The sequence below is a fragment of the Solea senegalensis genome, linkage group LG6 (genome assembly GCF_019176455.1).
Source record: "Solea senegalensis isolate Sse05_10M linkage group LG6, IFAPA_SoseM_1, whole genome shotgun sequence".
Taxonomy (NCBI): Eukaryota; Metazoa; Chordata; class Actinopteri; order Pleuronectiformes; family Soleidae; genus Solea; species Solea senegalensis.
In genome coordinates this window covers 17899358-18043536 of record NC_058026.1, presented here as the reverse complement: position 1 = coordinate 18043536, position 144179 = coordinate 17899358, and the positions used below count along the sequence as shown (strand labels likewise).

The 144179-nt window shown below is 40.5% G+C and overlaps 7 protein-coding genes across 8 annotated transcripts; 2 read left to right on the top strand and 5 right to left on the bottom strand.

Annotated features, from left to right (window-relative positions):
* Positions 1-37814: 37814 nt before the first annotated feature.
* On the bottom strand, positions 37815-47142 carry cpz (carboxypeptidase Z). Its single transcript, XM_044029149.1, has 13 exons — positions 46770-47142; positions 46130-46171; positions 44965-45016; positions 44537-44859; positions 44215-44430; positions 42852-43087; positions 41285-41446; positions 41011-41169; positions 40515-40650; positions 40286-40425; positions 40011-40110; positions 39738-39883; positions 37815-38607 (listed from the first exon to the last, which is right to left on the bottom strand). The coding sequence occupies exons 1-13, from the start codon at positions 46864-46866 to the stop codon at positions 38404-38406; spliced, it is 2013 nt and encodes a 670-aa protein (XP_043885084.1). The 5' UTR covers positions 46867-47142; the 3' UTR covers positions 37815-38403.
* Positions 47143-48722: 1580 nt separating this feature from the next.
* On the bottom strand, positions 48723-52373 carry LOC122771528 (G-protein coupled receptor 26-like). The gene is made up of 3 exons (XM_044029150.1): positions 51135-52373; positions 50194-50307; positions 48723-49482 (listed from the first exon to the last, which is right to left on the bottom strand). Exons 1-3 carry the CDS (start codon positions 51806-51808, stop codon positions 49239-49241), a joined length of 1032 nt encoding a protein of 343 aa, XP_043885085.1. The 5' UTR covers positions 51809-52373; the 3' UTR covers positions 48723-49238.
* Positions 52374-61729: 9356 nt separating this feature from the next.
* On the bottom strand, positions 61730-67626 carry LOC122771344 (serine protease HTRA3-like). The gene is made up of 10 exons (XM_044028864.1): positions 66987-67626; positions 65977-66085; positions 65555-65777; positions 64861-65055; positions 63650-63682; positions 63275-63389; positions 63091-63141; positions 62957-63005; positions 62709-62804; positions 61730-62181 (listed from the first exon to the last, which is right to left on the bottom strand). The coding sequence occupies exons 1-10, from the start codon at positions 67411-67413 to the stop codon at positions 62013-62015; spliced, it is 1467 nt and encodes a 488-aa protein (XP_043884799.1). The 5' UTR covers positions 67414-67626; the 3' UTR covers positions 61730-62012.
* A 2300-nt stretch (positions 67627-69926) lies between these two features.
* On the bottom strand, positions 69927-82746 carry pi4k2b (phosphatidylinositol 4-kinase type 2 beta). The gene is made up of 11 exons (XM_044028863.1): positions 82233-82746; positions 76066-76217; positions 75415-75495; positions 75167-75286; positions 74632-74763; positions 73545-73698; positions 73168-73235; positions 72682-72784; positions 72110-72243; positions 71948-72007; positions 69927-71301 (listed from the first exon to the last, which is right to left on the bottom strand). The coding sequence occupies exons 1-11, from the start codon at positions 82579-82581 to the stop codon at positions 71128-71130; spliced, it is 1527 nt and encodes a 508-aa protein (XP_043884798.1). The 5' UTR covers positions 82582-82746; the 3' UTR covers positions 69927-71127.
* A 2765-nt stretch (positions 82747-85511) lies between these two features.
* Positions 85512-87271, bottom strand: zgc:195282 (uncharacterized protein LOC100192223 homolog). Its single transcript, XM_044029003.1, has 4 exons — positions 87095-87271; positions 86022-86116; positions 85842-85896; positions 85512-85744 (listed from the first exon to the last, which is right to left on the bottom strand). The coding sequence occupies exons 1-4, from the start codon at positions 87135-87137 to the stop codon at positions 85734-85736; spliced, it is 204 nt and encodes a 67-aa protein (XP_043884938.1). The 5' UTR covers positions 87138-87271; the 3' UTR covers positions 85512-85733.
* Positions 87272-96921: 9650 nt separating this feature from the next.
* Positions 96922-121602, top strand: rnf38 (ring finger protein 38). Its single transcript, XM_044028967.1, has 13 exons — positions 96922-97015; positions 97979-98643; positions 109779-109840; positions 114421-114623; positions 115218-115593; positions 115696-115857; positions 116133-116303; positions 117693-117875; positions 117958-118061; positions 118176-118260; positions 118397-118518; positions 118628-118727; positions 119131-121602. The coding sequence occupies exons 2-13, from the start codon at positions 98058-98060 to the stop codon at positions 119191-119193; spliced, it is 2217 nt and encodes a 738-aa protein (XP_043884902.1). The 5' UTR covers positions 96922-97015; positions 97979-98057; the 3' UTR covers positions 119194-121602.
* Positions 121603-127036: 5434 nt separating this feature from the next.
* On the top strand, positions 127037-137256 carry LOC122770589 (neuronal acetylcholine receptor subunit beta-2-like). Of its 2 annotated transcripts, none has more exons than XM_044027529.1 (8): positions 127037-127673; positions 131613-131758; positions 132236-132280; positions 132611-132720; positions 133025-133551; positions 134218-134705; positions 135418-135563; positions 136314-137256. In XM_044027529.1, exons 1-8 carry the CDS (start codon positions 127628-127630, stop codon positions 136327-136329), a joined length of 1524 nt encoding a protein of 507 aa, XP_043883464.1. In that variant the 5' UTR covers positions 127037-127627; the 3' UTR covers positions 136330-137256. The 2 variants fall into 2 exon arrangements, with proteins under 2 accessions (XP_043883464.1, XP_043883465.1); XM_044027530.1 differs by lacking the exon at positions 127037-127673 and adding an exon at positions 131310-131353.
* Positions 137257-144179: the final 6923 nt, after the last annotated feature.

Here is a 144179-nt window from a genome sequence, read left to right as displayed (position 1 = left end):
GATATACAGCAGTGACTGCTCAGTAGATAAATGAAAAATTGCCCCGAAAATATATTTAGATCACAAAACCTGCATCATTATCTATGTGAAACAAATGTATTTTACAGTTCACACAATGCTGATTAAGCCCATCAGCTCCTCATGACTCTGTGTGTTTCTCTGTATTAGCAGTATTTGGATCTCATGTCACCCAGTGACATTCCTGCACTGCACACAGGAAGCGATTTGATTTACAGTGTGCCAAGACGGATGGAGGCAACAGCAACATTGCACTAGTAAAGCAAACTGTGTGTGCAAACACACTGGCACTAGATTCAGAAATGAATTCTTCTGCTCATGAAAACCTGGTCCTGTAGCAGTTTGACGGGATAAAATATTCTGGCCCTCACCTGCTGCTGAGCTGCCTCTGTATACACATAAACACTCCCTCAGTCAGGCATATAGACAATGTTATATCAATGTTACAGTGTTTTTGTTCATGACGACCAAACAGAGGCATAATAACAAAAAAAACACACACATTACACACTGCAGCTTCCACACATGTTCAGCAGTTCAGTAGTTTTTGAACAACCCTGCTAACAGTCAGACAAACGTCACCAAAAACACAACAAAATGTAAAACGTTAGACTTTGCAGCTGCTCTTTCTCTCTCGAGCGTCATTTGGCTCTAAAAGGCCGGTGTATGGATTTTCCCTCGGGGTCGTCCCGAGGCACTGGAGGGCAACCTGAGACCAAAACTACATGACACAGCACATTGTAAAGTAAACAACAAGGCTATTAGTTAGAGGTGGAAACCCGAGACACGAGGTCTGTGTATGTGTCACACTTAAAGACTGTTTGATGGTCTATTGATCTGCTAATTTCGTCAAGCTTCCCCCTTCTCTCTCTCCCCCTCCCTTTCTCCGTGATGCAAATTGCTTGAGGAAATTGAAAGATGGCAGAAGGTATGAAATCAAATAAAAGCAAGTGCGGTAGACACAGATATGAGAGGTGAGAGAGTGCAGAGATGAAAGAGGATAAGACTGGACCGAGGCCAAAAACTAAGCCAAGTGAGAGAGTAAAAATAATCACTTCAAAATAAGAGACCGTAAAAATGATTTATTCTTAATAAATGAATGCATATACCATTTATAAACAAGACAGTTTTTATACATGTTAAGTGTGATTAGGTTCCTGGTTTTGTGCAGTAGACATTTTAAATTTAGAAACAGCACCACTAGAGTAATTAGGCAAAGTTGCTAATTTACTCATTACATTATTATGACACTGTAAAACACCATATTTGAAAAAGCAGATAGTATTAGGAAGTAGACTGTGACAAGCACACATTGATTTCTATTCAAAATAGAGCTGGCGAGAACTGTGTTGGACAAATGTGAAATGTTAATACTGTAGACAAGGATGGAGGATCATGGTTTTTCCTTCAAGCGCTAACCTACCAATGTCCTCAAAACGCAACAGCAATCCACAACAAATCAACAAGGTATTGTACTGGTCTCAACTGTACATCTCACTTTGTAACACACTACCACCATCCTCTTCACACATCGGACAAACGTTTTATTCTGTACAAAATGTAAAAATGTTAAATTTTCCATGGTTTGATTAAAAGTAAAATGGCACCGTGCCGTCGTCCTCAAAAAAACCCAAAACAAACCCCCCCGAAATCACACACACATCTATGAATCAATTAAAGAGCATCGTCTCACACGCCCTCCCTCACGTCCTGTCCCCTCAGACACCCTTCTTAGGATAATGTGCCATTAATCTACCACTGAAAACACATTATTGCCAATCAATAGGCAAGATGAAGGGATAGAGGCAGAGGAAAGAGGAGAAGGAAGGAAAGGAAGGACAGGAGGCAGAGGAAGTCCAAGGGGAGGTGTTTGGGGTGACTACACTTATCCATAACACCAGAGAGTGAGCTCTGCTATGTGCAGACATGGAATACGCAATGTGGTTTCATGCTGAACGTCAATATAAGTCCATTAACAACAGATACAGTTGTCAGAGTGTCCTAACTTTCCATGTTCTACATCCTTAAATCATTTAAAATGCCAAAATCTTTCCAACATAACAGTCTGCTACCATTTCATTTGCTACATTCACTTAATCATTACACTTATTCATTTAAAAATGGAGAGTGTTTGAAAATTCAGATCATTGTGAGATCAGTATCAAATCGGTACATATACTGTACATGATAATTATCAGCATTATTGTGTTGTACTGACTTACTTTTAAAATGCATGGAAACACATTAGTGCTCATTCAAAGTTCTTAAAGTCAGACTAACACACCCAGATAATGCTACCCGGAGTCAAATTCATATAGCCCATATACTTTCTGACCAGAGTTGGACTCAAGTTAGCCTGGACACTAGGCAGTGGTGCCAGATGGAAAATACAGAAATATCGTACTGTGACTTCAAAATGATCGTATTTTGACGAAAACTACCGTACATTCAACAAACTTGCAAAAGTGCCAGGATACTACATTTAAGAGCAAACCTATGTGCACCACACCATACATTAAGAAGAAGGCGGTTTTATAATTACAACAGAAGGCAACTGTTCATTGCTTCACTAAAACTCAGACCTTTCCCTTCAATACACCTGACCGTGCCAACTGATGTTCCAAATTGATGATGCCCTGTGGGTGTGTACAAGTTGTTGTTGTTGTTTCTTACCTTACCCATGTGTTGCTGATGTGATTGGCTGACGTGAGCTGCTGGCATCAATGTGCTGCTGAGATTGGTTAGTTGCTCTCAAATAATAGCAGAAGCCGAAACACATGAATGCACCATATGCGGAGTCTGAGTAATTCATTTATCAAGAAGAATGCGCATATACAGCCAAAGCTTTCTTGGTCAATTACTTATGACACATTGAAAAGAAAAAAAAGCTGTAATCAGAAACCTTCCATGCACAATCAATGAATTTCAGTGGCTGAAGGAGACTTCAACAATAACACAAGCTCAGTAAAAATGTTACAGTCACTACTCTTGAATGCGTTACTTCAGACTCTCATACAAACTTAATGGTGAGTGAACACATTTTAAGGTGCTAATAAAATGGAAAAAAAAAAATCAAAGATTAAATAAAAATAAAAACCTGCATTCTAAAGTCCAAAAGTTGCAAAAAAGTAAACTATGCTATAAACAGTAAATGCTAACAGCCAGAAGATGAATGTGCATCTCTGTATTGCTCTGGAAATGACACTAGAATTGTATTTGCGCCTAAAAATGAAGCAGACAAAGATGGAACTGCTCTTGTGTTGCCAAAACCTTTACTCAGTCCTTTAGGGAGTGAATGTCAATTAAACACATCCCCACTGATCTAAAACATGTTCAAAAAGGGTTGGTTTTTTTTGAGAGGGAATGAGGTACTATTGATTTAAACCAAATTTAAAATCCACCTTTATTTCACCACCAGTTGTGAAATTGAATTTGAAAAACATTAATGTCCCCAATATTGTTGAAATAAATATTGCTCTTTGGAGCACACTCTCCCACTTTTGAACGGATTGTTTCTGTGCCAGTGAACACGCATATGCTCACACACATTGACTCACAAAGACAGTCGCGTGCACTTTGAACTACAATGGCCCACACACACCTCGACAGTCTTACAGTTGCAGCTAATGATGCAGTCAAGCAGATATAAGTGGAGCAGGACATGTACAGTATGTGTAGTATTAGGTGACCTGCATGCCACTGTAGTGACATGACACACAGTAACACCCAGGAGACCAGGCAGTTACTGGCCTGCTGCCATTTACAGCTTCACTAAATGCTGCTGAGTAAATATAGCTGCAGTGAAACCAAGCCCCCAAACACCTCAGGAGCTGCAGGATTGTGTTTTAGTCCTGTTATATATTTATATATTGTTACACTTATGTGTATGATCCGATTAAGGCCTGCACAGTTTAATGTCCAAGAGGTCCAACGGAGATTTAACTTAATAAATTGGAGGGACACGAGTTCTGGATTGGAAAACACAGTAACATAAATAATAAGTATCAATGCAAGTGACAAATATGATGATCAGTTTTAATATTAAAGTGGTGTAGAGGACGTGAGCTGAGGAGGGGGTCATGAGGACATATTGCACAAGTTCCCAAACTACCTCCAAATGTGTTTTTTGTGATTTGAAAATGCATTCAGGTTGCATTAGGTGCACAGCTATGTGGACAGCTACTTGTGCAGTTGTGAATGCAGCTAAAGCGACCTGAATGTATCAGTGTTGCTCAATAATCGCACTTATTGCACAATTGTTGAAGACCACTGCTGATATTTCACATAATGACGCCAAAAACTGAAGAAGAAAAAATATACCAAGGACAAATATTATTTTGTCCTTGAGATCTAGTTATAAGTTATTATTATGCGATTTATTTAAAACTATATTGACTTGAAAGAATATGGGTTGGACACTGTGGCATCCTCATGGAGCCAACATGAAACATTTGAGAAAAAAAAGAATCTACGGGAAACATTTTTAAATCTAGCTCTAAAAGAAAACACATTTGCCGCTTTTCCACTACATGGTCCTTGCATGACTCGACTCGCTTAAGCAGGCACTTTTTTGCTTTTCCATTAGTGATAGTACCTGGTACTTTTTTAGTACCTGCTATGGAGAGGTTCCAAGCGAGCGAAAATCTCAATATTTCACAGATGTGTCATTGGGACAGCCCTGCTAAAAGCCTGCGATCACGAGTGGCGAGCCGCATCACAAGCCCTGTCACTGTATTTCAGTTCAGTTTGGAGTGTGATTATAACTGATTATAATGATTCAGTACACCGAAAACAACTGCTTTACAAGTCACTATTCACTAGTTTGTGTGAGTTGCATAATAAGCGAAGTCACGGCAGTTTCATGCAGCTGTGCATTGATGACTCCGCCCACATTGAGAAGGTACTATATTGTAATGGAAAACCAACCGTGCTGTGCCGTGTTAAAGTGTTAAAGTTAGCAATGCAAGCTCATACAGTTCAATACTTAATTCCCTTGTAGGTCACTTTGGATAAAAGTGTCTGCTAAATGCATACAATGTAAATCTACTACACACCACTGAACAGCAACAGTTAATATAGTCATCTATGTAATGAAATGTTAAATGATTAAGTGAGGCAGTTGGTTTTTGATGAGAAGCCTGATCCAGTTACTGTACTGCACAGCTAGAGTTTTATGGGTTTCTCAGTAAGCAGGACTGAACTTCCAGTAGAATGAGCTGAGACATTCAGCCAGCGGCATTGTTGTAGCACAGTGGGATTCCCAACTCTGAAGCCTGGAGGATCAGTCTCTGATGTTCTGGCTTCTTGTTAGAGCTCAGACAAAGATCTAAAAAAAATCAAGCAAGGCCAATGACAGGCAGAAGAGAATGGCTGGTGGTGTAACACTGCAAGATACCAGCGGTGGGCAGTCAGCAGGGCAAACATGGGAATCTTCATTGTGTTCACCAGTCACTGACTCTTTTCAACTATAAAACAAGTATCCCTTGTGTTTGAGCCTGTTGGTGAAGCTACAATGCTCATGCTACAATATCACTTCTACATTTTTAAATGTAGAGTAAATGCGACGGCTGCTCCTGGACCTGCACAATGAACCAAAATGTTGCTCTTCAGTTATTTTCCTTTGCTTGATAGTACAAGGTTTGAAGCACGTCTCATAAAACACATTGACATACAGTGTTAACGGCTTTAACATTTTAGTTTCAAATACAATACTTGGTTATGTTGGAAGATAGTTAACCATTTAAAATTGTTGTTGCTGGATTACACTGTTTTTTGTTATTGTGTCTTTTAGTAATAGCATTGTGTTATTGTTGTCATGTTAATTAGCTTTTTTTAGTAAATATTACGTAAAGCTGCACATACAGAATGATTGCGATTGTGATGTGGTGATTGTAGTTGATTTAAAATGTCCTGTGCTACACAGCTTACTTTTGTTGGTGCTTGAGTCTACAAATGAATTTAGTGTAACAGAACTAGGAATTATCATGTCTGATTATCGATTATCTCTTTCAAGAAACCACCTGTATCTCTTTACTCTATCTGTTCAGTCCCTGGCAAAAACTAAACCAAACCAAACCCCAACTCAGGCTGCAGAATGTCTACAACAGAGCGTGATACTGATCATTACCCACAATTACAATGAAGACATGAGTATAAGAGTGAAATTGTTATTACACTAAAAGTGTATTTATTCTGATTGACAAAGTGGATAAAGTGAAGGAACAATTCTTGAATTGAGTTGTGTTCAGACAAACATGAGCTGTGTGTAGCAGAGCAGTAATTTGAGTGAAACGCTGCATTGACAGCTCAGCGGGGGTCCCAACACTGGGTCCAACATTTCATTCAAAGAGTCAAACCCAGCTCAACTTTTGCCTCTGCAAATATGTGTGGGCATACATTCTTGGTCAGGGACGTCAAACTCAATCACTAAAGGGGCTGTGTTTAAAAAAAAAAATCACAGCTAATTCTGTGTTCAAACAACGTTTATATTTATTGAATGTTTCTAACCCAAGGTGGTCCTTCTTTTCATTCAAATATGTCCAATACAAAAATAGTTCAAACAACGATATGTACTTTATATAAATTCCACCAACCAGAAATGTCTTAACGAAACAAGGATTCTTCTTCTGCTTCTTCATTTTTCTGGCGTTATTTACTCTGCAAGCAGGTCCTCAATCCTTTTAAATGACAAACAGCTTGTTCGATCGACACTGAATCAGGAATAACCAGATAAATTACTCCCGATTTCTCCATTCTTAGTCAAACATGCACATGACAATTGAACTGGAACTAGAAGTTAAACCAGTAATTGGTCAAAAAATGCCATGTGTTTAGAGAATATCCAAAAATGGAAGTAGGTCAGTATTACTGAAAACTCAATAACCGTGCTCTTGGTAGTATATTTTGTAACACACAATGTAGTATCATCACTGATCCCACAATCATCTGGATTGTATTGTATAGAAGGCTTTAACACTTTAAGAGAAAACCACTGTGCAGTTTATGACTATTTAACTTTTTAACAAGCCTCCAGATAAGTATGTTTCAGCATGAACAATTTATCTATGTTCGGTGTTTTTGAAAACTAAAGTTGTTGCAAATGATCATTCAACACTTGCATCATGCATGCGAGTATATAGTACAGCCCAGTGTATGTCCAAGTGTGTAAAATTGGATGAATGCCTTGTGCTACTGTGGCAAAACATGTAAAACTCCCTGAACAAGGAGAATACTGTGTTTTAACAAATAGAGGTTATACATTAAGTTACTGGATATCACATGGTAAATTGTGTAAGAAACAACACATTGACACAATACTTAGTATTTTACTGGAATTCAGTAAGTCATTCACCCTTTGCATGTACAAAATGTCTTTCTCAGGCCCTACACCCACCCTTTCCTGTCACCCGATTCCCCCACATCCCCTGTTCACCTGTCCCTTGTACCTCAGCGCTGCCAGATTGTCTCTTGTGCCGTTGAAGTTTCCTGGCCTTTCTGCACCATCTCTGTCTGCTCAGCAGGTTTTGTCCGTCCTCATTACACTCAAATAAAAAGTGACCTGATGGAACTTTTCAACCGCCGTTTTCGAACGCCGTGATTTCAAAGCCTCGTCTTTCGTTCAATATTTTTCTGTTTGCCATCACTCTTTTGATATCTCTCTCTTACTTTGCCATAAAAAAAACACACACAACAAACACACCTCTTAGCCCTAAAGCGACTGGATCTCTTGAGGATTGCTCTCCCCCCACCCCCACCCCCGGCCAGTACAGTGGATGCTCTAAGTGCTCAGTAATAGCCAGCAATCAGCACAGATGGAGAGAAACCAACGTCTCGCCCTCAGGAAAGAAATATAAATAAATAAGATGAATAAATAAAAGCCCTGTGTCCTCACAACCACATATTGCATTGGGCATGTGTTTTATAATGAATATAGATTGAGAGGTTGAAATATTTATGGTGCATGGTGGGTGGTGTGAGGAGGGATGGGGCTGCTGGTGGTCGGGGTACTAATGGTGTGAAATCGCATCCCAAGTGAACGGAAATGAAAAAGGAAAATTCCTCTTGGTCCGGAAGCTTCAAAGCAATGTCCATTTGTGAAACCTCAACTGGGATTCTGTCAGGATGCTTTCAGCAAAATATCCTTCAAGATTAAGTTTAACTTTGCTTTTTCCTGGTGTTACAAAGATAATCTTATAGAGTATCATTACAGAACCAATGAGCTATTTTGGTGGTTAGGAAAAGCATGTGCACTCATGATGACTTCTTAATGATGCCTGTATGATGTCACAAAACACAAAACACCCCAGTGAGCATTTACTAGATGCCTAAACACTTGGTTTCCCCTGAAGTGCCCTTTACACCCCGATTACCTAATTTGCTCATATGAAGCCTGCACCTAACAGCCATAAATAGTTAAATCCTTCCATTGGTCAGTGGAAAGGCGTCTGGGGACACAGGCTGACGAAGAACAGCCCAGGGGCCGCATGAAGAATAACTGTGTAGACTGCTGCAAAGAGAGAACATATTGTCCCCGACAAGAACAAACAGACTGATAAACAAGTGGCTCGGGGTGAGCAGGCGTTTTAGGGAAGCATGAGAGAGCAACAGAGAGAGAGGGAGTAAAAACTGCACACGGTCAGAGAGAGGCAGTCAGAAGAGCTGAGCAGAGATGAGCACAGACTCCAAAAATAGTCTCACTGATGCCACGGGAAAGCTTTGAGAGTCACCCCCCTCTCTTCATATCGTTACCTGGGATCAGTCTCAAGATGCTTTGTGACGGTGTTTATCAGAGCTGAGGGATGTATCAGTATCAGTCAGTCTGAAATATTATTTGTGATGCTACAGTACGTATATTCAGCAAGTAAATAACATATCTTTTTTTCTTTGTTAATTTTCTTTAATTACTTTGCCTAAGTACCTCGCACATGTCATCTGTGGAGGTCCGTGCCAAAGTGCCTTGTGCGAGTACAAACAAGGTTTGATAGCTAGTCTGGGTGAAACCAGCAGAATAAGCCAGTGATTTGGTTCTGCTCTGCAGATCTGTTTGGCAAGGATGCGGTTTTGGTCAACTACGCAATCTCCCAAAAAAGGCAACAATCATAAACAGTTCCCTTGGAGCACTAGAGGTGGGCTTCACATAATGACAGAAGTGACTTCTAGCGGCTTTTCTACAGTATATCCAACGTGGCGGCCACTGAAGAGCAGCAGTCTGTTCTCAATTTGGCTGTTGCTTCCATTTTAAGTGACTTGCTCCAAATATAAAAGTAAAAATAACAACAAATTGGAGCTAAATGATTCCGTCAATACTATTACTTACATAGGTCCCTCCTTCAAAATCAAAAGCGAGTCAACAACATTAATATAGTAATATACTAAAATAAAAGGAAGTAAAATTTCCTGTCCCAAGCTGTGAAAAGTAAAGATAGATAAATAAAACCAAGGATTGAATGCTGATTAAAAGCCTTCCCACTGTTTAAAGCTGTGATTAAATAAACCTGGTTAACCTCTGGAAATGCATCACTCTGTTACACAACATGACAGCCGAGGTGACATTAACTACTTCTACCCCACGGCATTGAGATTGTCTATCAATAATAATGTGCATGTCTCATAAAAGTGTCTCCCAGCTCTTGTGGCGATGACAAAGGAGCACGTCATCTGAGATCTCTCTTTTCAAAGCTGCACTTCTCCCGGCACTTTCACTACTTAAGAAGCATAAAGCTCGCTCGTTGTCAGACAGAAAAGTATTCCTGTCTTAAAGTAAATATTTTGTCCTGCATTTGAGGGGTGGTTTCAAACTTAAGTGTTTTAAAGTGTCATTTGGGGTTAGGGGGCTTGGATAAGTGCTGGAGAATATTTGAAAGAGGGAATTTCTGGAGACAGGCAGGATAAAAAGTTGATAGTCTATTGGGAGGGTTTAATAATGAAAAAAGAACATGTGGTCTTGCTAGAGTTAAGTACACTTAGAAGTGCACTCTGAAGTGTTGTAGAAGAGATACCAGACGAGAACTTGGGACGAGGAGGTGCCGCGAAGACGCTTAGCTCACTGCAGATCAGAATCTGGGTGGATTCTCTGTCGATCAAAGGAAACAAATGTCCTTTTATGTAACTGAAATTAAGCAACCACATCTTCCCAGACGTGATTAGCAGCCTGCGTCATGAAGCACAGAGCATTAATATTTCTACAGTCAAACATAAAAGCAGTTAATGTGAATGTATTCCACTCATAAGCAAGAATCACTGAGTGCTAGTGTTTGGATGGAGCAGAGTGAACAATTAACTGTGAGTGCATTCCACGCATGCATAAACATAACAATCAGTACACAAGTGTGTGTCTGTAATAGGCTGTGAGGACAAGTTTAATTACAAACCTATCTTTGCGAGGACATTTTTGCCTGGTTCTCACAAATTCAAAGTGCTATTTGAAGGTTAAGATTAGAATTGGGTTTAGGGATAACGGTTGGTTTAGGTTGTTTAGGAAGTCAATGCAGAGCCCTAAGAAGAATAGCTGTGCAAAACTGTGTGTGTGTGTGTGTGTGTGTCTGTGTGTAGCCTCTCTCTGCCATCAGGAGGTTTTAATAGAGTAGTATATTCCTTTGCATTTTACATGACTCTAGGGCACACTGCACTCGCCTGTCTGCTCTGCTCAGATCAGACGCTCAAACTGGAGCACAGAATGCCAACTCACTCCGTGTGCGCTTTTACAGTATGTGTTCAGAGGCAAGTGTATGTCTGCACACTTCACGTGACCTTTTCCAAATGAATTTAGGATTAGAAGTGCCTGGACGCCACTCTTTTGTGTCCAAAACGATACCAATATCACAATCATTGGCTTATCATTGGCTCAGTTGGCCCACCAGGTCATTTGAAATGGAACCATCTCAGGAGGAAATGCCATAACATTTAACACAAACTTCCCCACAATGACTGATTTATTGACTTTTATTTTATACTTTTGGTTCTTTACAAAAACTGAACACATTCTAGCACCATCACCAGTTCAACTTAATCTTTATAATTGAGCATGTTAACATGTAGACTATAAATGTATTTAGCTAATCTAAAAATCAAACATTTCCACAAATGTAGTGTATTGTAGAGGAAATTTCAGGCGGCAGAAGTGAGCACAAATGTTTTTCTTTCAGTAAATCTGCAAAACCAAACCAGTATGGCATTTTTCAGCTGCTATAACAGATTAGGGAGACCAACTTTTGGCAGCAGCAGTACGAGTAAAAAAACAATGCATGAAGCAAAGTTTGTGTTAATTTTTATTCCCTCTCTCTCTGGCAGTGACATCCACTTTTATGCATTTCTTTGTTTCCACAACACAGGTACAAGTCTCAGGGGCCCTTTCTTACACTTCCCCTCTATTATGCTCCCATTAAATTCCCTTTTGTTAACGGTCTCAAATCCTGTAATGGTTCTTAATTCCCCTTTGAAAAAGAAAAGTCCTATTTTAACAAATAGTACTAATTAGTACTATTTTCCAGTTATCTATTCTTTGAATAAATATCAAAAAGGATAATTAAAGGCTGTTCCCAGAGATGTACACTAACAAGCAGAGCACACCAAGCTTCACATGGGCCATAGCAAATCAGAATCGCCTTTATTGTCACTGGATGTTTATAAAAGTGCTACTTTATGGTGTAAACACAGGATATTAAATATGAAAAAAGATCAGCTTCATAATTTAAAAGAACACATGTCAGTCTTTTATCCTTATAAAATATGATCTAATCTATGTTTAACCTTCATAAACAATGTAATTAATTGTATGTGTGGTGCTGTATGCTAACAAACTTCCCAAAGAGGCCAATAAAGTATCTAATGCTGCTTAAACACTAAAACTCTTCACTGATGTACTACAGCATGAAGGTTCTGCAGGTTTGCTGAGCAGTGAAAGCCACAGGAGTGACTGCCACACACGTTCCTGCACAATAGAGCAGAGAACTGGACTGTATGACCAGAAATAGAAAGCGACCGAAAGACGGTTTAGACCGCAGACGTTGCTGCAGAAGAAGGGGAACCACAAGACAGGAAAAATTGATTTTGTGTTATTAAGAGACACAATAAAGTTTAATCCACTCATCAGTGTGTAACTTGGAGATTCTCTACGCTCTCACAAGGCACATTAGGAAGAAGACGGTTACATTAGAGCCGACTGGATTTTATAGAAATGCCAATAGACTTTTATGTTGCACCGTGTTTGTGAGCATAGTTCAATGTAGACACAAACACTCTGTGTATCCAGGGCCCCGTATGTGTGCTGCCGCGTGTTCGTCAGTGTGTGTGAGCATGTATGTGTGTGTTTCTTTGAACTTAATGCAGATTTAATGAGACCTGTCGTGCGTCCCTGAAGAGAAGTGCCACCAAATCCTCTCTGCCTCACTGACAGGGTGAGGACAGACTGTACAACTATGAAACAGAGTCATCACCAGACATTGTCTGACAAAAGGTGCAACTTAAGACGTAGGAAATAAGATCATAAAGTAGCAGAGAAAACACATGAGGAGGGCAGTTATAGGGAATATACTTTTAAGAAAAATAAACTGCATGGTGGGTTCATTTTACTTAATGATGATGTGGTTTGAGTTAAAGAACGAGGGTGGAAATATTCAAAATGTTTACTTTTGTTGAAAATCCCATAAAAAGACCAAAAGGACTAAATCGAAACAAAAATCATATGTGAAGCCAACAACAATGGCTTGCACTGTTACACTCTGGGACAAGTTTCTTATTATAAAGTGACTTTGGGCAGAAGAAACGCACAAAAAAAATTCATAAAGACATGCAGTGAATAAGCATGTTTCAACAAATTGTTGATCTTCCATACGCTGAAGATGATTTACAGCCGAATTGCAGCTAAGGAATTACAGCATACAAGGTTTATTAATGTCAGTCAACATGACTGAGATTTATACACCGGGGCTGCAGTGATTATTAGATTATTTATCAATTACTAAATTATTCAACTATTTTGATAATTGATAAATCAGTCTGGTTTTTTTTAAAACAAGATCTCTGATTTTTCAGTTTCTTAAATGTGAGTATTTTCTGGTTTCTCTCCATATAACAAAGAAATCATTAAAGCTGGGAAAAATGCATTAACATTTTCTGACATTTTACGGACCAAACAACTAATTGATTAATCAAAATAATAATTGATAGACTCATCAATAATGGTAATTATTAGTTGCAGGAAAAGCATGTACAGCATACTGTAATTCAAAGAAAATGTCAGACATGAAACACAAAAGGCTGAGTGTTTAAGTCCCAAGCGACTGTGACTTTTTTTGATAAAATAAATATTAATGAGTAATTTTTCTCCATATAATTTGGAGAAGCCTTTATGTTTCTGATTGAGTGCCGCTGACAGGGTGGGGAGGGAAACTGTTGCTATTATAGACTAAAAACATTTAGTTTTTGGTATAAATGAACACTTCCTCCCAGTTTGACTTTTTTAATAACAGTGTTGCTTGATAGGGTAAAATCTCTGGTTGTTCTTCTCTACTGCAGTAAACAAGTTTGGCCACCTAAAAATAGCTACACACAGCACTCTGCCATCTGTCCATCTTCACACTAAATTGAGTGGCTGAACACAACGCAAGTCTAGGTCGAGTTATATTGATAAATATTAGATGGGATACTTTTATTGCGCAGAGCTTGTTGTGTTTGTTGTTGCAGAATTGCGCTGCTTGTACTTACACAGCAAACCAGGGGGTGAAATAAAGAAATTCAAGCGAAAAACGCAGGCAGATAAGTAAACCAACAGAAATAGTACACACGCCACAAGAAGGAGGGGAATGCTGCTCTAACTTAAATACAGTCTGGATTTCACCTAAAGTGAGTCGTTTGCTGCTCCTTAGATCTCTAAAAAGCTTTTCAAAATGCAGCAGCATTTTTCTTGATTTAAATCAATATTGCAAGGATGTTGTGGGGATACATAAATAAGTGAATACAACACATTTTGAGGCTAAAATGCTCTTATTGTGGCAGTTTTCGTGTATGCCCTCAGGTCAAGCAGCAAATAAACACGTGTCCCACAACAGAGTGGAAATGTGTGGGATAGACAAATTCGACATTTTGTATACAGAGCAAAAATGGAGGCATCGGAGAAAACATGAGGCAGGAACTGAAATTTGTTGAATTGTAATTTTTGTAGCATCTTCCTTTTTATCAATTTCTTTCTTGTTGTGTATTTTAACTTTGTTTGTCTCCAATCATCAGGTTACAGACAGAGTGAGTGACTTCATCTGCTCTTCACTAGATTTATTATGATTTCATAAGCTTTGTGTGTGCATATGTGTGTGTTTGTAATTGTATTTGTTACCTCGTTAGGAGCTTTTTCTGGCATAAACGCTTGTCAGGACCAGTAGTCCTCACGGAGAACAAAACCTGGTCCTAATGAGGGAAAACTTAATTTCTAACGAACTAGTAAAATTTAGGGCCAAGATATGAATTGTTATTAGGTTAAGTTTAAGCATTAACTGGTAATGGTTTAGCATTCGAGATAACATTTTGTTTAGAGTGCCCAAATTAAGGGAAGTCAATGCAGTGTCCTAAGAAGAACAGCCGCACAAACCTGTGTGTATGTAATAGAGTGAGAGAACAAGGGAACAGTGAGAGAAAGTGTCTTTGCTCTTGATTTATGATGCTATATTGGTAATCAATATTGTTCTTTTAAGTCATTTAGATGCAGTGATTGATACTTGAAGTGGTCAACATATGGACTGGGAACTCGAGCTTGTCTGACCGTTCCCATATGGGTAACACTATCTGCGCTGCAACCAGTGCATTTATTGTTTGTGCTCAAGTGAATTAGCTGCAAATAAAAAAGGAAAAATTAAAACCCACTTGTCAAAAAACATCTGAAGCATTTTAAGCAGGAGAACGAAGAGGCCTCAAAATGGAAAATGTGGTCATCTTATCATCTTGTTTGGCATTTTTCAGTTCCTACAGCGACTATGAAGTGCCGCACAGTTTAGTTTTAGGGAGCGTTTCTTGTCCCTCTTTCATGTGCAGGTTCATTTGACAGGAGGGTTAGATGGAGATAAGAACATACAGAGTCTCTTTGGTCATCTGTCAGCAGACACAGACAAGGCTCCCTCCGAGAGACATACTTTTCCTCCGGTCAGGCACGGGAAGAAAGGTAGCTATTTTGATTGAGCTTTGATTAAATGTTGTTAACAATGTAGAGAACTGGTTTGGCCTTTCCCTAACATGGGCTGCGGGGCCATGAACAAAGACTACAAAAAAAGTGCCGCTTGTGCTAATGGGAACAGAGAAACTCAGAAGAAAATGAAAATGTTTTATCTCTAACATTTTTGTTAGGTTTATTTTCTTTACTGTTATTAAATGTGCAGATGGTCTTGTTCCACTGACAAAAACTGCAACTACTGCAACTTTTTTTTTTCATTTTAAAGAGGCAGACGCACAGGTAACATAGGTCCGAGTGTCTTCGCGTAACCTCCTGTGAGGCTGATCCAAACTATCAGAAAGGAATGTTTCATCCAGGGCGATGAAAGACAACAACTACACTCATCTTATCAGCCCCTGGTGATCAGGATGGATACTCAAAACCCTGCATGGGGGATCAGAGACCCACAGACAAATAAAGCCATACATACCTGGAAAAAGGCATATTCACTTGCACACACACACAAACTACTCTAATTCAAATAATGAGCAAACAACTACTTATGCAGGTTGATGACAGTTGAAATAGCCCTGCTGAGAAATAATCCACGCAACAATGACTCTGTTATGTCAACTTTAAAACCCTTCAGATGGTTTGTGATTGACACTCAAAATGTCTGTGGCTTTTTCCTGGTTATTTTTAACTTTGAAATTTAAGAGAAGAAAAAGAAAATTGAGAAGTTAAACAATTTAGTTAAAAAAATAAGAATATTTCTAAAGGAATTTTGTGCCTTTTTGTTTTTTTTTCATATATAAATGTAGTATTTGAAATGTAACATGAGGACGGCAGTTATAGAAGACTACACTTTTTAGTAACTGTGCACTAATATAAACAAATATGCAGATCCAAGCTAATGCATATATACCGATATCTGAGAATTTATGAGGAACATTTGTGTTATGTTTGAGTTGAAATAGTTTATTAGTTATATGATAATGTGTAGGATGTAGATGTTTGTGGTAATGCTGAAATTTACTGGGTACTATTAAAAGGTTTAAATAATATTTAGTCTATCCCATGTATACAGTATCATGAAGGTTAGGACTTATTTTGGGATTATTATTACTTACTTAACCGAAAAGTGAATGGAATGTACACAGACAGAGTTTTTTTTCATTTCGAGGAGAAGTGTGTTTGTTTTCATCTTGGCTTCACAATTTAAACTGTCTCAATGTGATTACGAGATTTGGGGAAAAACCAAAAACAGTGGGAAAAAATAAGCTTTTAAAATAAAAATACACAATTGTACTTGCTGTTGTGTGATTTGCATGTTAGTTATTAGTGTAAATCAAACAGCATCTTCAATAAACAACACAAAGAGCTGTTCAACAATCACTCTACCACGTGTCCCATTGATTATTTTCGACTGAAACTGTAACAAAAAGCCATTTGAACACAAACAGGCATGCAGACCCGTGTATCGGATCTCACCGGCCTGTATTTCATGTCCAGTATTGCACTGATTGCAATAGATTTCAGATGAGGATCAACACTTTGAAACTGAGTCTTTGACCTGAGGGCTGAGGAGGGAGGAGGAAAAGAGAAGGAGAGAAAGATAAAGAGGAGGAGAATAAAAGAAAACTGCCAAAGAACGGGAGAGGATGAAAAACAGATCAAAGAAAGATACAACAATAGAGTAATGTAGGTACTCCTTAACAAAAAAAAATCAGTCAGGTTAAATCTGGATTCCACGTTATGTCTGTGATGTAATAGGAGTAATAATAAATAGCCTTGGCACATTCACGCGTACTTGTGTTTCCCTGTGTGCAATCTAAGAAAGATGTATTCATAACTCGCTCCTTCATAATCAAATCTGTGACTGATTTAGCCGTCTGCTGCCCAGGAGCCAGGCCGGCGCTATGGGATACTGCATCCAACACTCTGCTTTCCCACATCGGGATGGCGGGACACTGGGATACCCCCGCGGGGCCGGAGCTGGGACGGAGCAAGCCAATCACCTTAGTCTAAACTGACGTGTCTGTTTAACACACACACGCACACACACTCCAGGTAGTGTGCGTGTCAAGAGTTTGGAGGCGATACTGCATCAGTAAGGATATGTTCTTTGGCCTGTGGTGTAGAATGTCGTCCCCGGAGGGGCTCGGGAGGTGTGTGTCTGTTTGATCTGATGTAAGTTTCTGTGACTATGAGAGATTGAGCGTTGCATGTTTTGGCATGTTCGCCAGCATGTAAGAGAAACGAAAAAGGCTCTCAGAGATATATTTTACTGCACAGTAACGGTATATGTGAGCAGCCTGTAACACATTCACAGTCACACAAAGCACAATGAGGAAATACTCACTGGCATTAATCCCCGGGCAATGAATTGAAATGGCTTTCCCCTCAATGTCTGGACAATAATCATCACCATGATTTTCACCACCGTCTTCAAATGTCCCTGGCCATTGCCTCTGGCATTCTTTTTTTCTAAAATACAAAACCTCCCTCTGTTATTGGTTTCATACTGAATAGAAGTAGACCAATTAAACAGTATGAAATAGCCATAAGTCTTTTTAATTTCACCTAACACATAATTTGACAAAGTTTAGTTTGTAGTTACCGGTTTCATAAATTTAATATTTTATCATTGTTTGTATTTTAAATATATACATGCACTCCTGTAAAGACATAAAATGCAAATGGGAAAGACTGATAATTTGTGTTCAATTCAGTTCATCTAAGTTTAAACAATTTCAAGTATAATTTGTTTTATACTGTGTATATACCCTATATACACAGCTGATGATATACATACATACACACACACACACACACACACACACACACATTGGCCGAGATCATAACCTAAGAACACAAAACAGTGATGAATATTTTCAACAATGGCTCCACCAGAGACATATTTAACTTGCCTAAAACAAATCCTAAAACTGCAGAGTGATCAGTGAATTCAAAGCCGCAGGAGTTAAAGACCAAAAACCAACAGAAAAACATCCTGGGTCTGGGGGTCATGGTAACCAGGGGATACTGTTGTTCCCTGGATCTCTTGCCTCTCGCCCTCCGTAATGAATATGAGAGGCCTAATAGACCCTCAGTCTGACCTCAAATAAGTGCTCCACGCTTGGAAACACGAATTGCCATCTTCAAAGTGCTGCCACTTCCTGAATGTTGCCCTTTCACTGAATGTGTGAAGAGTCTGTGAGTGTGTGTGTGTGTGTGTGCACTTGAAACCAGTGAATGCAGCAGAGGTGACTGCCCCCTCGAGCAGTGAGGAGAACCAGGGGATTCCAGGCTCACAGAAATTCACAATTATTCATAATTACGGAGTAACATATTTGTGTGTGTGTGTGAGTGAGTTTGAAGGAGAAAGTTGAGAGTACCGCAAAATGACAAATTCAATAAAAAGGGGTAAAAGCGTTTGGCAAACCAACAAGAAAAAAAAAACAGAAAAAGGAAAAACGGTGAAACACTTACATTTCTGAGCAAGTTCTGGCACCAACTGAGGCAAAGCAACGGCACGACTCCCCATTAACGAACAAAGTGAAGATGTAGCAGCTGTGCTCCCTGAAAAACAACACCAAGTAAAGACCCAATACAATATACTGTCAACAATAACTGTCCTAAATAAAATACTTAATCTGTGTCACAGAAATCAAACCGTTTATAGTTCATATGTATATCAAAAAAGGAAGGAAAACTCCCATCTTACACCTTTGTAATAATTTCAGTTAATGTGTACTTTCACACGCTTCCTCACACAGGACACAATCAACTGCAATTAATCTGATCAATGGAATGTTAAATGCTGTACAGGATACGCTCCGGTAAGACTAAGTGCCCTCGAGCCCCATCGAGGATATTCAACGTGATGGAGAAAAACCATGTCCCCATCTCCTCAGGGGGCTAAATCTCTCCCATGTTAGATAAATTAGTCTGGGTTAGTACCTGGACTTCCTATAGTCAACTTGCAACCTTTTGATCTCTAACTACGGCAAAATGGATCCAAGCTGATGAATTTGTACGGCCTGGTTATGATTGATTATGTGGGCGCTCAGGACGGAAAGGCCTGCCAAAGTTTATTTTGAGGTTTTTTAGCCGCTGGAAGGAGAGTTGGTTTCTTTCAAAATGGATGGATTTTGAGAAAAAACAACATGAGAGAGAAAAGGCAGATGATCAAATAAATAAATAAATACATACAGACATAGGTGACTGCTGTGTGTATGTGTGTGTACTTGTATATGTTACCTTTTTAGGACCTGTACTGGCATAAACACTGACATTGTCAGGACCAGTAGTCCACATGGAGACCAAAACCTGATCCTAATGAGGCAGAACCTCATTTCTGAGGAACTGGTCAAGATTAGGGCTAAGATTTGAATTGTGGTTAGGTTAAGTTTGGGGTTAAGCATGAATTGGTTATGGTTAAGGTTAGGGATTAACACATTGTGTAGAATGGAAGACAATGCAGTGTCCTAAGAATAGCGGTACAAGCCTGTGTAGAAGTGAGGGTGTGTATGTGCACAACTGGAAAATCTAAAGTTAAACGATGACTCCATTGACTGATGCAGTAAGGGTCTCGTCTACTCCGTAGACATACAAAACCAGAAAAGACGAAGAGTCAAGCTGGAGGGCATAACACACAGACGATAAAACAGAAACACATGGTGATCATGTTCACATGTGTTTGTGTGCGTTGCTGTGTGTGGGTCACACAAAGGAGCATAAAATTACTTCACACCCACCTCTCATTCATCTTTTACTTCATTCTTTCAGGTCATTACTCAGAGAAGCAGAGCACTCCACCTCTGTTTATTTCCTAAAGTGACTTCATAAATAAGAAATTTATGGAACATTACTGTAGATCACATTACATGGTAGATCAAAAAAAACAACAACTATAACTTACTGCCAACCTATTTTAGTAATTTAGGCAAAAATGTACAGCTCCAACATACTATACAGACATTTAAACCAATTTACTTGATTGACAATTAAACCAATTGTGAGATAATAACACCTATTGGCACAGTAGGCAATGAAACATGGATTTGATTGCTCATTTCACTTAAGATGTGATGCTACACAGCATGAATTGGTGACCTTGTATATCAGAGGCTCTGCCTGCTCAAGCATAAATGTAGCCACATATATGATGTGATGAGTGCAAACTGTCACCGACATAAATACTGCATTTAAATCACTTTTCCATGTGGCACAGATTGTGCCCATGACTGGTTTCCATATGAAATGATGTAATTGCAAAGTTCTACTTTGTAATTTTGAACAAGTTGTTCATGTTTGTTAAATGTTAAACTCATGCATGATTTTCCACATCAGCTCATCAGTCTCTGCTTGTCAAAAATAATTTGTAAAAAACAAAACAAAAAACACAGATTTCAATTCAGTGTCAGTCAGTCATCATCTAACCGCTTTATCCTCCACCAGAGGGTCGCGGGGGGTGCTGTGCCAATCTCAGCTACATCGGGCGATAGGCAGGGTACACCCTGGACAGTTCGCCAGTCCATCGCAGGGCCACACACAACCATTCACTCTCACACTCACTCCTATGGTCAATTTAGAGTGTCCAATTCACCTAATCCCCACATTGCATGTTTTTGGACTGTGGGAGGAAGCCGGAGTACCCGGAGAGAACCCACGCACACACGGGGAGAACATGCAAACTCCATGCAGAAAGGCCCTAATTCACATGTTCCAGTAGTAAAGGCATGTGCATATACATTATATATATATATATATATATATATATATATATATATATATATACATATATACATATATATATATATATATATTTACACTGTATATAAAGATAATTTAAAGCCAGTTTTAACTTTCTGGTAATGAGTACAAGTTCCCCCAAACAAGGCAAATACAAAATAGCCATTGTGAATGGGGTCAATCAACAAATTACACGATCTAAAAAGAAATACATGTGTGATGCCTTACACTGGATTACACTGATCCGTAACACTTTATCACATTATTTGTTGGACTTCATGTCCAGACAGCTATCAAAGCAGACTATACAGCAGTGAATGCACTTGATAGATTGTGATAGACTGTGTGTCCTCTTGTTGAAACTCCACCCCCACAACTGGGACAGTCTAAAAAGTGGACATGAAGAGAAATTAAATCAAGTTGTTGTTTGTGTTTAAGAAACCAATTTCTGACAATACCTTTAATAGATCATTCAAAATAGATTGCATAAAGAAAGAGTCTAGGAACATGCAGGCAAAGCGGCATAGGCAGGTGTGTGTTCCCGTGACACCCGTGTGTCCTGATCCTCACCTCTTTGCATTAACAGAGCGCTGGTGTGACTTACACCCTAAATAAACTCAATAAATAAAAAATAAATACAATGTAATCTACTTTCAAGGACTACACCTTTTCATCTCCCATCTTTGAGCCCGTACCTTCCCCCCACCAGTGTTACCATGGAGATGACCATGCATATCATATGCATGCATGAGTTTGTGTGGCTTAGGCGCTCAGGGCTGGGCGGCAGGCAGAGAGGGGGACAGGGAGGGTAGCAGGGCGCGACACAGAAATGTGTTCTACTTAAAATGCTAATTTTACATATTTAATGCCATGGAGCAATTTCTGTTGGGAAAAGAGTGACGAGGCAGTGAGGCGAAAGAGAGGGGTGAATGTACATTCAACTGTCCGACAGCAGGCACAGGGGGTGGGGGGTGTAGGGCAGTGACAGCACAAATTCCCTTCTCTCCACTTAACTCATTTATTCATCTGCTTGTACCCTCTCCACTCTCACACTGTCCTTCTTTTTGTCTGTCAGTGTCCCGGCATTCTTGAATAACCGCTTTGTCCGAGTTGAGTCATAGATTCACCAGCAGTGGTCAAACCTGCCATTTCAAACAGACGAAGTCAACCAGAGAGACTCCTTGATCTGTTGCCAAACGCACTTGTAATTTGTAATGTAACACAGTACACTGTAGGGAATATCATAGAAGGGCTGCAGTATCAAATCATGAATTCACGTCACAATTTCAGTAATTATAGGTTTATGAAAAGTCAAATGTTTCAGTAAGGAAGAGAATCAAGCAAACAGACATGCAGCCTTAATTTATGGCAGATTAGGATAACATATCAGCTATGTTTTATGTACAAACATGATGGAAAATACTATATATCAATGCCAAAACTATGCAATATCTGGCTATTAATTCCAAATCTCACATTTTATCCCCAAAGTAGCTTTGTGCTCCCTGACCACAGCGAGCATGCTGCCATCAGAGGTTTCATGCTTGATTACTGCGGTTCCTCGATTACTCCCATGTTGTTTTTGGGGCTAAAGGTAAAACCAGATTAACTCGACTTTGGATATGTGAACTCAGCTGGAAGGCCAGAGGGTTGGTTCTCATGGAGAGAGGATGGACACACACATCCAGGGGACAAGAGCGCGCACACGCACAAACAAATGAACGAAGATGGCAAAGCCTGAAGGTGTCACTGACCAGCAGCACTGAAATTTAACATACAGTTATTTGTTACATAAACCATAAGCTGCTCTAGCTGTTAAGGTCAGGCTGTTTGTTTTTACTGCAACCAGTGTTTGTGAATCTGTCAAAACCACTTTGTGGATTTATGAGGCAATAATAAATCAAAACTATGTGGCTATATAATGAATTGTCAAGGTATCTACAGTGCATTATGCATTAATACAGTTCATGATGGTAATCAACACCCACCATGCCAACCATTCACTCACAGAAGAAGTTAAATGTATTTCTCTTTCCAAATAAATTGTAATTCATTAATTTATCTGACAGTAACATAGTTAAGCCTGGCTTAATCACATCTTTAAAATTCATGCACTGTGTTGTTGAAGCAAATGGCCAAAATCAAGTAAAGATGAAGTAGACAGAAAACCAAATAAGTGGCTATCTCTATCATATTTTGACCTCAGCTTCACTGCATACCACTAGAGTAATTATCAGGTCTGAGTAGAGTAAGTTTTATAAAGAGTCTTAACTCCTAAAGCCCGAGACCTCCTGCATCACGCTGACAGGTTGTCTCTGCAGTGGAGCTCAGTGGAGCCAGTGAGTCCTGGGTCTATCTGGCTGATGATGCACATGGGTGGATGGAGCGTTGATAGTTACCTACACTAAAAAACAACCCAACTTGTCATCAGTGCCAGTTTACAGTTTGCAATACTAGATTCAAGAATTTTTTATTGTCATTATGAGGACATAATGAAATTTTGCAGTGACTCCCGGCTTAAGGCACACAATAAAATAGCAAAAATAACGAAAGACTTAACACTTAAATAAGACACAACAAAAGACTTAACACTTAGATAAGACACGAAAAAAAATTTAAAACCCAACAAAATATAAAACTACAAGTATGTGCAAGTAAAATATAAAACTACAAATTGCAGCTTAGTGATGCATCCAGGTCCAGTGTCACCTCCATTGCCAGTTCCAGGTCTGCTCACCCACCTGCCCACCTGCCTGCATGTGTGTGCATTTAACCCGAATCAGTTGACTTCTAATTTCTAAAGCGGTCTGTGAGAGGATGTGGAATTATTTTAAACCCAAAGCCCCAGTCTGCTTTAGATCTAAACAGGCATATCTACCAAGACAACAATCTACCAACAGACTGCTTGGATTCACCCATAATTATGTGTTAAGAGGAAAGGCCAGCAATGTTCTGATACTGTTGTTTTTCCTTCAGAGAGACAGTCTAATTCCAAATAAAATATACTGCATGTAGAAATGACTTATAAGCATACAAGATGGCCTTTTGATCATAATAGACTCTACTGAGCGTGTTATCTTGCTAGTCAGAGACGTCCTTTTTCAGTACTTTAGTCAAAGACAAATAACAAGATAAAACTGACAGGTTAACCTTTTCAATTATCTCATAGCCATGAGGAAAAACAAGGCGCACGGTTAATGCAAAGTGACAGTGAGACAAATGAAATATAATTGGTCTCATAACCTGGGGCCTACACACACCACAGCTCTATGAGACACTGCACAAAAATGCCCAAACAAAACAGCTGGAATTCTAATCTGATGCCTGTTTGTAAAGTTCAACTCAACTGCGTCAGTAGAGTCTCTCCGTGTCGTATGGCTCAATAAAACGATCAGATGCACACACACAAATCTCAGCAAGTGGGCTGCGAGACACACACGCTTTCCCCAGTCCTCCCACAGGCACCAGTCCAGCCCATGAGGTCATCGCCTGCCGAGACCCAGGATTATAACTCTAAAGGGATCCTTAGAAGCATGTGGTTATACGTTCTGACAGCCTAGCAGCCTGATAAAGCCTCCTGTTTGCTAACGCTAATGCTAAACTAATATTAGCTTTGTTGTTGGCCTAAAGGTGCTTTATTCAATAGCCCTGCCAAGCTAAGCTATGGCAGGCTAAGCTAAAGCTCTGCTAATTTCCCCCATGCACCTCTGTATGTCCTTTCCAAATGACTTAACTCAGTTTGAGAGATCATCATGTAATAAGCTCAATGCACTGAGCTAACAGAGGATCACACCGGTCCAACACAAGATTAAAGAGGGTCATATGCAGAGGATTTTCTTTTTAGCAGTTGGGGGAATGAAGGGAACAACACTGAAAAAGGTGAAGTTGAGCAACAATCTTACTGCTGCTACTTCTAAACCTCTAATCCAGTGGACTGAGCTGAGGTGTAGAGCAGACATTTCAGAGCTTAAAATTTAAGCACTGAAACAGATTAACCAATCATGAAGATTGCATTGCATTTCAAATCAAAAATCAGCATAACCTTTGGGCCAGTCAGAAAATAAACAACCCTAGATTAAAACTTGTCTTACAAACTGAACTGATCCAGTCCCATGTCTTTCAGCAAAAAGGTTTTAAAACCTTTTGGAATATTCAAAACCTGGAGCCTTTGCACCAATCACTTTTTAAGACAAATAATGTTTATCATGATTTGCAATTAAATAAACATCAGTATTTGGACATCTGTCTGTAGTGAAAGCTTGAGGAATCACCTTTGGCTAAACAATTTATAGCCACTAATACTTGCCATTTGTGTAATTAATGTGGTTTTGCCATAAAACTACCACAAGTAGTGCAACCAAAATGTCCAAATACCATAAAAAAAGATATTCACAACTTCAAAAAATGTGATCCCGAGCATGACATTTTCACATCACAAGAAATATATTATGCACCACATATTTGACAAGTCAGACTTTTTTATTCTGTGGTGCATGTACCATTTCTCTCCCTTTCTCGAAATGGTACCCATCAGTGCGCCGAGTACTTGGCGGTTTTAACATCAATTAAAATCCCAGCGCCACTTGCTGAGCTGCACTGTGGACCGTCACATCGTGTTCAGTGATCTTGTGGTGTGATGAACTGTGACAGAAAGCTCCATAGTGTTTCTCTACAGTCCATGCACTCACAGAAAAAAAACATCTCTGTATGTAAACATGCAAACATATGTCTCCACCATACAGCCATTATAACAAATCTGCCTGTGTACACATCCAAACAAAAGATTCACGCATGTCTGCACAAGCAAACACAATTACCAGATCATAAGATTTGGCTGAGAAATCAAAAGAATAGTGACATTAAATGCAATGAGAGAAGAGAGACAGAGAGAGATCAACCATCATCATCTCCATCCGTATGAATTGTCCGCTTCATTCTCCCTGTCCTAACACATTGCCCAGTAAACAGGCCAACGGCTCAACTCGATGCCACCACGTGTTATTCCAGAGTGTCTGCTCACGCCTCCCTGGGTCTAATCAGCTCTGACAAACCAAATATCTCTGGAGAGTTTAAGCCATTTGGTTTGACTTGTCAGTTGACTTCTAACTACGCAGCAGACTGCAATGTTTTAAGGGCAATTTGTTTTCTAACAGCCACATTACTATGGAGTTAACCATACATACAACCATTGTGCTGTTTTGGTCCTTTTAAAAAAAGAATGCTCTGACCTCAATAATGATTAATAAAGATGAGGACTTTAATTTGGGACGGTCAACTAACAATTTCATGTGGAGTTGCAAATAACACTTATGTTGATTATTGACTAATATGTTGATTATTTTCTTGATGAATCCATTAGATTAACCACAACCACAAAATTATTCAGTTTTAGCGATTTTTTTGTTATATGGAGCAAAGGAACCAGACAAAAAGTCACATTTAAGAGGCTGAAATATCAGGGAGCTTGTTTTAATTAAAATTAAACAGACACACACAGATCAATCATCAACTTAGTTAGCAATTTAGTAATCAGTTAATAATCAACTGAATCGATTACTCTTTGCAGCCCTAATTTAACATGATAAATGTTTGCAAAACTGACCTGCACTCTTTGCAGTTTGGCTGGGTAAAAGGTATAAAATTACACTGTAACATTTTTTAGTTGTATTGGTTCATGAATGTTTTATATTCAAACCCAGACATTTACAACACTCCTTAAATGGCAAAATGTTTATATAAAATAACAAGGGACAGTTTTACCATCATAAGTATCTTGGGTTAAAGCAACATCATCATCACCACTGCTGCTGTCTTTGTATGTGTGTTCACTGATGCTGACTGTGTGCGTTCACAGTGCATTCACATACTCTTGCTTGACAGCTTAAGTAGCTCCGTCTAACGGCACTGCTGTTCCATGCCATTTGCCTTGAGGGCTTTTCCTCAATCTCTCTCTTCCTCACTGACTTTTAAAGTGTTTTTTCCCCTCTCTCTCTCTCTCTCTCTTAGGAAATATTACCAAAAAGCTTGGCTTTAGAGAAAGCAAAGCCACTGATCTTAAGTGTCTGTTTAGTGAATTATGGTTCTTTCAAAGTCCTCTGCCAGTTTGCACGTCATTCAGTCAAATACAGGTTAAAATGAGGGCGGGTGAGCTTGATGTTAAAATGTTGACTTTCCCTGAACTACTTTCAAAAAATTATGTGATATAATCTAAGACACAAACTGGGAAATGTGTTAAATAAGGTGGTTAAAACAGTCCAGCAGATGATACGACACAGGTTTTGGTTTTAATTTGTCTCATCATCTCTCATCAAAAAGCATCTTGATTCTATATTTTCTGGCTTTGATTCCTGTCAAGGAGGCATGAAAATAAATTGCTTATTTTTCTACCAAGTTAATAAAATGTAAAGGTCACATTCTGTGCTTAAATCATTGCAAACAGGTCTCAGTTGTATGACTTTTTTCCTACTCTTTTATTTTTCTCCACTGGGCACACTTGAGCCTACTATTTGGTAGTCATGTGTATAATGGTAACAATATTGCATGGTCTACTTCTCGGCATTGCGTAAGGAATGGATGGGAGAGTTGAGCTGCAGCAGGATGAGCGGGGACATCAGAGGCCTCAGGGTAACAGCTACCTAATTGCATTGCATTTTACTTCACTACTTCTACAGAAACTGACGGGGCTGGAGGTGGAGGAATAAATGAGAGGGACAGAGAAGAAATAGAAAGAAACTGTTTTACCTCAGATTTGTGAAATTGTTAACATAAGTTTCAGTCAGCATCATCTGACATTTATCATGATAATTATTAATGGACTGACGTTAAATTAGTCATTACAACCTTTTTTGGCTTCCCAGCCTCGTCAAAGAAAGTAGGAAAGTAGGAAAATATTAACTTCATGTCTTGACATTTATATTAAGTGACATTTCAACTCCACCACTTGACTACAGCACCCAACATTAACATCAGTGAATCCTGACCAACTGTGCTTCAGAGGACTCTAAAATGAAATGAGTTTTCCAAAACTTGATTCTCATTTTGTTTGCACTCATTTGTCTTTCACCTTTTTGTCTGCTCTTCATTCACTTTGCTCACCTCTCCCCTGAATCACAATGATTAATACTACAAATACAGCTTTTCATAAGTTTGCATTCTCGGGTTTGATAAGCTTTGGGGCATTTTACTATTGGAACAGAGTGGGCTAAAGGAATTGAGCTAAAAGAATAACAAACATGTTTGTTTGAGGCAGTGCGGGTTGCAGGGTATTATCCCAGGGCAGTTGAAGACCAGTCTATCTACTAATGTGACTGTATTACCAGACTCTATGACTATAGTGTGTCCATTATTAGCGGTAGGCATACTCAGGTAAACTGTGTTTAAGCACTCATTAAAAGAATGACTATACTTCTCAAAGTGCCTCAGAGCATGTGACATTTAAGTATAATAATGTGGGCTAGCATCACAATGATCATTTTTGTGTCAGCAATAAAATGTCTTATTTTAGTCCGTTTTCATCCATAACCTGCAGTGTGGAACTTTTGATGATTTTTGTTGTGGTTACTCTTCAGCCTTGGTTCTGTCTTCGTAAATAAAAATGATGTAACTGTTTGTGTGTAGCATACTTCATGAAAAAACAGGCTCTGTCAAGCAATACTATCAGGACTGACAGGGAGTGTTTGAGTGTGTATTTGCCAGCAGCACAACTGCTGGAGTCTCGCTTTACTGGCAGCATGTTGCTGTTGCCTCCAGCTGCTGTCATGACATAAAATGAATCACTTCCTGTGTGCAGCACAGAAATGTCGCCAGGCATCACAACAGCTAAACACAGCTACCAAGAAAAATAAGTCATGCAGAGCTGATAGGCTTAATTAGCTTTGTTTGAATTTATATGGAAATCCTTTGAATATGACGGACATTTGTTTACACACTACAGTTTTAATGGCAGTAGCTGTATTTTTGTAGCATAAAAAAGCTCAGGGGCCATTATTGGGAAATCGATTTCTTTTTGTATCAAAACACACTGAACTGTGATCCCAAAACCAAAGCACAGATCAAACTGTGAACTCTGTGCAAGTCTTTAGAAAAACAACCCACATGAATACTCAAACAGTCAGAAACCAGCCCACAAGCCTTTCCTTATATATCACAGATTCCCACACCGTTTGTGTCCGTCTGCGAGAAGGCGTCGACAGAAGTTGCCCAAGGAAATCAAAGTATTCACACACCAACGTTATAGAGATGCAGTGTCCAATTTCTCATTTAGCTTCTCTGCCCTGACCTCTGACCCCTCAGCAACCAGACACTAGCTGTTGTGGTCCAGGGCTATAGCAACCATAGCGCAACTGAATCAAAAGCAGAAACTCTCTCAAAGCAAATCATATATAAAAAATGTTATTGAGAATCATGAATGTAAAACAAGGTTCTCAACTTAAAATAGTACACATTACCCATATTATGACAGTGAGGTGTTGAAATTGTCAGAACACTAAATGTAGTGGTTTGAAATGCTTTGACTGTAAAAGATAAATACCAATTACGTTTAGTGAACAACGGTACCACCAGAAACACTTTTTTTTTTTTTTTTAAATTATACAAGCTTTTGAAAATAAAAAAGGTAGAGCAGAACAAAGGGTAAACAGAAATGGCAAAACTGCCACCTGTGCAAAGAGATCCTGCCAAATTAGTTTAGGGGTCAGAAAATGAATCTGTTCTATTGTCCACCATGACATCACTTTGTCATACTTCTGTAGAGGAAATTAAATAAAACACTAGCAGAAGCATAAGATTGTATTAAATCCTTGTGATGCATTTGAAGGAGCCATTGAAGGAGTCATGGATGGGTAGCCATGAATGTTTCGTAAAGAAGTGGATCAGAGACATGTCCATCTGTCTGTGTCTGCTCACACCAGGTATTAGTTATCACACAACAAGATGAAAACTGGTAAATTAACTTTTACATTGAACCTACTTGCACATAACATTTCTTTTTTTTACATTTAACAGAAGGGGACTAATTATTCACAAAGTTTTTACTGAGAAGCTGTTCACTAAACACAGAATGAAATCATGACTGTTTCAACATTTGGGTTTATTCATTTCCACAGTGTTGTGGTTGCCCAGCTTAGTGAGAGTGTCCAAACTCAAGCACACATCTGTTTGCTCTTTTCAGTAAAACATGCACGCACACACCTCTATGATCACAAACACTGACACACGTGAGTGTAAGTTGTGGAGACTTGTTCCTTTCCTGGAGATAATTTATTACTTCCCTAAACATAACCTTAACCTATTCTTAAAGGTTGCCTTCACCGTAAGATTTTGTGATTCTCACACACACACACACACACACACACACACACAGAGACATAGTCTACTGTTCACTTGCTATGTGTGTGCATGTCCTGCAATGGCAGGCCAGATTCTATAATTGCTGCCTCAGTGACGTGGACAGACAGGCGGACCGGGAACTGGAGATGACACGCACCCATTATTAGTAGACCAAGTGCTGTTTTTGCAATTATCAAGGGTTTGGCTGAGCACACTGAATCCCACTCTGGAATTCTCTATTCAGGAGCCATTTTAAATCCATCTGGCTGCACAGCTTCTGCTGGACCCAGCCTAAACAGTACTGGGCTGAGACTTTCACTGAGCCAGTAAAATCTGTTCTGAAATGGTTTGATAAGAAGTAGATCAGGTAAATCTCTGTATTAAAAGCTTAACAAACCATTTAGTTTTTCTTTTGCAGATACAGCAACCAGGTGGCTGGGGCTGGATAAAGGAAATTGTGATAATAGCTGAATTCAGACACAAAATGACCATGAAGTGTAATCAGAGGTCAAGGCAAACATGTTAAATAGTGCAGCCAGTGTATTGACACAAAAAGAAATATTTAATTTGCAGGCTACAACCACGCAACAACACAGCTCATAGCACATCACACATGACTGCCAGCACAACACAAGCAGAGACCAACATTCCCATTCAGTTCAATGGGAAACCAAAAGGAAAAGAAAATGATTTTTCAAAATTTCTTAAAAACTCAAAATATTCTATCCCTGACACTTAATCCAGGCCACGCGGTTGGTGTAGCGGTTAGCACTCGTCTTTGCAGCAAGAGAGTTTGCGACCTGGTCAGGACAACAGCCTTCCTGCATGGAGTTTGCATGTTCTCCCCGTGTGCACATGGGTTTTTTCCAGGTTCTCCAGTTACCTCCCGTAGTCCAAAAACATGCAGATTTGGGGATTACGCAAATTGGACAATCTAAATTGACTCAGAGTGGATGGTTGTTTGTCTCTATGTGGTCTTGTGATGGACTGGTGACCTTTCGCCCTACGTCAGCTAGGATTAGCACCAGCGACCCTCATGTGGAGGATAAAATGGTAGAAGATGAATGAATGAATGACACTTATACCTCATTCAGACGATCTGTCGAATATGTCATATCAAATGTAACACAGAAGCTTGGCAAATTACTTGGTAGTCTATAGATTGACTTTATCTCTTTCCTTTGAGTGAAGGCCTTGCCTCCTTTACATACTGACAAAACTCACACATGCAAACATTGTCTCTAAAAATATAAACAATCACTGACATATTTTCAAGCTGTGCATTCTCAGCAGAGGGGTATCCCACGAAGTCTAGATATACATATTATTTCTGCCAAGCAGTTCAGTAAGACAAAGGGGCTCATTCCAATCTAGCCAGCTGCTGAGGCATGTGGAGGTTTTGAACTTTGCAAAGTCTATACGGCCCAGTGCTGAAGCCGAGGTTGTGGTTGTTGTGCCGGCAGCCAGCGGCTGCTGCATACCTGCAATCTTCGTGATGGTAATGCAACATGGCAGCCCCGAGGGCAGAGCCCATACAAGTTTCTCAGCCCTCTCAGGGTAATTGGTGACCCCTGAACCTGCCCTTCATTTAAAGGGAAAGAGGGAAGTGGAGACAAGAGGAGGAGGGGAGAAAGGACAAGGGATAGTCAACAGAGACACTGGAAAAGGGGAGACAGGGTCATAAAGAGGAAAGGAAGACAGAACACAAGAGTAAAATCAAGGAGACATGAAGTGGGAGGAAAAGGTTAATCTGTTTTAGTGTGGATAGTTTGAAAGTTCAGCAAAGATAGAAAAAGTCTGCAGCCCCTCTGTGTCCATCACACACATACAAATGAGGAGACCAGTAAGTCCTTTGACTACACATTCTATTAGATCAATCTGAAAATACTGTATACATTTATCATTTCATGATGTTTGATCAGTATGAAAAAAATGTATTACTTAGAATAGTTGAATAGAATTAGAATAGTTGATATACCACTTCTGTCTACCAGACAAATATTGGAGAAAACAAAATGCTGCATAGATTTTGATCACATTCAGTTCAGCAAATGTTACAACTCTGTGTCCACACTTGGGTTTTGCATGCTCAAATTGGTGAATAAAGATCAAATATAAACATAATTGAGCATGAAGTCAGAGACAGCTGCTAACAGGTTGAACTAAAGAAGTACCCACAAAAAACTCAGAAGTGAATTCTACTGTACAGGAGAAATTCTTTGCACTGCTCCTTATTCCATCTCTTGAGTAGTTTCACTGTATTTCTATCCAGTGTGTAACACCACTATAACAACCTCAGTGGATACCTGTTGTAAATTATGTGGCTTGAATGGGACATGAAACAAAACAATTGGGCCTTTTTGTACCAGTACTCCCAAACATATTTCTCAGTTTTTTTGAGAAAAGCAAGTGTGGAGGTTGTCATGGTAAAACCTGCAACATTGAGGCACCTGCACTTGCTCTGCAAGACCAAGAACAACCTTGAATCCCTGAGTCTCATGGAGAAAAGCGAGAACATGACCATGCAGCTTCATGTGACATGTCTTAATCTACAAATCAGGCACACTTGATTGGTTTACCTTTCAAGTGGTTAGACCATTACCAGATCAAATGGCAATATTTTGTATGATTGACTAAGCTCTGAAGAGACAGGCCAAACCTTTTTTTAAAACAGCATCTTACTCATTTTAAAGGATAACTACAATGTTACATGCCTCTTCCATATTGTATTATAGATCCAACATAAGCAGTATTTGATTGAAACTTAATGTTGAACTACAATAATACAAGGAATAGTTTGGTTGAACAAGAACTCTGTATGCGTATATCTACTAGGGCATTAATAGAAAAGCCAACGTGTCGACGCGCCAACATCAGTGGCACTTGGCAATCTCTCTATTTTAATTGAGAGTTGGGTACCCTGTCGGTGTGAGGACGGCAGTGAGGGTAGAGACTTGTCAAGTCATTAATGCCCTAATAGCTACACACACAGTTATCCCACCAGTCACTGTTGTATAACCACAAAGCTGAGTAATTGTTGACGTAATTGTGAAAACAAACATTGAAAGTGGAGATCTGTCCTATTTGATAAAGCGATAACCCTCAAACATGACAAACAACACAGTAAAAATAACTATGTAACCTAACCGTTTTCTGGAAATGCATTGATTCATTGTTCAGTAATGTTTTAGGATCTAACCTTAACCCAATTTGTGTATTGGATTATAAAGTTATGAACCCATATTTAATGAATGCAGTGCATTGTACATGCATGGTATTTTTAACCCTCACACAATCAAATGCACAAATAACTACTGTAAGTGGTCCAAAGATTGAGTGATACAGATTGGAAACCACCCACTTTCTACCATATGACATGAGCAGAAGAATAAATATAACCATAAAAACAATCACACTTTAGTCGCCACAAGTAAATGAGAGTATTGTCAGTAAACATAAACACATAAATTACTTGTTGTGACTTATGTGATATGGCCAAACAAATTCCAGACTTGGGTAAAATTCATGGTTTTTAAGCTAAATGCGTCTGAATGAAAAATCTTTTTCACTCTCTCGTCTGTCTCGGTTTCAGATTTCTTTTTTTTTTTTTAATCAAGCTATCTTTTCTGTGCTCGATGTTCTCCTCAATCTTTTGAGGGCTGTACTTGTTAGTGTTTTCCAATGCATTCACTGCTCCGACCCTGTCTGTGTGGGTTTCTCTATGCAGTATGAATTCATTTGTCTCCACTGACGGAAAAATAATTGCAAAGCAAACAAATCATCTCTGCCACATTGAGCAGGCCTCTGTTCCTGGGGCATAGCAGCTAGATAACTACAGGCATGAAAGACTGACTGATAAAGAAAGGGAGAGACTACGAGAATGATAGAGGAAGTTAAGAGCAAAGTGGTTTGGCATTTGCATTATATATGCAGAGTGTTAAAACGTGTTATGCTGGAGAAACTGATGCAGTCAAAGTGAAAGTGACTACATGGTGCAGTGGGGCAGAGAAAGAATGCTAGAAATAAAGAAAGAAATGGAGAAAGATGGGAGCAGAGTCCGGCCAGATGGAATCTCACTCTAGGAACATAAGGAGGAGACGTCTGGGAACACACTGCCTTGGAAGGAGGATAATTATAGCATGATTTAAAAGTTGACTTTTCTAAATGAAAATACACCAAAATGATTGTTGTTGTTCATATTATAATATTATCTGCATAAACAAAGCTTAAGAATGTATAGTTCTACAAGAAAGGTCTCTTGATGTTACATTTTATTTATTTTGTGCATAGAGATACTCGAGAAGATACCACCACTTTTAGTTAACAAGTTAAACTTTGGCTGCAAAATTGCGAGTCAATAACACATTTCCTTTAAATAAACAAATATCTAAAAACTATCAATATCAAAAAAGAGGGACACTGACAATTCATGGGATAGGACATGTACTAATCTGCTGTATACAGATACCATGGTCACAGAGAATTCTTGATTCTGATTGGCTAGAGGATGTAGTTTAACTTTTAAATAGGCGAGCCACACTGATATGGCATCATATGTGTGATATTTGTGTGAATCAGGCTGGAAGAGGAAAGAGGGAAGAGGGAAGTTTGAAATAACATTAGCTGTGATGAAGCTGGTGGTCACTGTTTCTGACAGACAGCTACAGGACAGAGGAGAGAAGACTGGAGTGGAAATGCAACCATACTCCCACAAAAATAACATTTTTGTCTTACTTTGCATCCAGGCTGATAGTGGCAGCCATGTGGAAATTCAGTGCTTGTGTTTAAGGCATCAAAAAGATAATACCAATTGGAAATGTAAGTGGGAAAGTAAGGATAGTTGTTTACTTTCAGCCAATGGGACGATACAACTTTTTTGTGGCCCATACCGATATCACAAACTCAAGTATCTACCAATATTAGCCCGATACTGTCATTTTAGACCATTAAATAACTATGAAGCTGTTAATAACACATTTGTGCCGAGTCATTTCAAAGATATAATTCTCCAACTGTGTAACAAACAATGCTTTTACAGTCTGTGCATAGTGAATGTTCAAGCTTGCACTGCCACTAGTTGAAAATGAGCAACACGAGCAAACCAAAGCAACAGATCCAGAATGCAGTTCAGCAACATTTGACCCAGCTCCATTCAAAGAGAATGATCATCATTCCAGTTTATGCCTCCATGTGTGAATTGTCTACTGATAATCAGTGGCGTACGTATATCTGGAGCACACACACACATCCAGAACTGTACTTTCAACTTGTGCTTCCACACTTACACGCCAGAGTAGAGCTTTCAAAGGACTTCTCTTCACCAAGGACTTATTATGAAATGTAACACTTTGGCTCACAAGAGTTATTGCTATTGGACGATTTGCACTGAATTAAATTCACTTCACTGATGCATGAATCTATAATGACAACAATTCTCCAACAGACGTGCATTAAGGTCACAGTCATAAAACCTGCTGAGTGTACATAACCAGCCAATGAGGTCAATAACTACTTTAGTCTATTTGTGAATTGCATAAATGTCATAACCACACTGTCTACACTACACAGACCTCCATGTAGTACAGCTAATTACTGGAGAGATTATATATGTGAATAGTGCTCTGGCTTAATACACTTATATACACATCAGTTCAAGCACAGGTCAGTGCTTTGGAAACAGATAGCAAATGGACTGTGAGGTTAGAAGAGGTTGCACGCGATCCAGTCCCCAGTAGTTATTATTGATAGACTGCTGTGCATTTCTGCTCCAGCTGTGACAGTTGGGTGAGCTGTAAAAGGCAGGTGGAGCATATGGATTATGCTTAGTAGACCTAAATAAATAGACAGCGCAGACAGCACAAGCACTGATTATGCTCATGCCCATGGCCATTGCTGTACTACTGTATCTGTAATCATGCCTATTTATTTTGTACTAAACGGTGTCGTTCAGTGCATGCATTCATACATTCAAATACTAATGAGCTTCTAGCTTGTTATGGTTGGAAAACAAGAGGCTGCTTGTAAATAGGACTAAGTAATCAGCTAACTCAAATAAAAAAGGCCTATTTTCCTATGTATCTCAATTTTAAGGCTGTCATATAAACTACAGGTTTTACTTCCTCACATTTTGAATTTGAGATTCATGTTGCCATTCCAACAATCGAAGTAAAGAGTCAAAAGTAAAATAAAAAGTGCAGTGTTATTTTAGCCTTGCACGGAATGGAACTATTTCACAGGGTAAAACATTTCTTCATCATATTATTTCAGCAATAATTACAGCTCATAAAATATTACAACAGCACTACTCGACAAAGTCAAAATGCCCACAACGATGTGCACAAAAATAAAGCTGTGAAACTGTGTTTCAAATTATTAATTACAAATATCTCACCTGAACACAACCACAACTGTTTGCCAGCTTCAGTACACATAACAATCTCAAAAACGTTGCTTTTCTTTAATTACCATAGTAATAAACTCTGAAACTCACAGTGAACACAAAAGTCATTTTTGTGTAACTTTTAAAAGGGTCAGCTACCATGGTAACCCATTTGAATGCGAATTGTTGTCCTATTGCAAGGGCCACCGCTGTAACAGTTGATAAACGTTTTCCTGCACAGGTGTATGCAATGATTATTAATAAGCGGAGCGTTCAATTCAGCTACACAGCGCCACATACTGTAATTTCACTGGTACGCCACCATTATCACTTAAGTGTCCTTGTTTAAAAACTCTATAACACTATCAAAGAACGTTTTTACACAGTGAGGAGAAAGCTTACCTGGTAGTCGACTGTGGAGGGCCAGACGTGTGTAAATCCTTGTTCGTTTGGATATTCCCTCATACAAACTAAAATAAGCAGGTAGTCCAATGTCGCTCTCACTTCTCGCGTTACAAAGGCCGTCTTCATGTGCTTGCTACCTACTTTAAATTTAATTCGTTATAACTTTTAGCTGTAGCCAAACAACTTCAAACTAGCAAAACACCCCCCGGGGGGGGCGCAAGGATACAACACGCACGCGCACACAAAAGTATTCCTCCGCAAAAACAGCACGTGCCCTTTGCACAGCAGCTATTTAACAGGTCACGGTAGGAAAATCACAGGTGTAAATAATGTCATTAATTATGGCTGAGTTCCATTTTTGTTCCCTATAGTTTCTGGGTTCGCTGCCACACTTGTCCTGACTCGCATGAACAGAACAAGCTCATCATCGATGTGATCAATACCACCTGTGCTGTTCCTGCTGATATAGGTCAAAATGGCTGCATGAGTAAAAGCAAAGACAGGTTTGCACTTTGTTTGTGAATTTTGACAATTATAACCACACCCACTTCTCTAAACAGCATGTGTTTATAATTAAAACTACTTTAATTCATGAATGAATAAACAAATGAGGCTCGTTATCAACTTACTTACTAATTGTTCATTACTCACAGCTGATCTTGATCATATGCTGTTATTACATTGTGTCTGGCGCCCTCTAGAGATGAGTGCTGCAAAGGCGGAAATGGGTAAAAGAAGTAGGACCTATTTCTTTTAACAACCTTCACCTACTAAATAAGAAATGAAAGAGAATTTGCCAGACATATTTAATATTTATTGTCAATGCTTGTGGAAAACGAACAAAGAGAGACTTGATTCTGTCCACAAATGGCACAGTATTACTGACAACTCAAGCATTAATGTGCTGGGCAATATTGTGTTCCATAACATGTGGTAGGAAATTACCTGTGGTATTTAATGACAAAATACTGGATGATATTTTATTCAGCTGCCATGCATGTTAAACTGTGCTCTATAATCACAATGTTCAAATAAGTGCATCACATTATTTTGTGGTCTTCATTGAAAGGCACATCATTGAAAAAATCTTAACTTCCCAGTGGTTCAAATTTGTACTTTAAATTATTCATTTGCAGCTGCAAAATAATGTAGGCCAAACTCCACCCACAAGCCATGATTAAATGTGGTGCTTGGTGTAAATAGCCTATTCACATCCTTCCAGGAAGTGCCGAAATCTATTGTGTTATTGCGGATCTCAGTGTGACAGCTCCTGCTACATAGACGCCTCTAGGAGGACAAGTGGGACTGGATGTGGTGGCGTCCATCACCAGTCTCCATCTGCAGTGGTATATGTTAGAGTCATCATTGTCCCAGAATGTGTTTAGACATTTCGCAGCAGCCACTGTGGAGGTGAAACTCCAGATTGGGAGAAGTAGTTCCACCACCAAGGCTTCTCCTGCCGCTCTATCCCTTCTTCGGTTACATCTGGATCGCTGTTGCGCTCAAACTGGTTGTAGGGGTCAAATTGATCCCATGAGTCCACTGTGGGGAAGAGGTGGTCGTGGATATCAGGCTCCACAGGAACCTGAAGGAACGTTAAGATGGAGAACACAGGTTATGTATTAATAACAATGCATGTTCTGTGTATCAGAAAGTCATTCACTGAAAGGTGTAACGACTGGACCAACAAATAAAACATATTTACGTTTCCTTTATCCCTAAATCTCTAGTATGTAACCTGTACACTGGAAAATAAGTATTGAACAGGTCAACATTTTTCACAGTAAATATATTTCTAATGGGGCTATTAAGACTTTCACCACATGTCGGTAACAACCCAAGTAATCCACATACAAAGACATCAAAACATGCATGTACTCACAAATTGCGTTATGTGGGATAAAGTGAAACGGCACAGAGAATAAGCATTGAACACATAAAGTAAAAGAGGTGCAAAAAGGAAATGGAAAGCCAATAAAGCAGCTCCAAATTTGAAATTTAGAAAGCAATCCTGCTCCCAAATTAATATCAGCTGGTTTATTCCTAATTGATGGCCTATAAAAAGGTTTCTTACCACCAAGATGTCACTAGAAGCATCTCATGATGGGTTGAAGCAAAGCTCTCTCAAGGCCTTATATACGTATTTCTAAAATTCTCAATGTTCCATTGAGTACTGTTGGGGCCATAATCTGGAACATAATTTCACCATAAACTGGCCATGACACAGGAGTCAAAAGAATAATATGAAGAGTTGTCCAAGACACAAGACCTTCAAAGAAAACTCTAATTAATGCACTCAACTGCCATGGCCTCTATGCACACGCACTGTGCAAAACTCCTTTGCTGGAGAAATCGCATTCCACACCAGAAGCACCATAACAACAGTGAAGTTTGAAGGTGGGAACGTCATGGTGTGGGGATGTTTTTCAGCATATGGTACTGGAAGACATCATATACAGTAACTGAAGGAAGAATGAATGGAGAAATGCACCAAGACGTTCATGAAGAAGATAAAGCTGCTAGAATGGCTCAGTGCATCACCCGACTAGAATCAAATTGAAAATCTTTGGAAAGAACTGAAGATCAGACTTCATAGAAGAGACCCACGAAACGTCCAAGATTATACCAAAGCCACCATAGTTTGTTACAGTCTCCAGTCACACCATTGCTCATTTTTACACACCGAACAGTTAATATGAAGACAAAGATCCAAACCTTTTTCAAGACAAAGTCAACACGTCCGGCCTTGTTCATGCTATGAGGCAGATAGACCCTCTTGGAGACCCTGGAATAACCCTTGGCTGTGGCTGTCAGGATGTGAGTACCAGGGTTCAGCAGCCGCCAGTAGTCTCCATCTTCAGCTGGAGAGGGAAGCAAGGGAACAGAACATGAGCAAGGTAAAGAAAACACACTATGAAGTTAAAACAAAGAACACACAAAGACAGGGGCAGTAAAAATATTACCCATATACAGTACAGAGATATTCACCTGTAGTGACATCTTTTCTAATTCCCTTGACACTGACTGTCGCGCCTTTTATTCCATTTCCATTTTCGTCCGTAACAATGCCTTTTATCCCTCGATGGACCTGGTCAGGGACAGAGAGCTCAGTTGATACTTATAGTTTAGTTATATATGTTGTATCCTGGGCTGAGTTACTGCACACAGTTCATTGTTTACCAATAACACTCTATTCATTTCTCTATTAAAACATATAATGCAATGAAGCTGTAGACAGGGAAACTCAGTTTACAGACACTTACAGACTCAAGAAAACTGAGCAGAGCTTCCTTATTCCTCTTCCACTCTGGGTAAAGCTCACCCTCTGAAGGGAATTTGTCACAGCCAAGCTCCACGGTGATCTCCAAACAATTGGTGTGCAAGTAGTTGAAGTCTGACATGCCTACATGACATAATGTGAGACCTTTTTAATGAGGAGTGGGAAGTAAAATGTTTTTACTGTCTCTCTTTGTAGTGTGAAAAGTGTCTCACCACCAGCAAAACTGTACCACAGTGCCCCGTTGATAATGCCTCCGTTTCGGTAAAAAGAGGCTCCGCACCTCTCCGTGTCGTTATCTGACATGGTGGCATGGGCGTCGGCATAAGTGCGAGCCAGCTGCTTGAAGACCTGTGCAAAAAAAACATCATTAGGCTGGGTGTATATATCTACTGAGCCAGTTGGGTGAGGCAATAATACAGGAAAAATGTCTTCAATGTCAACATATAATACAAAATCTAATATAAAACAATCATATTGTATATATATTGGTTTCTTCAACTTTCATTTAAGAGCAAAATCTTTCCTTCATAAATGTCACCTTTAATTATTGGATATTTATTCACAATCATTTTCGCTATGGACTGATGTTAAATGTTTTTAATCACAGTAATGTTTTTGGCCATTTCATCCAGCCCTCGAGACAGTGAATATTTTAATACGCGTGCACTGTTTAAGTCAACTTTTTGTCCATCTGACCTCCCTCCATACCTGCTCATCTGGAGTTGGTGAGAACATCCTCTCCTCTTGGGGGTGTCTAGAGAAGTCGAAGGGATACGAGACCACCAGCTCTCCTCCGTGGAGGCTGGCAGACTGAACGAAGGGCAGCGATCTGATCCACTTCATCACTGCGTAGGTCTCTGGTGCCACCTATAGCCCAAAGGTAGAAATTGATCATTTCAGGATCCAAGCTGGCACACTGTATCTAATGCAGATATCTTTCCATAAGTTGTCATTAATAAAAAATGACAAAACACCCGTTTACCTTTCCAAACCAATAGGCGTCAGGAATCGGAATGTGGTCAATGCGGTAAAACCTACTGCGGCGATTCCGGTAGAAACCAGAGGTCAGGTCTGGAAAATTGCGGTTCAGGTCAAGGTTCTGAGCGTTGGCTCGTCCATTGGTCCAACTGTTCAGCAAGTGACCCTGAGACAGTTAGGTTTAGACATCCAGGAGTGTTAGAGAGTGACGGTAATCACGGTGATGAACGATGTGCCGTCATTAGTAGATTATGTGAAGAAAATGTTGAAAAATATGAACATTAGTCTGTAACACGAGCAGGAACGTCTATGTTAATATTGTTAACATGTAGACAAGACCGTGTATCCACCATGAGAAAAAGAAGGAATCAATTACTCATTAGAATTATAGGTGAGCAGCAGCAGAACATTTTTTTTTTTATCCAATCCAATCAGAAAGATAAACAGCTAGTGTTATGTACATTATACGTACATGTTGCCGTATACAGTTACTATACTATAACACATGCACACATTAATAAAAGGTACAGCATGCTGCACACATTTATTAATGTTTCAGTCATGTACTGTAATCATGCAGGTGCCATTCTTTTCAGCCAGTCTTTTTTTTTTAATGTTGCTGCATGTGCCAGTATTTTGAACAGTTTAAATTTGGGATTTTCCATAGCTTTAACAGTCCTTTTTTTTTTTTGTTCAAATGTCATGCAAACCCATCATCAGTACGCAGCATGCAGAGTCTTATCGATGAGGCCTGACGTGTTGGTTTGTTTGCTCTTGGTGTTTTACATGCATTTGGCATCTGTAATATTGCATTACTACCTTATTCTTCTTCGTCCCTCGCCTTTGTCACTTATTCGTCTGAATCCCTGCCTGAGGTGTTTGTGAGTTCATACACAACATTTCTGACCAAAAGGTGTGTTATTAATATACTGCTGTATATGTACAGGATAATATATAGTATAATCAATATAACATACAGCAGCATAGACAGTGTTGAGTCTACTACAAGAACAAGGAAGTGAAGCGTGCAGTTTTCCCACTTTCAGCTAAAGTATAAAAACGAATCACAGAATTTTAACTGGGGTTGACTCAAATTAGAAATGGTTTTTGGATATGTTATTTCTGCTTATGTTGATGTCACCAACTAGTGACTTTATCTGGAAGTGGGAGAACTTGGACATGGACAGAGAGATAGTGAGGAGGTGGAGGGCTGGAGCGCACTAACTGTAAATGTCTCACATCCACTATGAAGCCTGCAGCAGGACTTAAACATAGTAGTAACTGGTGATTGAGCAGCTTTTTCACAACCATTAATTTATTACTGACAACTTACACCACAATAAAGGTTAAGATGATTAATCATCTGCCATTAAGGGCATGGACTACAGCCTGAGCCTGTGTATTATATTTTATATTGATATTTCAAAATCAGCAGCCTCTATGTTCACAGTATCACCTTACACTTCCACCTCAGTCCTCCACCTCCTTTATGTCAAGCTCATGGAACCAAAGAGAGACAGAAATGGACACGGATAATGGCGGTTTGTCTTTTGATAGTTAACAACATTTACTTCCTGGTTGCTGAGCTCCGGGTCATTGCTATCCTCTACCTCTGCGGCGGCCAGCTCATAGCCATCAGGGTTCATGGAGGCCAGAAGGTGGATGCGGGTTGTGTTGATGAGGGTCTGGATTCGCTGGTTACCCAGAGTATACTCTGAACACAGATACTGAGCCAGGTAGATGAGCAGCTGGCGGCCCAGCACCTCGTTGCCATGCATGTTGCCCACTATCTTGATCTCTGGCTCCACTGCAGTTCAGAAGCAAACATCACATTAATCTCAGTCAAATAAACAATACATAATACACAACTTTAAACACAGTTGACTTGAGAAAACAAAGGGGATTCACAAAAAAGTATAATACAACTGTATAAGGTCTTTCAGCATATTGTTTTGGTTTCTCTCACTGTTTGTATCTTTATAGTTTTCAGTTTGTGAACAAGCACCTGTTAAAGGTCCAATGTGTGAACTTTAGCAGGGTTTATTGGCAGAAATTTAATAGTAGGTGCCATATGAATAATTTATGTATTTCATAGTAGTTTCAGTTTTGGATAAATATTAGTTTTGATGATTTAACCACGTTTAAAAGTGTTACGTTAAATCCTAATTATTATTTAATTAGTATTTGAACTATATTTGTTGCAAGCATTGGTAATTCATTTAAAATGTTACAATTTGTTACTTCATGGAGTGGGAGTGAATATTGTTTTTAGAGGCTCTGTGCGTGTGTCTGTCTGTCACCTGTAGCTTTAAGGGAATCTTTAAGTAAGTTCACTAAAGGTGTGGGATGGCTTGAGAGTGAGAGGAGTTTGCGGTTTTCTGACCGTGTTCAGACGTGTTAAGAGTCGATCTGTGGATGTATGTACACTTTTCCTTTTGTGATTTTTATCGAATACATCTAAAAATATGAGCTATCGTGAAGGACACTTTTCCGGGAACGCACGTCAGCCATAAACTCCGGATTCCGGATGGGTTTTATTGGAAAACCTACAGTATGTTTGCATAAGTGCATAATCACTTAAATATACCTTGAAGTAGGTATTTTATATGTACTTTGCAGGGGCTGTTACATTACCATGTTTTTACAGAAGCCTGAATGAACAAACCAACCAGAGCATGCGTTTTGCTTTTTGAAGTTGAAGCTTATTAAGCAAACAAAGGAGAATGGCATCCTTTCTAGTATGTGAAGTTCACCATAGTTCTCTGATGTGCTTGAGAAAGAGAGGGGAGACCCAATCTACAGTCTCACCATTAGATGTCACTATGATACTGATACTAAAGAGGGATGAAGCATCAGTGTCTTGTTCGCATCAATTGCACAGCAGCATTGTAAGAATAATGTGACCACAATGTTACGCTACAGTTTTAAACTCACGTAGCTCGTGCCTTCCAGGATTGTTGGTGAACTCAATAACCAGCAAATCTCTGCCCTCGGTGCTGCGTCCGATACTGTAGACGTGAGAGATATGGGAACACTTGGCTGCTGTTCTCTTCAGTAAGCTGTACATCTGGGTGTTGGAGGTGTAGGTGAACTGGATGATGGTGCTGGGTTCTTCAGGAGAGAGGCTGGACATTGCTACCTCTTGTCTGGCTGGAGAAGGCATACCAGGGGTTTTGGAGGAGTATTATTTGTTTGTTTTACAGTGCACAAGATGTGGACTGGTGATAGCAGCACAAAAGACAAGTGTGAGTTTTACCTCTCATCCCAGCCAGTGGGTCAAAGCAGCCCTCTTGTTCACTGGCAAAGAAGCGGTCACAGTCAAGGAAATAGGGCCAGGCCATTTCAATGGCCTCAAAGGCATGAATACAGTCCTTCCTCAATGCCTCGCACGTGCTGCGGCATGGTTTGATCATCTTGTTGTTCTGGCACGGTGAGGCAAGCACCGAGCAACCTACGAGACGTATCTCAGGGGTGCACTCACCATTGAGCAGGCCGTGAATGACACTGAGGAGGAGATACTCAGCTCCTGATTCAGCCTCCACGCGACTGCGGTGGCCCAGGATGTTTGGGAATATGGTTCTGGAGCAGCAGGATTTAAAAAATATATAAGTAGATCAAAAATAGTAACTACAACGGCTTAAAATGACACTGCCATCTTTATTAGGACCAGCCACTCTGACTTACCTCGAGTATTCCATATCATTGCAGTAACCCAGGTTGAGCTCCGTACAGGTAGCTGTAGGAGGAAAGTAGATATGGGAAGCCTTTGGAAAGGTTTACATACAATAAAGGTGCAGTGTGTAAAATTTAGGTGAAATAATTTTAATTTGCACAGTCACCTGATTGTTTGAATTGGTGTTTTTCCTTAATCTAACAAGAAATAGCCTTATATATTTACAATATATCGAGCCAGATCAGCTTTACAGAGCAAATGTACAGTGAGCATTTTACTAACCGTACATTTAAGGCTGGATGATATTGCCAATTATCATAATATATGAATGAATAATATAATTATTGTTGGTTAATCACTCAAGAGTCTTATATGTGTTTTATCTCAGGGTGTTTTTACAATACATAAAATGTAATATACACTCACTGGCCACTTCATTAGGTACACCTGTCCAACTGCTTGTTAACACAAGTATCTAATTAGCCAATCACATGGTGCATTTAGACATGGAGACATGGTCAAGACAACCTGCCGAAGTTCAAACTGATCAGAAAAGGGACTTGATTGACTTTGAATGCAGCACATTGATAAAGGGCTGGTCTGAGTTTTTCAGAAACTGCCAGTCCTGGCACATGTGTACCTATATGGTGAGTATGTACTGAACTTTTGTCATATTACTATTGAACAAAACTATATTACAATAATTACTGATAGTGTTTATACTGTACACACATATTTTAGATCCTGCTGAGTCAAAAGATCTAAAGCCATGTTGTTTAAAAAGAAAACAGCTACATTTATTTAAGGGCTACAGTGCTGAGTAATGGTAGAAATGTTATTATCTACTACAAAACTGAGGGATATTTGATGCTGCATAAATTCTGCTGCCCTGCAGACTCAGCTCAGGCGCTGCAGCTGTCTTTCCCTTCACACTGAATATCTGAAGAGCAGGCCTGTTTCATCTTGCACTTGGTATTTCAGACTGTTTTTACAACCCCGAGGACCAGGTCAGGGTCTGAAAATTCACCCAAGCACAAAGCACAGCCAAGCACTCGTGTAATATTTTATACAGCTGTAATCACTTTTGTTTTTATACTTTGAAATGTGACATCTGTACTTTTTTCCCATTTATTTCTGGGTGAAATGTTAAGGGGGGGGAGGGATGATTCCACCTACGTCTTTCTCCATATCCATTCACATCGGTGTTAGTGCATCTTCCTGTGAAAGTAAAGCCGAGAAAACTCTAGTGAGACACAAATAAAACGCTAGGAGGCGACATCACCAAAAGCATGGGTTCCACACATCCCTGAACTCCTCATTTAAACTGTTAATCTCAAGACTGATGTGATGTGTGTTTAAAAAAAACATCAGGTGACAAAGTGTCTGCAACACTGACAACGTATGAGAGCATTCATACCTCTGCATACTCTCACTGTGAACGTTTCGGGGTGGAGGGGGGTGCGTTTGGGTGCGTGTTTGTGCAGTCACGGTTGCGCAAGCAAGGGCTCTGTTTGCTTTAACTTGTGTTACGCATGATCAATCAGCCAGCACATCACGTTTTGTTTTGGTGCATTGAGCATGTCTGTATGAGGCATTTGTTTGCGTTTGAATAAACACATTTTATTTCACCTACAATAAACTGACACAGGCCAGGAAAGTCATAATTGAGACACTCACTCGGCATAAATGTAACGCGACCCTAATTAATGTCAGTTTTTACACATTTAATCACATGTCAGTCATGATACGTCATAACATTTAAATCTTTACAGGAAAAGAAAATCCTACTTTTTGTTTAAAACCGAAGTGACCTTACCCAAACGCTCGTCTGCAGGATCACAGCTCTGCTGCTGCGGGGCGCACCAGCAACTCTTCGCCAAGGAGAGAAACAGCACCAAAACTCCTGAATGCATGTTGCGGCGCAGAAAGCTTCTTGAAAACGGCGGCTTGTGATGTGGCACTGTCTGTGCGCGCGCGTGTGTGTGGGGGGGGGATTGAAGCTTTGGAAAAAAACTGCAAGTTTTCCGTTGTCCTGCTTAAATGATAATTACCACCTACATTACAGACACTTCCTGCCTTTGTCTGTGTGGAGCATCCCTGACCCGAAAAGCAGAAGTGCGGCACGTCAGAACTGTGGCACACTGCTGCGTTATTACGAGCGAGAGACGATCATATTTCACTGCACGTAACTCCGCGTGTGTGTGCTCCACGAGTAAGAAACGTGGCCTATGGGGGTGGGAGCGACAGGAGTTCATGTCTGTATTGTTTGACGTGAAGGGGCTGCGCGCTCTGTTCAACAATTACATGTAAGAATAGTTGTGTGCTCCATTAGTGTGTCATCAAACCTCTTCTTCCACACTCTACAATCATCTATCATTAGACTTTTGCAGGTAGGTTATTATGCCTGTGGCGGTGGTTCCAAACATAGGGTGCGGGACCTCACAGGGGGTCACAAGATGAATCTGAAGAGTCAGCAGATGATTGAAGCCGTTGGACTGGTTTGGTTCGGATACCTAATTAATTGTGTCTCCATTAGGGATTGTACCAAAATAACTGACCCAATCCATTCCATTTGACTGACTGGAGCTAGACCAGCTCCATCCATGACAGTGAGCTATTAGGTGAAAGAAAAGTTCCAGTTCGAAGCGGGGCTTAATACTCTATCGGTGTGGCGGAAATTCAGTTTGCGCATATTGTCCATGCACACCCAACACGTATCCACTCAGAAAAAATTATCTTTTTTCCCTTGTTCCGTAAAACACAGCATTGTTTCAAGGAATGTCCTCATACACACGAAACCCTTCAAACGATTGTAAAGCTGTAGTATTACGCCAGGCCTGTATGTGGCGCTGTAACACTGCCACACAAATACGCCAAAAACGTATAAGAGGATGTGCAGCATGCATATACAGCGTAATCTGCAATTGTTTTTGTTGTTGTGAGGCGATACCTCATGGGGTTAAGGTTTAGAGAGAAAGAGCTGTGACATCACCATGTTCCCAAAGCTGCCGATTGGTTGAACACATGAAAACACTCTGGAATGTTGGGATCCCAAAACACCAGTTCCACGTGGATAAAAAGCTGATACAGACCCTTTGTGGTTTGTCCTGTGTATGGGCCCTTAAAGGTCAAGTGTACAAGAGTGCAGACTGAACCTTGGTAGAAAGGATGTTGGTTGTTTTCATTTGTGTAGTGAGTTTTTGCTTCAAACATTTTCTTGGATGGGAGGTGAAACATCTTCAACTTAACTCATGTAAGTCCAGAAACAGAATGGTGGCCTCTGTAAAGAAAGGCTTTCAGAGGCTATAAGAATGTGCAATATAAAGTGTCTTATATCCTTTCAGCACAACCTGTAGACAATCTGATGATTTCTTCTTTTTTTTTCATTTTCACCAACTATATAAACACACCTGAGCAAAAATACTCAAAAATTGGATTGAAATATGAAATTTTGGAAATGGTCCTCAGTTCACTTGGCTTGTTTTTATGAACAAACATAAAAGAAGAATGTTCTATTTTTTTGACTTTATTATTTTTTTTATGTGATATAAAAGTAATCATAACTTTAACTCAACAACAAATTACCTGAAGATATGACCTATAAACACACACCCCAGGATGTCCTTATAAGGAGTTGTGTATTTTTCCCGCGGCAATTTACCAAGAGTGAACGTGCGGCACAGATCTGTGCCGTGTGAGCACTAAGGGTTAATCACATACAACAGTATCACTGTATGCCCAGAAATGATGAACTCATATAACAGTGTCATAGTGTGTCTGTGGCAGTGAAGTTTATTATTTACTTTGTGTTTTCGTCTTCACATCCTCACACCATTCTATTTTTTATATACGTTTTGTGTTAAACAATGGCACAAGCATTAATATTAGATTCAAAACAGTCAGTAGATCAAAAATTTGTCCAGCTGTTCACTGAAACATGAGGACAAGTTCAAGAAAACTCAAAACATTGACACTGATGGTAATAGCAAACATATGGTGCAGTGTTCCCTTGGCCAACCTGATGAGCCCTGTGGAAACATCTGTCTGTGAAGGGCCTTTGACAACCATCACAGACTGGTGACGTCTCATCGAGCATTCACTTCTCCCAGTGGACAACAACAGTCCAATGGTCCAGCCCTCAGTTAAAGTGCCCTTGAGCAAGGCACTGCCCTCTCTCCATCCAAAGTGCAGCAGCTTTTCAAAGCTGCTGTAACCATTGAAACCTGCTGCAGAAAACCATGCAGGCATTGAATTGTTACCCAAAAAAAGCTACAACACACCAAACTCAAGTTATCCTGGTGATGTATTTGTCATCTGTGGTGTCCAACATGCTGCTTGTGCTGTAGGCAGACAGCGAGTAATGAGCCTTCCCCAGAAGACGGTTTATCACGCTGACCAGGACCTTCCTGTACTGCAGCCGCAGCAAACAGTACACAAAGGGGTCAGTGGAAGACTTGGCGTAGGACAGACATTTGGTGGCAATGCCTACGTACCGCGGGATGTGTATGGACGGCAACAACTCCAACAACCTGCACCAGGAACACAAACAGACCTTAATCATGTTCCATAAAGAAACACAGTTCAACAGGAAACCCATTACAGACGTTAACCGTTTAACATTTGTGTTGTGGCTGTGTCCCTTTTTGTGTATTTGTCCAGTGTTGTCCAAGTTATGGACATTACATTTATGTATGATTTATTTAGGTTTATTTGGATTAAACACCTTTTTATTTTAGAATGGTTGAAGTTGTTTGGTAGATTTAATTTGATCTGTTTTTTTAGTTTTTAGAATTGTGGGTCATGTGTGTTGTGCATACTGTAAAGATAATAAAAAATAAAAAAGAAATAAAAAAGAATCCAGTGTCTTCATAATCACTTATATGAGATTTTATATGGTTCAATGAACTTCTACAAACTTTATCTCAGAAAAATCTGCATAAATCTGCCAAAAAAACACAACTTCAAGAAAGAATGGTGCACATATTTTGGCAGGTCCTGCCGAAAAGTGACTGCACCCTGTAACTCTTTATTGCAAGGAGCGATATTGACCAAATTCACTGTACATGCACCTGGTATCCTCTACTGCTCATGCTGAAAAGATAGAGAATGTAAGCCCTGCCAATCTAGAGTTATAGGGTGCAGTCGATTTTTGGCAGGTCCTGCCGAAAAGTGACTGTACCCTGTTATTATGCACCCTGTTATGCAATTAATTAATCGAAAATATGGGCCATGTGTGTTACCTTGTTATGACATAGGGTGAAAAGCAGAGGATGAAGGAGCCGATGAAGATGCAAATCTTTTTAGTAGCACGCTGCCTCCGCTTCTTCTGCTGTGCCAGACATCTGTCCTTCACACTAACACACACACACAGAGAGAGATGATGATGATAGATAATTATTCATGTCTCATACACAGTCAACAAACAGCTCATTTAGATAAGTGGCAAGACAAAAATCTGCAGATATGAGCATATTCCATAAAAAACTTTATTACGTAGATATAAAAAGAAGCTGTTAGATTTGGTTTGGGACTATGCTGACTTTATTTCACAAGGATACAGTTCATCCAGTAATTTGTCTATAAGTTAAGCATTTGTATTCTTTCTCTATTGAACCAAAACATAAAATGTATTGCTATTATTGACTGATTTAACCAAACATGTTTGAATGCGTGTTCAGTGTATGAACTGTAAGGTCTCAGCCTGCATGTAAAGTGCATTGGGACAATTTTTGTTTTTTTACTACTACATTTACTGATCCTTAGAAGGGTAATTCATTTGCAGGCTATAACTCCCAAGCATATGTCAAAGTGAGAATAAAGTATATGGTTCTGAAAGTGTTAAAATGTCCTCAGTCAAACTTCCAATGCAACATAAAAGCTCTACCCCTCAGCATGGACGTGCATAGATGCAGGCTTTTGCTCTCTTAACCAGGCAAGACTAACTTTATATTCAATTTTCATGTGACCCATTGCATCAATCCTGCATTAAAAGTATATAATATTATTATTATATATTATATTATATTATTATTATAATATAATTTAACTATGCACAAGATTTGCCACTGTTTCTGCTTTTTTCCTCAATAAATAATTATGAAGGAGTGCTCTTTTTTCACTTGAGCCCCCCCCCCATACTGCAGAGCCTGTGTCATCTCCAGACCAGTATACTGTACTTTACCTGGGCTGGATGTCAACCAGCAGAAGCAGAGTCTGCACCGTGATGACATCTATCCTCTTGCAGTGGGACCTGGCCACTCTGAGAACTTTCAGGTAAGCGAAGCACAGCACGAACAGGCAGAGCGCAAAACTGCCGAGGTGGAACAGCACCGTGAAGGTCGCATAGGCGGCCACCTGTGACCTCTCCTCCCCGTCCAGGTGGACAGTGCAGGAGGCATAAGTGTGGCTGTATCCTCCCCAGTCCATCAGCAGCTGCGTGACAGAAAAAGTGAGCGAGTGCAGCCACGAGTACGCCACGATCAGAAGTGCGTCTCTGTAGCGCATCTTGCTGGAGTAACTGAGGGGGAACACCACCGCGATCCACCTGTCCATGCCCAGCGCGGCCATGCTCAGCATGGCATTAGTGGTGAGGAAAGTCTCTGCGAAACTGGCAGCCTGACAGAACAAGTGCCCGAAGGGCTTTGTGCTTTGGGCCACGCCGAGGAAAGTGGAGGGCATGTTGATGATGGCGAGGAGGATGTTGGAGAAGCAGAGGTTCAGGATGAAGAGTCCCGGCACGTGCGATCTTAAGTCTGCGCTCTGGGTGAAACATAGCAGCACTGACAAATTCGTCACCAGCGAGACTACAGCTATCACCACGATGGACACTTCCAGCAGGAACTCCGGTATGCTCATCTCTCGAGACTTCAGCAGCAGTTGTGTGGAGGATGATGATGATGATGATGTGGAGAGTCTGCCATGCGCGTCCTGCTCGTGCACCCCCACCGGCTGCTAAAAGGTGTTGATTTCCCAGTGCACGTGCTTGGGTGTAGAAGACACGCGGGGAGAGCTGTCCAGTGCTGAAACACCAAAACAAACCTTCCTGCCCGTCAGCGCCTGTCAGTGGCATGAGCTACTGTAAAACCCACTCGTCTCAATGTTGCACAAACTGTCCTTTGCTGGTCAATCCTAAAGGAAAAGCTGTGAAATGATGATTAAATGTTCTCATATACACACACTCTCTCTCTTTCGCTGTTTACTCTGGATCATGCGCACTATCCAGCGCCTCCTCCCTCGTTGGCAATGCCGTGCGCCCTGCACGTGCAGCCGACAGTTGGCTCATGTGATGCTTGAACAATATTCATGCAAGCAGGGGGTTCACATCAGAGACGGGCATGTCAGAGTCATGCTGTCTGCACACAAACTTCACTCTTCTCCTAAAAGATGAGTTAAGCTCCATGTGCTTTAAAAAAGTTTAGCATGGGTTTAGCTTGGAGATTTTTTAAATATTTAACACATATTTCCAGCAAATATGCGCAGAAGATATAGAAAAATATACACGGATACACAGAGTAAAACATGTAGTTTTACTAGAATAAAATATAGCATGCATTCAAAACTACACATTGTGAATGAAGTGGCATATGAATAGTGACAGTTTTTGATAATGTCCTGTATGCTCATTTGAAAACACATACTGCATGATAAACACACATACACACACACACACACACGTTTGTGCAGCATTCGTAGTGAGGGCTAACCCTTACCCTAACCTTAACCATCACAATGCCTAACCCGAAAGGTCTTAACCCAGAAAAAGCCCTGTTAACCAGTTAAAATGTCCTCACTTTCCCAAAATGTCTTCACTCCCTATGGTTTTTTTTGGTCTTTGCAAAGCTACACATACAACAACACACACGTGTCTCCATAGCAACACTAAATTTCCCGTGGCTTCCTTGCTCTTTGAACTTCATGTCTTTTCAGTACTAATTTATGTTTTACCTCCCTTTAAAAGCCTGAAAGAAACCATTTAGCTGGGCATGTTTCTTTCAGTATACGCTGCTTAAAACAAATCATACTCACGCTGTGTTAGTTATCGACGCAGGTCTGAAGGAGAAAAGGGTGTGGGACAGAGTAAGAGGAAGAATGGAACACCAGGCTGAAAGGAAAGTAAGTGGATTAACAGCAAGGAAGGACGGGACAGAAGGGTGACAATAAAAGACAGACACGGACATTCCAGCAGCTACAGTCGTGTGTCACGTTATTTCAGGGCACCTTCTAAACTATTATTTAGCAAACCACAACAAAAAGGTGGAAAATGATATGTGTTGCAGCCATGATATGTTTGTATAGAAGATTTAAAATGCATAGAAATCAAAGAGAATCAAACGGAAATAAGTGTATTTAGCCTTTTGCCTCCAGATCAGAAGATCCAGAAGTGTTGTTTTTCATTATGATAAGAAGCTGTGCTTCTGTGCAAAATAATGGTCACGTATGTATGAAACACTGAAGGGACAAGATGATATTATTTTCCTTCCGCGTGTCTGCCAGCCCTAATCGCAGAATATCCTTATTTTTTATTCGCTTTATGGACAAAATTTACTTTGATCGGTTTTGGGAAACATCATGTTTTTGTTTTATATATGTTGCACTTTTCTAGTCTCGATGACCACTTAAAACTGCTTTTGCTATTCACCCATTCACGTAAAGACAGCTTGAATAACAAAAATGTGGTAAAAAAACAAAACAAGTGATAATATTACAGTTATATCATCTTATTTCCACAGTAATATCCAGGTAAGAGCATTGTAATGAGAATATGAAAAGTAAAAAAATTTTTGTATATGTAGAAATGAGATTGTATTCCCGTAATATCCTAAAATGATTACCTTGCCATCACCACATTGTTAGTGTGATGTATGTCACATAGAGCTGCATATTTTCACGGTTAATCGAGTAATCGTTTGGTCCATAAAATGTCATAAAACGTTAAAAAACCTGGAAATGATGATGTTCTCCAAAAGTCTTGTATTGTCCACCAACCAAAATGATTCACTTTGAATGATTTCTTTGATACAAGGAGCAAAGAAATGAAGAATATATTTGCATTTAAGAAGCTGAAACAATCAGAAATCCTGTCTTAATAATGAAAAAAGCTTCAAACCGAGTAATCAAAATTGTTGACGATTAATTTAGTGATCGATTAATGGAGTGATTGTTTCACCTCTTCCAGTATGTCACAGCAAAGTGACTCCAGGGTTTTTTGTTTCTCCATTTCTCCCCTCCCCCCTCTGAGTGTGTGGCTGCTCCTCACCTGGCCTGATTAATCTCCACACCTGGGTCCAATCATCTCCAATCACCTGGCACTACAAAGACCTCGGCTCTTCCTGCACTCGTCGCCAGATTGTTCAGCCAGCTCAGTTGTGGTCGCGCGTTCAGCTGCTCAGTATTGTATTACTCCCCAGTGTTTTTGCTTTTTCTCCTGTGCCTATAAGTCTCCTCAGTCCATGTCACCATGGAGATCCAGCCACCTGGTCCACTTCAACTCCTGCCACAGCCACTTACCTGCCTGCCATTCGCTGTTCAACCCATTTTTTAATATTATATTATATTATATTTTATTACATTTAAAATGTACCTAATAATCAAATTTCATCCGAGTTGTGTGTTCACTTTTGGGTCCAAATGAAAGCCCACACTCAACACATGTACAGTTTTACCAGACATTTAAACCATTTTTTTCCACCTAAATATGTGGTTCTGTATTTATTTAGCCCTTTCCTGGTCTTGATGGCCACTCAAAGCTGGTTTTACTCACACTACACACCCACTCACACATGCATACACGTGCAGCACATCTTTCATACCCATTTACACGCTGCTTAGGAACAACGTAGGGTTAAGTGTCTTGCCCAAGGCATGTAGACTAGAGAGACGGGAATTGAATCCTCAACCTTCAAGTTAAAAGACAACTCACCCGTCACCCAGATTAAGGGTAGATTTTCCCTCAGTATGTAGTGTATATACTGTATGTTAATCTCTGGGCACAAAGGAGGACTGTATTGCTTTTACCCTCCAACTGGTTCTTATCGCATCACGTTGGCCATAAATGCAATAACACATAATTTATGCTGGTATTTTTTTGTTCGTTATCTTACTCTCTTTAGTGGAACTGTCATCTGAGCAGGTTCATTTGATGGCTCTATTGCTGTGGAAGAAAAAGGGGAGTAGAAAAAGAGGAAGCGAGGGAATAAGAAATCACCCTTTAGCTAGAAGGAACCCTTTTAATGGCCACGTGTTTTCTCCGGGTTCCCCAGCTGGAGAGGATATTATGCAAGCAAGAGAAAACTGATGGCAGAAGCACTTAGGGAGTCACTGCAAGCCTGTGACTTCATGTTCATGCTCCTGGCTGCATGACTCTTTATGTACTGTACGTTTTGTGTATATATATATATATATATATATGTATATGTGCCATTATGTAACACCGAAGTTCCCACAGCAGGCTACACAACATGGAGCTCTCTCATTACCTAAGGTAAGTCCATTCCTAGAAGGAAAATGTTGTTTATTTTTGACACAAAACACTTTTCACCCAATTGGTGCAGTTCTCGACTACTACTGAGTAATGGAAAGGAAATGTTGGCAGCAGTGATCCTGATCTGTCTTTTCAAAGCATTTTGTTAAGGTGATGGTAATGCTCCCTAATACCTGGGCAACAGTGATAGTGACAGTGATGAAAAGGGGAATGAGAGCTATATGGAAATAAAGGAAGACGATGTGAGGAAGAGGAAGAGTACAAAGAATTGTCATGGGTGTGTGTTTCTGGAGCGTGGGAGTCCTGGTGTATAAATAGGTCTCTGCATAGAAACGCTAACTCACACCGACACTCACATGTTGGTGCACACACATACTGTATCCTCACTTTCATCCATACTCTCTGTCACTCTCCCTTTACCAGCCTGCCTCTCTCTCTCTCTCTCTCTCTCTCAGTCACGTGCTAACACTATAGGAGCCTGACAGAGGAAAGACTGTACACAAGCACATAGTGATGAAATGATAATAATATAAACAGAATGGCTAACCTGAGTGACACTCACTGCCAAAAGTACCAATAATAATAATATGAATATTCAGTCATCTTTGCTGTTTCACTTTCCTTTTTCCAGCATCACAGGGATAATTATTAATTGTGAAAATACAGTCAAAATATAGTCAGTCATGGAAGCCTGCACAAATTTATTTGCCACGACGTTCCACATAGATTTTAACAAATGGTCCAGTGGTGGCGCCCCTGGTCTTCAAGTGCTCCATGGGTCTGCTCCTACCTACTTACATGCTCTCATAAAGACTTTTGTTACCCCTCGACTACTCCGTTCATCAAAGAATTGTCTTCTGGTGGTGCCAACATTCCGCACGAGACAATCCAGACTCTTTTCGTGTGACGTTCAACGCTGGTGGAATAACCTCCCGAGTGCTACCAGAACAGGGGCGTCCCTGTTTATCTTCAAGAAGGTCTTGAAAACCCAGCTCTTCCAAGAGCATCTTCTGTCCTAGCACTTACCTTACCCCCTCCACTTCTGCACTCTGACCCTCTATCTGGTGGATTTCTTTTTCTATTCTATTCTATTCAGCTTATTCCTCTTTTGTAAGTCACTTTGGATAAAAGCGTTTGCTAAATGTGTACATGTGAATGTACACATTCATTCCCCCCTCTTCCCAGGCATGTCAGGGAAATATGGTGGCCTTCACATACCAGACAAGATTCTTCTGCATTTACCTAAGTGACTTAAATCTGCTTTATTAAGCAGGTGAGTGTCCATATCTCAGGCATTGGTGCTTTTCCACTACATAGTACCGCCTCGGCTCGGCATGGCTCGACTCTACACGGTTTGGTTGGTTGTCCATAACAATATAGTTCCTCCTCAACGTGGGCGGGGTCATCACTGCACGGCTGCATGAAACAGCAGTTATTTTCGATGCATGACTGAACTGAAATACAGCGGCAGGCTTTCAGCAGTGCAGTCGCTAAATACACCAGACTCCTGTTAAATGATGAGATTTTAGACATTTCCTTGCTGAATGTTGAAGATTAACCCACATTTTCAGGAATATAAAGTCATTTAACTGACATCTAATCTAATCTAATCCAACTACAGTTCGGCATTGCCGTGCCGAGGCAAGTAGAGTCGTACTAGTGGAAAAGCAACATAGGTGCTTTAAGGTGCTGAATAAATAAAAATAGGAGCATAATACCAGTAACATTCTTGGCGATGTCTGTCAAACAGCTGTTAAAAGTATACTGCAAATGAAAAACCCACAAAAACAATGAGGCCAACTAAGCACAACCGAACATAAACCTAAATTATTCTCCATAACACAACAGGCATTTCTCTCAGTGTGAGACAATTACAGGCAGGAGGAGTGATAAAGACTACACACACACACACTCCAAAAACTTAACAACGCACACATACAATAATATTGTCTATGCAAGCATAATGAGCCCACACACACACCCACGCAGAGGTCATGAGACGAAGAAATGCAACTGAATTATTCAAAATCCTGAGAAATGGCTCCGTAAGTAAAGAAGTGGAGTTGAGCAAAGGATTGCTCCATGTATTCACGAGGAGGGAGAGATACTGAGGGGGAGAGAGGGAGAAGCACAAAGCATGAGTCAGCAGTCTGTGTGAGAGAGTGAGGGAGTTGAGAGACAGAGGACGGCTGGCTTACAGGATTTAGCTCACTGGAACACTGACAAAAGAACTGATGTGATCTCCTTACTGTGGGACGCTATGTGTCTGTGTGTGTGTGCATTTATTACCTCTTACCTCATAGGACAGTTTCTGGCAGAAACACTGACCTTATCAGGACCAGTAGCTCTCGTGGAGAGCAAAACCAACTGGAACTGGTTAAATTGTATTATAGTGAGGGATTAGGATTAGGCATTAACTAGTTGTGGTTGAGGTTAGGGATAAGGCTTTGGTTAGGTTGCCCAAATAAATGGGAGTATATGCAGTATGTGCAGAATAGCTGCACAAACCTGTGTGTGTGTGTGTCATTTCTTTGGCATGTTGTGTATGAGTCAGTCCAGGTCAGTAAAACTAAAGCAGAGCATCGTTCTCTGTGAAAGAGTTGAGTTTTTTTTTTTCTCTTTGCTCAGGGCAAAACAGAAAACCTGCATCTGCAAGGAATAGTTCCAACATTTTGAGGAACACACTGAGTCACCTCTTTGCCAAGACTTAGACGGAAAAATTAATACCACGCTCATGCCTACGCAATAAGTGCGGAGGTTCGGCCAGGAGGCAGATAAATAATAAATAATAAATCAAACCAACAGTAATCAGTTTGTATCAGACTTGGATTAAATGTTTAAATTAAAAAGAAAAAGACATGGAGGAAAGAAATGAAACATCGCTGATAAGGTAAACGAGCTGCAAGGAAGAAAACCTTTAAACCACAGCCTGTTCTGATGCACTAGCAAAGGACAAAGAGCAAGACAGAGACAAAAGGAGAGAGGAGACATGGACAGTTATTTAAATGACCGTGGACAGCGAAAGCCAAAGTTCTTCCCAGGGGACAAAAGAAATCTGTAATAAACATGGAATGACAGGAATTCCAGCCTCCATGCATACTAAATCTTCAACAACTATGCAACCTTTGGGAACGAGACTTATTCTAAAGTATTCATTATGAGCAGGCTCACAGACAGTACTTGCATTTTCAGCTTTGCTTCTGAAAGCACCTTTAGTGGAGGAGGAGGAGGAGGAGGAGGAGGAGGAGGAAAAGCACAGCGCACATGGATGTAATTAGTTTTTTCCACATTTAATTGTTTTGGACTCTTGCTGTGTTTATCTGTGTGCGTGTGTGTACTTGTTAACTGTTTAATACCTTTTCTGGCATAAACACTGACCTCGTCAGGACCATGGAGACCAAAACCTGGTCCTAATGAGGGAGAACCTCATTTGTGAGGAACTGGCAACGTTTATGGCTAAAATTTGAATTGTGGTTATGGATTAGGGATAATGCTTTGTTTAGACTGTCCAAATGAATCAAAGTCAGTGCAGTGGCCTCTGTGTGTGTGGAAAGACTCATCTTATTACGCCTTGTCCTCTCTTCATACAGTATGCAGGCTACAGTAGCTGTGGTCATTGAGGCGGTGATTCATACTGTGAGAGTTTGAGGCAGATGGAAGTATTTAGGTTTTTTTTTTTTTCCTCCTTTCTTTTTACTTTTTTCAAATCAGGTCCAATCTGTCTACGCTTCTGTCGCCACGCCAGATGCCCCAGTGTGCAGTGTGTGATTACAAACTTTCTCTTACTTCACTGTGAACTCAGCCAATCTGGCTCATATGAGATCGAGTTCTTCTTGGACCACTTCCCAGTTTAAGTTCCCTTGACCAAAGGAGAGAGCATGCACACACACACACACAGTGAAGAAATCCCATCCCATACAGTACATTAAAGACAATTCTTGGCATCACGTTGAAGCAAATACACTGTGCACTTCGTCAATGTCTTGTGTTTTCTTCTTTAGCTCTGTTGTGGCCAATTCATGTGTGAAAATAATCATCTCACGCTCCCTCAAACACTCTTCCACTATATATATGAGCCTCGATGATTCAGAGTATTTAGGTTGTCACCTGAACCTTGTTTTGTGCGCTGAGCTTAAACCCCAGATCATAACACTGCCCCCGCAGGCTTGTCTGGCACTACACATACATACATGCATGTGTGTGTGTGTTTGCTTTCACACATCAGTGAGATGATGCAGATTAGCATCCATTAAGCGTCTCTAATGCTACTCAGAAGCGGGTGCTGGGGTCAATGATGACTCACAGTCGGCCGTCACACGAGGCATAAAGATTGCCTCCCTGAAACATAAACAAAGTGGCGCCATTTTCACTGGTACACGTGACTGAGCTGAAGGTCCATCATAGCCTGCGGTGATCTCTGCTCCCTGTGCCCTTTCACGACCTGGTTGCCTCTCAGTCACGGAGCACTGAGGAGAAGATGAGGTCACATGCTACGTCTGGCATCGACTAGAATTAAACTTAAAATTAAAGATGTGGGCGGGGGAAAATTACAGGAGACATGGAGGGTGGAAAAAAGAACCACATAAAGGTAAAAGGAAAAAAGAGGTTGTGGAAAAACTTGTATTTTCAAGCTAAATCACATATATACTGTATATTTTTACATGTATTATTGTTGTACTGTATTATTGTTGTTATTATAGGTACACATGTACATGATTATCATGTTTTTGTGTGTGATAGGCATGTGGTTTTCTGTATCAGTGAGACTTTGTATTGAGAAGTTATATATGTTTTGTTTAATTTGTGTATTTTATTGTGCAACATAAGTTAAAAATACTCCCCCTCGCACAAAAAAATGGCAGCAAGTGTGTTTTTTCCCCCGGCACATAATACATTTCTATTAATGTAGCTGGAGAGGTCAGTCTTTCTCCAGATTATGGATGTTTGAAAGTGACACATCTCTCTGTATGGAGGACAAAGGAAAACTCACAAAAGGAAAAGAGAAAAAGGACATTTTTTCTGTGCAACTATGATTAAAAATACAGTACAAGTGGTAAAACTCCTTGTCTGCAACACGTTACAAAAAGATTGTCTTAAGCAACAGTAAATCTTTGCGTAAAGACAAACCACACACTTGTGAAGTGCAGTTCCAGATATTTGACGATGCCCTTGACTTCAACTTCAAAAGGATCCACTCAGAGACCACAGCTATTTATAGTGTGATTCACATATACCCTATGTCTTATAGCCTGAGCGGTCGCCATGTCAGAAACATTTTATTTTGCACCCAACACGCCATCTACTGGCCTGCTATGGAATCATCAATATGTTTAATTTAAAACAGACTTGACAGAATTTGGCCTCTAGATGGTGATACATTTACAGGTCAGTGGATTAAACAGGGACCATAATTCTTTGAGACCTTAAGGGAAATGTAATGTAGATACTTTGCTTCGGATTAATAAATCAATTAAATTCTCGCCACAACGTGATGGATCTTTTATGAGCATGATCAATGCAGCTTAAAAAAAGGATGTTTTACAATCAGGGTGAGCTCAAGTAAAACTCTTTTAAAGTGGGGTTACGTCCGTGTAAAGACAAACAGATGTGTCCTCTGCTCGCTTCACTGACGTAATCTGATGCGCTCCATGAGACAATATGACTTGGCAAGATGAGGGCACTCATAAAACTGGGTCAGACACACACACACATATATTAAGTGAAGACTCCTGCTGTTTAATGTGGTGGTAATTTGTTAAATCTCAGCATATTTCTCCTTTTTTTTGATACATGTCCCACTGGCATATAATCTCCCGCTTCTGTCCTGTGTGGCGGCCAATAGTAACATGACACAGTAGCTTTTCAAATAAGCAGAAAGGATCAACTGTCTGGGTCCAGTTCATGAGCTGTGCCCACACACGCACACATCGGGTGGGGTCCCCACTCCGGATGATATTCCTTTGCTAAGAAAGATGGCTTGAAACAGTATATTTTGTTTTGTTAGCAGATGCTGCCAAGCGGTGTTTTGTCTGTGGTCGCAGACAGAATCTGGATTATCTAAAACCAGCAACGATTTCCTGACCACAGCTTCAAAGATCACGCATGGGGATTTCTACGACTAAAGCAGAAGAAGATGAGAGATGAAAGTGACTTCTGCAGTAACAGGACTTCTGCTCACTCAGTGTTAGTCTTTCTGAGGCCGAGTGGACGGATGTGGGACGAGGAGACATAAACAAAGGAGCTGAATCTGCCTCCCGTGCAGATGGACAACAGCTGCTGAGAAGAACTGGACCGTCTCTCTTCACAGGCTTTTATTATGAAAAAAATGATGAGCACTGCAGATACTACACAAAGATAAACCGCAACAAAACACTCCAAACCAGTACACTTTAACAGGAAATCAAATGAAACTACTTTACGTCACTTCATATTCCTGTGTATATCTTTATCTGATTATTTCTTGCCAATGACCAAATGCATTGAAATGTATGTGATGACACTGTGTTGCTCAACATTTGTTCAAAAGTAGAACAAATGAATTAAAAGTAGAACAAAATAAAAAAAAAACTGTTGTCTGGGTCAATCCAGAATAACCTGTGGCTGGATGTGGAACAACAGGTCATCGTTGCCTCGGTGAATCTCCAGCAGGAGAGGCTGGTCACCTTGCAGCACTTCATGAATGTCTTCAGTGGTGTCCACCAGCTGTCCATTCAGCTTCACTATAACATCGCCTTCTTTGATCCCTCCACTGAAACACACAGAGGAAATGATTTGGTTCAAAGCTGCCTGCAACTAGGGGTAGGAATACGACACGCGATACATGGTCCCCGATACCAATAATATCACGATACACCGATTCTGTGATAATCAGTGTATTGCAAGACAATCATATAGCGATACATCACGATATCTGTCTAACTGAAGAAAACAAAACGTCCGTGGAAAGTTAAAAGTGCAGGATTTCTCTATTTATTCACAACATAGTGACAAAGTGCTCACACTCCCCATTCCTCTCTCACTCGTCACACTTTCCTAAGTCACGTCACTTTGTTACTTCATAGTAATGTCAAGATGACATCTTTATGTGATCATCAAGGTTCACACACCCTGGTTGACATCAAATTCAAGGACTTTCCAGGACCAATTCCCTCAAATTCCTCGACCGGATGTTCTGACAGCTTAAGACAGAAGGGCAACATGTAATCTGCGTCTGGACAAGTGATTGTCCTTGGAACATTGGTCAAAGTCAGTCTGTGTGAGCGTGTGTAGACATACTGTTCTGCTGCAGTGTTGGGTATGACCTGTTGCACCAACACTCCACTGCTGACGTCAGGAAAGTCTGGTTTGTGATGCTGTAACTGCGCTATTAGACTGAAACACAATCACATGAAAACACTAGTGTTACCAGTAATTACAAGTAAAGGTACAAATATCGTTCAACTCACTTCTTCTCGAATGAACAACAATGCACTCAGTTATTAAATTACACTGAAATTAAAAAAGCCTTTGTCGTTACAACTCACTCTTTGGTGATCGTGAGCATCCTGATGCCTAAAAAACGTCTCTTCACGTCTGGAAACAGCACAAAAACATCATTTTTTGCACCTAAAAACACACACTTGGTCACGACGTTTGTTCATGACGCACACACTCTCACCTGCATCAGACTGAGGCTCCTCTGTGAGTCGTCTCTGCTGCCTCGTCTTTTCTGTCACAACAACAAGAACAACTGCAGTGGGATTTACTCAGAAATACTCAGATCTAGTGTGACGTAGATGAAATAAATGAAAATGAAATTGTTGGAATGTGTCTGTCGTGCTGCTCCTGCTTTGAGGCCTGACCTTTGCTGTGTTTGATCTGCGACTCTGTGAGGAAGCGACTGATCCTGTCTGAGGGAATAGCGAAGGAGATTCCTGCCGTCACTTTCAGAGTGTTGATGCCTATCACCTCCCCGTCCTGTAACACACACACACACACACACACGAAGAAGAAACGTAGAAGGAGACATGTAACATCATTTCCCTTTAATGACATGAAACACTTACTTCGTAAGTTACATTTTAATGATAGTGTGCACACAATTTTAGGGGTTTACGGAATAGTTGCCTCTGTGTTGCATCTGCATATCTGCATATCATTATTCACAGTGAGGACCGTTGTCAGATTAATTGAACGATCCATCACACTGTCGTGTGAATCGCGACGGCAGCACTCACCAGGTTGATGAGAGGTCCTCCAGAGTTGCCGTACTTCACACCGACGAGAGGAATATGAGGCAGGAACCGGTCAGACGCATTGTCGATGGTTGAGACACACAATATGCACACAAAAACAACAACAACACAAGTACGTCAAAAATCTGCATGTGCAAATCCGAGCAGACCTGATGAGTGACAATTTTTAAATGAAATCTTTATTTTCATGAGTCGGATTAAAACAAATCTTAATGTCGTTATTACTGTGAACAGTGAATATTGGTGAAAATAATGCTACGGTATGTGCTTGCAATGGGAGTGTTGATAAAGTCTTGCTACACTACACTACGACAGATGCATGTACTGTGTGCTAAATTATTGTGGCGTCTTATGTGTTTACCCTCGCTGTGTTGTCAAACTTTTTATGCCAAGTTCCACCTGAGAAAATATCAAGCTCTTGAAGTTATAGCATTATCGCCAACGTTAAAATACAGCGAGCAAATTCAGCTACAGACTTTTCACAGAAAAGAATCTGCTGTCTCATCATCCACCTCTTCCTCACATATACTTCCAACAACAAGGAAATTAGATAAAGATGGAGTGAGAGATGAGGCGACTTTTTCATTTGTGATTATCATTATTTTGTCTCGCTTTCCTCTCTCTCCCTCCCGGAGAAGACGTCATCGTGGGGAGGAAAGAGAGCACGGATGAGGGAAATGGGCAGACGGCTGGAGGATTTTTTGTTTTTCTTTCCTCCCTCTGTAGATAGTTTTAGCTAACTTTGATTTTTCTCCTCAGTTGTCATTATTTCACACTACAGTTGGTTGGAGGTTACCCGCAGTCCTATTATCAGGTTTAGTTTATTTGATCTAGTTTTCTTTTTGGGGACTCCTTGGGTCAGACGTTACACACCTTTTGTTACTTTTGCTAGAATCTCCAACCGCTTTCTTTTGTTTACTTTTTGTCTGAAATGATGAGTTTGCTAAATAAAAACAAATTATTAATTGGGTCATGTTGTGGCGTCCTTTTATGTCCGGTCTCCTATTGAGCCATGTTCATATTGTCTAAGGCAGGCCGTAACACACACACACCCTGATATATACAGTAGTATTTCTGTGTTTCCTCCAACTACCACCAGAGGAAGCTTATGTACCACTGGTGCTACACGTATCTAAACAATAATGACATATTGTTGTGCTGTATTGCTGTGCACATTGTGTGTGTGAGCTCACATTAATAATAGCATCGGTCTGGATGTAGTCCATGTCTGAGTCTTTGATGCCCAGCTCTTTGCCATCTCTCTGCGCGGTGCTGACAATGCCGGTGGTGACGGTGTTCTGCAGAGCGAAGGGGCTGCCGATGGCGACCACAAACTCGCCCGGCCTCAGATCAGCGGAGCGGCCCAGGGAGAGCACGGGAAGCTTCTTCTGCTCGCACATGACCACACATACCAACACATGTGAGGAAATGTGGAGACAGTAGTAGGTCGTACGGGGAGAAAAACATAGACGTTCACACTTTAAATATTACAAGAGAGACAGACGGTACAGAGAGAAAGGATGGGAGAATTTAAAGCTTACAAAGCCGTACAAGTATTTGGGATGTGAGTGTGAGAATACACACATCAGCGCCGTGTCTGTGAGTCACTGGGCTGGTGTTTATGTGAAAGTATCCCTGCTGGCCTTATGAACGTCTCGCAGAAAACCGTCAAAAGGAGGATGTGGGCTTTTGAGTTATAGTGCAGTGCGGAGAGGTTTTTGTACATGCGAGCATTTAAGGGCGGAAGAAGAGGAAAATGTGCAGATAATGACATGTCTTTACATCACCTCAGTTTGGAAGAAAATAGGAAAAGGGTGAATCTGCAAGGCAGATAAAATAAATAAAAACTAAATAAGGGAACCTGACGTCAGTGTGTTTGTCCCTCACCTGCGGATTGACCTTGATTGTGGCAATGTCTGCCTTCCTGTCTACGTCTCTGACCGCGGCCTCGTACGCGTCACCGTCATGGAGTTGAACGCGCAGCTGGGGCCTCCCGGTCACCGTGGCAGCCGTGGTTACCACGTGAGCGTTGGTCACGATCACACCTGAGTGGGTCACAATAAAGCCAGAGCCACTGGAGAGGTGCATGTGGCGACCAAACAGGGGGTGTCTGCAGAGGAAACACAGGAACGAGACCAATTCATCAGCAGAAAAGGTTAAAATATCTGTATTATTGTGGCAGCAAGAGCTTTCAGTCTGAAAGATATACTAGTCTACTAGTATATCTCTGGATGTACAAGACTCAAATAGAGCGGAATGTCAGCAGCAGATTGAAGGATAAAGAGGTGCATTTACACACAGACACACACCTGATGAACAACTCGATGTGAACAACGGCCGGGGCGATTTTCTCCACGACGTCTGCAATGAAGTTGAACTTGTAGCGAGCGCTGCTGTTGGGATGGACCAAGGAGGAACCTGTGCTGACATGACGAGCCAACTGTTTTAATACACACACACACACAAGAGAAGAAGAAGAAGAAGAAGAAGAAGGAAAGGAGCAGCAGAAGAAGACATATGACACAATTTCCCTCGGTTTCAAACTCTTACTTTGAAGTTCAGTTTTAAAATCTTTGGGCCAGATAAAAGAGATACTTTTTTTTTCCAACACACACACGTTTGCTCATTCTTTTTCAGGATACTGTATCTGCCTGTAATTTTCTTTAAATAAACTCTAATCGATGTTGAAATATCTGCCCTATTGTAAATGTGTGTCATCTGTGGCAGTGAGAAGGAAATGAGATGAATCAGTCCACCAATGTCAAAGAATAATCATTCTTATACATCATATGTTTGTACATTTTAAAATACATGCAGGCAGTTCCACAAGTTTATCAGAACAGGTCTATTTATTCAGTCGAGACTTGAATCCGATTTTCTTTTTTGGATTTACACTGTCATTCATTACACTATGACAGAGCAATGATCTCCTAAAGCAGAACTAACAACCTGTTGATGTGCATTGGAACACTTAATTAGGTACACCTGTCCTAAAACTGCATTTGAATGCAAATATCCAATCATGTCAGCAATTGAATACATTTAGGGGTGCAGAGGTGTAAAAGACGACCTGCTAAAGTTCGCACTGAGTAAAAGAATGGAGAGTAAACGTGATTTATATGACTTTGGACGTGGCTGTTGCTGTGAGTTTGAGTTAGGTCAGAAATTGCCGATTTATCTGGGCAAAATCACCTTGTTGCTACTCTTATTAGAGGCCGTGTGTACCTAATAAAGTGGCCAGTGAATGTACTACTCTCTTCTCACACCTTTTCACTGCAAACTTTGCACATAGACATGGTGGAAACCTCTCCAGTCCTACCTGCGCTTACACCTGTGCAGGCTCCTTTGTGCGCTTGTCTTATTCCGTCTCTCCCCTTCTGCAGAGCTTTTCGGTTGGCCGCTCTCATCTTGCACACGTTACCGTACGTCCTCCCGTCGCTCCCGCACACTTGGTGATCCATCTTGCAGCGGCAGATTCCTCTGGATCCCCGCCGCTTCCCCGCAGCGAGGAGCTTGCACTCCATGCCGTCCCCGCAGGATGGGTCAGTCTTGCGGCCGCACGGATCTCCCTCTCGCGGGGAACACACCAGGCAGCAGTTGCATCGGTCCGGTATGTACCCGCCGGGGCAGCGGGGGCTCGGGCACAAGCTCGCGTCGCACTGAGCGGCGCACTTACTGTCAGAGCGCACGGCTCCGGTGAGGTCGTGCGTAAAGACGAACGCCAATGCGACAAAAAGTAACTGCATGTTTTAAATAGTGATTAAGAAGCGAATAAAAGTGACAAGTAATCTTTAAATGATCATATTAAATTGTGCAGTTGTTTCTCTTCAGTGTTGGAACCTGGAGGTAAATCCACTCTCTCTCTGCTGACATCTGCTCTGATGCTCTTTGGAAAAATGACTAGATCTACATGAAACTCGTTTTCTAAACTGAGTGGATTTAACCACGGGCACCGAGGAGTCGTCAGTGTGTGTGTGTGTGTGTGTGTGTGTGGAGCGGCCCACGATCACGGCTGCGTGCGCGCCATCTAGTGGTAAAAGATCCACATCGTACAGAGCAGCATTGTGTCAGAGTTTTCTGTGTTCTGCAAACTCTGGAATAGTCTCCGCATCACATATCAGGTCTTCTCTTACCACTTTAATTTGATATGGTAGAGCAGGTAAATAAATGAAGCACTTTCTCTTGTTAAACTCAACTCCTCTTGTTTCTAATGTGCTGTATGATCAATTTAAAGGTGCCATATGCAACATTTTACCAAACGAGACACCAGGAAGCAAGTATTAATGATGTAAAACAGGCATCAGGAAACTAGAGTGGCCTCTTTCTGTTTGCTTTCAAATGTGAAACACAGGCTGTGGCTGGTTTGTGGAAACATAGAGCAAAAAAAAGCGAAAAGCAAAGCCCTTGCCTGAGGTACATATAAAATGCTCATTTTAAGGTGACAAAATGTTTTATTTTAGTTTAAAATGATTATGTAAACATACTTATGGGTAGTATTTTCCAATTTCTGGACATTCAAGTGACAAGTCATCGTGGTTTTCCACACGAGGGCAGTGTTAGGCAAGGCAAACGTGTCTTCCTTTCTAATACACTGTTTCTAGCTCTCCCTCACTGTGTGTGTGCGTGTGTGTGTGCGTGTGTTGTCTAACCTAAACGGACAAGACACGTGTGGTATAATTTTTCTTGCCTCTTCTGCTGCCGTAACTCAGGAGGAGCAGACTGTGCTGCGGTGTAGGTGGTGGTGGAGGTGAGGCCTCTCTCGTGTATGTGTTTCACTTGTAAATGTATGTAAATTTATGTGCACGAGGGCAAGTAAATAATGCACGTTTGTCTCCTCGTGCCAACATCTGCACATCCCTGCCTCCACTGAAACAACCACTAGTTTATCCTGCAACCTGAGGAGTGTGTGGATCTGTCCAGCACATCTCGCACACCATTGAACCCCTGGGGGTTTCACTGGTGGTGACACTGCTTTCTAAAAGGTTATTGTTTACCGTGGTGTTTCAGGGATACTCAGTAATAGACTATGGTGACAAAATGTGGTCATCCATCCATCTTCTACCACTTTATCCTCCACATAAGGATTGTGTGTGTGTGTGTGTGTGTGTGTGGGTGCCAATCCAGTGCTACTCAAATGGCTCTGAAATACAGTCAATTGACACCATCAGTTAAAAATTACAACTCATAAAGAATGGGGAATAAAAGTGATAATATGATTTTCAAAGTGGCTGTTGCTATGAATTTGAGTTATATCAGAAACTGCTGATTTATCTGGGCAAAATCACCTTGTTGCTACTTTTATTAGAGGTCATGTGTACTTAATAAAGTGGCCGGTCACTGTACTACTGTCTTCTCACACCCTTTCACTATAAACTTTTCACATAGAGATGGTGAAAACCTCTCCAGTCCTACCTGCACTTAAACGTGCGCAGGGTAACTTTGTGCACTTGTCTTATCTAATAAAGTTTACTTGTTCCAGTATTCTACAGCCTACTTCCTGTTTCCTGTTAACACTGTTGACCATTGGTTTACTGGACAGGCATGTGGAACTTTTAAAGTTACGTGTTCCTTTTCCACTTTAGTGGGTGCCACTCATTCTTAAAGGTGTGTCTCCTGTCTTCCCTTTCTGTAAACAAAAGAAACAATTATGAGTGTTTTTGTTTTTTTTAAAAGACCTGGAGGCAGAAACATCTGACAGAAGACGTTTTTCCTAAGCACACTTTCTAATGATGTTGTTTTAAATTTGCAGATGACGTGATTTCATATTGCATTCTCTTTATTTCATGTACACTTTTATATCGTACTGATGCATGTTTGAGAACAGCTGGAACTATGTACACGCACTGCTGTCTGTCTTGGCCAGGACACTCCTGGTTACATAAGGGTTATGTGTTGTTTTTAGGTGACATTTGCATCTCTTGGTCAAACTAGACAAATTTTGAGTTTCGATGCTGAATGAAGGCTGCATACTTTCTCAAAACACACATGGATGCCTGAGGTGACAGACTACCTTTAAATGGAAATGGACTCCAAAAAGAATTAAAGTAAGCCTCCAAGAAGCCTCCAAGTTTAACAGCTCATAGCCAGTATTTGTAGACTCCTCCCTCACACGTCATCTCTGTTCTGAACACACCTTTGTCAATACTCTGCCAACTGTAAATATGCACAGCATGTGTAATCCCTCAGCACTTCATTATAACTCTATTAAAAGATACAATTCCATCACTCAGTCTATTATGGACTGCCAACCAAGAAAAGGTTCAAATTTCCAAAATTTTATTTTTCATCTGTTAAATATACAGCTTTTCTCATACAATCATCGAGTTGGAATAAAAATGTCAAGATGCATACATGTGAAAACACAACGGCTTCAAGCAAGTGTGAAATATCGTCCTCAGTTTAATTTTTTTTTTTTCCTTTTCATATAACTTGTAATAACGCGGGACGACGAGGTGCCGCCCCATCATGCCACGAGGTTCAAGAGAAAAGCTGCTGGCCAGCAATTAAATACATGTCAAACAACAAATACATTCATTGTTAAGAGAAAAGTCTTTTTTTTTCCTTTTTTTTAGTACAGCATTCACTCGTATTGAAATGTTTTGGAGCAAGGAACTGTGTAGAAACCGTAAACAGATTACATTCAAGCAATATGTGTATTCCTACGTCCTGCAAACACATGTTTTCAAGTTTCAAAAATATTCTCACATTGAGGCTTTTTCAAATGTTCCTTCCACAAGCAGAGTTTGGCAGTAGTGAGAGTCAAAGACACCGTGTCTGTGTTTGTTCAACTGATGTGTTTTTTAAACTAACACTGGATAAAGCACGGTCAGACCCAGTTGAGTGGAACACTTTGAGCAGTGCAGTTGCCCACTTATTCCATCACTACAGTAATCTATAAGGCAAAAACTAATCTTTTTGGACTTTGTCTCCTGGTCTCTCAGACCAGGAACAACAATATCCTATGGAAAGAGAGAGAGAAACTTTCTGCAGAGACGTGTGAAACCTTTAGATTCCCCAACACTGTGGTCCACAAACCGGTGGTTCGCAAGTGCTTGCTCTTTGGCAATGAGACCCACTGAGAGATTTTGCATGAGTCTTCAGTAGGTACTTTGGGTGGGTAAAAAAAAAAAATCCATTCTTTTTGTTTCCTTACAATAAACAAAGCCCACCTCTGTGGAAAAGCCGATTATCCAATCAGGTTACCATGGTAACCAACAAGAGCCCCAAGGTCTGGCAGACACTGGTATGCCAATCTCACCAACACTTCCTCTCTGTGCTCTCTTCACAAAATGAGGAATTTCTTCACAAAACATTTCTGCGTCACTTTCACCTTCATCAAGTCTTTCTGTGCGAGGACAAAAATATGAGCCGTTCCCAGTGTGACATTTTTCATCTCCCTCCGTTCACCCTTCCTCACCTCAGCTGTCGCAGATCACCTCACCTCTCATCCCTGTTTGCGACTACCAAGAAGAGAAAAAGGGCCGCTTGCAGTGGAAGGTTTGCGTGAAGGCGTTGCCCAGTGTGACCACGCGTCCCTGACTGCCTGAGTGGCTGCGCTCCACCACCACCCGAGGCATCTGCACCAGCTGAATGGGACTCTTTCCGTCCTTCAGTGCCTGAGTCAGGTTCAGCACCTGCGAACAAACAAACAAAGATTCACATTTGAAACTGTGTGTATACGTACGAGTGTGTGTGTATGTACCTGTGTGGTGAAAGAAGGGATACACAGATCATTTAAATGTAATGAGACAGAATTTCAAAATAAAATACAAATATTATAAGTGGAAAATACTGTATTGATAACAATAAAAAATAATAATTATTATTATTTTAAGTAATTTTCTTTAACCTGCTTTTCTTTGCTTGATGATCTTTTGGGCTTGATATTGGTCTCTATTTATATAGCGCTTTATCTTGATGACCACTGCTGACACAGCGCGACATTGTGCAGCGCTTTTTCTATCATGACGCCTTTCATACCCATTCACATGATGCCAGCGCAGACTGCCTCCTTACCCATCGACATGTGGACTAGCGCAGCCGAGAATCAAAACCCTCAATCTTCACTTGTTCTACCCTGCCCCATGGGTTAGTTTACAATTCTAATTACTATCATGAACTGGTCTTTTACTAAATAACACTTTTACCTTCCTTGGCAACATCAGAAAGCATATTTTAGCATAAACGGCATCAACAAATTCAAACATAGACAACACACAAAAAAAGGAGACTTGTTTATTCAACAGTGGTTTACAAAAAGGAGGGACAAAGTTAACTCACCTGTCCCCTCATCACGGACATCTGTTTCTCAAACATGGGTTTGTCAAAGCCTTTATCCGTCTGAAGAGAAAGAAAAGGACTCAAGTCATGTGCGGCTAAATTCATACATGCAGGCTCTTTTAATCTCTGAACTATGAACAGGAGAAGAAAAGCCGCCTGTACCTTGAACATCTCATTGAGATCCTCAGAGAGGTCCTGGACGAAGTTCATATCAGAGAGGCGGGACAGCACCAGGTCTCTGGTCTCCTGGGAGAAGGCCACCTTAGCCTGGGGGAGCCACGCCCAGTGGAACGGGTCTGATGGAAGGAGACGTCATTAGAACTATGCAAGTACAGTGATGTTCTTGCTCTATCACAGTGTCTATGAGTAAAGGAAATGTCCAAGATTCTGGGAAAACACATTTAGAAAGATGAGAAGACAGATGTTTCAGGACGGATATCATTTTACAGTTTATTTTCCGAAATGTCAAAATATTCTTTAACTTGATAATAACTTCCTTAAGTCTGAGTAGTCAAAGCTTTAAAATGTAATTAGAAAATATGATGGTTATTGATTTGTTTTTTGTTTTTGTGGTGGTTTTCACAGAATTAATGATTAAAAGAATCAATATCAATAAAATCAATAAACCATTTTCCACAATGATTAGTCAGGGCTAGGCGTTCACAAAGACAAAAGGCAACATAAACAGATGATAAATGACAGGTAGAAAGAGAGAGAGGGAGAGAGAAACGTACAGGCTCTCCATTCGTCCGGGTGTTTAAAGGGAAAGGCCAAGCCGTTGTCGATTGCTGCAATCTTGATGCAGGAGTCGGGACAGTTCTCTGGCCACTCTGAATCCTACACATCAGAGAAGACGTCACCATGAAATGACAGAGAGATTAATGTCCAGTGAGCAGGCCAGTTATTGATCCTTGTCCACTGGGCTGATTAATCGGACAAAGAGATGACAACCTCTGCTCATTTACCAGTGCATGGCAAGTAATGACTGATTATTGGTAGTCACATGGTGATTCTGTTGTTGTAATTAATAAACATCATTAAAGCAGTGGTTGGTTTCAAGTTATTGTGTGCTGTATGTCCTGTGTGTGTGTGTGTGTTAGTTAAGGTTAGGGAAAATGGGCCCTCCAAATGAATGGAAATCAATGCAGAGCCCTTAAAAGTATAGCTGTGCAAACCTGTGGTGTGTCAATGAGATTTTCAAAATCAAAATTAGACCTCACCTTCTTTCTTTCGCCCTTTCCTTCCCCTGGCTTCTCGTACTTGATCAACCAGTTGTCATTCCCTCGATCTGAAGAGAAGGACAAAGAGAAAAAGAAACACAAATGTGTACAACAGTAAGTGTTTGTATGCATATCTACTAGCCATCCTAATGATCTATCATAATGTCAGCAAAGATGAGTGCATTTTCACACAAAAACAATCTTGCAGACAAACTGACAGCCGTCTTTAAGGGACTATGACGTTAGTCCCAGTAACAACAACATGAACAGGTTTCTCGCAAGTAAACACTGAACTAACTCCAGAGCCACCCTTCGAAACTTTGTCCAGCGAGTTCAGCAGACGCTGCGTGGCACTGTCAGCACAGACACGCCCTCACCTGTGTTCCTGATGACGTAGTCCAAAATCACGAGCCGCTCAAACTGAGACTGCAGCTGCTTCCTGATGTTCTCGGGCAGCGGCTCTGCCTCAAAGCGCCGCAGCCAGTAGTCCGCTTCACGGTAACCTTCCACAAACAGCTGAAAAGAGCCCACCTGGTGACACAAGCATGACACGTGTTGAACTCCAAACCAGCAGCCTGATCTGACCAGGACCAGAAGGACAGCACACATTTCACAGATATGAAAGTCACAGCACTGGCTTCTTGTTTGGTTTAGAATCAATTTTAAACATGCAGCAAATGAATACAAAGGCCTTGACCCTTGGGGCACCAGCTTTACCAACTGAGCTACATTTGCAAAATGTTTTAATCTTCGGTGTTGACAGGGATGGGTGATGAGAGATAGGTGGGCTAATGGGTGGGGGAGTGGTTTGTTCTTTTTGTTTTTAATCCTTTGAAGCACTCTGAGTCACATTGCTTTGTATGAATGGTGCAACATAAAATACAAGTCTGACTGATTTGTTTACATGGTAACAATGTGTTGTGTAACGTAAAATGCTATAGTGTGCTGTAAATAAACCCATCCATCAGCAGTTATAGACAGTAGAAATATGAAGCCAACTTCCTTATAGCTATTTCTTCACAACATCACATCTACAAAGACATGCTGCACACAGAGCACTCGGCCTCTGATGATAACAGGTTTTTGATTATATGCTAAAATTGGCACTAAAGAGTGTGTGTGTGTGTGTGTGTGTGTGTGTGTGTGAGAGAGTGAGAGAACAGTACATTACATGAGATAAGAACTGAAAAATAAACACTATTTAAAGCAGCGCTAACATTTTATGCTTCAATCTGACTTATAAACGTTTTTGTTTTTTTTAGTTTTTTTTTTTAAAGGAACACAATAACAGACAGCTTGTCTTCTGCCAGGCCAACATCAGCAGCTATTCTGGGCTCACTGAACACCTCCTACACTTCATAATTTTGACTTACAGGATCAAAAAGCAGCAATGACTTTCCAGCCTATGCTTACACTGGACAACTAAAGGTTTGACGCATTGGACCATGGAACGGTCACACTTACCTTGGGTGGCAGTCCCACTCTGTGGAAACGTCGTCCCACTTTGGGGACCTTCTCTAAGGCGTACTTCTTCCCCCGGGACTTTGCTCTGTCGATGGCGCTGTAATGGAATGTCTCACTCGCCAGATACACCACCTGAATAAAGGATGAAAGATGCTCCGTTAACATTGGTTTACTTGGTGACCACTGCTGGATAATCTTCATCAAATCTTCCAGAGCTAGTTCCAATCACATCACAAATGTGTCTCATTACAGGAAAAGCCTGAGTCCATTTCAAGGTGGAGCAAAATGCCCTTGAAAATCAAATGATGTGTGTGTTGTCAGATTACATAAACATGACAGATTATACAACTGAACTACTACGGTAGTTCAGTTGCGATTAAATTATATTCAAAGTGGTATTTAAAAAGGTCTTTGAAAGACAAAAAAGATATATATTTTACAAGGCAGAGAAGTTTATTTTCTATCCTGTTTCACACTATGCCTTTGAAAACATTTAAAACACATCAGAGTATCGTGCATGATCTCTGAGCCCCACCTTGGTTTTTGGCACCACGCCCAGGCCGAGCTTGGTATCAACCAGTGAGGCAGCAGCCTCTGAGAGGTAACCCTGGTTAGGCAACAAGCAGCCTCGGCCAAAACAACAGGGACAGCACAGCTAATGAGAGAGGAAAGAGAGAAAACAAACACAAAACCTTAACAGAGCCGGTAAGAAAAAAAAAACAAAACAAGAAACTTACTGTTTTTTGTGTTTAAAAAACACACATGACAAAATTATACCCATACCTTATGAAAATATTTGGTCCATTTGGGGTTCAGGTGACCGTAAGGTTCCTCTGACTTTGGTTTGAAAACACCTATGATTTTCTGTAGCAGAAAAAAATGGAATCATTAAAAAAAAAAACATTTCAAGAGACAATTTGTCAAACATTAGAGCGCAGAAAAGCAAAGCACAGCCATGTTCACTCTACAGAAAGTGCATTTTACAGTTCATGGCGGCGAGAGCCAAGCTCTATAAACCTCATGTAAAACTGTACAGATGTTACTAACAAGGAAAAATAAAGTCTATGTCCTTTCCCTGTCGTGTATATAAAACGTGTTAAAGTGATGCTAATTGTGCAGCCTGCTCTTCGTTATCAAAGTGAGCATCAGTGGTCATGTTATGCGAGGCTGCGTCGGTAGATTCCTCTTCCTGTGCATTTCTCAAATTTGCACTTCCTCTTCACCTCTTTCAGCACTTCGACTCTGCTTGAAGTGCGGAACCACTGGTCAATAAACTTGGAGTCATAAAGGCTAATGGGCAGCTTGGTAACAGAAATCGATAAATAAGAATTGAAGTGCAGTAAATTTTGAGGAAAAGAATGTTGGCCAACTTTTTTTTTGCTAGTCCATGATTCTTCTCCTTGTTATTAAACCATTACTTCATCCTTTACTCACCCCTTTTGGGTCTTTGACAAAGTAGCTCCCACTGGATCCCTGGGAAATCCTTTCCGGAAAGACGCCATTCTCCATGGCCTGCTCTGCCCTTTGGATGATATCTGCAAACTCTGGGTCATCTGGGAAATGGTTGAAATCCCCATTGTTGGGACCTAGAATGGGAAGAGGTTGGGATTAAGTGCCATTAAATGCCATGGTGCAGAAAACCAATCAAAACTCCAATCAAATGCCATCATTCCTGTCTCAACTGAGCATTTGTATGTTACAAAAGCATTCATAGCTGATGTGAGTTATGTTTTTTTCTTTTACTCCATTTAAAAGTGAGGATTGCGGGGGGTGCTGTGCCAATCTCAGCTGACATAGGGAACCCTGGACGGTTCCCCAGTCCATTGCTGGGACACATACATAGACAAACAATCAACCGCTCTCACACTCAAGGTCAATTTAGAGTGTCCAATTTACCTAATGCCCATATTGCATGTTTTTGGACTGTGGGAGGAAACCGGAGAACCCGGAGAAAACATGCAAACTCCATGAGGAAAGGCACTTGTTCCAACCGGGTAGCGAACCCGGGTCTTCTTGCTGCAAAGGCGAGAGTGCCAACTATTACACTAACTGTGTGGCCCAAGTAAAAACATGATCTTAAAAATAATAATTTTAAAGTCCTGGTCTCATTGGATGTTTTTAGGAGAATGATGGACGACAGACACATCTGTTACGTATGGATTTTTTATGATTCTGTTTCTTTCCTGGTTAAATAAAGGTTAAATATAAAATTCAATATGCAATATTCCTTTCTGCACAAGTAAACCTATCAACACCTTTCTACCTCTTCTGACCTAATCTATTACATCATGGGTTCAGTGTATATGTAGGAGGCAACTAGAGACATCTGCCCATCTATTCTCTAAATTTCTTAACCTGTTCATGATTATAGGAGGCTGGAGCACATGCTGGGAGAGGGCTGGGGGACAGGTGGCCCTTCTATCACAGGACTAACAAACACATTTACAGGCAATTTAGAAATGCACAAATTCACCAACCCTCCATGTGTCTAGATTTCCGTATAAAGCCCACACAGGAACAAACATGCTATAATGCCACAGAGAGAAGCCTCAGCTGGTCGGTGGATTTTCACCAAAGAATTTCTAAATGAGTGACACACCAGGAAACAGCATTTCCTCCTGCCCTGCAGATCTAATATAGTTCTGTGAACATGAAAGGCAGCTCTCGGATGAATATGAGGTGCTAATTATTCCTTTGATGAAGGCTCAGTCATGTGACATGACACATTCTTCTACCTTCTCCTTCTCGCACAGGCCAGAGCTGTCTGCTGACAGAGAGGCTCCATATGCTCTGCATCATTCACACTGAAATCACAGTGGGACGCAGGGAGAGATGAAGGGACAGACAGTGGAGGGGGGTGGACAAAGGGACGGGAGGACAGTTAATGCGCCGTTTGTCACAGAGAGATAAGAAGAAACAAAGACCGCTTTGATGCTAATTCACTTGAAACGGCAGGCAAGAGGAGCAAATTAAAAAACGGAGGGTGGAGAGAAATAGGAGTTTGAAAATATGCAAATGTTATGTCAGGGATTTGGATTGTTTGTTTTTAATACAAGATACTTATCGGTGTTAAAGAGAAAACTTCCAAAGTCAGACTTGTAGCAAAGCCAAATTCGTACTGAACCTTTAAATTCACTGGGGGTCGGTGTCTGATGTTATTCCAGCGGCTGTTTTTGTTCCAGAGAGATTTGCATTTCCAAAAACCAGAGTCAGGCTGGGCAATAATGCAATAACAATATAATTTCCTTCAATAGCTACATGACAAAAGGTTCAATATTGACAGAATGCTTATGTTTCGCCCAAGCACACATTGAGATACAACATCAAATACAACGCCAATGTTTTACTTCAGAAAGCTGTTAAAGTGTTGGTTGTTGCTCAAAAAGAACATTAAAACCACAATAAACAGGTTTCTTGTCTGACATTTATCGCTGTAATTTGCGATATCAGCCAATTAGAAAATCCCTGCGGTAAACTAAAATATCCACACAAACATATCCCTCCAACAGCTCACCATCTTATCAGAGTATGCTATTTATGGAAACACTTTTAATGATAAAGCTTACATTCACAGAGACTACATGAACAGATGCATTTGGAGCACATGTGACGAGTGTGCGTCATCATGTTTTTATGCTTTGGCATTAAGTTAGCCAGCAGCACTTGCTCAGTAACGTTGCGCTTTTTAGTGACAATGACAGTAACTCAAAAACGGCACCATCACGACTTTAATCTGGAAATAATATGTGTCAACATGCATCAGGAGACGGATTGTAATAAAAGTCATTCAGACTGCTTCTGTGTCTGATTTACAGCACAGTTTTCTGTGTGTGTGTGTGTAACAGAGATGACACCGTATTTTGTCTCCATCATTGAATTTCCAACAATAAATTCCAGTGTGTTTATTCAGCCGTCTTGTCTAATGAATGATGTATGGTTGCACTGAATTGTACAGTTGATGAAAGTATGATAATGTCACTGTGCAGTGTGACTGCAGGAGACAAATGACTCTTTTCTCTCGTCTCTCACAGTCCCACCCTGCAGCGATGCCAGAGTCGGGCCTGTTTCCTCTCTTGTATTCCGCCTCACTGTACTGAACTTCAGATTGTTTGTGTGTCCGTTTGCACAGTGACCTCATACATATTTAATGTCCATCTCTCAGGATCCTTGGTCAGTTAATTGGCTCAGGTTCAGCTCCCTCAGAGCTTTAGAGACCTGCTGACCTGCAGCGCACATGGTGTGTGAGATGTCACAACACAGGCTCATCTCCAGAGTGCTTTACACATTGTATAGTGGAAAAGGTAACACACACACACACATGTTGTTTTTCAAGCGCTGATCACTGAAAATAGCAAAACAGTCTCACACACTCTTGCTCCATACACATATACGTTTTTTAATTATTTGATGACATTTTGGCCTTCAGCCTTCTTCAAGATCAGATCTTGAGCAAGAGTGTGCAAGACTGCTTTACTCATTGAACATTACTACTAATCTATCTATCTACTTACCTGTCTATCTATCTATGTAAAATAACGTAAATAAATGTGTATTTAAAGCATTTAATGCATCAAAATATCTGAAAACATTGAGAATATTTCGTAAATTTTGTGAGTAGTGCACTTACATAAGCTAAAATAAAAATCTGTATTTCTATTTGAGTTGCATTTTACATCATAATGAGCTTTACCTGTCTCTGCTACAACCTATGAAAAATCAGTATGAAGAAGGAAATGTTCAGCACTACTACCTAACCAATGTGTTGTCTTTTTTTTTTCATATTATTGAGTGGGTCACACAACTAGTTATTGCAATATGCTGCGTGTTCTGCCACAGATGCTCTTCCTATTAAGGGCAAATGCAATGGAAACCAAATAAGACAACAATTACCATGATCCCATGCTGCTTCCTGATGTCATTAAACTAGGTCATTTGTTGTTGTTTTGATTAAGAGACCCTTAGTGGCAGAAATTACATTCTATGTGATTAAATGATAAATATGCAAATCAAGATTAAAATGATTGTTGTGCAACCTTAAATCAGATAAACAATGAGTTATTGCTGCTTCCAGCACATGTACAGACTCTAATGACAGAAGGCAGCAAGAATGGGGAAAGTGTTGAATGCAAATTAGATTTTGCACACAAAAACATAACTTCATCTTTTGGTCATCTCTGTGAGACAAGCTTGGTAGAATTGTACTACCACAATTTGCAATGGAGATTGCAAAGCCATCTTGTGTGATAAGGCACAAAAGCTCTCAGGACTGTGTGAGACCTACTTTGTAATGCAAACTGTGTTGTAATTCTAGATCTGAGAACACTGTTATTCTAAAAGGGCACCACAGGAAATGGGACACTATCACCTGCGATTTCAGACTCAGTGTGTCTACCTGTGGCCTAGATATTTGGCCCTGATAGAACAATCACACTCAACACAGAGAGATAGAGAGAGACAGACACAGGCTGACAGAAGTGACAATAGGAAAAAAAATGCAAAAAATGTTGCAGAGGAACAAACAAGGGGGGCGCAATGAGGGGGAGTGGTGTTAAATTTAATTAGCGGTTAAGTGCTGCTTCCATGGTGACTAGATCACCTTTTCTTTTGTTTTCCCATATACCAACCAACTTCTTCTCTTTTATAAGCCAGAACAAATCCATTACTGTGAATGGATAAAACACAGGAGTGACAACAGACAAATAAACCCAAAAATAGAAAAGACAATAGCTTCATTTTAATGGCAATGTATTCTTCTCTGCTACGCAGAGATAATATCATTCATTATATCACATAAACCTTTAATCTGCTGCATAAATCTGCAGTGTTAATGGGATGATCAAGCTTTTTGAAGTATGGTTAGGAGCTATTTAATACATAGTCAGCACCAACTTTACTAAGCACACAGGTGTTCCCATGAACCAGGCGGGGATCCAGATACTCACTCGCACTGATAACATAACACAACTGTCACTGGGAAAGAAGGGAAAATACATTTAACCAAATAAAATCTACACCTGCTTAAGTGTATGACGTCTTAAGAATAGTTTGCCACTTTTTCCACCTCAATAGTCAGCCTTTCCCGGCTGAAAAATGAAGCTTGTGTGCTGCTCAAACTGTGCACCAAAGTCCATTGAGATAATCAGCTATTTTAACTACAGTACATAGGCATTGTCAATCCACTGTTGCATTCAATCAGCATGTTCAAATGTGTTATCTTGAGACTTCAGAGTTGTGTGTGAGTGTGGGTCACACGAACTACCAAACAAGGCAGCAGGTAGACTAGCAGCTCCCCTGTCATCGCAAGGTACAAACTAAGAGCTGATTATCAGTAGTAGTGTGTATCAGTATTGCCATTTTATGTGAACAATTACCAATATTATTAAGTAGTGTGCTTCTGTGACTCAGCTGCCGTCTCTGGGTCATTTGCTCTCAAGGATGCTGGTTCAAGTGACAATTGACAGCGACGTGGAGTCTCTTACAGCTAATTAGAATTCATTACCAAATGACCATGTAAATTAAAATGAATTACATAATGTACATGAAAAAAATATATATAAAAGACTGTGCCATTATTTCTTGCACTTAGCTTATTAGAGCGCAGTTCCAGAACTGGAGGACAACTTATGCATCATTTTATTCATTTATTTTATTTACTTTAACTTTCACGTTATTGAGACCACATAAACAAAGTTTTGTGTTGGAGTTTGTAGAACTCTAAATTTTCATTTTCATTTTTACTATCAATGACATGATAGAAACCAATATTAACCTAAAAAAAACAGCATTGGTTGGTGCAGGAGAGTGGGCAGTATACAAATTTTAGTTCCCGGGTGTGAAGCCATTTCAAACAGCAAAATAAATGGCATATATTAAACAGAAATTGTAGACTTATACGCCAGCATTTATCAATTTTCTGTCCCTGCTGCTAGCCATGTTATCACTGACAGCATGTGTCCAGGTCCCAAGCTGGTTCATTGAAATGGCTTGGCAAAGTCAGAGTTGATATTGAGTCAATACTTTATACAATCACACTTAAAAACCAAAAGTCATCCGTCCCTGAAATTTAAAATGGTCATAGACATGGTATATGACCAATGCGCCTTTACACTGAGGACACTCAGTAAATGAAATGCTGTACTGTTGAAGGGTCCAAGGTCAAGTGCCAACTCATATCATTGACATGGATGATAACACACGATGACATCATCTGACTGGTAAACACAGAGGAATAACAGATTTCATCTCAATGCAAACACAAGCCAAACAATGTCAATGTATGTGACACCATAAGTATGGGCAGTTTAAATAACAATTAATAAATGTAAGTGTTTCCCACTATTCTACAATTATGTATTTTAAACAATTTAGGACCAAAAATGTAAGGGTCTCAGTTTGAAGCATCAAGCAGGAAATTGTGGCCACGTCGCAATCTGTTGTCCCCACACCTCACAGTCATAGTTATGCAGTTTTAAAGCGACAAAAGCCATGTGTTCTTTAGGACACATCCTCACTGAGCACAGGGACACGAACCTTACTGCCTATTCGCCTAACACTGCCTGCGATAATAAGATTTCAAAAAGGCCTTGATCCAAAATAATTACCTGGGGAGGCCAAGGTGTCTTTATCCGAGGAGGAGCTATGTCTGTTCCGCCTGCTCCGCTTCTCTCGTACGCCCCGCGGAGATGACGAGCCTCCTGCTAAGCACGGCAACAACAGTGTCTCTTCGCTGGAGCCGTCTGTCTCCAGCTCGGTCAAGACGCTTTCACGAGAGTCCGAAATACGTACGGCGCCTCCGGGGTTCGTGGTGAGCCCCAAGGCTAAACGGCCCCTGTCATAGACCGATACATTTGAGGAGTCCGTGGGATGAAAGTTGGACTCCGGCAGTGACACCGCTGTTGCTCCGGTGTCCTCGCCGGTCTCTGTCTGAGTCGGGTCGCATTCTGTCATCATTGTCGCGGAGTTTTTGATTATTAAGTTATACGGACTTCACGCTTAACTTGTCAGAGTATCATTTTAAAGAAGCCCCAGCTCACAAATCTTAGATAAATTAATGTAAAGCAGCGGCTTTCGTTTGCCGAAATGTCCACATAATCCTTCAGCCCTCTCCGATCTGCTTCCTACTTTATGCACTGCGCATGCGTTCAAGGCACAAATCCATTGGCTGCTATGGCTGCTTTCAAATGCTCCATTAAAAAGTGAGGAATATTTTCCCTTTCTTTTCTTTTAACTATTGTGCAAATTTACAAGTACGGCACTTATGGTAAAACAAACATGGACACAAACGAACAAGTGGAAAAGAAAATGTATTAAAACTAATAGATTTAATGTAATTACATTAAGATTAATGTTCAACTGTAGAGTTACGGTGCTGCAAGTTCTCTACATCTATCTCAGCTTCATGTGCAAAAACAAAATTACAGTATAAATAATAAAATGTTTGACTTCATTAATTCCAGGGGTCAGGGTTACTGTCACAGCAGCATTTTCCGGTTTAATTGATAGTCACGATCACACACAATGACACATTCACTGTCTCATCCACTCATGTTGTTACTTGCCTTCCTGTCATATGGTGCAGTAATTGTTTTGGCCAATAGATGTCGACAGTGATAAGCAAAAAGAAATAGCAAAATACAATATTTATATTAACAAGGTTTTCCTCAGAAAAAGAGTTGATTCTTTTTTTGTTCTTTTCATGTAAAATAGTGATGCTCTATATTGATTTATTTTATTTCCTTATTATGTGTCATCACTCCTCTCACTTCTCCAGCACAGGGGTAATTCCCTGTCTACCCACAGGCTGTTTCTTACACTAAGATAAGATAAAAAAAAATGGGCTTTTTCTCTTATGATGAGAAAATGATCAGTTTAACTTGGCCCATTTTTTTTCCAGTTTTCACACAAGGTGAGTTAATGCAGGTTGAATAACCTCTGCATTAACTTTGCCAGGCTTAATGCAGTAATTTTCTATCCCCCCACCTTACTTTCCTCTCTCTCCTCTATCTGCCCATGTAAATTAATGGTCTCTCGCTTTTCTTTCTATTCTCTCAGTGGCCCTCAATCACCCAGTAGTCTGCAAAGCGACACGCTCCCCCTTAACCCTCAGCCTCTCTCCACCTATTTAACTCAGCCCCCTCACCACCATCCTGGCTCTCTAATAAGGGAGAAGCTGAAACACATGCAAATGAGCAGCCAGCCAGCTGGTATCACAGCAGTCATGTGATCTATCAAGGTAGGGGGTTAGGGGGTGAAGGAGACAGGAGGGAGGAGGGAAAGAAGAGGTGCACAGGGATATGGGAGTAGGGAGGATGAAGGAGGGATCTTGAGGCTTGAGTGGGAGATGGACAGGTTCAAAGGCACACGGCAGAGAGACACACATAATTCCCTCTGCTGTGGGATGTTAATGTAATCCAATAGGCTCTCTCTCCCCCATTGTCCATCAGTGTCCTCCTCATTGTTTCTGCCTCAGCCTTCTTTTACCTGTTATTTCTGCATCCTTCCGTTCTTCAAGGACAAACACCTGAAATGTCACAGTCGTGTGACACATGACACTTTACAGGAAAGCACATCAGCATGTCTGACACATGCGTGTGCGTGTGAAACCTATGCACTTCACCCGCCACTGGATGACAAGCCTCTGCAGCAGTCAAAGCACAGTGCACACATACTCACTGTGAGCGTGCATGTGTGTGTGTGTGTCTGTGGGTATACTTGTATTTGTTACCTCTTTGGGACCTATTCTTGCATAAACACTGACCTTGTCAGGACCAGTAGTTCTCATGGAGACCAAAATGGTTTAAATTGTGATTAGGTTAAGGTTATTAACTGGTTATGGATATGGTTAGGGATAATTCTCTGCTTCGGCTGTCCAAATGAATGGAAGTCAACGAGAGTCCTGAAAAGGATAGCTGTGTGGGTGTATGTGTGTGTGTGTGTGTGTGTGTGTGTGTGTATGAGAAAGGGAGTTACAGAGAGAGAGAAAGCAGATTCTGCTGGCATAAGATGAGGTTTACCCTGCCAACAGCAACCACCCTGATCCATTCCTGCTTCCCTCTCGCTCCCCTGTATACCTGATGAGGGGAGAACCCTACACTCACCGGCCTCTTCTTTATTTATTTTGTGTTCCTAATAAAGTGTCCAGTGTGGTCTTCTGCTGCTGTTGCCTAACTGCTTCAAGGTCCAGCGTGTTGTGTGTTCAGAGACGGACCCGCCTCGTTACTATTTCATTTCTATCATCTCAAAAAGTCTGGTCATTCTCCTCTGACCTCTGACATCACCAAGGCTTTCTTTGCCCAGAGAACTGCTGGACATTTTGTCCTTTTGGGATTATTCTTGTTAAACCCTAGAGATGGCTGTGTGTGAAAACCCACTAAGGAAAATAGTCTTTATTTGTATAGAGCTTTTCTATTTTCGATGCCCACTCAAAGTGCATTACAGAACATGTTATTCATTCATCCATAGTCACTCGCACAATCTTATAGTCCATTTGTGTCTGTGCTTTTCCCATTGCAAATATGTCATACCTATCCACACGACATATTTAGAGCAACTTGGGGTTAATTGTCTTGCCCAAAGACACATTGGTATGTGGACTAGCAGAGGTGGCGATCAAACTCCAACCTTCTGGTTGGAAGACAGCTCACTCTACCACTGATCCACTAATCGGAGGTTTCAGAAGAAAACAACCCTGCCAAGTTCAAAGTAAAAATCATGTCTCATCCCCATTCTGTTTGAACTTTATAAATGTTGTCTTGAACCATATATAAAAGCTTAACTACATTAAGTTGTTGCCAACTGGCTAATTACATGTGCCTAATAAACTCATTTTTGGGGGAAGTGAGGGTTATTTGTGATAGAAGAAATCAATAACTCCACAAGACTTTGGTGTTGAAATGTTCATTATATGCATGACAGTAATCCACACATTTCTACATGCAGTTATAAAAGTGAAAAAAAAACATGTACATGTGGAATGAAGTGGTCATCATACATTTATAAACATTTATGTTGTAGAGATGTCAATGACAGTCAGCTGAAGTGAATATACAGATGTGTGTCAGCAGAGTTTGGTTTCTGTGGAGGAGATGAACGGCCAACACCTGTCACCTGTTACCTGGTCAAAGGTGATTCACACAGGAAAAAAAGGGATTCAGAAATGGCACATGCGTACCAGTATGTGTGTTTGTGTGTTCACAGTGAGAAAGCGGTACCTTTTGGACAAAACTTCCTGAGGTAGCAGTGTGTACAGTATGGCTTATCATCACACTGAAACACAATCAGCAGGACATATTTACTGCATCACATATGCATTTGCTTGACCTACTTATTTACAGTCATTAATCTGTTTTTTTTCATAATGATTTCCTTTATGTACATTTTTTTTCACATACCTCAGCATGCTGTCCAGCTGTGAGCTGTCTCTTGCAATTTTGGCACTTCAGACACAGGGGGTGGTAGTCCCTTCCCAGGGACCTCTTCTTCTCAGCTGGACCCAAGAAAGAGGAGTGCTACGTTAAAGATTGGACTGGTGTTTTTCTGGTCATCCAACCAAAGTCAAATTTTGGAATTTCCACACCCATCCTTTTCTGTGTGTGTATGTTACAATCAATTGTATAGCGGCATTTTTCATCCAACTTGTCAGAAAATAATGTGTGATTCAGAATATAAAGACTGTTACTCACTTTAGCACAAATAGGCCAGAGAGTGTGTTGTTGGAGGAAAAGAGGTAAGTAGGCCAGGTCACATCGGAGAATTTGAACTTAGCTGGCACATGAATTGGAAAGTAAAACTAGCAGTAAAAGAACAGCTATTCAACTGGACTTGAATAGTGGTTGGGTTCTGGTGCTGTTTGTGAGTATAACAGTGAACTCGGAGTGTGGGAGAGGGCCTCACAGAAAGAGACAGACGGTGAGGAGGAAACCCAGAGAGCAGCATGCAAGCAAGTTTGGCTAGACACACATCCTGTTGCTATCATGGATATGTGCAATTGCGTTTGTGTGCTTGAAAGAGAAGCAGGAGGCCAGGGAGAGAAAGAGAGTGTCTTTTTGTCCTCCAATTAAACCTCCCCCTTTTTATAGCACACATCAGAATTGATAGCGTTGCCCCCCTTTTTCTTTTTTACAGTAAAACTGATATTTCAACGTAGCAGACAAAACATGGGGATAAATATGCATATTAGAAATGACCTACTTCTTTTAAGATTTATTTAGACACAGTATCATTACATCGATATGTTACATAGTAATGGAATATTTTTAATGTTAATGTTAGTTGCACAAGTGGTTGGTTTACGCCGAAATGACGACATTTCAACTGGCTCAAATTTGCTCTTATGCTGCAAACATTTTAACTGAAATAATCTATATTATTAAAATCCCCCTTCATGCTGTATTATTCAAATAAGACACGAAAACAAATAAGAACAAGGAAGACAAACTCTACAAAGTAAAGAGGTCACACTCACCAAAGTAGACAGGCTTCCCACAAATTGGACAGTAGCCTACCATGATTATATATTTGTCTATTTATCACACGGTGTGTATCTGAGTGAAATTAAGACAGAGGAATGAGAAAATATCCCTCACGTATGTATATACCGTATGTGTGTGTGTGTGTGTGAACTGAAAATTGACAGAAAAAAAGTTTAACTGCTGTGGTGTGCTTCAAAGTCAGAACCAGGATGTGGTGAGTGAGACGTCACAGGAAGAGAAATAAATGTGATTTCAACAGTAAATACTATCATCAGTGCCAGGCAGCATCTCTCATTAGGTCTATATGGTAACATATATAAAAGGGTCGGTTGTATATTTGCTTACATCAGATGGTCTAAGGGGCTTGGACTTCACACTGTAAAAAGTGAGAGAGATAATAAAAGAAAGCAAGTGGGATGAGGAGAGAAGGGACCAAAACCAGCTGTCAGCAGCTCAAATTCCCTGCTATCTCCTCTCCTGTCCTGCTCTTTTCACCCTGTTTTCTAGATTAAAAACAAGGAGTGTCCCTGAATTGAAAAGGGAAACCTGACACTTGTGCCTTTCTTTCTTCCTGCTGTCTGTCGATGCTCTCTCTCTCTCTCTCTCTCTCTCCCTCTCTCACCGTCACATACTCACACACATGCACGCCCTCGCACACTGACTCACATGGACACACGCCCATTTACTTCTTCTCAATGACATCACATGAAGAGGCTGCACCCAGAGAGAAGAGGGAGAGGCAGGGTGAGGCCCGGGTTGGTCGGGGGACAGGCGGGGGAGGGGGGGAAGTGCTGTGTGTGTGTGTGTGTGTGTGTGTGTGTGTAGACAGTTATCCCCTCGGGATATGTGATAGAAGCAGACCTGGGGAGGGACAGGGGTGAGGAGAGATGAGCGAGACAAGGATGGAGACAGTAGCCAGCCTCAGCTCAGCGGGGACAAAGAAGATGAACTGTGATGAACTTTGCAGAGGAGAACAAGCCGCTGAAGTCACTGCGGAAGACAGGCAAACTTCTGTGTGGTTCGATCCCTATCACTGACAGTGGGACTCTTTCTGCCGTATTAACGAGTGAAACACATGACCGATTGCACAAACAGGAAAATAAAGTGGTCAAAAAAGTAGCACTAGTCATATGATACAACGTTATAATTAAAGCTGCCATCAGTGATATCGTTTGGCTAAATTTTAGTTTACCTTATGTCCATTGCTGCTGTTATTGACAAACAAACAGCTTAACTTTGCCAGCGGCTATGCAGCAGCAACATAGTCCTCGTTCCGGATTATAGCAAATGTGGGATACTGGAAATGTTTCTCCTATATTTACTTGCAGACCCTTAAGACTGAAAAAACAATCTTGTCAAATACAAAACATGCGAGATCAGCAGAATAGTGAGCTTCTTACGGTAACATGCATGCAGACAAAATGATTTCACTTTAAGTAAAAAAATAGACTGAGAGCTACATTAAGTTACTGAATACATAACCTCTAAGTTGTTATTTTTTAAACTTCTCTTTAGTTAAATGATAATGCTATGCTGCAGCTGGTTTTCCATTTGTTCAGCCAGTCTTGAGAAGAAATGGGTCCATGTTCAGACTTGGTATTAACACCTGTCCTGACAGCATTAAAATGTCCTGGCTGCATCTGCTGTGACCACATGAGGTTGGATCTAGCCTCACCCATGCAACCTGAATTACATTAATTAAAGTTGTGTGTGTCTGTAGAGAGAGAAAGACAGAGGGAGAGAGAGAGAGAGAGGGAGTGAGAGCTCAAAGCTCTACACACGCTGCTGTAACATGAGATAGGATTTTAACCATTGAAAAACGAAAAAGTGTTATGTACACTGTTAATATTGTGGAGGTGGCTGTAAATTAATATATGTCTGGATGCTAAGAAGTGAAAAAACAACTTTCAATTGACTGTGAAGTTGCAGCGGGTCAGAGGACGTCAGTTGAGAAGACAATCTCTAATCCATTTGAGTCCATGTCTTCAAAAATGTAAGTACAATTTGGTTGTTGTACCCACTTTTTGTTGCTTTAAACTCAATGGCTTTGTGTTGTGTAAGCGTTGTGTAAAGTGAATGGCACATTAGCTGGTTACACATATGGACCTTGGCGTTCGATGTTCAGCTTCTCACACAAATCACAGTTGTTGTAACGTCTGTTGTTGTTTTTTCTTGAGAGTAACTAAGAATTTTCATGCGCTGTTGTCCTAATATCTTGTGCCACATTGACAATGTTCCTTCAAGACAAACTGACACAGACAAGTGACATACTGGTGCCATCTAGGTCATCACTGCAGCTGTCATGAATGAAGTAAAACTGTAGCATATTCATATTAGCATTAGCATTCAAGCTGACGTATAGGGCCAGGGAGAGGCTGTACGCCCGCCACCTAGAAGGAGACGATAGATGGATGGATAGATAGATGGATGGATGGATAGACAGATAGACAGATAGATAGATAGATAGATAGATAGATAGATAGATAGATAGATAGCAACTGAAGTTATACTGTACAGTACACACATAAAAATGCATCACCACGCTTCTATCTGACATTTGTGGTGTATTTAATTAGATTTTCACAACCCTCCCACATCACAAACACATCTGCGTATCATATCTGTTACTGATGAACTTCATAGTGTCACAAAATATATGAAGAATTTCATCATTTGCGTACCAGCATGCCTCTCTTGTGTTTCATGCTTCGCAGAGGGATAGAATACCAAGTAGCTATTTCATCTGTCCAGCCGTCCCTACAGGATAACCTATCATGTCTCTCCATCAGCATTCATTGTGTGTGGACAGTGCTGGGAGAGTTACATCCTGAAATGGAGGCCTATATATATGCATGCCCATCTGACAATGTTTTTTGATGCAAATGATGATGTTGTAATTTTAATAGAGAGCAGAAAGTGAATATGCACACAAATGTGCGCCACATTGAGAGGGGAACGGCCAGGAGAAGAAGAAAGGTGGTTTTCAACATGTTGAATATGAGGGATTTGAAACAGCATGTGAGAAAAGGAGTAAAATGGGAGTGAAGCACGGAGAAACAGAGGCAGTGTAATTGTGAAACAGAGAGAAAGGAAACAAGAGAAGAAGAGAGGGGGCGTTAAAACCAAATTTCCCAGTGGATTTTCTGGTAAGGCTGCATTGAGGAAACTGCCAAAACTCTTTAGATACACACATTCCCACACTAGCATGCACATACGTTCACTTCTGCCGAGCAAGTTGTTGTACGAGATACAACAACATACACTGGATGGAGAGATATGGGAATACTGTGTTTGTGTATATGTGTGTGTGTGTGAGCGAGAGAGAGAGAGACAGAGAGGTAGAGAGAGGGAGAGAGAAAGAGAGAGAGAGAGAGCAGGAGTTTAGTCACATTCAGTGAGTGGTGGAAACAGGCAGACCTCGGAGGACAGAAAGGGAGAGAAACACTGGCTCCTCTGGTGGGTTGGCTCTTGACGAGGCCAAGCCCTCAGACGCCGGCTTTTAGAGAAGTGTGTGCATGGGGGTGGAGTGGGGGTGGGGGTGGACAGGAAGAGGCTCAGGAAAGAAACGCTGGAAGGATTCCTTCTTCCCACACATAAATGCACTCTTGATCACATGTGCGTACACATGAACGCACCCTCACACACAAAGAGCAAAGAGGAGCCTTTGGAAGGGTTCCTTTTTTCCCCACACACCCACTCATCATCACGTTTCACTTCTTGGCATCCTCCTTTCTCCTTCGAGCCCAGAATATGACATGGCATTTGGGGTTACATCTCAGCTGCATATACACACAATCAGCTTCACAGTACAAGACATATGGCAAACTAAATCAAGCGGCATTTTAGACATTTGACTGATGACGATAACCAAAGGACCACATGGTTTTCTTGGCTTTGAGACAGTTGTTTGAAGCACAGAGGGAAAACTTTTCTCTTCTTTTTTTTTTTTTGCTTTGCTCTGATGCTGTCTGGGGATCATTTGGACAGTGACAGTTGTAGGCAGTTTTTTTACGCCAAGGGCCATAAAGGGTCTATCTTTGACACAGAAGGACCAAGTGTATAGGTGTCTTCCAGTTGTAGTCGGAAGTTGGAGCAACCTCACCCATCATGACATGGGATTCCAGGACGGCTGTCACCATTCCATTTACTGTTAATTGTACTTCTGTTGTATTTGTTTCATAGTAAATCAGTTTTACACATAGTAAGTTCTCTTGTTATGTTGCTATGCTGTTTGTGTGTCAAGCATTTTTATCAACTGGTACTGGTAACAATGGCTAAACCCAAGATACATTTGCATGCAACTTCTCATGAATGTGGTCAACTCAGAGGTGATATCACACCCGGCTTACGTCCAGCATCCATGTCCACAATGTTGTGCGTGGAGCGTGTACATTTGACCAGTTACTCCTTGTTTTAACACTTTGTTGTGTTTAATTGTCAGAAATGTGTTTTATGGTTTGGTCTTAGGACAAAATGACCTGTGCTCTCGAACTTCTCTTCTCTGGGAGATAAAATAATGATTTACATTGTAATTTAATAAATTGTGTTCATAATGAAAGGCTTCATTATTATTCCTGTGACACATATGGCCATGAATGGAACAAAACATAAACAAAAACATCTTATATGTTTTTGTGGCTGGTGGCTTCCTCTTGCACAACAATAAATAACGGTGTTTATATACAGGCTATGTATTAATCTCTGAAATTAGTAAACTGTTGATGGTGTGTAAAATCTGTTTCATAAAGAAAACATTGTCAGGCGTCATGCTTTCTCCACAAAATTCAATTTTTTTTCTAAGGTCTACTGTGTATGGATTAGCAACATCTAATGGTGAGGCTTCAGAGGCTCTGTTCAATTTAGCATTTGTGCCAAGTCGTTTGTATGTTTGAAAATGAAAAAAGTTAATACAGAACAGCCTCTGGGTCAGTGGATAAGGAGGAGTGTGTCTCAACTTAAAGGTCAAATGTCAAGTTTGCCATGATTGAACACAAAGGCATGGGAGCGACGTACACACACTCTCCCTGACACCAACTTCAGCACTCGCACCACAGCACGATAACACAGGAAGAAGCTGTGTGGAAACAGGAAGCAGCCACATTTGAAATGCTGTTTGATAATTCAGTAAGAAATCCCCAAACCTGTGAAAAAACGAGACAGAAACTGAAGTCGAATGTTGATTTCAAAAAGTGACACACTAGTCCCATTCATGTCATCAATGTAATCACAATGACGAAAGAGAAATTGTGGCGATGGATGGATGGATAGATAAACAGATTAAAGTTCTTCATCCTCTGTTATTGTTATTGATGTGGTGGAGATTCCTATTTACGGCATTACTGGGGTGTGTTTTTCCACAAATATCCCCCTCTGTGATGGCCATTCTGGAGTCAAACGGCTATAATCTGAGGGCTATAATCCTCTGTTTAGTGGATGGAAAAGTAAAGAAAATAAGTCCATGTTTTTCATTACTAATCTGGGAAAGCCTATAAGATGCCTTATATACCTCTATATACCTATATGATTATGGCATGACAGCGATACATGATTAGTAGCTATGAGTAGCTGGGTCAGTCAGATTTTTGTTGTTTTGTGTCATATTTGTGTGTATATAGATGTGCGTGTGTGTGTGTGTGTGTGTGTGTGAGTGAGAAAGAAACTGTTGTTGTTATGTCATTGTAATGGAAAATAATCTATTTGATACTTTTATATCCTCATCAGACATCTTGAGATACATTTTTTCCACAACAGTCATCAACAACAACAAGAGAGAGTAAACAGAGAAAAGACCATCCTAGACATCCATGATGAACTGTGAATTGTACTGACTCCTGTAATAATAATAAAAGTAATAATAATAATAGCAATACAACATTAGAAATAGTCAGAATGCTTGACAATGTCAAGAGAACAATCATTTCAAATACATTTAACAAACACCTTAGAGTATCCAGATAGTATTCTCGACATATGGATTGGTACAACATTCAGTGCAGAAACTCATTTGCCCAGTCACATTACAACTTTATAGATTTCCTAAATGTCTACCTATCTCTATCAGCAAGTCATATTTCTTATCTGTACGATGCCTGCAATAACATCCTCATCTTCCCCAGTTATACAAGCTTACATGCACACACACTACACTAAAACGGAGAACATCCTCAACATTATCTCTGCTAGACATTTGCTCATACTAATGCTGCACTGACACAAATAAGCATCAATAAACTGAATAATGTATTTTGACACATCTGACAACTTAAATGACAAATATATGTATATATATAAATATATATATATATATACATATATATACATATACAGTACATATATATATATATGAATATTGATAAAGAGGGGATAAGTTTGTGAGTTTCACGGACCATTTTTTTCCTTGTGTTTTCTTCAAAAATAGTTGGCTTTGCCATTTTTCTTTTACTCTTTTATGATAAAGAATGATTTCACCACACACAGAGTAGAAAAACCTCAAAACTTAAATGAACATTATTGTAGGGTGAAATTCCATCGCAGATGTGTTGCCTTGCATTGACTACAGACACATTCAAACAAGATCCTATTCTGATGGGACTGACATTATTAAATACTTACTGCCAAACATAGTCCAAACCAACAGGACAGCATTTTAAATTAAGTAAATTCATTTTGAGGAACATGGGGGAAAAAAAATCATCTAAAATATTTGCTTTTGATCCAGTGACGCAACCATAAAAACATTCTTGAGTTCAAAATATCTCACTTGGTATGAGCATCATAGAGATTCAGTGAAGACGTGAAACAAACTCTTACATGTGTGAAACAATATGATTTCAATAGTTTGCCTTAGAGGGAAAACAAAAAGACATGCTGCATATTAAATGGAGGGTGATGCTATGCAGTTTCAAACTTCCAGAGTTGACCTTAGTCAGTCCTCAGCAGGCTTCTGGGTGTACAGCGCTCAGTTCTCAAGGCTGGTCCCACCTATTGTTTAGATCTGCTTGGGGAAAGAGTTAGGCAGGCAGAAGGAAAGAACCTAATGTGTTGCTTCTTGTCTGTGCATTCTTGGCATAGTTCTTTGCCCTTTTCATTTTTTAACAGTGATTTTTTTTTTCTTGAAGCCAAGGGTCCATAGCCAGCCAAGTCCCACCGCTTCAGTCTGGCTAAGCCACAGAAAGCTTGGCCTCATCTACTCTGAGCTTTCTCTCTCTCATTCTCCATGTATGAACACAGTCTGCATGGCTCTCACTTTCTCTTTGTATGTTCCGCTGTGTCGCTATGTCTCTCTTAGTTGTCTCTTTCCTATTCGCTTTAGTCTTGTGTGTCTGCCTCTTTTGTTTTAATTCCTCCTCTTTTTAATGTCTCATTCTCTTCTACCAAACACATACACACACACAAAACGCTCTTCCCTGCCTGTCAGTCCGACACAGCCAGCGGACTGGTTTAGCAGGCGGGGTTCAGCTGGGCTCCACAAACACATGGCTCTCAATCTGCCTTTTTGTGCATGTGTTGGAATGACATTTCTTTTTCTGTGTTGTTCATGCAATCTGTGTAATATTATTTTAATTTATGGCAGTGGTAAAAAAAAAAGTATTTGTACATTTTTACATAGACTTAACAGACCTACAGTTTATTAGCCTTTGTGTGTCTTTTTGCAGCAAACTATTTATTTGTAATCACCTTGATCATTTGAAATGTCCTAACGTGTGTCTTGACCGTCACATGTAGTTCTCAAAAATATATTGCATAAGCATTAGGCAAGGCTGAAGGCATTGAAGCAATGACAGCAGAAATTCAACTGCTCAATACAGGACGCTCAGTCTTTCTCAACATAGTGTGAGTTTGAATGTCTCCAAAAGAGGCAGTGTAGGCAATTTGCTCCTCACTGTCTCTCAAGTGAAATTGAATTATAGATCAAGAACCCCTTGTGTGCACTAAAAACAGAATTCTCCAACTCAAGCGAGGCCCGCTCCCTCTTCTGCTACGCCCATTTCTATCTGATCAGCACCATTCATTCCGCCACTTAGACAGGAATCTAATTAGACCAGAATATCAACATTAATACACATAACCCCCCTCTCTCTTTGTTTCTCTGCTCTTCCCTACAGCTGGTGAGAGTATGGTTTGCGGCTGCCCCTCCCCCCAGCGTTTGAACAAGCCAATAAGAGAGCACGTCAGCAAAATAACCTCCCCTACACACCATCCCTCTTTTTCCCTTACCACCCCATCCATTCCCAACCCCATCCCCCAGAGCCCTCTCTACACCCCATCCCCCTTTCCTACCACCCCTAACCCACTTACTCATCCTGCCTCCACCCTCCCACACACCCACGAGACTTCCCCACCCTCTCTACTTTCTCACCCGCACTCTCTCCTATACTTAACTGCTCCCCAGTCTTCTTCATCTCCTCTTCTCTCACTCAGCTTCCCACTCACCCATTTTTCCTGGACACCCTTTCCACTGACTCCCATCCCTAAACACCCACTCGCCATTTTCCTCATCCCCATCCCTGCCACTCCCCTTCCTTCCCCCACCTCTTCTCTCTCTTCTGTGGCCTTATCGTATGAATATCGGTAGCACACTGGGTGAAAAATTGATCCTCCCTGCCTGTCTGTGGACGCTGCCACAGTGCATTAGCCTCTCTCTGTTTGTGTGTGTGCATGTGTGTGTGTGTGTGTGTTTGTGCGTGCATGTGTAGAGGCGTGCTGCTTGTGGGAGAGAGGAGGAGTGAGGGAAGGAGGGTTGAGGGATATTTGCATATCATCAAAGTAGAGAAAGGGAGTGTAATGAGGAGAGAATGTGTGTGTGTGAGTGTGTGTGTGTATTGGGAGTAGTGTTGAGTGCATGTGAAATGAGAGAACAAAACCATGAAGGTTGGGAGGTGAGATGGACTGGGATGGGTTAAGCATGTTGTGGTCTGTGTGCACGTGATAGTGTGCACGAGAGAGTGGAATGACAGACAGACATTGATCACACATTTCCCCTCACATACCATCTATATCACACCCACTTGAACATAATATCTACACTGCACTATTTACTGACACTGGTTTTATCTTAGAAGTGTTTCACATACAGGCCATTTCATTGTCTAAAATATTTCCACAAAAGTGTGCTCCCTTTAGCTTCACTAAGCTGAAGGGGGAAAAAACCCACGGCAACACACTGTACTAACTCATTGCTGTAAGAACACAAGGAGCTCAGCTGGTTTGTGTCGGGATGTGGACACATGCACAAACCTGTTCTGTCAGTGAGAAATGTCTATTTGATTTCACGAACACGCTCACTTCTTTTATCCTTTCTGGTCTCAGTTTCACTGCTAGGGCTTAATAAACCTATTTTTTCTTCTGTTTAGTACAATTTTATCTCGTTTTGTGTCTGTCCTGAGTTGAAAGCCTATATAACTTTTGCAAACACAGTAAATACTTATTTTTAAAGCGAACTTTCGGCCCCAGAGAGGAAACAGCTGCATTGGGTAGGCTTGGTATTTGTAAATAAATAATTTAAAGCCCCTTTTAGCCTGCCTCTCTGCTCTCCACAGCTTCTGATTTAACAGGCCATTCTAATCGACTACCGGTCCCAACTAAAACAATATTGCAAATAAACTCGCTATTTCAGGGGAAGTAACGAAAAAAAACCCACAATCTATCACTTTGGGCTATTCTTCGAGCTCTTTTTGCCCTCTTTGGATGAGTAGGAAACGTGGATACCTGCAAAAAACTACAAACGCTTGGTGTTTTCTGGTATCGATTGGGCGGGTCTTGTGAAATCCGACTTGAGCGTTGACGGTCTGTCACATTTCACGCTGACACCGAGCGAACACTGGGCTCACACACACATTCACAGAGACTCACGCAGGTCTCACCACACCACCGACGGATCCGCGTCAGGGGCTCAGCCGAGGAGAGCATTGAAGGTAAGCGGTGTTTTAAAACTAGTTAGAGCAGGAAATTAGAGCTGCTTTCAGCGGTAGAGTCAAAAGCGGGGTTGTTGCTTTAAGATTGTGTTAATTTTAGCCGTGGTTCTTTCTTTGTGATGTTTTAGGTTAACCACTTTATCTCTCTCTCTCACTCTGCTTTGCTGTTTCCAGTCGAGAATCATTGCCGGGCCACTATCTCAATCAAATCGCATCGAATAAGTTTTAATGAAAAGCATGTCTTAGTTTTTCCACTCAGAAAACTAGAAATTTAAATGGCTCTGAGGCGTGAGTAGCTATGATTTTTTTCTCTGTGTTAGTCCATGGAGGAGGAGGGGTTGCCAGGCTAGCGAACGGCGTTACACCGACCAGCTAAACAAGTTTAAATTGTTATTAAAGTGGCTAAAGTTGCTTGAAACTCAGTTTGGGGATATATGTGGTTGTGTGTAAATAGTCGGGTGTGATAATGCAGTTGCCGTGGGGCTGGAATTTGCGTATGAACGGGTTTGTACGCATTAACGTTAGCATACCCCCACGATGTTAGCCTCCTGTGAGCTAGCGAGCCATGGCCGTACCGGTTGTTTTGGACTAAACGTCGCTGAGCCACATTAATTAATATTGCGAAAGAGGTTAAATGAAACAAATACCCAAGGTACTGGCTCGACACACGTTGTGTTAAGTTTTTTATCTACACTTTCGTAAAGATACGTCGTTACTTAGTTGTTGAACCAGTTTGGGCATAATGCTGTTAAGCAGCGTTACTTGATTAACTTCAGGGAAGTCGCTGATTCAAAGTTAGAATACACATGCTTGTCAGAACAGACCCTGGCAGTTACCATGGAGTAGTTGTGTAAACAGTTCAGCGTGATGACTGTTTTGATATGCAGTGTCAATAAAGCAGTACCCCCTTTTGCTCGGGTTTAACAGTCATTTTCTCCCTTTCCATATTTGTGTTTTAACCAGTGAATACAAGCTTCTTCTGTGTGGGGAAACGAGAGGAAAACGCAGAAAAAACGAAACAGAGGAAATCCCCCGAAAGGAAATGCCAATCGCAACCGCTGGACAGCCAACGACCCAGGAGCCTAGAGTTTGCCCCCGGCTGCCCTCCACCCCGGAGCCTGTCCCTAAAGGGGCTGATTTATTTGACGAGGCGGGGGCGGCGGAGTCGGCGGAGCGAACAGAGTACGGGGGCGCGGAGGGGGGCAGAGGACTCGGGGGCTATAGTTACAGCCAGAGCGGCGCTAGGGGCTTTGTACAGCCCGGATCCACCAACGGCTCTCCGCCGCAGTCTCCAACCCCGTCTTCCTCTTTCCTCATACACCACCTTCACTCCCACCAAATGGCAATGGAGCCCCCAAGGACTCGATCGCGTTCTCGCTCTGGATATTACCAGCAGTACGGAGGTGCGAGTGGCACAGGTTTTACCAGCAGCGCAGTCATGGGATCTAACCATCATCACCAGCAGCAACTACATCCACAGCAGCAGCAACAGCACGGTGCCGCTTGCGCACTATTGGGAGCTCACAACATCCACTCCGACAACCAGCAGCGAGTGCCAGGAAGTAACGCTTCTCCCGGCTTTCAGAGGCTTTCTTCCGTTCCCGGAGCGCACCGCATCCCGGTAGCAGGTAAATAACCCCACATATTACTGACAGTGGCTGCGTATTTGCCCGGTTATCCTTGACCAAATACAAGTGATAGAAGTGTTTATTTAAAACCATGAAGACCAATTGAGAGAGGAGGAGAGGCTATTGCGTCTAAAGTGTGCTTGTGTGAACTGAAAACAGGAGTTGTGTTCTAAGTAAACGGGGTTTTATGTGCTTGCCACGGAGAGTGAATGTGGAGCACATTTGGCACATACAGTTGGTAAATGCACGACAGGAGTGTGTGGTGTGGGCTGGGGGTAACCTCAAGCTTATTCAACTGCTGTACTTAGTTAAGTCACCCTGAATGCGCTTCGAAAGGCACTGTCGCACGTCTACTTTTAGTCAAATGCATAAATATTGATGTAGCTAGGTAACAAGTCTCATAGTACGTACATGGCAATCTTTGTCTATATTAGCCAACTGGGAGCAAATACCTGATGGATAATAGATATATGACAGGTTTGGCGTCACAGACTAATGATTGTAAAGTTACAAACAAGAAATAAAACGGACACACTTATTTTTCTGTGGTGAAACTCATTTTCATTGTAAGCATACTCATGCATATCTCGTTGGATGATGCATTTTTTTTCTATTAACACACAAATCATAGTGTTTCTCACTTGGTGTAAGGCTATTTGTTACACCCAAAAGGTTTTGTCATGACTTCTGTAGTAATGAACATATCATCTCAGTACATACTGTTTTAGACATGGGGGTTTCTGTGCTTATAAGTATGTGGGTAAGCAATGCTTTCATAATTTGTGCTTCACTGTAAAGCAAAAGTGAGCATGGGCTGATGCTGGGTGTAGAATACATGTGAGGGCACTCTCACACAGCAAATGCAGTGCAGCCTATCCATAACAGACACTGCACGGCACAGCTAGAGTTTCACATTCAGCAATGCTGTGGGAAAGCTTTTTTTTTTCTCAAGCAGTCCTAACAGGCTTTGCAGGTTAGAAAAATGTGCCTGGTGGTTAGTTGTGTCCCGTGGTGCTTTGGCAATATTGAAAAACCAAAAAAAACAACTGGAAATGTAAGCAGAGATTTCAATTTACACTTTAAAGTATATATGATAAAGCTGCAGTGTTTTTTGTTGTTGTATATGTTATTGCACTAATTGTATGCTGTTTCCTTCATGTGAAATTGGACTCTGTCAAGCAATACTATCAGACCTGAGTGAGTGTGAGCGTGTTTGTATAGCGGTGTGATGGGGAAATGGTCAGATTTTGTAAGAAGTAGAATGTACTTCTAAAAAAGTTTCTTGGTTCTTTGTGTTTTCAGTCATACCGGTTTGCAGCCATCATGGTTAATTATCACAATGTTGACGAGGGTTACCTATGTGCTACATTTTTAAATATTAAACAAATGTAATGGCTTGAATATAAAGAGGACGTTTATAGCCACTTATCCAAAACCTTCTAGTAGATAGTTAGTTGCACCAAAAGCAGACTGACTTCTCTCACTGTTTCTGCATGGTGGACTGAGTTGTCACACATGCTGGAGACTACCAACTCAGTCATCTCTCCCCTACTAGGCGGCTAAGTCGAGCTATAACCAGGAACACAGAAGCCATACAATGGTAAGCTTAGTCACCTGAGGTCCAGTGGATACCCTTTAAAGGGGGTCTCTGTTTAATAACTGTAACTGTGTTCTGAGACTGGAATTACCTGTTTGGGAGGATGAATGTAAGACAAAACTAAACAGTTTAAAATAAAAACGAACAAAGGTCCTTTCTACACTCCCAGCCTTAAGGCTGGCAAACAATGTTTGTCTTATATGTCTAGCATTGTGAAGGCCTAGTGAGTTGTTGGGAGATCAAGCTCTACATATGTTTGTGTTGGAATGACATGAAAAAGAGATCCATTTCCCAAGTCATACAGCATCACCAGAGGAAATGATGGAGCCATCATCAGAGATGGGTGGTTTGCTATGACCTGTGACCCAAACTCTTTCACAGTAGCCTGGCTATGACATGTTGGATAGGACAAATCAATGGATAGAATGACTGTATAGTATTTCCTTCCAAACTGATTTCGATCTAGAGGGGCAGGCACTGGCGTGAAATTTTATGGACACCCACTCATTATCTGGGCTAATTTTAATCCAATCGGACTCGCAGAGCACCTAAAAGAGCAGTATTTTGGAAAATTACATTCTTAAAATATAGTATTTGTATGTAAAAGTCATGGGGGGTTTGGAAATCTGACGTTTAGCAAAAATGCAAGAGCATAAACATTTTTGTTGGTAACTGTGAAACAGCAGACTGGCAAACATTAAATAATTTATTTTAATTACAAAACTACTTAATTGTATTAACATTACTAATGTAGTCAATGGAAACGTTAGAGCTAATTTATAATTAAATAATCTCTAATTCAAGTGAGGCAGCTGGTTAGCTTGCCTTTCTCAACACAGCACACCTTTTATTAGACCCTTTTTCCACTCCAAAATGGGACCTGCTTGTTGGTAGAGTGAAAGCATGAGAGATACTTGGGCCATTCTTTCTGTGCTGGTCACCTGCATTGAGCTTGAAAGCTAATGATATCTTGTACCGTTCAATCCCTCTCTGTGCCTCCTCTCCTTGTAGTCTGGTCTAACTATTGTGGCCCCTTTTCCCCCTTTCATTGCTTTTCTCTTTCATGCCTGTTCATACTGGTTGTAGCACTGACATTTCTTTTCATCATTCTTTCTCAGGCAGGATTCACATGACTTTGCCCACCATGTTAGGAAATTAATATGGGTAATCAGGTAAAAAAAAACACAGGTCCGGTCTGCAAAGTTTAGGCTGAATGTGTGAAAAGGAGGCACATATCATTCAGAAGCACTTGAGCAAAAGAGTCCACTGAAATACTTAATATGGGTGCCAGGTTGGTCCAAGTGGATAAAAACATCCTCTGTAGCAGTTGATATCCTATCCTGACTCTGACCCACCTCTGTCACAGCCTGTCTGCACATTTATTTCGCCTTCCCCTTTGGATCAGTCAACCCTTTCTGTGCCCCTGCAGTCCATTTCTATGGCCTCCTCCCTCACATTTGTCTAATGGAGGGATCGTTTTAATGCATTGCCCAAAGAAGCAGAGGAACAGACGCTCTTGCTACTCTACCTTTATCCTTCCACTCCACTTTTGTGCTCTCCATCCCTCTGTCTACAACAGGTGGAAACATGTACTCTGTTTCTTTTTTAAAACGTTCCTTTGTCTTGTCGCCCAGGCAACCCCCTCCAGTTTGACTGGAAACTCTTTCACATGGATTGACCAAGTAGCAGCCGTCAATCCGAGTAAACAACAAAGCAGTCACTTCGGTCAGCAAGACCCGGAGGAGAGGGAGAAGAGTGACCTGAAATCAGCTCTGAATCCAATGTGTTCAATAATGTCTAATGTTACTAAAAGCCTCTTGAGGTCAATATAGAGAGAATAAAGAGTACGGTCATGTATTGTAATCCAAACCCGTTCAAAAGTAATATACCGTAAGCATTGTTTAAAAAACAAAACCATGGGATAGTTTGATAGTTGTAGAAAATTTCATGTAGCAAGTACATGTGACGCATGAATTCAATCAATTTTAGGTGCAATGCAGACATAGACTAACAGTAAGGGAGCAATAATTACATTGACAGCACAGGACACATTGCAAAAGCGAGAATGTAAACATGTTTTAGGGAAGAGGGCTGACTGGACGAGACACAGGACATTGTGCATATTTTTGTAAGTGAGGCGCAAAGAGGAAGCATGCCTCGTAGATAGCAGTTAAGTCTGCTAGCCTGGAGGAGGCAGGGATCCTGTGACTGGAAAGAGAGATGAAAACAATTGGGTGGGAGGAGACAGAGGCCTGAGGAGGTGACTGTAGAGCTTACTGAAGCCAGGGTGAAGGCCACTGTGATGAAGGCATCAATGTTAAGTAGGGCTGCAGTGATAAGTCAATGGCCTATTCGTTACTAAATGAACCACACTACAGAATATTAATAAATTACGGATTTAGTGTTCATGAAGTTCTCTGAATATAAATGTGTTTTGAATGTCTTTGGTTTGTGGACAGAACAAAACATTCGAGGACATTGTCAATTTGAGGTTTGGGAAAGACAGTCAACGGTTTCTGCAAGTTTATGGATTTCATCGATTCTTGTTGATATAACTGGGAATGCCCATTGGATGTGTGTTGGATGGTCATGGGTCCAAAACCATGGTTGATCCATGTTGTCAGACAGCCTGAGGTTTGTCCTCTTCCTCATGATGTCTCTCATGGAATGAATTGGGAGCTGTATATTATACTAAAACATACTGTATGTTGTTATTAAAGTATAGTAAAGAGTATAGTTTTTCTTTGTTTTTAAAGTCTTTAAATGGCCAGGCTCCATCTTGCATCACTGACATACTCCAATGAGTATACACATGACATAAATTGTGAGATAAACAAACAAAGGTCACCTTAACATCCCAGAAATACATTCAAGTTCAATGTAAGGCGCTTTCAGCCGCTATGGCCCAACTCTCAACATCTGCTTCATAAAGTGAGATGCGCTACCACCAGGTCCAGACAGAAATGGCACAAAACGTAAACAATCTTTTTCTTGCCTCATATAGACGGCCCCGTTTCAGGAAATATCTCCGTCCACATGGAACCACCTGAAACCACTCAAACACTGTAGTACAATTTTCCAGCACTGTAAATTCTGCTGTCCATGCACACAGAGAAAACGCTGTCTCCGTGTGGACGGAACGCCTCTCTGACAAAGAAGTATGCATAGTCACCTAAACCTCTTTCCGTGTGGACGGGCCCTAAATATATCATCTCTGCCATTTATTTTTCTCACTGTTGAAATTTAACTTTTAGTTGTTTGTTTTAGCAGTTTGTTCGCATCTTCAGGTTTTGCTTGTTATTTTAATGTCACCTCTTCACCTCTCTCTGCCATTTTGGTAAGTGCAATGACATACACTTCTACAAGTCTGAGTAGGTGGGTTGAGGTCTCTTTGAGGTGTTTTTGTGAGTGGTACAAATGTGGGAAAACATCCCTGCCCCAAAGTTTTCACCATCACATGGGTTTATGTGCTGTAAGATTCTGAGTTTTACTGTCATAGACACTCTCTTAGAAATTAATCTCTATCTCTCTATCTTCTTATCTCCTTTCCATTCTAATTTTCACCCACCTCTTCTTCCGAGTCTGGTTTGGTCAAATATTTTTTCCTGTTAACAGGGAATTTTTCACTCTCCACCATTGCCAAGTTCTTGCTTGTTGTGTCCCTTGTGGGTTTCTTGATAATAACTGTAAGAGTCTTGACCTTACCATGTAAAGTGCCTTGGGATAATGTATGTTATAAATTGGCACTATACAAAATTAAATTGAACTGAATTAAAAGACATAGCAACCGTGTGCACATGTTTTCCCTCTGGTTTTATAAAGTGACAACTTAAGGACCTCTTTAATATAAGCATCACTTGAGCTGAAATAGCATAGTTTTGTGCAAAATTCTCCATGCAGGTATTGATGTTGGCGCATGGTCCACTGAAGGAATTGTGCATGAGTTCAGCTGAAAGACACAGAAAAGGGTAACTTCTTACAAACTTTCCCCTTATGGTGCCTTATGAGCTGGTGCTGTAAATGAGTTAATGGCTCAGTTTGTGGTTGTAGTGATGTTGAGATTTATGATGAGAGAATAGAGGCGAGACACATCTGTCTCTGGCATTCTGTCCTTCACTTTCTCTCCACTGACACTCTCTCATCTTGTGTCTGTATTTCATCGGGGAAAGGGAGGATGGCGAGATTGAGGGAAGAGTGCTGGGGAAGGAGTGTGAAGGTTTGGCCTTTTGCACGTATAGAGTGTGTGTGTGTGTATGTGTGTGTGTGTGCAAAGCCCCTTGGTGGGCTGGGAACAGCACTGTCAGAAACATGCACTGTGTATATGTATAGAATAATGTCATCATAGAAACTTTCTTTTGTCAGTATGCAAAGAAGTTGACAGAAGTATATTAAAGAAAGAACATAAACTTCACATGTTGTGTTCTAAAAGCAAGCAATCTGTAACGACCAGATTAAAATTACCTTATAGGAGAGCTGTTTATCTTCGCTGAAAACATTATCATATTAGCATATTTGCTCCTCAAAGTTCAAGAAACACGTTCCTGTAATTTTAAACTTGTATATATAAAAACAAACACTTCAACAACAGGAACATTTCCCTGCAATGGGGCAATACATTTTAAGATATAATTTATCTGTCACAGTACTTTTGAGTAAAACTTTGCATAAAATGTATTGATGTTGATCATTAAATTGAAAATTTGTAATAATTTTTGCTGTTTAAATGACCCAGCCCCACTTTATATAATTTAAGTAAAGTAAAAACTAATCAGCTTCTTCAGCTTTTATATTTTACTCTTTTGTTCTGAACGTCTTCATTGGCGACCAGAATGTTGGAATTAGCAACTGTCTCTCGCTGCATTATCAACATTATCAGAGTTGTAAATTAATTAGTCATCAAATGACTTAGAAAACTTTTGGATGAAAAAGCTTTAGTGACTTAGCAACAAGTATCAAGTTTCTGAGAACAAAATTATTATTAAGAATTACAAACTATTTGTAATAATTGGCTGGTTAATAAATAATTATAATAATAAAAAGTTAATATCAGCCTGATTAATTGGCGCAACAGATTAATTGGTCTACCTCTGGTACTGCTGCCTATACACATAAAGTAACTTTTTGACAAAGACTGATGTATATTCACAGATGGGGAGTTTTCAGACTTAAGAAAAAATGCAGGATTGTGTGAAGCAGTAACGGGACAGAGATAAAGAAAATGAGGAAAGGGAAAATGGTAAATAGATGGAGGACAAGGCATGGTAGGGCATGGTAGAGAGGCAGAATGATTCCCAGTTTTTATAGTATTGTTCATGCGTGCGCACACACACACACACACAAGCAGTGTTAGGCAGGTAATGGTTGGGCAGACGTTACATGCCCGCCTATTTTAAGCCTGTATGGCAGCTTGTTACTTGACTCTGCTTTGCGTTAGGGTGTGAAGTGCGCTGTGACATGTGTTCAGGAGGCGGGGTGATGTAAGAGGTGTGTGCATATATATGTGTGTGTTCCTTGCACATATGCTTGACTGAAATTGCCTTTACCTTCTGTATATATTATGTAAATTGGTACAAGTCCTACAGCAGTCAACAAGGTTTCTGTCCATTTTCCCATTTGTTACTGTGGAGCTGGTGATTTAAGTACAACTGTCACTTATCTATCAACTTATCTGTCCAGCCAGCTTTGCTGTTCACCCACTTTCTTCTGTGTGTTTCTGTTTTGACTTGAGAGGGTAGTAGGTAATTTAATGGAGGCTGTGGGAGAGGGGGTGATGGAGCTCATGGAAAGAGATGGTACGATAGGCAAAGCAAGGAAATGTGGATGCTGTGAGATAGAGCAGCAGGGATATATGGGAGAGAGACAGGCCGGCAGATAGGGAAATAGATTGGTGGCAGGGAGGGATGGTGATGAAGTGATGGAGAGTGTGAGGAGGAGGAGAATGTGTGAGGAGGGTGTCTGAGCACACTGCAGTGGGGGAGGGAGGTGGGTGAGAAAGGGAGGGAGAAGTGGAGGAAATGGATAGAAATAGCTGATGCACTCTGAGGCTTACAGAAAATCAATAGCAGTCAAGAGGGGAAGCCACAACCCCCACCCTCTCTCCCTCTCTCCTTCTCTCACACTCATGCTTTTTCCTCCATCTTTTCCTTTTCTCATCTCTCTTTCCTCCTCAGTGCTCTCACCCTCACATACAAGTTTCTAACCTTGTCATTTGCCTCTGTACTACCACTTTACCCACTTCTTGTCCCACATTTTTCCTCTTTTTCACACCCCTCTTCATCCTCACCTCCCACCTCTGTTGCCCCGTTCTTGTCTTTCTCTCTCATCCCCTTTACTCGTACCAGTTGCCTGCTGAACAACACAGGGCCATGCAACTTGTGGGTTTTTAAGTCAAGGTGTGGAGAAAATGGGTATGGTTTTATGCTGTCTGCAAAAAACCCATTTGCTCTTTAAATTGTTACTTAACTATTCCTGATTGCTTAATCTCCATATTCACCTTCTACATTGAATTACTCTCCACGTATTAAATTAAAACTCACAGCAGCAAATATTAATTGGGTGTTCTGTTTGCTTGCACATATTCATTTACTTGAGCAGCACACTCTTACTTAACTTGTAACCTTTTTAGTTATATTTATCTTAATTAGAGCCACAACTAACGATTATTTTTATAATCTATTCTTTTTTCGATTAATCATTTGGTCCATAAAATATCAGAAAACCTTAAAAAATGTTGATCAGTGTTTGTCAAACCTGGAAATGACAATGTTCTCAAATGTCTTATGTCCTCAAACCAAAATTATTCACTTTTAATGATTTCTTTGTTATCCAGAGAAAAGAAATTAAGAAAATATTCACATTTAAGAAGCTTAAACAATTGGAAATCTTGTTTTAATCATGAAAAAAGCTTCAAACCGATTATCAAAATAGTTGTCGATTAATTTAGTAATTGATTAATCGTTTCAGCTCTAATCCGAATCTCTTATCTGTAGTATTTTACATCGTAAAATTGGCAGCTCCATCTATACAGGCTGACCCTCTTTATGACTGTGTTGGGGCAACATAATTTTAATGTGTATTATTTTCCTGCCAAATCTACCATGACTAGCATCTCCTCTATCATTGGATATAACTAATTACTCTAATACTGATCTCATCTATAGGTTTAGAGATCTACAACCTGGCTGTCTGTTGTGGTCAATTCAGTTCATTTAAAAGCCTCTAAGCTTGCATTCTTTTTTATGGTGATGTGAAATTTGATACTTTTTCACATGACTAACCCTTTTAATTTTGCTAATAGACTATTGATTTTCTCAAATTCCTCATAGATCAATGTACTGGGGCACAATACTAGCATATAAACATATGCAATTACTATTACAGGTTAAAGTAAGTTAACTGCATGCAGTTATGAAAGTTGAAGGGGAAACATGTTTACCTTTTCTTTATCAAAACTAAAAAGTCATAGATTGTCCTTTTGATTTAACTTATTGCCAAGTAACTGAGAGCCACTCATTATACTTTTGTGTTACTGCAGACAGTCCTCTTCTTAATTCTCTATCTAATTGAAGTGTCACTGCTCTGAGTCCGTTCGGCCTCTTGAACTGTGCAGCTCTCACTCCTTTTGTTTGCAAAATCCTGAGACGACACAAACACCCAAGAAATAATAATATTACATATGAATCTCTCAACAGTGACTCTGTCCCAGCATGGGGAAGGTGATTCAGGAAAACCCCTTGCTGTGCTGAATCCCTGGTCTGTACAAATGAGGTCATACATGAGAAAGCATCATATTAGCTTCCTTTAATATTCCCTAAATGCAGGAGAAATAATTCCACACCGTAATCTTATTATTCAACTGTCCTTGTGACCATACGTGTAGAAACCATGTTGTGTGGACTGTTCAGCAGGGCACATGATGTCATCAAAACATTTAAACCTGTTCCGTGGCTTCTGTGTTGTGCTCCATAGAGTGACTGCGTCTGAATGATTCCATCTGAATGACTCGTCTCTGACTCAATTTACTGGACTCTGACAATGTGCAAGGGAGACCATATTAAGCAAAGGGAGCTGGATTTTTGCCTATTGTGATGAATGAATGAGCATTGGCAGAGAAAAGCTCTATGTAGCCAGAAAGTTTGTTTGTCTGTCCCAAGTCATTTGGATGAAAATGGCCTGTTAGCTGCTCAGGCCATTTAACTCACCTCTGGGTTTTGACTCCATTTATTTTACCGAGTGTATGCATTATAAGAAGGATTGAGATGAAAAGAGGAAGGATTGAGAAATTCATTTATGAAAACCTCAATCTGCCTGGGTCTTCTGTCTCTTTCTTCTCCCTCTCTTCTTTGTTGTCAATCATAGCTTTATTTTCAAACGGAGAGGCCGTGAGCAGGAACAATCCCACAAACAAACAGCTGAGAGGTGAAAAATTCTCTTTAAAAAGCCTGTTTTGCATCTACTCCCCTCATGTTAAGCTTTCTTCATCTCAGACGTGATGGTAGCCTAGTCTGGGTTGCTCTTGGGAGTGGTTACCCTTGGAGTATATATCACTGCCACCATCTGTGGTGAGGACGTCCCTAGCTAAAGACTTGCCTATGACAAGGGGAACAAAAGCATAGAATAAATAGAAAAGACAATACAAAGATGAAAGGATTGTGGGAAAACAAAAAGAGTAAAAGTCTTAGCCATGATGCAAGCAGCGGTATCATCAGAAAGCTTCTCTAATCCTGGATTACTGTGTTTATCTTGTGGTTTTGTGTGTGTGTGTACGTGTGTGCGTGTGTGTGTGTGTGCACGCACGCACGCATCATCTACTGCCTCTGATCTGAGACACTAGTATAGCATATGTGTTTTAGTCATTTTAGTTTGGTACACATGGCCAGCAGCCCCCTCACAAACATGTTTTCATTGTGTTTTTGTCTTTGCTGTTGTGAATTTAAATCCAAGTTGTATTAGAACAATAAAAACAAAAGGATTAAATAGAGTGGATTTAGATAAACGGGGGACTCCCCACTGTGCCTGGGTGGAATGGTGCTATCAGTTTCAACAAATGGTACCGATGTGGTGTTTATATTGAAATGTAAAATAATAACCCAGCGCTGTAATTAATTCAGTTACAATCACACTTGCACAGAACAGAATAACACTTGTCAAGGGTGTAAGGATCTGTTCAAGTGACTGTGCTCATGTAAATATGGAAAAGTGCAGAACAATAGGATCAGTTATTTAGAATATTATTGTAATTTCTTTTACATTTGCTCCTTCTAAAACTGTCATTCTCATTTTAACTTAAAAAAATACATTACATTGTTGAAAATACCCATATTTTCATACAGTATATGAATTACAGTATAATTTATGTGATATTAGTGACTGTACATCTCAGGTCAGAGGTGTACATTTTTTTTGGTTTTTTTTGTAAAAGTTTGATATTTATGGTAATGAACCCATGAGCAAACACAAATATAAAGCTGTATAAAAATTTGAAGTTTTGTTTTTATCTCACTGTGTGACCTCTTGTCCTATGTCCCCTCCTGTGTAGGTGCCTCTGGAGGATCTTACCACTGTCACCCTGACCATGCATATGGAGATGAAAGTGATAAGGTGAGCCACACACATTTACTTTTTTAACCTAAGAAATGTAAGGTTGTTTTTATGTTTCACATTATCTTGGCCCCTAATTGAGATCATGCTTCGCCGTGTTGGATAAAACCTTGCATTCACACAAAAACTGCATTAATATTCCAATACAAGGTTGAACAACCAGACAAGAACCTGATAATGTGTGTACACTTATGCTGTGTGCAGTGTATACACCTCATCCTCCCCCAGTGAACTCATAGTTGTCTTGACCGTAAATATGACTCGGTATTTGTTTTGTTTGAAAAGTACTGCCCCATCATATCTCAGACACATGATGTTGACTTACTGTGAGTCATGCATATCACTCTGCTGTTCCTAGTACTTTTTAAATGCTTTAATTTAATTTCAATTACAGATTTGTTAATGTGAACCTGCCTGGAAATAAAGCTTTCTAATTTGTTCTAAAGATGAGCAGGTACAATAGAAATAAATTTATTAACAGTTAAATTATATTTTTCTTCGGTATTTTGTGTGTCTCTGATATACAAATTATGCCCACCATTTGGAAATGGTGTTTGAAATGTTTCGTTCAAGCTAGTATTAATTTAAAAATCTGTCTTTGATTAACATAATTCACTAGCATTCATAGACAGTATTTTTAAAATAATCAAAGCGAATGAAAGAACATCTGTGCTGAAATACTAAAATGAAAAACCTAAAAAAACCAATTTTTTTTCAATGGAAGCTGTTGCTCTGAGAAAAGTCTGGGGTTCCTGATGTCGTGCTTGGAGGCTGTTCATCGTGTAGTTTCTTTGGTGGACTGTTATTGACAAGTTCCTCATTTAGAAACTCAAACAGTGCAGTTTGCAAATGGCAACTCTGATTTACAAGTATGTATAGTAATTCTTTGGTTTACTTTGTTGCCCCCCCATGTTCCTTATGTGCAGCTGTAGCTTTTGTTGTAGAAGCTAAATATTAAACAACACAATAATAAACCCTTATAAATTCACATTGTTAAATACCATATGTCATCACCATATACCTTCTCATGCAGGCATAACTTAAAACATAATCAAAATGCTTGACTAAATGACATGTTATCACAAGTGAAGGACTGTGTGAAAAGAAGGGAGATGAAGCTAAAAAGGGGAAGAGGAAAGGCAAGATGCTGAGGAAGGTGTTGCAGCAGGCTTGGGGGGAGAGAGGGTTAGGAGGGGAGGAGGCAAGGCCAAAACTAGGGAGGGGGGTATTGCTAATGATTTCACCTCCAGCTGTGGGACTTGGTTGGAGGGAGTGAAGGGGAAAGGAGGGAGGGAGGGGAAGGAAGGGAGGAACAGTGGCAGAGGAAACAAAATTAGCTTTGAAATGTAGTTGATGGAAGGAAAATACATGGGGGAGGGAAAAGTTTTTGAGCATTATAGTGAAAGCCGAGTAAAAGTAAATGACCATTTTCTCAGTGTGCATATTTTCTTGCAGAATTTCTAGAGCAGGCATGCTGAAGGAAAGGAAAGTGGCCTCAGTCGTACTGTACTCTGTGGGCTGCTCTTTATTTTGGTTCTCAGCAATGACAGCGAAGCCACAACAGCTGCTGTGTACAGTCACAGAATGTGTGTGTGTGCAAGTGGATGCATGCTTATCCCAAATGTGGACACAGTGTAAAAGAACATGGAAGGGTGTGTCTGCACTCATGCTTCAGGACGTCTGTTCAGCCTGGTGTGTACTGTACACCCAGTGAATGTGGACAGAGTAAAAGGGATGGTTGGGTGTGTGTGTGTGTGTGTGGTCTCTACACTGTGAACATCACCAAATGTACTGTAATATAATCCACAGAGCAGTTTGCACTGTTTCTGCCCAATGCTGGTAGTCACTAGTGTATTTGTTCAACCTTTGAAGTACAGCATCTTTTTTTTTTTTTAAATAAATACAGTATATTTGTGTATGTATGTGTGTGTGTATATATATATATATATATTTATATACTGTATATATATATATATACATATATACATATATACATACATACGTATATATACGTATATATACGTATATATATGTGTATATATATATATATATATATATATATATATATATATATATATATATATATATATATTGGCTTTAGTGTAAAACCCATTTGGACCAGATGTATGTGTGTTTGTGCACACTATTAAAACACAAGGCTACATTGCTTGAGGACACTTAATACACATGCCTTTGTCTGACACCACTTCCTTCCCACTAACACGGGCAGACAGGCCCATCAAACTTTCATACTAATGGGCAATAGTCTGCATGTGTTAAGACAGACTGTGTGTGTGTGTGTCCCATCCAGGAACGTCTTGTCTTGTCCCCTCACATTTCAGGCAGGGGTCTCGGACAGGATAGACACACATAGGGAAATAGAAAAAGGGGGCGGGAGTAATAGGAAGAGGGGACTGTAGAGGGATTCAGCTTATCTGATGGAAGGAAAGGGGGGATGGGAGTAGGTTGCTGAAGAGTGGGGGTGTGTGTGTGTGTGTGTCGGGGATAGTGTCGGGATGGAGGAGGCTGGCTTAGATATGAAAATGGGCACAGTGGATGTCCCCCAAGGGTTTTGGGGTTGGGGCTGGGCTGGTAGAGGTTGTGTGGTGTTGGGTTGGTTGAGAGGGGGGTTGTTGTTGAGATGAATTGAGAGGTTTGTGGGTGGGGTGGATCTGATGCCCTCAATCTTGTGTAGAAATGGGCATAGATAATAATGTGTGTGTATATGTATGTATGTACATCACTCTAGATAGTCTGCCCCCACCCCCCTTTAATTTAAGCAAACTTGTTTTCTGACTTGATGAACATGACCAAAAACAGAATTCATGAAATTGAATTTGACAAAAGCACATCCATCTTTTATGTTAGTTTCAAAGTCTGTTGTTTAACAATAAAATGTTGAAACACACCATGGAGCTGAATGACTAAGATACAGTGGTTTTCTATGTTGTATCTCTTACTTTGATGAATGTGCCTCATACCACTGTGCCCTATAAGATGTCTTTTTTGAAGAAGAAATTGGCATGTTCACCCGTGTCTTGTGTTCACACCAATGCCGATCAAACCTGCATGCTTTGCAGGCATTCGATCCTGGAGTGAATGCCAATTAAACACATTCCCACTGGTCGACCTGTTTAAACCCAGGTTTAAATAGGTTTTTTTGACCTGTGGGAATAGGGGTATTACACAATAGAGTTTAACCGATATGGGTTTTCCCATGGCCGATGCTGAAATCAGGGCAGCTAATGAGCGATAGTTGATGTTGATTTTTTTTTCTCACGTATTTAGCATCTTTTCTTTTTAAACTCAATCTGATAAAAATATAACTTTTAAATGATAACAATTAATCAGCCCAACCGATTTATTGGTCTACCTCTATTGCCTTTCCTTCTTCCTATCACTGTTGTCAAAGCTAAATGAAGTCGCTAGTAATATTTGTCTTTTCCATAAGGTACTCAAGCTCCGGTTATGTCAAGCTTAGAGTGAGCGATTAGAACCATTAGGACACAGTGTGTTCAAACAAATACATGACGCTCAGGTTTGTTAGAGGAGCTGAGTGTGACTCTGAACAGCTTCAGAGAATGTATTGTTCCTCATGGGCTGAGGAACTCAAACAGTGGCAGCTGCCCATGTGAGTGTGAATTTGCACATGTCTGCAGGCGTTTCCATAAAACTCTGTGTGTGTGTTTCTGCTGCCTGCTCTCCAGCTGTTTCCTGTTAGCTATCACACTGCTCTCAAGGTTGCTGAGCTGTATGTGTGTGCATGTGTGCAAGTCACAGCCGCTGAGTCATTTTTTATCACACCTTTACAGTGCGTCGCTCCCACAAAGAGGGGAGGTGGATCTAGTCGGTTGGGGGAGGATATAAATGGTAATCATGTGTGTGTCTCTTTTGAGGAACCTCTGTGTTCTTCAGAGCACAAGTAAGGTCTGGGTAAGAATGACTAAACACTGACACATGAGTGTTGAGTGTGTGTGTTATTGCCTCACCAGGTGCCAAGCGAGCGAGTCATAGCTTGACTGTAAGTGAAGTGACTCACAGATGAGTCGATGAGACTGAAACAAGAGAAAATGATGACTCCTAGTCAGTTCTAACTTTGGTGACTCCATACCCAACTATGTCATTGTTTTTGTGTGTCACAAAGTTTTTTTTTTTTTTATTTGCCCAGGGAAGGATTTATCTGTCTTTCCAGTGGAGGGTGTGTATGTACACTATGACTCGCACACAGGCTTGTGAGAGCTTGTCTCTCGTTTGCATTTCCTTACTCAAAGAGGAAGTTACTTTGAAACCTCAGGGCCTCTTGAGTGCTGGTGGTGAAATATGCTCTCCTTCTTGTGCACACATGCTAACAAATGCAGTATACACTCACTCTGGATCATGCAGGAAATGCCATGAGTCGCAAAAGGAACATTGTGTCTATTGATGCAGTAGTATGGATTGTAAACCAGAGGGAATGTCAGGCATGGTAAAAATTGATTTATTTGATATGAGTGCTATGGGCCACTAACCATAATTCACATTCCCTCTCCCACCCTTGCCATTCTTTCCTTTCTGTCCCTCTTCGTTGTTCACCCCTGCAGAGTGAGGAAAGCCCCAGTCCAAAGCGCCAGAGGCTGTCCAGTCAGTCTGTTTTGGAACAGCTTACCTCATCCGCCCCCCCACCATCCACCCCATCTCCCCCCATCCGTCCCTGGGAGTCAGGGCCCCCAAGTCGGAGACAACCTCACCCTCACCCACACTACCACCAGGAAAGATGCCTCACTCCTGCCCGGCACAGACGCAGGTATGGCAGTTCCCCAATATATTCAAATTAATTCAATTTGGGGCTGGTTGATATGGTTATAATAAAAAAACTTTGAATTTGATAATCATCATGATAAAATGTCAGATAATTAAATATTGATTTTTGTCTTGGAGTGAAAGTTGAAGAAACCCGATAATTGTGGTTTAGAAATTCTGTGTGGACAGAAAACTGCAAACACAGCAACATGTGTTTGCACAGAGCAAAACATAACATAGATATATATTGAAACTTTTTCATGTCGATATTGATGAAAATTCTATTGCAATACACACTGCCTGGCCAAAACACACACTTGAATTTTTGACTGCTTAAAGCATTTGATTCGCCATGGCATCACTTTGATGAACTTATGCAATGTCACAAGTCACGGCATGTATTTCAGTCAACAGTTGCATTTTTTTTTCCACCATGATTTTGTATTTATGCTGGAGTTGGACCACTGCAATAAATCTTCTCCAAGACATCCCAAAGATTTCCAGGCCAGCCAGTGTGCATTGTTGTTTAATTATTGCCCAGCCTGCTTTCCACTGACATTCTCAAACATAACATTGTTCCTCCCTGCCTATGTTTTAGCCCACCAGCAAGACGTCAGCGCGGTCGTCTGTCCAGACCCTCACGTCATTTGCCAACCCACCTCCACCCCTCCACCCAAGGCCCTGCACCACGCCTGTCACCGTCAGAGCTCCAGGATGAAAACTACCACCACAACCCCCATCCCTCTACACACCACATGTATCCAACGCACACACCCAGCACCTACGGTCAGCCCCCAACAGCTGGTAGTGTTGGTGGGGCAGGGTCGGAGGAGCCCCGTGCTTTCCACCCCCCAACCCTGTCTCCACGGCTACTGCATCCAGCTGCTCATCACCACCATCACCTCCATCATCAGCAACAGCACCATGCAGTGCAGCAACAGCAAGGAGCCATGGTTATGGACTTGCATGAACAGGTAAGCGTAGCCAATGTTTTCTGCTCTTGTGTGAACCAGCAGTCATTCTTAGTGTGTGTGTGTGTGAGACAGTGTATCAACTGTGAATCGATTTCTCCTCAGTTGCAGCAGGGAAGTGTACCAGTCTCCTACACAGTGACACCAGTCCCTCCTCACGGTCTCACACCTTTGTGTAGCGGTCAGCACCTTCCCCCTACCTGTTCCTCTCAACAACAAGTCCCCGCCTGCAGTGTGGTCTTCAGCACTGGACAACACTACCACCCGGTGAGTAGAACACAGCAGTTTGTTAATAAAAAGCACACCATGTGCTGTACAGTGTCTTCTACTGCTCACCCAAAGAATAAGGAGAATGTTTGTGAAGAAAGTGGGTCTTAAGTAGCACTGACCAGCAGAACATCATCCACTGGCTTGTTAGTCTTTCAGCACTTGGTTGCCATCTTGTGGCAAGATTCAGTCACCACCATTAAAAAAAAAGAGACTATGCATTCAAAACTATTTCTTGTGTTTTCAACTGTCTTGTCTCATTCACCCTCTTCCAGATGCTGCAGGCTTGTTCAATGCAACATTTGCCGGTGCCCTATGCCTTCCCGTCACTGCTGTCCAGTGACCCTCAGTTCCTGCTTCCTCCTCCACCTCATCTTTCTCACCACGCACCTCATCTCCCTACACCTGGACAGTTCCTGCCTTTCCAGACACAACAGCCTCGATCTGTAAGTGACTTTTTATAGTTTTTATTAATTTTTTTACATTAGCTTTTATCAACACTATAAAAAATAATCATAATAAATATGCTATTACTACAATGTATTTTACCATGTCTTGTAAGGAATGCAAGGCAATGTCATAAGATACTCTATGTAAGTACAATGTAGTAACGTCATCATTATTTTAATGATTTTATTTTTGTAATGATTCTTGTCTCATATTTAAACATTAGCTGGAATAGTCACAGTGCTCAAATTGGTGGAAAAAAAAAAGAGAACAACTAATGGAACGCACTCTTCCAGGCACTCAGGAAATAGTTGATAACAGTGTTGTCTGAAGCTTGTCACAGCTAACAGAAATGACATAGATTATGTAGACTACTGCTATGATTGCTAAAAACTTAATATTATGAAGTATCATGGTTTTTCTGGTCTCTTCTTTGGGAGATTTGTACAAGAAACTAAATACAGCACTCTTTACCATTTTATCTTCAATAAAAGTCCACGGTTGTGGCTCGTCTATCTATAGAGTTGACTTTATATAATTTCTTGCCGAAAACAAACCTCATGGCAGATTAGATAAGAACAGCCAAACATTAGCTACATGGAGAAGAGAGTGCATAAAGCATTTTGCAATTTTGTATAGACATCAATAGGTGTGAGTCAGTCACATGTAACTCAGCACAGTGTCTTAAAATAGTGCTAAATTTACATTGCTAAATGACACACTTGAAAAAAAAAGTATGTCTTACTATTTACAGCAGTTTTGAAATCTGAACTTTTGATTGATGTGCAGCATATTGCACTGTGAGATGTTGAACAAAAGCCCATTCTCTTTTTTCTTTTGTTAGAAAATATACTGTTTGTTCTATCCAGGCCAGTGACTTTTCCTTCAGTGAGCCCTGAATAATCCTAACTTTATTAATGTTGGATCCACTTGTTAAAAATATCCTATAAAAGGACTGGGTTTCACTTGAAACAGTTATTTATGACTTCCAAATGATACCAATGAATAATGAACTTGGTGTTCATTAGTCTTCTTTTCAGATAATTTAGGAGGATCCACATTTATTTGCATCTGAGACTACAGCTCTAGCAAATTGAAATTAAACTATGAATGCGTCTGCTTTTTATATAATCACTGTCTGCTTTTTATATAATCACTGTCCGTTTTTTCTGTTTGTTTGGCATCATTTTTTTAAATTACATTAATTCTAGATGTCATAGCATATGCTAAAGTCCTCTTCATTGCTTATTACACGACATACAGCAGCATAAACCAGCATCTAAAGTTAAAATCAGCTGTCCTGAATTATTTTATTGTTCTACAGATAAAGCAACGTGACGCCTGTTATGCAATTGTCACGATCCATAATGTAGTGTGTTTGTTCCCAGCCATTACAGACGATCGAAAATGAGGTTGAGCTTCTGGGAGAGCAGCTTTCAGTGGGTGGAGGCTTCAGCTATGCCCACCACCATCATCACCATCACCACCAGCCTCCCACCAACCTGCCGCCCTCCACCCCACTCCAGTTCCTCTCGCACCATGATCCACTGTCGCAGGAGCTTTTCACAGTGGTGAGTACATTTATGAAATGAGTTATTCTTTTCGAGTTCAGTAATATGGACAGATACAATGATATTCTCCTCTTCTTCATAGCCCTACCCCCACTTTATGCCCCGCCGATTCACAAGCAGGCGTTACCGCTCTCAGCAGGCAGTTCCTCCGTCACCCTACCATCCCAGCTTCCTGCCTTACTTCCTGTAAGTGTGTCACTTTCTCAAGTTTATGTTGGTACTATAAAGGTGATTCTGCCCTGGTGTCCCAAAGAGTTAAACGACAACATGAACTTATGCTCCTTCAACTACCCACCACAGGTCAATGCTTCCTGTGCCCCCAAATGTGGCTCCCACTATCAGTCTAGAGCTGGATGTGGATGATGGAGAGGTGGAGAACTATGAGGTGAGGCAATCAGCTGAGACAATGTTCACCTGGAGTTATAGTAAAGTTGCTCCAGTAAATTCTTTTTTAAAAGCTTTTTATGTCTCTGTTTTAAACTTTGGTCTCTGAACGTTGCTTCTTTGTGTGAAACCTTTAGGCCCTGTTGAATCTCGCTGAACGTCTCGGAGAAGCCAAGCCCCGTGGTCTAACTAAGGCCGATATAGAACAGCTTCCATCATACAGGTTCAACCCCAACAACCATCAGTCTGAGCAAACACTGTGAGTATCTGTCTGCCTTTTAAACTTCATCTATGAGGACTTAGTCTTGCGTTTAGAGTCATATGACTTTAAACTGTCTGTACATGACCAAACTCTCTTTGTTTTTCAGGTGTGTGGTATGCATGTGTGACTTTGAGTCTCGTCAGCTCCTAAGAGTCCTGCCCTGTAACCACGAGTTCCATGCCAAATGTGTTGACAAGTGGCTTAAGGTGAGTTAAGAGTTTCAGATATTTAAATAAATTCATTATCCGATTCCCAACAGGCCCTGATAGATAGTGTTTTGTACTTTTTTCATCATTGTTGTTGGAAAATGGATTGGATGTCAACATTATAATAGTTGAGCACTGGGACAAAATTTGTTCACATTTATTTTGGTTACGCTAGCGAAAAACCCATAGACTGTATATAAGAAATGTTTTCTGGTTGTAACCAGACTTCTGTTTTGAATCCTTGAGTTTCCTGACTGGTGCCATATCAGTTATAAAAACATGAACTTTTTACATACAGTCAATGAAAAAACCAAATCCCAGTGAAACTGTTGCGTTTGTGTCTTTTGTGAGTTGATCTTTTTTTGGCACATAATCGTCATCTCTTTATTGTTCACTTTTCCAGGCTAACCGGACCTGTCCAATCTGTCGAGCCGATGCCTCTGAGGTCCAGCGGGACTCTGAGTGACCTCTGACTTGTATCAGTATCAGCACCAAACACTCACAATCTCTCTTCGACTCCGGTTTGGATGCACAAACCAAATCAGTGAACTTCTGTCCTTTTTTATAATCCAGTATTTGACTCACATATTCTGCCACATAAACTGGGACCAGTACTCCTTCACTCTTCGACTTCTAAACAGAAACTGTCACATGGGATCGGTGTTTAGTGGTGTGGTGACTTTCCACTGACTCATGCTAACTTAATTGCTGGACTTCCTCGGCCTTCTGTTTTGGACTACTACTCTGCCTTCTGCTCATGGTTCCTCCTTGGCCTTTGCAACACACCGTGTCGTGCAGGTGGACATATACAGTACGGTGTATGTGTTTGTATGTTTTAAACTCATTATGTGAAGCCTTCAGTCTTTTACAAAGGGACGGGCGAAACAGGACTGTTTTGAAAAACGTCTATCTAGAAACCCTAAGGGAGAATTGGCAGTCCAAAGATGATTTTGATTTCATTGTGGTTATAATTAAACATTCACATCTTGGTTTTGCAGAGTCATCTTAACTAGACTCATTATAATTATAGTTGATGAACCGAATCAGTCTGTTTTTTAAATGTGTGTTTTCTTGCATTCCTTATGAGAGCTGTGTGTGTGTGTGTGTGTGTGTTGGCTGAAAAAGATAGTGTACACCGCATACAGTGAAAATATACTTTATTTTCTTTAGATATGTGGTTTGTGTGTGTGTGTGTGTGTGGTATTTATACAGTTCATGTGGGTACAGTGCGTTGACTGAATCCCAACTCCCATGTTTCCATTTAACTTCAGATTGATTTAATGTCAGACCTTTTGTAGCCAAGGTTTTGCTCAAAAGGTCAACGTTAAGAACAAAGGGAAGTCACCTGACAAGTCAAAGATGCTGCACCCTGTCTCACACTCTGAACTGGCTGTGCTCAGATTACCAGACTGAAGCGACTCGTTTCCAGTTCTATTCCTCATTGATGTGACTTGGACCGGGGGCACCGATGTCTGTGCACACATAAGGAATTGAACAATGAAGTGGCTGGTAATCTGAAGGTAGCTTCTACCACCATGGCTCCACCACTCCATGCCTGCATATCCACATTGTTTCTATGTGAAATGTGTAAAGGCTGAGAGAAGATTTTCTTTTTATTTCCTGAGTTTTCCTTCGTCTCCACATACCCACTAAGCTCTCCTCCAAGGCCCATTGTGTGAATACAGTTGGTTATTACAGAGCCGACATGGCGGATTAATTCATGCTCAGTTTAGCAGCATCCTTTCAGGAATAAGGCCTTTGAAGAAAAAATATTTGTACCTATCTTAGTTGCACCAATGCAGCATTCTTTAAATAGATCCAGAGGATGCTTTCTTCATCACTGATCGAGAACATGTTTTAAAAAAGGCTTGTAAGGTCACAGCCAAGTCTACTACAGTGTATCTCACCAGACGGAAAATCTGATACTTCAGCACTTTAATACGTTGATTATAGACCTATACACTCTCTCTTTACTCAACCATTCTCTCTGTTCTCACTGCACATCCGTACTTCGTCAGTGAGACTATATCTGTGTTAGGCCTACACCATCGCGTCATAACGCAACCATGATGTTCACCTCGCGCACTGAACGGACTTTTCTCTTGTAACTTATCACTGTTTGTCACAAGCGGTATTTTGTGTCATGATGACAACCTGATGTAGGTCTAATATGGAGATTTTGTTGATGAAAGTTGCAGTCTTGCAGCTGAGATGCCTTCTGCAGAACATTGTTCTTTGTATCCAGTTTTTTTTTCTCTTAAATTCAAACCAGAATCAGTGTCCAGGGAAATTGATCATCTTTTACGGCTCCTCTCCAGTGTTGTTAGTGTATCAAATCATGTAATATCCACGGTAATGGAGGGAAATAATACTTTCTGTAATTTCTTTGTGGTAAGAGGTCCTTTTTGTGACCATACACAGTTTGTTTCTTAGGCTTATTTTTGTGTTGGACAGTTTTCTCTTGCTTGGTATACTAGCAAATTACCTCAGTCCCACTATTTATGTCTTTTCACAAAATGGTGCAAGTACCAGTATGTTTAGTGCTTATTGATTCATTTTGCTAATGTTTTCCATGCAAGTTTTTGGGTTGTGTGAATATTTTTTTTTCTCCTCCAAACTATGAAATGCTATCATTTAAAAAAAAATAAAAAAAATAAAGGTGTAGTTTCATCATGTATTATATCTGTAACCAAAATCATTTGAAGGCCTGTTATGATAATGAAATTTTTAACAAACATTTGTACATTTTGTATGAGAGTTATTACTAGTAATACTTTATTAAGTAGTGCAATGATTTTTTTTTTTAATCCCTTACCCCATCTTTTGGATTTCAGAAGTTGGATCAATAATAAATGTATAACATTCTCTTCTAAAACATTGTCCTCCACTTATTTATGTCCTCATGTCAGGTTCATATTTAAATCGGTTTGTGCTGCTGTGGTATACACAACAGAGATAAGTGATGTAGTTTGAGGACACTCCATTTGGTGGCAGTGCAGTTGCACTGTTCTATAATGTTTGACTTGTACATCTGTTGATAACCCAAGTGACATTTTTTAATTTAGTTAGAAAATATAGCCTCTGCTCTTCCTTGATGTGTTAACACATGCACAGATTGATAATACAGCCCTTATATAAAAATATGTGTGTGTATATACGTATGTATGTGTACATATGTACACATATGTATGTATATATACATTATATACACACACACATATATACAGTATATGTGTGTGTATATATATGTATGTATGTATGTGTGTATATGTGTGTGTATATATATATATTTCTTTTTTCTGTATAATATATATATTTTTCTGTATAAAATATATATATATATATATATATATATATTTTCTGTTATGCGTTTTCAGTAGGTTCCTCGATGACAGGCACACCACTGGGGGGGACGTATTTGAATGTGACACCATGAAGGGTAAGATTCATGTGGCCGTTTACACACAAGATCTCACTTCTATGTTTGATTGTCGTGTTTTGCCTTCACACCATTGCTCATCCGACAATCAAATCAGTAACCCGAGTCTCCCACACATGCTTACTGCAAAATCAACTGCATGTCGAGCTTATGATGAAAATGTCTTCTGCAATAAAACACTCAAACATAAGGAAACATCTCCAGGGAAGTAAACAATCAATTCTCACCCCCCAGCATATGTATTATATTAGTGTTTTTAATAGTAAATGAATTGAAATTCCAATTTCATTAACATATACTACAAATATGACGTTACAAACTCAATAAGTTCCTCGTAATTTTTCCATCCCATATTTTCTCTACATGACCTAAAAGCCTTCAAGGTGCACATTTGTATCCTAGTCCTGCTTTTTTAGTTCCACTCTGTAGGTCTTTACTGCTCCCTTGTGGTCAACACATGCAAAGGCCACAAAATTCTATCATTACACCATATAGGCTTTCCCAGGGTCCACCTGGGTTCAGTGTGCATTCATTACGTTTCATGTCATGTCACACAAGGTGATGGTATTGGTAATGAAATAGAAAATGTACACATCTCATACAAGTTCATGCTGTAGACCACGTCTATTCAATTACTAACTCTTTGGGCCAGACATTTTCTGCAGCCCACAAGAAGATAACATTTTTAAACCAGCACAAATATGTGTCAAAATGTATCAAAAAGCAAATGCATTGAAATAAATAAGTGTAAAGGAAACTATTAATAAAAAAATATATTTTAGTCATAGTTGGCTGCACACCTACAAGGACAGAGTATTAGAGTATTATTTAAATTAAAAAAAGAAATTTGACCCAGGAGTAAAGTGATTAAAATCAAAAGGGCGCACAATATTAGTAACAACATTTGTTTCTCTTTGAAATAAGATAAATATGTCACACGGTCCTCTCAAAGTGCATTTAACGAAATACAAAATAAATATCAACGATATCAAAACTTTGTTTATGATCAGTGTTACTGTAGGAATTTATGCAGGAGTCTGTGAGTGAAAAGTGTTGTCAGTGTTATCTCAGTGTTTCTGGTGGGATCACAGGCTGGGCCATTAACAGGCTGCTTTAGAGCCAAACTCTCCAGTATTTCTGCCGCTGCCTTTAGATGAGCCTTGACTTACAAGAGTGTCAAGTGAAAGTGAGTCACTGGCAGATGTTTGACACAAAAACAAGTGTTCAAATGAAACCGTTCCAAACTTCTTTCAAGGTGGATCAGTAAAGTGGTAGGCGTTGTTTACAGCTAATCTGAGAAGCCAGTCAAGAAAACAGATTAATCTTATAATGAGTAAGTATAAATCACATCCAATTTGGTTGCCTGCATCGACGCCCCCTTCCACTGGATTGGCGTGATATCAGATCTCAACATGGCCCTGCCAGTCAGATATGAAAACAGTTTTTATACCATGGCTCAATGAACAATCTACAGGCTGCACATAATACAATAATACAACCACTATTGTGAATATAACAAATATTGAATTCTTCCATTTCCCAAGCCAGCCAGTCATTCAAGCAAGGCCTTTCACAAAGCACAAATAAAAGTCTTATTTGAAGGCTATGAAAACCAAATTATGTTCATTTCAAAGCAGTTATACACTCATACAAATATACTCATGGGAAGCATATTCAGTTGCTGTCAATAAACCCCCCACATTTAGGTCCAAAAAGTGGACCTAAAGGTAATTTATGTGTAAGCAGCATAAGCAAAGAATGAAGAATAGAGCAGAATATAATCGTCCTCACAAAAAAGCTCATGTGTTGCATGAAAAGCCAGATTTTAGAGAACAAAACCTGTGATAATGTGATGATGTAACGGCACAGGAGCTCTGGGGCTTTGCTTGTTGTGGCGTATTACACCTGTTACCCTCTGCATATGAGCGTCTGCTTTCATCTACGTCAATGCTTTTTTGAGTGCGTGGACAAATGATAGTAATACCTGCTGCTTCAAAAAAAAAAATTCAAATACAGAATTGTTACAGAAATAGTGCATGAGAAAAACAGTACTTGTTATTCACAATGTGTCAGCCCTACCTTCTCTAGTTCACCTAGTCAAGACATTTTTTCAACAAACCTCCACTGAAGCTGTAGCTCACCCACTTAGGTGTGTGTGTGTGTGTGTCTGAGAGAGTAATGGCAGTGTTTTCCACAAGCTCAGCAATCTCTCCAACACACACACACACACTCAGCAGACCTTACCTGGATAAATAAACATTAGGCTAAAACCTGGTGAGTGTTGAGCTCTAACTGAGTAATATGTTGATGTATTGGTTGTTGCACCACTTTGCACTATAGTCTCTCCTGGCTACAAATGCATAAATATGGTAGGTGTATGATCTTGGCATTTTTATGTAGCAGCGTGTCACACCGACTGTGGCACCCTTGTGCCAGATAACTTGACTGAAGCAGACACACACTTCCATTACGGAAGATTGAAATCTCCACTGGGCCGTGTAAGGGAGTAATGTGTCTGTTCTGTGGCCTGGGCTGTGAGGGATTTATGTACATGCTAAACCCATCAATGATCATCTGTCATCACTTTCTCTTCTGACGTCACTGTTTCTGTCTTGCATTATTCTTGTGCGTGTGCTGGTTGTGTGTGTTTACACAGTTTGCAGTGAAAGAACGAAACAAAAAAAAGCATGTTTCCTCTGATTTTAGATATGGTGTAATCAGTGGCCTGCACAGACATTTGGAAGGGCAGGGATTTTTCTATTTGGCACTAAATATCATTTTATAATATTTAATAATTTAATAAATAATATTTAATAAATATATTTTTTTCCCCCTTTGGGACACTGTCATGCAGGGGCAGTAGGGAACATCATAACGACACCCTTTTTGATTGGAAGGACACCCATAGGAAACAGATTTGCAAGGGCATCTTATAGGGCACTGCATTTTTTTCCGCTAGAAAGTCACTCCTTCAGAAATAATCAATTATTTTGATTTATATTTTGCTTGAGAGGCCACCTATGAAAGGCAGCCAGTAGTTCCTCATGTTTTTACCCCTCCAGAGGGCACGTTGGTGTGCTGTGCTGCGATTAAATGTTTTTGTAACCTTAGTTACTTTCAACATTGTTACTTCGCCCTGGAGTGGGAGTGAAGTATTGAAGTATTGTTTTTGGTTGCTCTGTCTGTCTGTGTGTGTGTCTGTCTGCCGAGCAACAGAGGGTTGTTAAAATTTGTGATAGACACACCCGTTGCCACTGACTGATTGCCACATGTCATATTTGCCTTAGGATGGAGAATATTATATAGCATGTGTGATAGTTATATATGTTGTGTACTGTATATTGCATATCATATACAGTATATACATTGAGGGTTACATTTTAATCATCAATCACTCATATGTAACGGGTGGGGTCACACACAGCAGTCGGATCACAAACTCCTTTGGATGCAGTCTCCATTTAAATTTAAACAAAAAGTGCATAAAACAAACAAAAAATACCGGCCAGACACACGTGGAGCCCCTAAGTAAATAATAAAAACAATTTATTATAAAACACACAAATAAGGAAGCTACAGCTCAAAACATAAGGGATGAAAAAGTTACGTACCTCTTCCCCTGGCAGACAGGTAAGAGTAAATGAATAGACGGTACAAATACATTTTGTGGGATTATACTGGTTTGTACTGTATTCTTCTACTTGTGCTGGCTATGCTTTGGTGTTTCACTGCTGTATGCTTTATTGTAGCGCAAAAGAAAAGAATACATGTATATTTCAGACACTGTCCATCCCCCATCCATACTTGTGACTCTTTGGCCCTGAATCTGCAATGGATTATTCATGAGTGACAAGCAGAAATGTCTTAAAAGAGGTTGGGCCTGTTCGTGTCTTCTCCTCTTCACTGCTTTAACACCAAAGTTTTTCTCTGTTTCTGCTGTGATTCCTGCATCAGAGAGGCCCGCGACACGACTCTCCTCTTACTGCGGTCATGCCACAGCCACAAGCACCCTCTCAGTGTGAGCTCAATTCATACACTGCACCAGAAATAAAGGGACTAAAAGGATAACGGTTCTTTTATTGTCGCTCTACTTTGAAGCTCCTTTGTTTCAGTGGCTTTGGAACACTGAGTATAGTTGCAGCCATGGAAATAAATCTGTAAATCAACCGTCCACCATTAGCATTAACAAGTCGTGGCACCATCTCCATGATCTCATATGGTACTTTTACCAAGGAGGTCTTGGTCGGAGGTTACATAAAGTTCATATTGACCAGTTTGCACAGGGAACCTTTGAAGTGTGACAAGCGAAGCCTTGTGCTTCATGGTCAAAAGCCAAATAGTATGCCAACTTGGGTGTGGAGTGGCTCAGTGGTTAAGACCAGTACCCTGTGTGCGAAAGACATTATGGTCCCAAGTTTGATTCCACCCCTGGCTGATTGTACTCAATTCCATTGTAAGTTGCTTTGGATAAAAGCATCTGCTAAATAACATGTAATGTAACTTTAATGATAAATGAGCTGCATTTCTACCAATATTTCTCGCATTTCATATTCAAATACTCTCACAGCCTCCACTGCACACACTGGTGCCCGTAGAAGCCCAAGGCAAGACAGGCAAACAGAGGTTCCTTGCATTTATAGATTGATGGAGTCAGGAGATCTGACATTAATATAAACAGTCGAGTTATGTAAACATTTCTAACACAAATATTAGTGGAACACTGGCTTTCAAAGCATCAGTGGCAGTCTATAGTGATAACTCTCAGCCCAAAGCAGTGACGTGATGTTCTTCTCCACGCGGAGCTCCAGCAGCGCGCACCTCCTCCTCCTCCTCCTTCTTTTCCATCCTCTTTCTCCTTCACTTTCTCGCTTGTCCTCTGATGGGCTCGACTTTCATGGACAGTTTTTGTCTTCCTTGTGGTCTTTGGTGAACCAGTGAGTCCTGGCAACGCATCCGCACTGTGAACTCCGCCAATTACGCACGAGAACCTGTCCGCACTTCCCCAGAAGTGAGTGGCTTACTGCATCTGAGCGCGGGTGCTCTCATGCACAGAAAAAAAAGAAGTTAAGGAGAATCTTTTGAAAGGCGACTACAATCACACTGTACTCGTTTTGTTGGATTCGGACCGTGCGCGCTTTAAATGTCACCGGCTGTTTTGTGGCTGAAGCGGCAGCGCATCATGTGCAGCCCGTCTTTTGGAAATCAACAATTCCAACTACTAAACTCTTTATTCTATTAGCCAAACGTTGACTTAGTGTGGTTTCTTTGCGCTTCACAAGATTCCAGCAAGCGGCACAGCGCTGGAGCTGGTGTGTGACATCCAGACAACTGAGGAGGAGGAGGAGGAGTTGGAAGAAAGGAGGTTTCCAGCTGCACGACAGCTTTTTTCTCCTCACACAAGGCGCTTCTTCTCCAGAGGACAGGCTGAAAAAAAGTTTGTCCAGGGAAGTAGAAAGGAGAGATGACAACCATCACTCTTCTCCTGCTCTTCTTTGTCTCTCTCACAAGTGAGTTGTTCATTTTCTATATCACATTTTTAAAGATGTAGTCCTTTTTTCACTGATGTGATTTTGTTTTTACATTGAGTAGAGAATTTAAATGTATTGCAAATCATGTTACACTCATAGTGATGAAAGTACCTGTTTCATAGTGGCATCATGAAAAACTAAGATGCAAATGAACCTGCTCTCTCTCTCTCTCTCTCTCTCCCTCTCTCTCTCTGTCTGATGGACTGACTCACTCACAAACACAGCTATTGTAGGACACTGCATGGTTTTACTAACCCTATCCTCACCTTGTCTAGAGCTTCAGAGGTTATGTTCTGCCTCATTAGAACCATGCTTTGGTCCCCATGAGTACTGGCCTTGACAAAGTCAGCATTAATACCAGAAAAGGTCCTAAGAGAAAACAAAAACAGGGTGTAACCAAAGCCCCAGTCCCTAAACTTAACCTAAACCAGTGAATCCCTATCTAATACCTAATTCACAATTTATGTAAGATGATCTTTATCCTCAGAAATGAGGTTTTGTCTCATCAGCACCTGGTCTTGGATTACTGGTCTAACCAGTAATCCAAACAGATTATCAAACAGATCTAAATATTAGACAAAGATAACCCAATGTAACACAAAATGCAGTTTTTAAGTGATCATTTTATTTATTGAGGAAACAATAAATAAAAGTAATTTCCCCCTAAACCAAATCACTGGTTGTACCACCATTAGCAGCATGCAATTAAGCGTTTGCGATAACTGGCAATGAGTCGTTCACATTGCTGTGCAGGATTTTTGGCTCACTCTTCTGTGCGGAATTGTTTTAATTAAGCCGTATTGGAGGGTTTCTGAGTGTGAACCACCTTTTTAAGGTCATGCCTCAGCATATCAATTGGATTCAAGTCCAGACTTTGACTCAGCAACTCCAAAATCATCATTTTTTTTCAGAGGTGGACTTGCTGGTGTGTTTTGGATCATTGTGCTGCTGCAGAACCCAAATGCACTTTAGCTTTAGGTCACAAACTGATGGCCGCACATTCTCCCTCAGGGTTTTTTTCGTGGAGAGCAGAATTCGTGGTTCCATCAATCACAGCAAGTCTCCCAGGTCATGAAGCAGCAGCAGCCCCAGACCATCACACGACCACTGTGCTGTGTTACTTTTACGCCAGATGTAACGGGACGCACACCTTCCAAAAAGTTCAACCTTTGTTTCGTCAGTCCACAGAATATTGTCCCAAAAGACCTGGGGATCATCAAGATGTTTTTTGGCAAAAGTGAGACGAGCCTTTATGTTCTTTTTGGTCAGCACTGGTTGACTCTGGAACATACCATTTTTGCCCTTCTTATGGTTGAGTCATGAACACTGACCTTAACTGAGGCTAGTGAGTCCTGCAATTGTGTAGATGTCTTTTGTGACCTCTTGGACGAGTCCACTGCGCTCTTGGGGTAATTCTTGTAGGCCGGCCACTCACGGGAAGGTTCCCCATCATGTCCTCTCCATTTGTGAATAATATCTTGTGGTTCTATTGAAGTGATCTTTTGATTCAACAGGTTTGGCAGTAATCAGGCAAGTGATAAACCACAGTTATTTCATGATTTTACACAGGGGCAATTACTTTTTTACATAGGGCCTTGTAGGTTTGGATAGTTTTTTTTCCCTTAATAAATATAATCATCACTTGAAAAATGCATTTTGTGTTTACTTGGGTTATCTTTGTCTAACATTTTAAATTTGTTTGATAATCTGAAACGTTTAAATGTGACAAACATGCAAAAATACTTTTTCACAGCACTGTACTACAGCAAACTGCCACTGTAGACGGACATACTGTTATTATGATGAGTAAATGCAGTGTCCTCTATTTTTACCCTCATATTAAAATTGGCACTGGAGCATTTAATGGTGATTTTTAAGCTATTCTGCTGAGATACAGCCTATTAAAATCCCTCTTAAGGAAGTGGCCTCATGGGTTTGAAATTGCTGTTTTGGCTTTAAATGACACAACCCCTTTTAATTTTGACACTATTAACTATATTACCTGCTGTCAAAGAACAGATGGCGTCCATCGCTGGGTCTTGTAATATATGGTATTTCTTTTCTTTGTCCATACTTGTATTCTTGCTTAAACAGCACAATCGTACATGAAAAAAGCCCAAACCCTAGATATTTACAGCCAATAATTAATTTGACTTTTCCAGCAACCTGTCATGAACAATTTCTAAAGCCATATCCGCAAGCCAGGAACTAAAATATGTTAAATAGGCTTTTGGATTCCCTTTAATTAGTTTTCTATGAGACATGGCCACATTTATTAATATGAAAATCAGAGCGATTGTGTGTAAAATATGTATATTTGGGGGATTCAAACTTCTTGGACAACATTTTCTGAGAATAGAGGATATGACCCCAGTGCCCTCAACGGTACCTAAGCTTAGTTATGTTTTTTACTTAAAATGATTGTTTCTTTAAATATACAGCAGATCATGGTTTGTGATCTCTAATGGCTGTAGTGTTACTTGAGCTTTTCTTGTCTTGGTTCTTTTCTATAAGGAAAGCAACCACACCACTCCTATTTTTTAAAACCTGTGTGCTGGATCCTGTGATCTAAGCAGAACTGACCTGGTTTGTCATGGATTGTTGAGTTTTCTGTCCATGACCCATACAATTTACTTTCAGCTTACTGATGTTTAAACATATGAACAAGATGAAGAAGTACTGTAAGTCAGTGCCATTGATTCTCCCGACTGCTCTATAAAAGCAGCTGGATTCTGACAACGATCAAGTTTGACAGGCAACATAGTAAAGCATTAGCCTGCGGCATCCATCAAGGCAAAGATCTGCTCAAGTCCACATCTAAATGATTTAAATGTTGTAATACACCAAGAAGGCAGAAAGCAATTTCCCCGTGTCTTTCACCATGTTGTTGTCACGGTTTGCATTTCGCTGACAGTCCAAAGATTTGAACACTACACTTTGGCACCGCTCCTCAGTGACAGCCTCATCGTTTTGACTGTTGTAAAACATAGAGATTAAAAACAGAGAAAGTACAGTCAGTTGTGTTTTTTTTTAAACACATAAGCTAACACTGAAGACACGAAAGAGCTTTATCTCACTTTTTTGAGAATTTGTCTTGACTGTAGTGCACTGTAACTTTTCACAAAATCCTTTTCAAGAGAGGAAAATCACAAGCCACACAGGCCTTGTTTGCGTTAAGTGTGCAAGTATGCGGGATGTTATACTCGTTCTAGTTTGTTTTTTTCCCGTTTAGTTCAGAGTTCCCTCCCTCCCTCCCTCACTCACTCCCTTTTGTAAAAGCTGAAAACAGTGGCGTTCACCGAGCCATGAAAAGTCGGAGCAGCAGGAAGCTGCAGAGAAAACAACATCCATGCTCACCAATCACACAAAAACAGACAATGCATGTGACACAGTGGGGGGGATGAAGCTGTCCTGATATTAAATGTTGTCTGCGCTTTTGTCAGTTTGTTTGACAAAGGTGAGACATTATATCTGGCTTATTCATGCCGTCACTTTTACATAACCAATAATTCAGGGTCGAGGGAACACAAAGCTTCAGGAATCCTCTCACATGGCCGGACGAATGCATGACTGGATCTTTGCTTGTTCTTTTGCTCCGAAAACCCAGCAGTAAAGCGTGAGACGCACACACGCCACAACTTCAGCTTAAATGCCCTATGGTAAATTGACTTAATTTACAGCCAACTTGTTTATTGTTCACCAATCATGATGAAGCTGGACTGAAAACATGCCGTGATATCAAGCTTGGAACCTCGACACACGCACAAGATGAGATGTCACCCTGACAGGGAAACATTCGACCAGTGCTCTTGCTTTTCACATTTCTATTTTAGTGACTGACTGTGCCAGAAATGTACATGGAGTTGGTTGTTAGTTTGTCCCTCTTTCAGAATGTCATGTTGAATTTGCCGTGTACAGGCAGCAGTGCAGAGAACGCAGAGGAGCGTCTGGTGAACTACCTGTTGGGTCCAGAGCGCTACAATAAACTGATCAGACCAGCTGTCAACAAGAGTCAGCAGGTCACCATCTCCGTACAGCTGACTCTGTCTCAGCTTATCAATGTAGTAAGTTTACTCAAACACATGCATAAATACGGAGTGGTAATATTTAAAAGGCCATGGAGCACAGACACCAGTTCTCATTCTTCAATGATAATGTAGAGTACTGTCTTAGGCCACCATTAGATTTGTTGCTTTAAAGCTATATTGATCATGCAGTATAATTATTTCTAAATGGCTTTATTGGAGTAAAACCGTGAACAGTTTATATAACTTAAAACAAAGCAACCTATGCAAAGCAAATATGTTCTGTTTTTTTTTTTTAACTTTTGATGACAAATACCAACTCATTGTGGACACAAAATTGAAAATCAACTCTTAATCAAAGTCCAACCTTGGGTTTGACCTTCCTTTATTTGTTTATTCTACTCACACGACCAGCAGGTAAAATTATAGTAATAAAAATGTTGATTTTATTGTCGAAAAATATTATGGAATTATGGTGCACAATGTTTGACACGCTGAATAAACGTTTTCTTGCAGAACGAAAGGGAGCAGATAATGACAACCAACGTATGGCTGTTTCAGGTACTGTCTAATTTCTGTCTCTGAGTACACACACACACACACACACACACACACACGCTTTGCACAGCTATTCTTCTTAGGACACTGCATTGACATTCATTTGGACAGCCTAAACAACCACAACCACTTAATGCATGAACACGATTCATATCTTAACCATGAACTTAGCCAGTTCTGCCTCATTTGGACCAGGTTTTGTTCTTCACAAGAACAACCGGTCCTGACAAGGTCAGTGTTTATGCCAGAAAAGGTCCTAAAGAGGTCACAAAGTGCACACACACACACAGTATTTAGTATACAGCTTGTGAACTATGAGCCCTCTGTTGACAGGAGTGGAATGACTACAGGCTGAGGTGGGACCCGGACAAATATGAGGGAATCAAGAAACTGCGAATTCCTTCCAAACATCTTTGGCTTCCTGACATCGTGCTTTACAACAAGTAAGTAGATGCCTGTCATCACTCAAGAAGAAGAGCACTTTGTCAGTATTTGCTTTAGATTCTGTGATAGTGTTTAAACATTATATGTGGGATGCTTCAAAAAGCAATGTAATTAATTTAGGCTTAATATCTCAACTGATGCTAAATACTTGTACTTAAATGGTGCAAAGCTTGTCCAGTGGCTCTGAATCTCATTAATTAACAAGTAATGACAAGTTACAGAAAAGCAATGTTGTTTTAGTCCATATTAAGTTATTGGGCCTTGTTTTACATCTGATTCAATGCACTCTTTAATCTGTCACAGTGCCGATGGTGTCTACGAGGTTTCTGTCTACTGCAACGCTGTAGTTTCCAACACGGGAGACATTTTTTGGCTGCCCCCTGCAATCTACAAGTCGGCCTGTGCCATCGAGGTGCAGAACTTCCCCTTCGACCAACAGAACTGCACTCTCAAGTTCCGCTCCTGGACGTACGACCACACAGAGGTGGACCTGATCCTCATCAGTGACTTTGCCAGTCGTGACGATTTCACGCCCAGCGGAGAGTGGGACATCGTGTCACTGCCGGGACGCAAAAACGAGGACCCCAACGACATCACCTACCTGGATATCACCTATGACTTTGTGATCAAGAGGAAGCCACTTTTTTACACCATCAATCTGATCATCCCGTGTGTGCTGATCACGTCGTTGGCTATCCTGGTCTTCTACCTGCCGTCGGACTGTGGGCAGAAGATGACGCTGACGATCTCAGTGCTGCTGGCCCTCACTGTGTTCCTGCTGCTGATATCAAAGATAGTGCCACCCACCTCTCTGGCAGTGCCTCTTATTGGTCAGTCACATTTAGCTTTGTCTGTGTATACCTGAGTGTGTTTAATATATATATTCATATACATATATATATATGTATATATGGAAGTATGTTTATTTTCTCATTTAAATATTATTATTATTGTTATTGCTGTACCTGTGCAAGACCTTATCTGTGTCTTATGTAACACATAACACTTAGATTTTCCTTAACTTATAATTATTCTATACAAGCTTTCCTATTAAAAGTAAAAACCCTTTCCTTAATTATTTATTGTATTAAACAACAAAAACTGTCACACTCCCAATAGATGCTCTGTAAATCTCCACAATACCTTTCTGTTTACTTAATCCATGGCAATGTCTTGACCTTTCCATGTAAAGTGCTTTTGCATTGTGTATATATTAATTTGAATTGAGTTGCTGTCGATAAAACTAAGGAATCCCTGGTCAGGTTTGACATTTAAAGCCCCAAATGGCACAAGCCCTTCGTCTATATGTTGGCTTTTAATGTGAAATGTGTGCATTATTGATAAGAGCAGTGATTAAAAACAGCAAAGCTGACATTTGAGCTTACACTTGTGGAAATGTATATCTGAAAAAATCAGCTATTTGAAATCTAAACAGCTCTTGACTTAAACTGATGGCACTATGATAGAATTTGTCTTTCTGTATCACTGTCTCTTAGGTAAATACCTGATGTTCACCATGGTGCTGGTGACTTTCTCCATCGTTTGCACCGTCTGCGTCCTAAACGTGCACCACCGCTCGCCGTCCACCCACCACATGCCTGACTGGGTCAAACACCTCTTCCTGCTCCAACTGCCCTCCTTCCTCCTCATGAGGCGCCCAGGCTCCAGTGTCCGTGATAAACTACGCCGGAGGTTCGCCACCTGGAGTTCCGTCGAGAAAAGCGCTTCACAGAGCTGCACGGACAAGAAGCTGTACTCCAACATCCGACTGGGTGGGATCCGGACAGACAGCCACTCTCTCTACATGAACGAGGACTTGGCCCACAGGTTTTGCTGGAGGGGGGACGACAATCCTGATGGCGGTAGCAGGTTTTCAGAATTGCAAAGTCCTTTGGCTGGTCAGTGGGATGCAGATCTGGAGGAAGCAGTGGATGGAGTGAAGTACATCGCTGAGCATATGAAGACGGAGGACGGTGATGAAGGGGTGAGAGGATAAAGACTGGAAAATAATAACAAAGAGTGGCAACAGATTGTATCAGTTTAAAAATAGAAAATAATAATAAAAAAAAATACTATTGTACTGGAACAAAGGATGTGAAGAAGCAAAAGCAGATTACAGACATAGATGATGACAAATACAAAGGCTTGTACAAATCTTGATACGATTTGTACAAGCAAAGGCGAGGTTATCAGGGCAAGATAAGACATGGAACACACTGTGTCTTAAATCGTTCAGAATTCGCTTTTGTCTCCCCGTGACATTATTTCAACCTGACAATCATTTCCCTTTTCCTAAAACCGTCAGATATCCAAGTTTAGAAAACACCTTCACACGCTCATTCTGAACATCAAAGTCTAAAGTCAAAGCACTAACCTAACCTCAGAACTGTGGCCCTGGGCTTTTCAGACATCAAATCTCCTGCATCTAATAAATATTACAAACAAGTCACTTTGTCAAGTCATGGCAGGTTTTTCATCCAGCTTCTTCTTCTCAGCATCAGCTGGCTTCAGGGTGGGTAAAAATATAACCCGATACACATCTTGGTGTCTCAGAAGCTTCACAGCCCAGAGCTGAAGTTTAAAATAACTTACTTACAGAACTTTGGATTAAACTTAATTTATTTGGGAAACACATATAGTGTTGACGGTTTAATCCTTTCCTAACAACCTGTAAGAGTTTGTTGGTTTTGTTTCAGATCATAGAAGACTGGAAGTATGTGGCCATGGTGATAGACCGTCTCTTCCTGTGCATCTTCATCCTGGTGTGTGTGGTGGGAACACTGGGCCTCTTCATGCAGCCGCTGTTCCAGACCTATAACACACCCATGGCCGATGGCGCTGAGTGAGTAACAAACTAAGGCAGTGCTTTCCCAAACCCTCTTTATGGGGAGCCACGTTTTTTTCAGACGATGAATTATTGTGACCCAATTCACAATATAAATTGTGACAAGCACATGTTTGTGCACAATATAACATTTCTGGTTGTTTTTTTAACGTCATTTCTGTAACACGTGATATTATTTTTTAATTAGTAAACCAGCCATTTCAGCGAGATGCATGTTCAGTACATTAATCACATTTTTTTTCCTCTTCATTTTATTTAAAACATAAACAGATAACTCTTAAGTAAATCTTAACCCCCCCTCAAAGAAATCTCCTATCTGAAAATTTGGGCACTAAAATGCACCATGGCATGACTAATAGCTCGACAGATACACATATATTATATAAATGTAGACTTAGATAAGCAGAATGTGTGAAATACTGTGTGAAAAAGCTTTTTACATAACCAGCTCAGACATTACTTAACAACATCGATACCTTGGACTATATAAAGTTGAATTAGTTTGTTGTTTGTTGACAGTGGGCAGTTTTATTTTAGCTGTATTAAGATGAAGACTTAACAAAATCAGCTGTTCCTTGTTTCTTTTCTTGATAAAATGAATCAAATACATCAAGATCAGTTTAACCAACTCTGTGATAGATAATTCAGCTAAAATAACTACCTGTACTGTTCTTTTCAAACACCTGGCTTTACATGGAGTGAAACTGTATTTGTACGACTCAGTATACAGTATTTTTCTTTCCACAGGAATAGAGATTTCTAAGGTTTTTGACACATGAAAGAGAGAACAGCTGAGTAAACATCTGGAACAGGAACCTTTAACTAAGAACCTACACCGGGTCGAGCTCTGATCCGTCTCTGCTGGTTCTGTTTACAGCAGTATTTTAACTCCATGGTTTCTCATCTGGACTATGCACCCATTGGAAATCTGCTATCACCACAGGTATGACAATCCTGAGATACTTTTTTTCTTACATTAACCTCTATCCTGATGACCTTATGGGTCACAGAGTATTTTGGTGTATGTTCGTCAGTGTTCAGAGTAAACTGCAAAGCGGTTAAAACTACTTGTTATTTCATATCCCGACCTCAATGCCTTTCGTTTTCAATACCGTTCATGTTTAGTGTTAAAGTTTTATACGACATTCTACCAGCAGTTTGTGTGGGTGCAGCTCAGTGGACCATAGTTTCCTCTTCTGTGCACCTCACAAAGCAAGTTTCACAACAAAAGCAAAACAAAAGCAAAGATACTTTGTCATCTCCACACAGCCTCTCTCTTTTCGTTCGGTCTTTTACCTCGTTCTGCTTCAGAGCATTGTTCATTTCCACCTTTTATCTACCAAGCAGCACTGTATCCATTAATGTACTGTCTTGTTAAAAAAAAAAACGTGTCTTGTTTCTCACTTTCATTGTTTTTCTTACTTTGTACCATTATGAAAAATGAAGTGTGTCAGAAAAACCCAATACTGCCTAATGAAATCTTGTGTGAAAAATGAAAAAAAGTACTTAAAGATGAATGGAAATATCTGTGCCAGACAGATTCCTTCTAATAAATGTTCACGTGAACAGGAAAGCACCCCCCACCCTCCCACAAACACACACACACACACACAGGCATAAACATACATATACACACACTTCACACTGACTTTACTCTAATACAACATGTTGAATAAAAGCTGTGATTTTATCTTTGGCCTCGTGTTTGCCAGGTTGCTTTTTTGTCTTTTCTGGAATAGGCTCCTTCCACAGCAAACATTTTTGGCATTCCACAGTAAAAAGAAGCTCAAATGTAAGCAATAAAATTAATGATCCAACTTCATTTAACTGCTTTGGTCCTCGGGGGTCCTGGCATTGTGCACGTTCCTCTATTTGTGTTGCAGCTAAGAGCAGTGACTGCTTTCAAAAGACGACTGTACAACAACTTTTAATGATTACTCCACGTTTTGCACTACATTCACTCTTCTGAGGTTCAGTGTGTGGTATTAAGCAACATCGATTAGTGGAGTTGCATGTTTATCTTCACATAAAGTCGGCCATACACATAGTGCTGTTAATTTTTTAACCATGGACATTGCTTTTTCTATTTTGAGCGTTGTTATCGACTGATATTGCTAACAATGGCTAGTCAAAGATATGTTTGTTATCATGTTGTCAAAGTTATTTATGTTGTCTCACAATAGCTATGTTTACAGATCAGAATAAAAGCCTTATCGTAATAAAAATATTTCACTCATTCCGAAAACTCTCCTAGCCCAGAGTGCTGGTATCTGCTGATCGTCATTCGGATTCATATAAACAATCGTGGTTTGGTGCTAACACGTGTCTGATGCAAGTAAACGAGACACATTTCTGTTTTATTATTGCTGTGCTTTCATTCCAAAAAAAGAATAAAGAACATTCATAGACACAGATGAGATGGAAAAATGAGATAAGGATAGTGGACAGCGAGGTCGACGAGGAGACGTGCAGCAGAAGAGGAAGTGAAGCTTCTTCTTCTGCTTCTACCTTCAGAGAATTAGACAACACTGAGCATGTCAAAATAGTAAATGATGGAATCATAGATTCCAATCCAAGAATCCAAGAATACATTTTGCACATGTAAACATAGCGTCTTTACATTCATATGTGCACAACCTCTCATACATTTTCTGACCGACTCACAAATAATTGATATGTAAACACAGGCTGTAAACATATTGTGAATGTCATTAAACAAGCTCATATTCTATAAGAGTCCATCACGAGTGTGGACTGACTATTGAATCAGAACGTATTACTCTGTGATGAACAATTAACAGTAGGAGTTCAATCTTCAATCTAATAGAGAGCGACTTTTAGAGGGAGATAAAACAGTTTATTGCTTTGGTGGATGAGACGCCTGACGTTCTCCTGACCGAGTTGGAGGAAACAAGTTATGCAGTGAGTGGAACAGGGCAGTGAAAAGTGGCATATGTACAATATGTTTGTACTTTTCAGAGAGTTGGCATGTTGACTCTTACTGTACATGCATTTGTGACATGTAGTACATGTGGATGACCTGAAAGAGATTTTGAATTAGTTTCATGGATCAATGAAACAGCTCAGGAGACAGCTTTCAAAGTGGTGTGTGTGTGTTTTGTATCATGTTGTGATATGATTGTACACTTTTGTCAGATGTCGAGTATTATTCCTGAGTGAAACATGATGACGGATCATCAGTGGTACTTTTGCAACGACTGACTTTTTGCACACACACACGTACATAGGTGGATCTACATGTACAGTAAAGTGGACAAAAGATTAAATCTATGTTGTGTGTGTGTGCGTTCAGCAGGAGTAATACACTTCCACTGACTGCGTGTGTGTGTGTGTGTTTGTGTGTGCGCCAAAGTCCATCTGCCAACAAACCAAAGGGTCAGTTTTCAGGCCCAGGTGTGAACATATCAGCCGCCCATGAAGACTGTTGCTTTATTATGTGCCACTGCATGAATGAACACACATATATAATACACTATGATAAGATTTAGCTTCCCCAAATCCTTTATCTCAGCAAAAGTGGAGCGCCGCACTCAGTCCTCGCAGTCAGCACAAATACTATGAGGCTCTGCCTGTGTGGACAGTTATTGACAGCCACACCACCACTACCCCCCCCTCCCTTACTGTTTGTGTGTGTGTGTGTGTAAGCGGCATTTACCCACCCCATCAATATGAGCTGGACTGGAGCATAAAGGTGACAGATGTGACGCCTTTTGTGTCTGGGGGAAAAGCAAAGGAGGACAGAGAAGGCCAGCTGTCATACTGTAGTATTAATGTTATTACATCAACAATACATACTGTAGATACTTAAATATGTAACATTTTACCAGTGTTTTAAACAGTTAAAATGCACGTTTATGCTGCTGTGAAGATGAGAATGTAAACACAGTATATCAATTCCTTTTATTTGCATTCACATATATTGAGAATCAAAGCCAAGTGTGTAAAATTGAGAATTGTGCTCTGACATTATGTGATAAATGATTATTAACAAAGCTTTGAAATGTAATTTTAATGATTGCCGTGTAGCCTGATATTGTGTTAAACTATTGTTGTAGCGCAACACAATGTTGTTCCCGTAAAACATGAAATAAGACAAGCACTGATGAGTCACTGTTTTCATGTCTTTGTGACTGGAGCAGCACTTTTCTAGTGCATCGCCTCTTCTCTCTGCTTCTGTGCCACCACTCACCATCACCTCGTCCCATCACTGCTGGCAGTTTTGTTTTATTACCTTATTAAGCTGCAGTGACACTGAAGTCACAACCGGTCTGCTGTTATGAAAATGCAAACAATTTGCTTGATCCTCTACAGTACAGTAAATATATTAAAAATGGTGCCTAAAGTTTCATAATTTATCTGATCTAATTACAGTTGTTTAATAGCTGCAGTGCATACATTTTGTTGTAGTTGTTGTAGATGTTTTTATTCTGCCCGTGTTTGGTCTTCATGAACAGAAATGATGTAACACTATTTTTGTATGACGCGTTTGAAAATGGGCTTTGTCAAGCAAAACTATCAGACCATTTGTGTGCATACACAGGCAATGCTGGGGCGGGTGGGGACAAGAAGCAAGACACAGCACAAAACATACTTAGACAGGACAGGCCTAATTTATACTTAAGTATTTATGCAAGATACACACAGTTTCACAGTTGTGCTCTCCTTACTTGCCCTCCTCCATTTGGAAAGAGGTATGCTGGGAATAGTTGAGAAACATATGTAGGAAATTCTTTTTGGCAATGACAAACCCTACCATGAATACACAACTTGTTTTTGTATGAATGAGAAATGAGATTAAATGAGCTGATAAGTGATTTCTAGAGATGCTCATAGGTGGATTTTGTCACCTCTGTTTAGAACTAGGCTCCTCAATTGCTAATTTCCTTATGCCAACTGTCTCTTGTACTTCATTGAAAGCATGTTATTTTATTTAAATTTAAATACACATTTCACTGCATGTTCCAAGCCACTCCTGTGCACACAAGTACAATCTGTGTGGTGCAACATTAAATAAGAGTAAAACAAACAAATCAAACATCACCAGCCCTTTCTTTATCGCCAGTTTTCACTTTTAAAAGTTTCCTCAGCTCACTTATCAACTTGGCCTCAATGTGGCCTCAAACCACACAACAACCAACAGATTTGTACTTCTATGCCCAGTAATGTTTCCCAGGTTTGCCTCGTGGCGGGAAAACCTGGCTCAGTGCTTTGCTGGAGTTTCCTAAGGTTGCGCTCCTAAATAAACGGAGAATGTCAGGCTCCCTAGCGGTCGTCCCGAGGGCTCGCTCTGCTCCATCTACCCACACTGATGCCTGAGGGCGGAAACATTACTGCTCCTTCACTCACACGCAGACACTCCACCAAACCTGGACATGTGCCCAGCTCCATCTCTGTCACCCAGTCCTTCTCTCCTCCCTTTATTAATCTCCATTCCTTCCCTTCCCTTCCTCCCATTATTCCCTGCCCTCTTTATTTTTGTGCCCAGACCCCCGCCCCCCGATTCACTCTTTTCGTAAATTGCTTGTGGAGAAATTAGACCTAAAAATACACCAGTGATAAAACCCAATTATCTGTCCTTTTTTCATGTTACACGCCCAAACAGCTAAGAGTATGCGACAGGCTGTGTGCCAGACACCAGTGTTTGTGTGCGTACACGTCGTGTGCTAGTCGGTGAACTCAGTTCACCCGGTGAGCAGCTCAGGATTGACTCACCACAGCATTCACACGCAGCCTGAATCAATCATATTGGATCAGAGAAGTTCTGAGTGAAAACTAGCCGAGAGAGAAACAGCAAAGATAAAGTTTTGCCAGTTCACGCTCCCAAATGAGCCCCACAGTTTTATACTTTGAGTTTTCACTGTGTCTTTGTGACTCTCCCAGATATCGCCTGCTAAGAAAGATGGCTTAAGGCAGCCTGTTCCACTGGATGAACCACTTTCAGCAGCACAGAGTATTCGATCACTCTGTGTGTCAGCGGGTTTGTGTGTGTGTGTGCTTGTATTTGTCACCCCTTTAGGACCTTTCTGACATAAACACTGACCTTGTCAGGACCTGTAGTCCTCACAAACACCTGAACCTGGTACTGATGAGGCAGAACCTCATTTTTGGGGAAACTTAAGTTTAGGGCTCCGATTTGAATTAGGTTATTTAGGCATTAATTGTTAGGGATACTGTTTTGTTTAGGCTGTCCAAATGGATAGAAGTCATTGCTTTGTCCTAAGCAGAGTTGCCATACAAACCTGTGCATGTGCATGATGCATGACCAAAAAGCACAGAAACACTGCACCAAAAAACAAACTGAAGTTGACGAACCAAATGCAGAGCTTGTACAAATGTCAACAAAGATTTTTCAAGGCTTCATCTGTTCGGATTGATCTCAGTCTGCTCTGCACTGATTCACTGTGGTTGACAGTCAGGTCTTTATTTTGCCTTTTCACTTCATTTTGGATACACACCCCAAGTAAAAAACATCTCCAGTGTTGACAGTACATTTGGGCTCTAATTATACTCAGCTTTTCCCATCTGCCGCCGCCGCCGCCACAGCGATGAATAAAAGATACACAGTTCTGCTGACAGTAATGAGTGCCGTGCTCTTAGACAGCACTTATGATGTACTAACAGAGGTTTGGAGCATGTGAAAGTGTTCCTCTTGCCTTTGGCTCAAGTGTCGGATACTCCTTCACTCAATATCACAAGCTCTAACAGTCAAAGTGTTGCCTGGTACACTGCCACATTTGTTTGAAATCAACCTGTGGAATTCTCTGTCTGTCTGTCTGTCTGTCTGTCTGTGTTCCACGACCTTTTCCAGTATAAAATCAAATAAACCAAAGCCCAGTCGTAGCGAGGTAGAGCCTCATTCCTGCGGTCCTGGTTAAGTTGTGAATTGTTGTTTGGTTTTGAAGGTGTTGAAGATTATTAATGATCGCAGTCATGTTCTCCATGACAAGTTCCAGCTGCTACTATCAGCAGTTGGTTTTAGTCTGTAAAACAAACCGGAAGATGTTTGGGGTTTTTCCAGATGCCATTAGACAATTGAACGGTTGGACGTTGTCTGTAAACCCAGTAGATCAGCAGTTTCTGAAATACACAGACCAGCCAGACTGACAACAACAGCATACCTGAATGTATTGAACTGCTGCCATGTTTGTGTGGGGGTGTGCATTGATTGACTGATTAGATTATAGATTTTTGCTGTTAACAAGCAGTTGTACCTAATAAAGTGGCTGGTAATATTTATTTTAGATTGGTCTGAACAGCACCAGCCTCCAAAATGATAAAAGAGTTGAATGAAGTTTAGACAAGGATTACATCTTGATCTTAATATTACTTCATGAAACCAAACCTCCTTATTGTACAATGTTTTGTAACCCTTTTTTTGGCCATGCTGAATTCAGACCGCCTGCATTAGCACAAGTGATTTGCAGAAAATGAGACACACATTTAACCCAGGGATATTTAATCTCACTGATGTCACCCTCACTGTTTGCCGTCTTTACCACTGATGACTGAGGCTACGACTGTTATAATGTGAACATTGCAGGTGAATAACTGTGAAATTCAGCTCTCCCCTCATTTACCCTATGATTACTTCTAAGTCTATTTAACTGACCTTTTTTTCAGCACCTGCGCCTGATTCTGGCAATTTGAATTATAAACTATCATCTTAACACTATCATCTATCAAATGACACACCTCTTACTGTCATTCTACGAAGCTCAACACATTTATTCAGTGCAAGAACAGAGACTCAGGTGCAGGGTGGGAACGAAAGAGGCATCGCTTTCTCTATTACAAGTCAGTAACACATCAAAATCATTGTAAGCTGTTATGTTAAGGTAAGGAAATGTTGCATTAGTTGCTTTAAACACTATTCATTTAAACAAGTCATCTTCCTGTATTTAATCAAAATGTAAACTTGAAACATGGAACCATGTGGCTGTTTTGAATCTCTGGCTCCCTCATCTCTGCTGCTTAAGCAAACTTGCACAAGACACAGAAATCATGCAGTGAAGTGCTTTTTATTGATTAATAACTTACATCAAGATATCAGGGGTTTGTTTTGTTATTTTTTTACAGAATGGCATACAGAGTGCATACAGAAACAATGTTCTTGAATGAAGGTTTATCAGATTAATGCACATGTACAGGCTGATGGAAACACATGCACACCCCCACACAATCACATCTGTTCATTTGTCTGATTAAGGAACACAGTAATTTGATTGACTCCTCTCACACAGACCTTATAACTCCCTAATGTGAGCATACAGCTGTATGCAGTGAACCTATATTAAGATGATTTATATCAGCATGCAGTTTCTCTGTTTAACACTGGAGCCAAAAGTGAACATGCACCCAGTACGCTCACGCACATACACATGCACGTTCTTGCTTAGATGGCTTTGTGCTGGTTCTGCACATCTTATGTCCCCTGAGAGAGTAAAATGTCATACGGTCTGGTTACATGTGGCCCAAAATGGGTTAGCTCCAATTGCACATACACCTGTTCAGCTGTTTGTTAATATACTGTGTACCCTGATGCACTCAGGGATGTAGACATGGTCAAGACACCCTGCTGAAGTTCACCCCGAG

Coding starts and splice junctions, on each gene's coding strand:
- LOC122771528 (XM_044029150.1), bottom strand. CDS start 51,808: ATGAGCATACCGGAGTTCCTGCTGGAAGTGTCCATCGTGGTGATAGCT. Junction 50,308..51,134: donor CTGGTTGACATCCAGCCCAG/GTAAAGTACAGT, acceptor TGTGTGTGTTAG/TGTGAAGGACAGATGTCTGG. Junction 49,483..50,193: donor TCACCCTATGTCATAACAAG/GTAACACACATG, acceptor TTCCTGGTGCAG/GTTGTTGGAGTTGTTGCCGT.
- LOC122771344 (XM_044028864.1), bottom strand. CDS start 67,413: ATGCAGTTACTTTTTGTCGCATTGGCGTTCGTCTTTACGCACGACCTC. Junction 63,142..63,274: donor GCAGATCAAACACAGCAAAG/GTCAGGCCTCAA, acceptor TTGTTGTGACAG/AAAAGACGAGGCAGCAGAGA. Junction 62,182..62,708: donor CCCAACACTGCAGCAGAACA/GTATGTCTACAC, acceptor TGTGTGTTTCAG/TGGAGGGATCAAAGAAGGCG.
- LOC122770589 (XM_044027529.1), top strand. CDS start 127,628: ATGACAACCATCACTCTTCTCCTGCTCTTCTTTGTCTCTCTCACAA. Junction 131,759..132,235: donor TGTCTCAGCTTATCAATGTA/GTAAGTTTACTC, acceptor GTTTTCTTGCAG/AACGAAAGGGAGCAGATAAT. Junction 132,721..133,024: donor GACATCGTGCTTTACAACAA/GTAAGTAGATGC, acceptor AATCTGTCACAG/TGCCGATGGTGTCTACGAGG.
- zgc:195282 (XM_044029003.1), bottom strand. CDS start 87,137: ATGGTAGGCTACTGTCCAATTTGTGGGAAGCCTGTCTACTTTG. Junction 86,117..87,094: donor TGGGAAGCCTGTCTACTTTG/GTGAGTGTGACC, acceptor TCTTGGGTCCAG/CTGAGAAGAAGAGGTCCCTG. Junction 85,897..86,021: donor CAGCTGGACAGCATGCTGAG/GTATGTGAAAAA, acceptor ATTGTGTTTCAG/TGTGATGATAAGCCATACTG.
- pi4k2b (XM_044028863.1), bottom strand. CDS start 82,581: ATGATGACAGAATGCGACCCGACTCAGACAGAGACCGGCGAGGACACC. Junction 74,764..75,166: donor GCGTGGTGCCAAAAACCAAG/GTGGGGCTCAGA, acceptor TCCTTTATTCAG/GTGGTGTATCTGGCGAGTGA. Junction 72,244..72,681: donor CCCGGACGAATGGAGAGCCT/GTACGTTTCTCT, acceptor TCCTTCCATCAG/ACCCGTTCCACTGGGCGTGG.
- cpz (XM_044029149.1), bottom strand. CDS start 46,866: ATGCATTCAGGAGTTTTGGTGCTGTTTCTCTCCTTGGCGAAGAGTTGC. Junction 45,017..46,129: donor GAATGGATATGGAGAAAGAC/GTAGGTGGAATC, acceptor TTCCTCCTACAG/CTACCTGTACGGAGCTCAAC. Junction 40,651..41,010: donor CACCAACTCCAGATGAGCAG/GTATGGAGGGAG, acceptor TTTTTTGCACAG/GTCTTCAAGCAGCTGGCTCG.
- rnf38 (XM_044028967.1), top strand. CDS start 98,058: ATGCCAATCGCAACCGCTGGACAGCCAACGACCCAGGAGCCTAGAGTT. Junction 114,624..115,217: donor CCTGCCCGGCACAGACGCAG/GTATGGCAGTTC, acceptor CCTATGTTTTAG/CCCACCAGCAAGACGTCAGC. Junction 116,304..117,692: donor AGACACAACAGCCTCGATCT/GTAAGTGACTTT, acceptor GTTTGTTCCCAG/CCATTACAGACGATCGAAAA.